The following is a 121,477-nucleotide window of genomic DNA, read 5'->3' on the forward strand; positions in this document are numbered from 1 at the left end:
TCTTTTTTTCACGTGTAGTATAGAAATTTGTAATAAGATACATAATGCGGTTATAATAAAATATTGTGCGATTATTTTCATATAATTAAAATTAATATTTATTTATTTTTTAGAAAATACAAGGGAAGCGGCGCATCCACCGCTTCCGATGACGGCACGCCACTGATAAACATGTAATTAAAGCGTCAGCCTATCGTTTCGGAATCGACGTTGGACGGAGGAACCCAAGTGATTTTAATGGGTGATCTATCCCAGTCTAATTTTATTATATGGGTACGAAGTGATTTCATATGTTGCAGTCTTTGCCACCATTTAACAGTAGGTTTGGAGAAAGCGTTGTAAACTTTACAAGAAATAGAAAACATTTTCGAAAACATTGCAAAAAAGTAATCGTCACTGCAACAGATATTTTACTTAATTTGCAGAAACATAAAATCACAATTATGTTACCTGTGATTTAATGGAGAGCTCTTGCATATAAATGGTGATTTGAGAGTTATAAAAGAAGTTGAAACAGAGCTTCAACTTCTTTACAACTCTCAGATCTTTATCAGAAAAAATGTTAAATTATCTAACGTTTTCGGCCGTGTAAGAAGCCATCTTCAGAATTTATCGTATAGAACATATAGCGGAATACTTAGATTTTACTTTATACAGACTTATAACACAAAAATATATCAGGATATTGGAAAAATCTATGTAAAATAAAATAAAAATGAATAAATTAAAATATATAAACAAGATAAAATAAACACAGCGGTTATATAAGAAAGTATAAATCAATAAATAAACAAATTCGAAGCTCCCTTTTAATGCATGAATATTTATATTATTTATTTCCAAGCTGAAGATAAGCTCCTTTCATATTTGTGGTTAATCCTTGATGAGTTTGTATATGATTAACTTCTCTACGATTTTTCCTTTCGTTTGGTTCATAGCAGTTATAAGCAGCTTCGCGTCTTTAACATGGGAGTGTTCTCTGATAATGTGGATACGACGGCTAAGACTGTTGTGTACTGTACTTTGCTTTTCGCACATCGTATAGATAGGTTACTAGACGTGTAGCAAATGTATTTGCTAACCTTAATCTCATAGTCTAGAGTGGGAGATATTTCATAAATAACCGTAGTTTTCCTATCTGAATGGGATCCTTAAGACATCATAAACGTTGGGAATAAGCTACTATTTCCCTGCCCTTGTACAGTACGGTACGGACGTTGATAGCAATTATTTAAATTAAACAATTTAAGAATTAACTGAAATATATTTCAAGTAATACGCTATTATGTGCAATACGACGTTAGAAGATAAAATATACAAAATGTAAACTATTTATTGAAAAGTTTGCAATACTTTCTACAATCCTTGCTTTAATTGTGGCAAGGATTGTAATATCTACATCATCTGAGAAGATTATCAATGCTATGAATAGCGTATTATCAGAAATTATGAATTAATCTATCTAAAATTAGTATTAGTATTAGTATTAATAAATTTATATAAATTAAGTATAAATACGGAATAATGATCTGAGATTGAATATGTTGATTTCTAAAATTAATTTCTTATTTTTCACTATAAATTTTAAAATGGTGTTTAGTACTTTTCTTAATATTCACTTTAACTCCACAATATTGTAGATTATAGTATTTTAATTCGCAAATTCAATAGTTCTGTAATATATTATTTTATATTTGATTAATTTCGAATGCACTGTACTTATTTAACAGTACACGTGGTTTTTTTCCCTTCGTAAATTCAATAGTTCTGTAATATATTATTTTATATTTGATTAATTTCGAATGCACTGTACTTATTTAACAGTACACGTGGTTTTTTTCCCTTCGACTCTTCTCTCATTGTGGGAATTAACAGGAGTTCACTCGTGTCAAATGACTCGTGTCGGTTTGACCAGAACCACAATGGGGCACTGATGACAAAGGACGGGTTTCCGACGTATTCGAGCAAGATTACCTACGAAAAACTCAAATCTTTAAAGCTAAAATATCCGCTTTGTTCGATATTTTCTGGATTATTTTGTAAAATTTTCAGATTCGAGTTGTATTGTATTTTGAAAAGACAAATCCTCATTCTAATTACAGGGTTAATTGATGTAATATTTAATAATGTAGCGTAGTTATGTACGCAGATAATGTAATAACGATGAGTATATAAAATCCAGGCAATAGGTTAAAATAAGCGTTTATTAAAACTTCTTTAATTTTTTTAATTGTAATAAGTTATTTATAAATCTAAGTAAATTAAGCTCTATCGAAAGTTTATTTGTGATATCGACAAAATTAAACTTTAAATTAAAAATGTCGAATTACAATTAATACAGTTTTATATCCCAGGTTGGGTATTGTTGACGTTCTTACTCCGAAAATCTGTATTTATTATACTTGTTCAAAATCAGTATTTATAAAAAACCATTGAATATTGTTTATCACACGTTATTATACGTAATTTCACGTAACTAAAACAGGTAAAAACATCTGTGTTGTAATTATATATCCTGTTATTGATCGGCTCCTATATATTTACGTGGGAACTGATCAATAGTACAATAGGATATATACGAATAGTATGTAACAACAATAATAGCATTCTTGTCCGTATTACTTATACGCACTTCCTTTCTTATGTGTAATATAGAAGTCAGGTTAAACAGATTTTTTCTGTTGATTGCCAAATTTATCATTCGCGTAGAATACTATTGTTAGTAGATGTCTGTCTAATGTCTTTCTACTAAGTTATTTACTCTGGACCTTGTGTAAAGTGTTATTGTTCAATTACTCTACGTCTTTATCAAGTGTTTTTCTTGGTTTATTGATATTAATAAATATTCTCGTATTGATAATAAATGAATCTTAATTATTATCGAAAGTAAATTGAATAAAGTATTATATAGGTGATTATTCAATTATCTTCAGGCTTAATGCATTGATATCTTTGCGTTGATCGACTCTATTATAATTCTTATATTCTACTTAATACTTTTATCATATAAAGAAGAAAATTTCTATGTCTTTTGGATCTTTCGTAAAGAATATTTTTAATATAAAAATTTATCTTTAAATCTCGCTATTATGGATCGGGTTATATGACATTGATTAATCTAGAAATACATCGTTAATTTATTAGAAAATTAGAAAAATTTATATTTTCTTCGACTTCTTGGAACAATATTTTATTTAATTCAACATTCAACTTACGGAACGAATTGTTGTCTTAGTGAAATACATTAATTTTCGTTCGAAGACCGAAGAATATATTGAATATATCATTGGTATTGTTTAATTCTTGTCAACAAAATATAATTTTCTCCAGTCTTTCTTTTTTTTTTTTTTTTAGCTGTCATTCGAGTTTATAAATCGCAAATGGCAAAATATTTTTAATCATAAGTATAAAAATGGACGTATTATTTACGTGTTAATCTAAATAAACCGAGACTGTAGTCAAAACCGCGATTAATGTAAAATGCAGAATTAATGGAGAGAAGTAGGCGTTAGTCAGAATTAATGAGAGGCGGGATTAAGTAATGACCTATTAGTAAAGTAAACCGTGCAGATTTGAATCAAAATCTTCAACTAAAACGGGGGAAAACAATACAATCCGAAAGGTTATGTGAATGGAAAAAGCTCGCGGTCAACGAAAATTGATTTTTATATTTTTATATGATTTACTAGTAACTAAATATAAATAAATAAATAAAAATTTCCGAAACGTTTAATGTCGTATTGAATTTTACTTTTATATAGTAAATTATTACAAAATCTTACGGTGTTTTATGTATTATGAACGTTCGAAAAATGGCCGAGTATTATAAAAGTCTTATCTTAAAAGTAATTGTCATTGTAACAGACAGAGCTTATGCAATTTCTTCTACAAATGATTTATATTCAGAGACATTTTATTAAGATTTATCGACAGTAAATAATATTTCTGTTCCGCATTTAATTTCTTTTGAGTTTAGATTTAGTTTTTACTTTTTTTTCCGTATAGACAAACTTACGAACTAATAAAAACCGGTGATATTTTGTTATTTCGGATCCTCTTCCCGCTTCTTAACATGCCACGTTTGTGTTCTTTCTTTCTATTTATTTAAAGAATAAATAATTCATAAATAAAAGGTTAAACATCTAAAGCATTCTGATGATCAAAAACTACACAAAAGAAGACATTAAAGAGGGGAAAAAAGGATGTTTATTACATTTTTCAGTATAATTATAAACACGTTTTAATACTCGAACTCTGGTAAAGATTGAAAATTCGGAGAAAATAAATTGTTAAAAGGAAATTAAGATAAGAAAAGTTTACAATGTTAATGACTCTAAGTAATTAAATAGTGGAAAAAGTAATAAAAATTTGAATATAGAAAAAACGAGTATTAAGAGAAGGTAAGAAGTTCAATGGTAAGTACGATTAAAAAAAAAAAAAATAGTCTAATCATTCGAAGGTATAAATGTTTAGAATTTAATAAAGTAACGTTTATACTTGTGTAAAAAATAATGTTTATTATATCCATATAAGATATTAGAAGCTAGCGTTAAGAACATTATATGTTAATGCATTTAAAAATAGTGGAAAGGACGATTCTTAAGAATGGAAAAGAAGGCAAAATAGCATTAAAGTAATCGATTTGATGAATTATTTAAACGATGTCATTTAGAATAATATTACATAACGTTGGGTATTCTTCGTTATATCATTAAGAAAAACGGAAAGAATCGTTATCGTTACGTTATCTGGTTTTAGAATAACCGATAAATAATAGTCTCTCTCGCCTCTTTGACTGGAAATGATTCGGTAATTATCGAATGGTCGAAAGCGAACAATTAAGTTATCGATTTAGAATAATCGTCAATTACAATGAATAGTCAACGGAATCGATGACATCATCGATCGACGTCAGATGTTCCCACCTTTCGTGTTTACCGCTAATCTAACGAATTTGTAAAAATTTCGCACGGCCGTTTAATTCTACATTCTTAACGACGCGTCTTTATTATTATAAAGATTTCCGATCTTTTCTCTATCGTCGTTTCGATGTCGTTATAACGAATTGGAAGATGCTGCACGAGCGTTAGGAGTTCGCGATCGACCGGTCGCGAGAAACACGGCCGATGAAGAAGAATCGATCGTTTAGAAACAGAGGGATTCTTTCGATCGAACTATTCGAACAATTTTATTTACAGTTTAGTTGGTCGTTGGGTTTTTCTTTTAATAAAATTGTAATTAATAAATACTTTTAGACGGCGTACGTAACAATTTTTGCAGTTTGTTTACTTTTTATCCTCCGGCGAATAATTAAAATCAATGGCGACGACCTACGGTAATTTGAATTGCTCGAAGATTAGCGCGTTAATGGTCGGAATCATTTGCGAAAGATTCGACGCGAAAAACAGCGAATAAATTATAATCTTTGTTTGTTTTTGTAAAATTAAAATACGCGCCGGATGGAAATTAAGAAAAATCGAACAAACTATTTATACGCTCTTTTTTCTTTCTACATTTAATAATATTCCGTAAACAGACAATAGCCGATTGCAGCCAATTTATTCGGAAAAATATCTAAACCAGAATAGAAATTAATCAGACAAAGGAATTTATACAGATGTAGCAACACGTTTTATATAAACTATAACTTTCTAATTATTAATTCCCTTTCTGTTCTTCCGATCTGATTTATTTTTCGAATTTAAAATGACAATTTGCAACGTAAACTACGCGTTAAATTGGTAAAAGAGCGAGAAAACGTATAGGGATAAAAGTTCTCAAATTCGATAAAACAGTCGACAAACACTTGTTCCTTACAACTGTCTATACCCTACTTAAATGTATTTATCATAAAATATGTCGGACGGATTGAGAAAGAGTCGATTCTTTTTTATACTTCGGACGACGTTTTTAATCTTTTCCGTAATTTTGTAGTTAGTATTAGAAACAAAAAAGATATCGTACGATTCCATTCGAAAGTCTACGAGCGGTAAGACAGAATAGTTTATAAAAATACGAAAAAAAGAAGACGTAATGATCCTTTGATAGAAGCTTTTAGAACTATAGTTTATGCTTCTTTTTTCGCATCACGGACAAAGGTAATGGTGGGTGTTTCCTTTACTTTAAAAAAATGCCTGTTAAAATCTATTTTTTATTTTTTTCCGAGCATTTCGTTATTTCGAGCATTCCGCATTCTGTCGGAGTAGCCGTTAAGGATCATGAAGAATATCGTCTTTTCGTACGATTTAAACGGTTGAGTTTTCCCAACTTCTTCCTTTCTAGTCGTATTTCTTCCTCTCTTTGTTCCGGAATTACTATTGTATAAAAGTGTTTGCGATAATATTTCTTCCATCCTTTTTCGATAGACCTTTGGGTGGCGACGACAATAGCCATACAAATCTCTTTCGACTCTCGGATTGAATTTCCCTTTATAAACGTTTATATCGATTTAGGTCTGTTTTCCGATATCATTTAGAAAGAAAAATACAATCAATAGAATCTTTCGAAATTTAGGTCCGACGTTCGATGATTTTTAATTCGGCGCAATCACGAATAGCCAAGAAGAGAAAGAAGCCTAAAAAATTACTATTATTCGCCGTATTTCGAAGAAATTCTTCTCCGAAGCGGCCAATGACATTTAGACATTTTTAATAACTAAAATCTAATGAAGAATGGGCCAGATATATCGACTATATCGGGTAAATATCAAACCCCGCCTATTGTATGTTTCTGTTAAACCCTTCACGGAAAAATTGATAGTTTCGATCTTACAAAGATTCTTATTATATATTTGAAAATAACGTAATTCTAAATTGGTAGATCAATCTAATTTTCGAATCGTCTATGCTCATATTTTCTGCTGTACAGTACTGTACATGTACGAAAGCTCACATAAAATTTCTTCTATCTTTTCTGAGAATCCGGAAATACGCTCGATTTCGTAGCATTTGTACTACAATAATAATTTTTATTTTGGCGAAGAAAAGATGGATTTCGAAATAAGAAGACAAGAAAAAACAGAGGAAGAATTTTAGAGGAGAGCCGAAGATCCTCGAGACCCCCATAGTCCAAGCATCAGAAAAATCCCAAGTATCGTCTTCGTACGACGGAAAAACTGTAATAGATGAAATGTTAAACGTCTCCTCGATGTTAATTAGAAAATTCGGAAATTGGAAACATTACGGGAGGAAGCCGCAAATGTAACGAAAAGGAATGTATGAACTGTACTTTACTGTACGTAACTGTGCTCGGTTTCTCTACTTAGTAACATCGCGAATGGATTCGGATTCGAATTCGGTCCCGACCTCGACGATTTTCCAGAGTTCTCGTTCTTTCTATGCGATTCGCGTTTCGCCTTCCAATCTCTCCGGTATTACGTCGCCGGTGGAGTCGACAGAAGTATCGAGTTCGAAGGTGCGACCTCAAATAAGATAAATATTCGTCGCTTGAATAAAAGCTTACGATTTAATATACTTTTCGTCGACAGTTCGGTTTTCCCGGTATATTCGTCTTCGTCTCTCTACCGATGTTTCTGACTTAATAATAAGACTCTCTCGTTATCTTTGTTCTGGTTTCTTATATACGAGACGAACGAGATAAAATAATGTCGCGAATAACTGCGTTTCTTCTCTCGTTTAGTCGCGTAATATTGTCGCAACCGAGTAAATGTAGACTCGGCTGTAAGGGAGGAGACGATCCGAAAAGTTTTAGGTCGACGAATTTTCCGTTTCCGGGAATAATCCGAAGGAAATTTTAGGCAAGAAACGGTTCCTAACACCAAAATAGTGGCTTTTCTTTCGAAATCTTATAGAAATTATTGCCGTAAGCTCTGAGACTGTCTTAAAAAAAAGGAAGTGTACTCGACTCGCGGGATTTTTTGTCGAATAACCAACACGTACCGTTTGCGTTTGCGTTTGACGCGGAGAACGGAAAGCGCTTCTCCTCAATTCGAAGGAATCCATCGGAGGACCACTCGCGGTCTCCCGGAATCGATTAAAAAACCGTTTTCCAGGTGGAGGGTGGCATCTTCCGGTTCCGATCAGGTACTCTCGTTTCCGTGGCTAAAACTATCGTTTGACGAAAGCGACGATCGTCGCCGCCGATTTTTCCTTTCAGACGAGAAAAAGTTCTCGCGAATCGTTTATCCGTCGCGCCGGATCGGAGCTCGAACACAGAGATCCGCAATAATTCGTTTCCTCACCCGACGTTAATAAAGCTTTGCCGTTAGCTTCGATTTAACTTAGCGTTAGCGAATTATCCTTTGTCGGTTATTCCGTGGACTCGTCTTAATCTTCTTCCGACTCCTCACCCGGTTTGTTGGACGAAGGCCGTGGTCTTCGCGAGGCTCTCCTGTTCGCGTCGCGCGGAGCGAGTTCCTCTCTCCGCCTTCGCCGCGCCAAGGAGCGACGACGAGAAAAGGAAAAGGGAGAACTTTATTGGACACACGCTGCGACTGGACGACACGGACAAAGAGAGAAGCGACTACTTGCAGTCCTGTTTGTCGTTGCGGTCGGGGGATTGGCAATCGGCCGCTCCGGCTGGGCCGACCGCCTCCCTTCCGGCCAGAGTCATATGTCCTAAGGCGCCGTTGTAGTAGGGGGCGCCGACGAAGGGCGAAAAGGCGTGGGGCGACGCCAGGTAGTGAGCGGGCCACAGTCCCTGTCTCTGCGCGATCTTCATTCTGGCCGTCATCTGCTTCTTCCACTTGGTCCTGCTCGGAAGACAAAAAACGTACTGTACTGTACTGTACGTCCTCGTTAATCGGATGCGGGCGTCGACGCCGGAACGCGTACGCTAGGATAAGGTCGAGCTAAATTTAAAGGATTTCGGGAAATTAGCAATGATAAAGGTAATAGAAATACCGCCAATTTCCGATAATAGACGATACCCGAAGCCATCTTCCTTCTATAAAACGCCAACGAATTCGGAATGGAGCGAAGGATAATCCGTTAGAAAAACCAGAGACACGTAAAAGGAGAGTCCGATCCCGCCAAAAGGATATTTTCGAACGTCGGTACGCGACAAACGAAGATGGAAAGTATCCGTTCCTGGGTTATCCGCTAGAACGAAAATCAAAGACTGCGATAATATTCGTACAAATGAAGAACATCGAGAGACAAAGGAGGGAGGCGGATTCTCGGAAACTTCTTTAGGAAATCCCGATCTTCACGTAATACTAGAAGCCAATGCAATCGGAGGCGTAAGAAGGATTTGGCATCGGTAGACAAAATATCGGGCCACCCGATTTATCCAAAAACACTCGAAAACAGCATTCTTTTCTAATGTTTTCGTTTGGTGGAGAGACGTTTCACAATTTCGTTTCTATTAGTTTGGCTTTTGGTGTGTAACCACGAAAAGATTTCCGATTAGTCTCCTCACTTCCTTTGCCGAGTCCCCGTTTATATTTATAAATTCGGTTAGTTCGTCAATCCAAGAAAGTTCCGGAAAAGACGCGTAAAAGTCGAGGCGGATAATAAAAGAAACGAACTTACCTTCGATTCTGAAACCAGGTTTTGATCTGGACTTCGGTCAGATTGAGGGCGGAAGACAACTCCATCCGCTTACTGACGCTCAGGTATTTGTCTATCTGCGATAAAAACAGAATCCATTATTCTCCTAGTAACTCCTTCTATTCTTCCGTCGCGTCGTTCGTCCGTTCTCCGCGGAGAGACAATCCGACCGTTACGATCGTTCCTCAACTTGACGGTAACGTCGCGTAACACGACACTTATTTACCTTAATCTCAATGACATTTAGGGTTTAAAAATCGGGTAAAAAGTACCGTTTGTTAAGAAGAATAACCGGAAAATAATTCTTCTCGGAAGGCCGAGGACGATTTCGACTGAGGTTTAAAAATGAGATTCAGACAGTAAATTTCTTCGATTCGTCGGACAATAGAAATAACTTTAGATTTATTTTTCATCGATCGAGTTTGCGTAAATAAAAGTATTTCGCGTGCGAAGAATTCGGACTCTTATCCGAATTCTTCTCCACCGAAATAAGATAAGACACGATGATAAGAGGAATTGGCTAAACGTCGACCGAAAGAAGAGTTTTTTTCTTCGCTAGACTCTTATCCAACGTCTCTCACGTTAGATATCGCGTAAGGAAATATTTAGAATAGAATCAAATAGATGAGGGAGGAATAGAGTTTCCTACCAAACTGGAATTTCATGGCTAAGCGAAGTAACGTTACGATGGTGGGGTTTTTCGAGTAATCGTCTACAAACCGTTAAACGATAGCCGCCGAGCCTCAGACAATCGAATTAAGGGGTCCTTCCGAAGTTTACGAGTCGACGAAACGACGAATCTTACCTTAAATTCGGCTTCCAACCGTTCTAACTGTTTGGCGCTGTAGGCCTGTCGGGGTTTCCTCTCCACTCCGGGTTTTCGGGGCCTCCTTCCGGCCGGCTTAGGAGCTGCAATGAAACATTAATCGAGTCCGTGGTTTAATTCCCGTTTCGGGCTCGTGGACGAGGAAAAAGGGCGAAATCTAAGAGAGAAAGAGGAGTTTCCTGGCGCACGCGTGGCGGTGGAAACCGGAAACGTGGACGAAAGAAAAGATTACACAGCGAAAAAACGAGAGAAACGAAAAGAAAAATCGGAAGAGAAGCGAAAGAACGAAACGTTTAGGTTGTTGCGAAATAACATTTAGTGGGCTCGATATCCGAGAGTAAAGAGGAGAAGAAAAAAAGGCGCGAGAATCGGTAAGAAGAAAAAGGAGAGGGAAAAAAAGGCAGCGGAACGTGTTGCTAAATTCCTTTATGGCGAGAGATCTAACGCGTCTGGCCAGACATCTCGGCTCGCCGGGAATCTCGGTACTTTCAATCCATCAAACCGACGATATAAAGGAGATGAAGTATCGACGTCGACTCGGGGAACGAAAACTTTCACCCACCGTCACGCGACGACCCACGGTAGAGTAACGATTGATTCGCTTCTCCCGGAGGATCCGCTCCCGTTCCGGTAACGAAAGATACGTCTATCCCGGTCACGACACTCGCCGCTTTCTTAATCGCTTTAAAACGATCGCGGACCGGTAAATACCCCCGACCGTCCCCGCTTCGTACCCCTTACGGGGCGTAACCCGCGCCGTGGTCGCGGTCGTCACGCGAAAGAGAAAAAAGCGCGAGTATCGGATAATTCGGCGGGGAAGGAGCGGGTGGACGACCGGAAGTCGGAGAGCGGGGACAGTCCGGACGACCAACGTAAAAGAACGAGAAAGGGGCGTTCGACCGCCGGGTTAATCTAAAATTCGAACGAGTCGGCGGTCGTAACTTCAATCTCAACTTCGACCCGGAAACGTAATTCGAATTTAATGCTAGGTTTGGCGCTAACCGTCTTTTCGTTTCCTCTCGTTTCCGCGGCGATTTCCGCAAAACCCGTCATTTTCCGGCGTCGTTTTACCACGTAACTTCGCGGAACGTAATGCCTCTCGTTAGCAGGCGCCTAGTCGACGGTGGGAAGACGCCGAGGTGATAGCGCGTGGACGGAGCCCACCCCCGGTCCCGGACGGCCTTACCTGACAGGGCCAGAAAGGGCGAGCGACTCAGCCAGGCGTTGAATCCCGCGGCGGAACCGGAGAAGGAGCCGTTGACCGTCGGGTGGTGTCCTCCGCCGTCTCCGGGCGGGGGGTGGGCGGCGGCGCCGACTCCCAGCGCCGGCGACAGGTAGCCCAGGGCCAGCGACGTCAAGTGAGAGTGGTCCTCGGGCGACAGTTCGGTGCGGCCGGCGGCCACTATCAGAGCTCCGGGTTGCGAGTAAACCGTCTGCGACAGACCGGGATTGGGATGCAGGGCCACTGGCGTGGGTCTAACGCAGCCGTGGATGGCCGTCTGCGGTCTCTGCGGCGCGGAGATCCTCTCGTCGCACTCTTCCTCCGAACGATCTCCTCGGCCCAGGATGCTGTCGATGGAGAACTTGTTGCCGGACTCGGAAGCGTTTATCTCGCGTCCGGTGGATGCCAGACGACGGAAGACAGTTCTTCCCTCTACCTCAGAGTTCATGTCTCCCACCGAAGAACGTTCGACGCCTCTCGTCACGCGCGTAGATCATCTCACGTAAAGACGGCAACGGCCTGGATGATTAAAGGTACGCAATCTCCACTCGGTTCGTCCGATGCTCTGGATTTTCTGCTCGACGGCCGATTTTCATTTCTGTAAAAGATTAAAGGACGGATGAGACATGCTGAAGTTCCCGCGTCACGGTCCTCCTTCTACGCCGATCGTTTAACCGGAAGTTCTTTCCCCGTCGGGCTACCGGAACTACGGAAACTTAAAACCAGCACGGCGCGGCGGTTCGAATCGGCAATCGGACATCGGAGACGGTACGAAATTTACCGGCAGTGAAGGCGCGGGTTCGGACCCGAAAAGAGAAGTTTCGTCCGGCGATTTCCGGCGGAGGAAAGGGGCGCGAGACGAGGCGGAGCCGGTCTTAAAGTAGCGTTAAGCGTCGTCGGCGGGAGGCGCCTACCTGTTGCCGGGAGGACTCACCTTTTCCGGTCGACGGCGAGGCGACCGCGGCGCTAATACGCGGTAATGCGGTCCGGCGGGGTCTTTACGGCCGCCCGGACGGGACGCTGCATCGATCTACGGATGCACCGCAACGATTTTCACACGTTTTAGCCACTTTAGCCCGGTAATTGCCGCGGACGCTGCGCCGACTTGGCCGCGGCGACGCCCACCGCGTCGGGGGCGGGCGGGCGCCCGTTCTCGGGCCACGCCCACCGCCGAGCCGCGGCGCGCGCGCGCAGCCTCTGCCTCATCGCTCGACTGGTGGACTGAACCTTTCCGTTGCCTACAGAAAATCCGCCGCGCGCGCCGTCGCCGACGGTACGCGACTCTTCTTAATTAAACGCTTGGGAAGCCCGGTTGGCTAATTCCGGATCGTTCCGTCCGACGCGACGGATCCGGAAGTTACGTAACCGCCGAGACGGACGGAGACGGAAGGAAACAGACAAAGGGCTCATGGGGTCGGGTGGGAGGACGGTAAGTGCCCCGTTTACGCGCAATTAGGGGAAAGCGAGCGGCGACGGTCGGACACCCGAGCACCTCATCACGGAGGAGGGTAATAGATGCCGCGGACGGCGCTCGGGTGATGGACGATCATCGATCTTCGCTCCCCGCCGCCACCTGTTCCCTTCCCACACTAACCCTGGTTCTAGCACCGGAGACTAATTATTCGCGTTGTACCCGTTTCTACGTGTTGATTTATCGTTCACCGCGGGACCGGCCCTCTAAACGTTCGGCGCCCGGGTTAAATGTCACGGGCGCGCGGTTAACGACTGGATAAATCGTTGGTAATTTTTAAGAATCGGGCGAGTCTTTAACGCCGAAGGCGCTAATTTCTGCGCTTTTCGGTGGTCGCCCAACCCGCTCCCGCTAAAAAGCGACGAAAAGTCGGAGCGTCGACGAGAATTAAGTCGCGTGGATTACCTTTCCGTCGGTTCTAATTAACGCTTAATTGCGGAGAAGACGACACCCGGTAATTTTTACCGCAATTAGCGCGCCGCCCATCCGTTCTCGCCGCTCGGCGTCGCGCCGGGTTTGGCGTCTTTCGGCGCCGACCGTCTAGTATGTTTAGGGAAGACGTTGTAGAAAACGGCGTGTCTGGAGCGAGAACGTAAAACAGACGATAGTTTTCGCCATTTCTTCCTTTCTCCGACAGCCAGTGGCGATTATTCGCTTCTCCCGACAACGGAGACTTTCCTAACTCGACAAATTTGCCACGTATCGGCACATTCCTCGGCGCGCGAAGACGGAAATCTTCCCTCGTTGTTCCGAAGTCTAATCGCGCCGAGTCGTCCGACCGGGTCCTCGCCGTTCGCGAGATTCGAGACACCTCGTGCGGAAGACGACGTTCCTGTTGCCTCTTCGATAGAAATCGCTCGAACGATTGCGCGAAAGCGATAACTAGTCTCGGGTTGAGATGGCCAGCGAGAAATTAGTTTTTGTCGAAAACTACGTTTGAAATAATGAATGTTCGATGTTTCATAGTGAAAACGTTCTCTTCGTCACCGGACGATGACTTTTAATCGCTCCACGTTAATTCACGCATAGTCATCTACTATAACAGGAACCACTCGTCGCTCAAAACACGGCTTTCTTAATCCGGGAGGAAGCGAAATTCGTCGTAAAGGAAAGCGATAATTAGCGAATGGAAAACACTTTAACTTGAAAGAAATGTCAACTAATTGAATCGAATTTTCAATTTTAGGAAAGTGTTTTCGAATCTTCGTCTTTCGAAGCCTGGAGAACTGGAAGAGAAGTCTCGTGTGTTTTAGAATGGGGTGGAGACGTCTTCGAATACGCGAAGATATCGATGACGATGAGAATTATAGAACGAGTGGGAAAATAGTCTGGTAAGGCCGAAAAGACGTATTTCGGGGCTGCGAATTAATGCGTAACAGTCCTAAAGACCAAGTAATTTCTGATTTCTTTGAGTTTTCGTTTCGTGTAGGCCTATATAATTATTATTATCTGGGATCTCCGGATGTTTCGGGACTCCGAATCAACGCGTAGTTTTTTTCCGACGCGATCGTTTGGTGGTGACTTCGGGAACGGTGTTTTCTCGTCACTTTTTTCCTTCGCTTCTCTCAGCGCTGACCGACGGCGCGCACGGCGGAGCGCGAAAAGAAAGTAAGAAAAGAGGCGGAGGGACCGAGGCCCGGGACGGACGGCCGTTAATTAAGGAGAGGGAGGGAGACGGGGAAGGAGTCGGCCTCCGCTTTCGGAGCAAAAAAGAAGAAGAAAAAAGTAGCGATCGAAGGATAAACGGCAGAAAGAGGAGGAAAGCGGCGCGTCTTCTTAAGTATCTTTAAGGAAAGCAATTTCGCTTCTCCCCGCGCGTTCGATGTAAATTGCCGACGAGACGTTAAATACGCCTTTTCCGGGGATCGATGGGCCGAGTAACGAAGGCGGAAAGATTATTTGGTTATCGACCGTTCCCGCCCGACGCTTCCTCCCGCCCTATTCGGAATCCGGGCGAACGGGCGGGCCGACGTGCGGAGTCCAACTTTGGCCCGAGACTCATTTCTCCTTCCGGCGGAAGAACTTTTCCGGGGAAGCGTGAGCCGTAAGAGCAGTGGCATTTCGACGTTCCTCTACCGTAGGCCACGCTAATTGCTCGGGGACGGCGGACAGCACGCTAATTACTCGAATTTCGTCCTTTCGCTCCTCCCGCGACTTTGCGACGCGATGCGCCCGGCGCTAAACGACGAGGTCCGCGGGCCTGATTTGCCATTGGTTTGTCGAAGGCACGTGATCGGAGAAGAAAGGCGTCCATTAGACAAGCGCGCGGCTCTTCTTTCGAGTCGATAGCACTTAAGGGTTCGTCCCACCGTGCGGTTAGAAATCGCAGCTTAATGGCCGGATGGGAATTTAAACGGGCCGGGGTCCAGCTGTCGCCATTATCCCGGCCGCTTTATTAATGAAGCGGGGTCGAGGATGATGCATGGAGGCAGGCACTGATTGCGCCCGTCGACGCGGGGATCCATCACGCTGACGGAGTGCTCTTCGCACCGTTCGCGGCGTGGATGCCGCCGCTAATGGATGGGCCGCGCCAGATGCGCCCTCCGCCGGACGATTACTCGCGCCCAAATAGAAATAGATAGACTCGCGCCGACGTCTCTCCGCCGCCGCGTCTAATTAATCGACCGCGTTACGCCACTCGCGCATACTTTTCCTCCCTTTTCTTGGGAATTCGATTCGAATCTCGACTTAGGCCGTTCTAAATTTGCGTGCGAATTTCTTTTTCCGTATCTTTAGCCGATCGTCGTTTAGAGAAGACGTCACGCTAGAAATCGGGAACTCCGGGCCAGACTAGAGGTACGACCCGTTCGCGTGTCGTATATCATCTCCTCCGAGTAATACTTAACCGGAATACGAAAATTTAACGCGTGCCCGGCCGACGGCCTTCGGAGAGAGGGAAGGAGGAGCTAGAGGAGGAACCGTCTCTGGCGAGATCGTCTACGTCGCACGCGTGGATACCGCCAGCGGCGACAGAGAATTTTTTCTGTCGTTTTCGACGAGAAAGATCAAAGAACGTTCGAATCTGTATTAAGAGTCGTCGAGAGACGATAAAAGAGAACGTTTTCGAATCTTCTCGAGAGCGAGAAACGACGGCGCGACGGAGAGAAAAGAGTCGCGCGAGAGAAGCGGGCGACAATCGCCTTCGATCTGCAGGCGGCCGGCGGCCCGGGCGGCGGCGGGCCAATCAGCACCGGAATTACCGTCACGCGAGCGGAAATATTAGTGGAAAGAACGGCAGATGTTGGCGTTCCGGTAGAAATGAAGACGTCTCCGGTCCCATGAATAGTCATATTTCACACGAATCGTGACGCGGCGCGGATCACGTAAACCGTTTCGCACCTCATCTTTCTCCATCGCCTTCGTGACGCGTCCGTCACGGAACGCCGATCCGAAGGCGGGCAGAAAAAAAATCGCGGCCGCCCGTCTAATTCTCGGGGTCCGTCGACGTCATCAATCAGGCGAGAGAGAGAGCGCATTCTGCCCGGCAAAAAACCGGAAGGGCCGCCCGTCTTAATAGATTGTCGGTTGCCATTAATTAAAGAGGTCGACGCCGGAGATCGACCCGATCTTCCTACTTCCGGTCGTTTCGGCCCGATCCGCCCGAATTCTGGAAGAAGGGAGAAGCTCCGCGTTTTTTTTCCTTTCGACCACGACCGGTAAGGTGGAAGTTTTCCGACGCCGCGTACCGTTATATCGTCGGCCATGGCACGCGGCACGCTCCGCCCCGCGACGGTTACGAAAGGGCTTAGAAAGTTAACGGGTAGGTCCGAGCGACGTTCGCTCGGCCTCGCGTAACAGTTACGTTGGCTAAAAGTGGATTTTAATCGATAAGATTAAGGTTACGAAGGTAAGAAAAACCTTTTAAGAAGTAATACTTTCGCGGTCTCTTTCGACGCCGCCATTTTTTTCTACTTTCGCAAAGATTCACCTCCGTCCGAATCCTTTCTGGATGGCTCGGAAGAGGGTGGTCGCGCCGAGCGACGTATTAATAACTCTTTCTGTTGCGAAGAATCCTACTGAAAATTCAATGGGATTCTTCGTAACGGGACAGGAATATAAGAGGCCAATAAATAAAATATGGTTAAATAAACTTCTATTGTAATTTAACCGTAACTAAAAAATATTGAGTACGCAATAAACTATAACAGTATAAAGGTGATCGGACTAAGGAAAAATTCATTTTAACGGATACCTTCGATCGTTCTGTTTGAAAATCCGAGTGATGTATGGGCGTTTCGGAAGGTACGAAGCGTCATCCCACTAGAAACGACGGGGAAAAAGGGATTCGCCCCCATTATACCAAACGCACATAAACTACGAGTAATGTCTAACGTTTATATTGTTTTTATTTAATTACTAATTGCAAAACGGCCTTACTCTATCGAATTATTCAGCCGAAAATGAAGAGTTTTCTTTTATAAATAGGCCTACATTATTTGAAAGCGAAACTGACTCAGTTACTGTCCTACATCAATAAAAACAATAAATTACAAAAATGATAAAAAAATCGAAGAATGTTTTCATTAGTCTTGATTCCGTCTGTATTTAAATTTCCCCCGGATGCGATTTATTTCATCCTTTCTTTATAGAATTCGATGCCAATTCGAATCGTTTCTAATCGGTACGTCACAAACGTTCTTCGTGTAATATTTGCACCTCCGTTTTCCTCTTCCATTAAATTTCCCGTAACGAGGTTAGTTTCCGATGGAGAAAATCGGCCGGTCGAATGTGTTACGATGCTTAATTTGACGTAAAGAATCCGGTTACTCTAAAGCCTTTCGAAACGATTTTCTTCTTGGAGTATAATGTAATGATGTAAAATTATTTACGTTCGATCTTCGTCTTTTGGGAAAGATTCCCCCCCCCCCGGCATTAACGATTTAATCGTCGTTTTTATCGTTATCACCTTTTCATAATAACCTGGGAGATAGTGTATAGTGTATAAACGTTAAACGGTTTACAAATCCGAAATGTAATACTCGAATTGATAAGATGGACGGACGAAATTAATCGTATGTATATATATAAGGGAAGCTGGGGAAAGAGATCTAATGTAATGTTGTAGCGGAGACTGAAGTAATGCCGAATGGGGCATTTCGTGGTCGAATATAACACTAGTAAGTGATATCATCTAGTGTTAGGTTAAAGCCGTTTGGAATTAAACTGTTAAGTCCACGTGTGCTTTTTAATATTTTCGTTATAAGAAGGCTGCGTATGTTTTGTCGAGGTAAGTAACATATATTTGTAATTTTTTTATACTCTTTGGTATTAAGAAATGACTATTGTTGATGCGTAAAGTAAATGATAATGTTTGTACTACATTTTAATATAATGTTTTTGCAATGAAGATAATTGAAGGTTGCAATAATACCGTAATGAACTATGATACAAATGTACTTTTTACACTGATTGGACCCCATTCTGAATGTAGTAGACGGGCTCACTCCGATAGTGAGGTCTACATTTGTGACTTTAGCACAAATACATAAACATTACTATTGTATGTTTTTCTTTTTAGTTTTAGCGTATGTTTTTATGATAATAGAATCAAAAATCTATAATAGAAAAAAAATCTTTTTATTTTTTACACATGTTTGTTTTAAATAGTATCAATAATCACGAACACTATTCGTGATTATTCTACATGTTAGGATAATGCCGAACAACGTACTGTACAAAAGTATTTAATTTTTAAATATAAAAATATCCGTAGTAAACTATTTAAAGCCTTTTATAACAGATTTTAAATATAGATAAATAGACCTAATTTCAATGGAAAAATATTTACTCACATAACTAAACCAGATAGGAACATCGAATCCTTAAGTGTTCGCCATTTCCCGAGTCTTCGTATTTACGAGGAAAAAAACTTCTCCTCAGAAATATTATCATTAAAATAAGCTCTTTAATTAAATTTTGTATTTAAAAAAACCATTAAAACAAAACTGCATGGAACGAAGTTATTATGAAAGCGATTTTTGTCAACAATTTTCCCCATAAACGGGGTAAGATTGTGCAGAGAAGCAAGGTAAGAGTCAACAAACATCGCAGTACAACTGTCCTGTTCTTAGAAAAGAAGTGTATTAAACATTGAATCCAGAGCATAAATTACATTTTTATGTATAAAATTTATTAAATATTAAGATTGATCTCTGCATAAAAATTATAAATATAATTGAGAGGTCAACAACAGATTTTACAACACTAACTCATAAACGTAAGTTAATTAGACTATTTTAAGCTTGACTCTCGAACACACCCAAGCTGTTTGAATGACACAGTTATGTTGATATGTTTAATCAACAAATTAGCTTCGTTTCTATTTCAATATTGTTCTTAATAAATGCCATTTAAATAATACACGCCATTGTAAAGTAACATCGAATACCGATTGAATTTCGATACGAAATAACTTTATTCTACCAAAAAAGAAGTAAGAAAGAAAAGTAATTAGTTAAAGACTTCTTTTAAGGGTTTTTAAAAGTTACTTTTACAATATAAATAATATAAAACATGCCTTCTATACTAATTTATATTGTAAATGATTTTATAATATCAAAATTTTCTCTTTTCCATAGATACAGAACGAACTAACAAATTCGAGTAAGCCTAACATTCGATTTAAAAGTGATTTAAAAATATTGTCTGAAAAATAAATTCGATTTCGATAAAATTTTAAATGACCTTTGAAATATTATTAGATAGTAAGACGGGTCGAGATTGTTATTGTTTTGAGATAGAGAAGAGAGAACGGACAAAACTCTCGACTTTTCTTCCGAAGTCTTTGTAACGTCACGTTCTTTACTCTTAAAATCACATCAATTGGCAAACTTTGTAGAGTTTTCGATCGCCGTATTTTACTGCAGCGAGTGTCCGATCTTCAATAATATTTTACTTTCGCTCATTTCGCTGTCGAACAGTTTTCTTCGACGGGATCGGCTGAGACGGTCGTCGAATATCGGTTGACTTTCGCCGCTCCTCCTTTATTTTGATCTTTCTCCTCATCTCGTTTACGTTTTATCTCGATTGAAACGGGAAAACTGCATCCATTGTTCGATCCAGAGAACTCTCTTTATCAATAATCTCGCATCCTTCTATTGTCAATTATCTTCTTGTCCTCTTTACTAACAATTTCTGCACCACGCCCTTTGTCTACCGTACGTCACGTGGGAACAGAGGTGGCGAAGTGTTCATTCGATAACTGCCGATTCTTAAAAGACAGTTAGACTAAGGGACGAGCGAACGGTTCACCTCGAAAGAAATTTAAAATTTTCTTTCTCCTTTCTCTCTTTCGCTTCACAATCGAAGAAATGTTATTGACTGGCGCCGATTAAGACACGTTTCTTCGGAAAGTTTTTGTCGTTTCTCGTGGTATTAACGTAAAAGGAAAATATCAATCTCCAAAAAGTATAATTTTAAAGATAATTAAGCCTTTAGGTAATTACTTTTCCTCTACGTCTCTCCGTAAGCTGAATCGGTTGTCGGGTAGAGCTCTTTCCGACCCGAACACGGGTCTTGTCGAAAGAACAGAGAACCAATTAAAGAAAAAGATGAGAAAGAAAAAAAATCCTACGTTTAAATATCCGAAATTATTTACGGGAGATGTTTAATCGAGGCAAAGAGAAATAACGTTAAAGACGTTCGAAAACTACAGTCCTGGAAGATTTGGAGTGCGACGATGAACATATTCTAAACGTAATTGGTTGGTCTACTACTATTAATATTACCATTTATTTTTCTATTTATTCACTCAAACCTCTTTAGATTACAAACGAGTCTATTTGTAGATGGACGAATGCCGAAAGGGATTTTTTTCCTATTATCGTCACTCCGTTAGGAAATCGACTGAGTAATTGTTTAAAATTTTTCCAGGAGAGCCTCCCGGAGGATGTAAATATGTTAATTCTAACGTTCTACAAGTCTTTTCGCAATATTTTTCACCTGGGAGCTTTGCGGTGAGACATCCGCCCGAGTGTCGTGAGATCCAAACTCGTAATCACTACTGGATTCCTTCCGATCTATCGATGTCTGCTTAAGTAAAAGGAGTACAGAACAGAAGATTCGGAAAAGATTCTTCTCTGGAGATGTAACGTGTCCTCTATACTTTCTTTAACGTCGAAGTATTCCTTCCGTTTCTACTGGAAATAGGCGTAGGCATTCTTCTTCTAGTCTAAAGTTGGATAAACAGTTTTATTCCAAATATCAAGATATTTGGGACGAACGACTCACTTAAGTTCGAGTTACGGCCCTCGGAGTAGATCGAGCGATCGGATTCAAAATGCCAAAATCGGCATTATCTAATATAACAATTGTAATCGTAGATACAATCTAGCGATAAATTTACATTCGAGAGAATAAATTGACTGATTTTTCAACACGACAGAGTAACGCATTAAGACTATGGTAGGCGACAATTTCGCCCATAATGGATGGTCGACCAGCGCGAACGAGAGAATGGAGAATGTCGCTCCTCCTCACACTATCCCGATAATTTATGAATAAGATCTAATTCGAACCCCAATTAACTCTCGATCATCCAGCTTAAAACTTTATGGCAAACTTTTAGCATTTCCTTATGTTTTATTAAAAATTTTGAATCGTTTATTGTACACATTTTAGAAGAGAATGCTAAAAAGTTTTAGAATCTAATATAGTTTACTCTTTTTCTTATTAGAATAAATACACCTAAGTCAGAGTTTACGATTGGATCCGACTCGTACGAAGACGGGGAATCGAACCCGATCCATAAGATTGGCTAAAAGCCTCGTGAATCGGGATGAGATTCAAACCCGGATTCCTCGGGGCTTGAACGGGTTAGAGAAAAGAATTGAAGATTCGAAGATCGGCGACGATCGAACGACGTTTATTATTTGACAAACGATGCGATCGCTTAGATAAATAAGAGAGTCTTTCGATTAGAATGGCGTCGCGTCGTAATTTCCGACGCCAGTCGATATTTCTCCTTTCCTCTCGTTGGTTAAGACGATCCATTAAGACTGCTTCCCGCTTTATAAATCTCTCGCCTCCCTCGTCCCGTCGCCGCCATTTAAAATATTAAAAATGCTAAATTCTCCGGTAATTGGGTGTCGTCGATCGTCGATTATCGCATTTACTCCGGTTATGAATAAAGGAAACGAATCGACAACGCTACCCGAAAGCGAATCCCAACTTAATCCGTCGGATGATCAATTAAGGAAAAAAAGAAAATAAATTTCGAAATTATACAGTCTGATAAATAGAATTCGTACTGTATTAATTACTAATAAATTTCAATCGTAAAACCATAATTTTATCTTCGAAAAAATGCAAGAATCTTATAGGAATTGACCTCCTTTAGGCCAAATTTCGTTCGTTTTATAGATAATTCGCCTTAGGAAACCGATAATTAGAAATGTAGCAACGTATACAACACTTTTGTACAGTACATAAACATACAAAAGCGTATCTCTATTAACGAAATACCTTACTTAATTAAATATTCCAAAGTAATTTTTAATATATTTATACGATTTGTATTGTATTTAATTCTTCATCCATACAAACTCCGGATAAGTGATTAATAAAGAAATATACTATTTGTTAGGGCCGATAAACTTTTATAAGATATCGGGATATTAAAATCGCGTAACTCGAGTTTTTTTCTTGGTCATTTACTTACTTTATTATTCATCAAATAGCCTAATAAGCATCCTGGCACCAAATAGCGTTTGTATTGTTAAAGGTGAAGCTATAATAGGCTTATAAATAATAAGTTTATATTTTAAAACATAGGCGGAGGATAGTATCAGCAGCTGTTTCTCGGACGTTGATATCGCTAAATAGGAGAATTTTTCACTATAAATAATAATTAATGTTATACTCGGGACAATTACTCTCGTTAAAAGAAGCGTTAAAGCCATCTTTTAACCGGTGATAATTCGAAAAGATCTCGGTAATTTTATTGGAGGATCGATTTTAGCGAGATATCTCATGCATCTAACGGTTTAGTTAATCCAAAAGGAATTTCGTAGGCAAGCTTCCGATATTTTCCCGACAAATACAGACGCGTAAACAGCGAATTATAACAATATTTCTCGTGTTTTAATAATTGAATTTGATTCCTCTAGTTTTAAATTACAGTCATTATTAATGTAGTCAAGCGAAGCCTTTTTAAATATAATTTTTACCCGTAGATCCGAAGTGTTTATTTACCAGTCGATCCCCCTATAACACTGTTGATAATTCTGTTTTATATGAATTCCATGTTGTACGAGTCACTTAGATTTTACAAATGTGTGTGCCGGGCTGTGAACGGATCACGTATTTGTAAAATCTAAGTGACTCGTACAACATGGAATTCATATAAAACAGAATTATCAACAGTGTTATAGGGAGGTCGACTGGTAGTTTTTTTTTTTTACACTTTCCGCCCTGTGGATATTAAGTGGCATTTTTTTCCCATACCCGTCGTGAATTCGGCTAGGCACACATTGAGTACAGCCGTATAGTAAAGGATAGAGAGAATATATTCAATTCGACCAAGACTCAGAGCCTTACCGTATCCCTAGAGGGCTGACTGGAACCTTTTCCGACTTGGCCATACCGCTGTAATTGCCGGATATTAAAAGAGATAATTTTAGTAAAAAAAATCTCTTTTTACATTTATTATAAACAGGCTTTCATTTATGATAAATTAATATTTATCGACAAGTATCACAAAAACATTTAAACTAACTCGCTACCTTCGCGTTTTTATCCGGGAAGATGAATTCCGAGTATGTCAACCGATAATGGCCGATCTTAACCCCTTCGTATATTCTCGACGTTCCCTTAGAGATTAAATGGTAACTAACAAATATTTCCTCAATAGAAAAAAAAGAGTCACGTGTACGATTTTCCACACAAAAGGGACAAGAGGACAAGACAACCCTAAGATTACGCCACCTAGTGTGCGAAATCGATAATACTTTAAGGTTAAAATTGGCACCCGAAAGAATCTCTAGTGAAAAGCGGAGAGAATATCGCATTTTCGGCTAATTTCCGTCAATTGTTCTGGCATTCAAACCCGTCGAACTTTTTCTCTAGTAAAAAAACAACATATCTGACTAATCGGAAGGACGGATTTGTCGACATAAGATAGAGATTTAAACGTGGTAAATGAGCGTGTTTCTTTCTTTCTTCCTTCCTTTTTTAACGGAAAAACTATTTATATTCAATAAAATAAATGTCTTTTAAAATGGGTTGATTTAAAAGAAAATCGGTGGAAATTAATTGGCAAATTCCGTCATTTCATTTACCAAGACTTTTTTTAAATCGCTTTTAATATTCCCCTTTAAGTTCAGGTTTTTCTCTCATTCCAATTTAGAACGTATATTAATTACTGGCGGCTTCAAATCTCTCTCTCTCTTTCCATCGGTTTAATTCTAAGCCACACGCCCGAATCGCTTCACATTTAATCGTAATTTATTATAAATAATTAAACGCAATTTATTACTTAAAGATGCCGTCGAATTACAGTTTTAACTTTTAATTACGATATTTCTAAGGTTTAATTTTTGTTTCGTCTCGGAAAATTTCACCGACTGTTCCATTCGAATCCATTAAAAAAATTAACAATATCCTAATTTTATTAAACCTTCATTCTATTACGCTATTGTCTTCAAATCTTCCAACTCAAATTTCATCAACTTCTAATTAAGATAGAAGGCTGAAACTTTGAAGACATATTTAATTTCGATGACAATGCATTTTAATCATGTTTTTAGCGGGTTATCTACCTCACAATCTTCCCCCGAAATCCGATAAATGTAACTGTTTGGTTTATTCGTATCGACAATGCTACACACGGGCCATCTGTTGAGGGGGATGCCTCCCGGGAGGTCTTTTATGGGAAACTAACCTTTACTTATGTGTTACTAACGTGGATAAAACCCGGAAAACTCCACTAGACCAGTCCGTTGATCTAGCGCGAACCCACCACCAACTACCAGTGTTCGGTGGTTTTATCCACTTGGCTACTGGTGGGTAGAATTTAATCATTATGGGTATGTATAAATGCACTGTAGTGATGTAATTTACACGGTGTGGTAGCATCACTCCACCTCACCATTTAAGAACAAAAACGTAACATTCGTTTCCGCGTTACATTGAGTAACGTTAATCTATAAGGCATAAAAAATAAAATTCACAGCTTATATACCTTATATATATATATATTAAATTTATTTAAACACATGTAGTAATTTTTAAATAAATTTTTAATTTTNATAACATTATATTTTCTGAATCATAAATAGGCTTAAATTAGAAATTGAGAGTGTAGAACTTCAACATAAAGAAATTTTAACTCAACAACAATCACGTTATAATGCTGAAATGACAAATTTATTGGATCAGTTACAAGAAACAGAATGCACAAAAGAGACACTGGAAAAAGAGGTTATAAATTTTATTATGCTTTTAAATAAATTTTTAATTTTAATAACAATACAGGTTTTAATCCGGCATAGTTATCTACTAGGCACCCGTATCAATGGAGTGGAACAGAGTACAAGAATAATAATTAGTAATTTCAATAGTAATTAATCTTAAGATTTAAATAATTTAATTTTACTGTAATCTAACGGATTTTATTTGTAGGAATCCTCTGAAAAATATAATATATAGGCCTATTAAGATATCAATAGGGTGGCCCTTTGTAAGAAAACTTTGTTTTACAACAATAAACTTTACTTAAGGTAGACTACTTAATATGTTTTGGTTCATTCGTCTTTTATATTTTTTGGAAGCTTTTTTATGTTTTTTTTTAACGAAATGGTTATGTTTCCGTAAAATATTCCGAATTACGATTTAATTCTATTAAGCGCAAAACATATTTCATGAGAAAAGGCCAGAATGTTAGGTATACTTTAATTAAAAGAACGTAAAAAAAAAGAATAAACACTAGAATTGTCTTAACATTTTGTGTCTTTTTACGCCTCAAGAATATAACAGTCTGATAGAGAAGTCGACCTTTATCTTGAGGCTCTCATACGCCTCAATATAACCTCGCAAAAAAGTTCTTTCTGGCGGACACAATTATAAGAATATATTGATATTTTGTTGTTGTTGTTGCCTATTTTTCTCTCTAACTTTTTATTAAGAATATATTTAACAACTTTAATGAAAATAATTTTGATGAAAATGAAACAAAAGATATGAAAGGATATTATTGTAACTACGGCAATAAAAGAGAGTTTATCGATGAGAATAATACTTTACACTTAAAGAATGCCGCCGGGAGAGAGTGAGCAGAAGATTTTACCCCGGACAGAAAAAAACGTGGGGGACCTTAGCGATTTCAAACACTATAAAGCTAATTTGTTGTTGTTGTCGAAACCGTGTTGTTATTTATGTTTGTATACTTCATTGTGCCAGTATACAAACTATAAAGCTAATGTTATTTTACTTACAGAAAATAAAATCTTTAAGACTGTGTTTTATTAATAAAGAATCATTCTACGTTTCATTTGTTCAGAAAACAAAAGACAAAAACACCGTTCGTGATGCTACTAGGATACAGTAAAGTACAGTACAATATATAGAAACTTTACAGAGCTTTTGTAGATTAAATGTTGAATTTATTATTGTAATAAACGAGCTCGAAAAATTTCTAGACAATACAGTATACAGTAATGTACAGTACAGTTTTTACAATAATATAATGCACGTTATCGTAAATACTTCCATATATCGAAACACTTGGTAATTACGGTATAATTTCGTTTTGATTATAATTACTCGTTAAATATAATTTCTCTATTGTCAAGGCATCAAAACATTTTAAATTATTGTAAAACTTTTCGAAAAAAATTTATTCGAGTTAGCGGGTATTTACTGTATATTATTCAACACTAGAGATCAAATCATACTTTTAAAAGCGTGATTTTAAATAGTCATATTGCTAGTCAAAATATTTCTCATGGGACTTTTCGTTTTTAAGTTCAAAAATTCAATGGTTTGTCTACTCATATACATTTTTATTGTACAAATATTCATATAATTAATCTGTAAAAAATTCTTGAAACAATACTTTACTGCTTGAAGAGGAGATTTAAGTTTTAATCGATCAATATCAATTCAGAAATAGATTTACAATATAAAACGAATTATTACAGAAATGGATATTACACAGAAAAGAAATTATGGTATGTATACCTCTATTTTAAGTAATTTGTATTATTTTATTTCAAGTTTCTTAATGTTTCTTTTTCCTCTCTCTTTTTCACTCTCCTCCCTCTGGTTACTAGGATTAAACATTCCCATTACAGGGTCGGTTAAATCCTTAATAGGGTCGGCCGAATGATGCTGTCTCTTTCAACATATCCGCATCAACTCACTTATGAAAATTTCCGAATAGCGGTAACCCAGAGCTTCAGGTTGATATCCAATCTTCATTTCGAGTTCTTCAATTATCAATTGTTTTATCATTTATGTTAATTTATATGTTAATCTACTGTAGTATACAACATTTTCACATCTTTCTAATTATAATCGTTTTAAGATTTATTTTGATCTATTCATTTCTATCTCTTATAAGGTTATATATTCACTTAAGCGTTTGTATCTTTAAAGTTCTGTTTCTGACACCTTTTTATTGCTTAATATCAATCCAGAAGTGTAGTATAAAATGAATGATGTTGATGATATCAATCAATATGAAACTGTTTGATATATGGTAAGAATGAAAAACATATCAGATAAAAAAACTAGATACATAAAAGTCAAGACCAGACAGAAAGTTTAGAGGAAGGAGGCCTGATTAACTATATATTAAATTCTGGTTTGCACTGGAAGTCACGTTATTTCAATTAAAAAAATTCTCCTAAAAAGAATTAGATAGATAACCGGCACGATTCCATTGCTAACGGAAAAGTATGATTTACAGGGGCAAGACTAATTTGAAGTGGAGAGCATATATTTTAAATAAATGTCGAAAGTAAATTAGTGTTTTTAAGTAAATAACATTCAAAATATTCACGCATTATTTGGTTTTACATCGGAAGCGATAAACTAAATTACCTAAATATGGGTGAAGACTCCGATTATATAAGTTAGTAACGACCCCACAGACAGATCCGTGTCATTATTTAGAGCGCGTGTTCTTTGTGACTTTACAGATTGAACTTTTATGGTAATTTGAAAGAAATTTGTGGTTTTTTCTATAGAATACAATGAAACGGATTATTTAGGAAAATATATAAATAAGAATACGATATATTTTTCCGAAAAAGTTGAGAAAAAAGAAGAAGTTCATAGAGAACGTTGTCACAAATAAACAAAATTTCCCTTTTATTAGAATGTTGACTATATTATTAGTCAACTCTTGGAATTTCCAACTATAAATTCCTATTTTAAATATCTGTTTAAAATAATAATAAAATGAATAAAGATAAAAATAATTAGTCATACAATCAGAAACATTTATTATAAAAATAAAACAGTAATAGAAATGTACAGCTTTAATTAATAATAACAATGAAAATAATTTATAGAAATAATTAATTAATAATAATTTAAAAATTGTTAAAGTATAACTTAAAAGATAAACAATAAAAACTTATTCCGAAAATAACAATAACAAACAAAACATCTTTGTCTTTATTTTTTAAATTTTATTTAGTAAATTAATTTCTTAGCTTTATCACTCAACAATATATCGGATAAAAGGTAAAATGCTAATGGAAAATTTTCAGGAAGCGAAATTTCTCCAAAATATTGTATTAAAGCATTAAACAAACTTTAAAATTAATCCTATAATAGCCATTTTTTACAACTTCAATTTTCGTGCACCGTACTAACATCTCAGCCGAGTCTAGTTTATATATCGAAGTCTTTGATTATTACATAAATAATTTCAGAGAAAGTATCCAGAAATCTTTGATTTATTCCAACTTGTGGCAGATAATATATTCCCTTTTAATTCTCGGTTCGACCTCCAGATGGATGCACCTACGTCGGCCGTCGATGTAAATAAATAATCGAAACCTCCTGGAATAATAACTAATACTTTACACTTAAAGAATGCCGCCGGGAGAGAGTGAGCAGAAGATTTTACCCCGGACAGAAAAAAACGTGGGGGACCTTAGCGATTTCAAACACTATAAAGCTAATTTGTTGTTGTTGTCGAAACCGTGTTGTTATTTATGTTTGTATACTTCATTGTGCCAGTATACAAACTATAAAGCTAATGTTATTTTACTTACAGAAAATAAAATCTTTAAGACTGTGTTTTATTAATAAAGAATCATTCTACGTTTCATTTGTTCAGAAAACAAAAGACAAAAACACCGTTCGTGATGCTACTAGGATACAGTAAAGTACAGTACAATATATAGAAACTTTACAGAGCTTTTGTAGATTAAATGTTGAATTTATTATTGTAATAAACGAGCTCGAAAAATTTCTAGACAATACAGTATACAGTAATGTACAGTACAGTTTTTACAATAATATAATGCACGTTATCGTAAANAATAAGAGATGGCGCCTAACGCTTACCTCTAGTGCCAAATTAATTACGTAATTTATTTAGTAATTAGCCTTAAAACTAGCCCGATGGATTTACGGCATATGTTTGGTGATTATCTATAGCCTACATTAGCCACAGCAGTTTTTAGAATGGTTAAGTAATATACAGTATTAGATTTTATATAAAACACTTAATTAGTGAATTTATTAAAATTAATTTCAATGTTATGCTTTATGCTGTTATTCTATTATATAGCCTAATTATAAATTTATGTAATTTAAGTGTTATTTTTGATTTCGTAATCGAATTTTCCAAATCGTTCAAATGCCTGAAATTCGATCGGGCGTTAATTTTCCTAATATTTATATTACATTTAAATCACATTATTTTGTGATTATTATTTTATCAACCACTTCTTTGACGGGAAAAAAGTACGATTTTAAGCTAAGTATTATATATAAAGTAGATTTAAAGAATTTAACAAGCGTAAAGTCAGGCAATGTAGCTTAAGAAATGCTAAATAGATCAGAAGGATCTTATTTTACGGAGGAATTGACATATGTGGATGATGAATGATTAGGATAACCACACCTAATCCCACCGAATCAGACTCTTAAGTCAGAAAACCGTGCTTATTCAGCTTCCGACACTTCAAACATCTACATTTTCCATGTATTTTTCTCATATATTGGGTATGGTATAATAAAATTTTGTTCTGTACGTATAAAAGAAACATTAAACTAAAATATTATTCGTTAAAATAACATAAAGTAAAATGTTTTAAACATATTTTTAACATTATTATAAGTACTGTATCGTTTGAGACTAGTCGGGGTGGAGTACAAATTTACTTGGAATTTCGTTCTGCCGATACACATCCTACGTGTAAAATAAGACCATACTTTAGAAAGTAAAAATATTATTTAAAAAAATGGTTAATAAGAAATATATAAAAAGTTGAATTCATGAAAATATAAATAACATGAAAAATAAACGATATTAGTGAAGTCCTCGTATTACATAATAACATTTAGCTTGAAATAAATACAACCGAATACGATAACGAAATGTAATTACGTCAGAACTTTCTCGTGTATACACATCTTTAGATTTCTTTCACCGATTAAAACGTAATATTAATTAAAATTTACTGATTTAAACATCTTTTCTATTATCCTTTTTAATTGTATAGCCTATAAGTAAGTTAATTATTATTATTATTATTTTATATATATAAGATAATATAAATAGTTCATTCAAATTTATTAAATATTTTTAAAAAAATGTAATTAAGAATGAGATTATGATCTAAATTTTACTAATTTAATCCTAATTAATCGATACGGTTAGTTGTTACATAAACGTAAATTTAATATTACCGAATCTAACGTAAATTAGTTTTAGATAATTTAAGAGTTCATTAAGAGTTTATGTAATTAAGATAACATAACTAGTTTGGCTAGAAGAGCCTAATTTATTTAGAATTCATCTAGAATATAAATCTTTTATCGACTTAGGTTCGATTCGTCGTTTTGTAATCAGTTTAGACGGTGTGTTTCTAACGTACTACAGACGTGTGTAAACGGGCTTTTTTTACAGGTTTTAAATTAATAAACCGGTTCTTTCTAGCCGTTTTCGATAATTTTTCATAACAGAATATTTATTAATCACTCCATGCTTACAGTCAAATTTAATCTTACACTCGAAACGATAACGGATACGACGATTCATTGAACAACATTCGATTTCTTATCGCATTATATAAAGCGGATAGTCGCTTTCGATTACGATTTTTATATCCGTGGAAAAAGCGGAAACAATTGATAAAACTTTCGTAAAAATAGAAGGAACTTCCTCGTAATTTTTCCGACTTACGAATGGGCGATAAATTTGTTTTAATTTAATCGACATACAAAGTCGACCCCCTTATAACACTGCTGATAATTCTGTTTTATATGAATTCCGTGTTGTACGAGTCGCTTAGATTTTGCAAATACGTGTGCCGGGCTGTGAACGGCTCATGTATTTGTAAAATCTAAGTGACTCGTACAACACGGAATTCATATAAAACAGAATTATCAACAGTGTTATAGGGGGATCAACTTTAATCTAAATAAGTTTTACGCAATCGAACTTCTGTTTTTCTCGATTAATAGATAAAATAATTTACTCGTTAACTGTGTAAAGAGGAAGAGTTAAGAAATCGATAGTTTAACTACGAGACGACGATAGATCGAGACTGTTTTATTAGGGTGCGACTATGCAAACGCGAATTTATTAGAGAGCGAGAGGTTGCGAGCGATATAGTTCTCGCAAAAGAAAACCATGCACAAGCGAGAAGCGAGAAATATCTGGTTTTCTCGCACATATTTGAGAGGGTTTGATATTTATCGCGTCTCGCCACTTCTCGCCACATATTCTCGCTCGCTCGCATAGTCGCACCTTTAAAACCCAAGATAGATAAGCTTATCTCCAGCCAGCACTCTTAAATAAATATAAAATATTTTTTTTTACAAGTATTATAATTTCTATACTTTAACTATCGTAACACTTTATTTTTCCCATTTAAATACACGAAGCGATTTAATAATATCTGGATTAGGTCGACGAAAGCGATTAAAATTGAGCTTCTTTTCTACGTTGCATTGTGTGGCAAACGTAATAACCGGTAATGTAGTGGATTTTCGTTATTATTATTTTCGATAATAACGAAAATCGATTTCGACACGTCGAGCAGTTAATAAAAGTTTGCGAGAATAAACGATTCCGCGATAAATAAGCGAAAGCGAAATTAGCATATTCGTTGGGAAAACATACGTTGAATTTCGGTTTGACTTGGAGAAGCGCGTTTTTGATTTTTTCTGACGGAGAGGAAAAATAAAAAAGTGTATTCGGGGTCGACGAGCGGAGTGGCAATTCTCGGAAGAGGTCCGCCGGCGGCACGATGGCAAAAAGCGGTCGGTCCAGCGGCGCCGCTCCTCCCTTCCGTCGTTTCTCGCCCGGTAATGACGGGTGACGGCGTTCCACCCGCCGCTAAATTCTTTCGAATGGCGCGCCGTCCGAAAACCCTTTCGTCCGCCGGAACAACGGCCATCTTCGTGTCGCGTACCCGGCGGTAAGCGGAAAGCGGCGCGAAGCCAGGCGACGGGCGACGACGCCGCCGTCGTCGCTTTTCGGACCGCCCTGTAGATGGCGCCGCGTCATGCGCCGACTGGCAACTTTCCTGGAAGCGTCGTCGTCGCGGCCGAGGTCGAACGTCGATCGACGGGTCGTCGCCGTTTCGACAGGACCTCCGGTGAGTAGCTATTGTCTGACGCCCGCCTCCTTCGTCGGGAAGCGGGCCGTTGACGGGGGAGGACGGCCCGAACGAGAGGCCCGATGCCGATAGCGCCGCGCGCGCTCCAGTTTGATGCCTTGGGAAAGCGGAGGACGCCCGATGGCTTGCTACTCGGGAGTATTTGCGATTTCGTTTCGAAAAGTAAACTCCGGGCAGAAAAATAGACTTAGGGCTAATTCGAACTGTAGTCGGTCGTCGGGCGTCCGTCCGATACCCGGGATCGGGCGTTGGGGGTTCCCGAAGAGTTTCGTTTACTCGACTTCGGCTACGTCCCTCTGCGGGTGGGCACCGACGGCGATTTAAAGTCTCTCCTCCATTCGGCTTGCCAGATAATTTCCGGAATGGAAAACGGAAATTCACTTCCGAGATATTCCTTTAGGGAAGTCGCCGGATTCTTCCGTTTCCGTAGAAACTTCGGCCTTCGCGTCCGTTGAAGAATCGGAAGGTTTCGTCTTCGGGATGGCTTATTTCACCCTTGGGTAAAGGTGTCGAGTGCATCCCGGGGTTCGTCCGCCGTCGACGGTCTTCGGGAGCCCTCCCGTCCTTAAACTTTCTTCGACCGACTCGCGGGTTCGCTCGACTTCTTGCGCCGAGTATTTAAATACGAAGTTTGTTCGGCCAATGGCGAGACGCCATTCGATTTCGTCACTCCGAGCCGAGATTCGAGGAAAGACCCGTCGCCGACCAATTTGTAACGTACGCGAAACTGACGAAGCGTTCCGTGTCGTATGGGCGGGTTGGCCACGTTACGCATCAGAAAAACCACGTATAATCGTATACCTTGTGGCCCGTTTTCCTCGTCCATTACGTTAATTTCGCTCGCAACATAAAGCCTTTTCGGGAAGCTCCGACAGACGCCGAGAGTGTCGTCGGCCACGCGCTTCGCGCCGTCAGACGGTATGGGTCCGGCGGGATTTTTCCTTAATTAAAGACGCCGGCCTCGGGCATCCGACCGACCTCCTCCCGGCGATTTTCGGGCGGCGCCGGCGGGAACGCCCGACCTTCGAACTCGGACCTTCGCCCGCGGGCCGAAAGTCCGTTCGCGCGTTAGTGTCTCGCGCCGATCAGTTCGTCGCTAGGTCGTTGCGACCCTCGTATTTATAGATTAGAAATTTAATAAAAATAATTCTATCGTCGTTTAAAATCAAACCACGCGAATTATCTCTAGTATCGTCATTATTTTTACCACCGAGCGGAAGAGCCGATACGCGGAGGTGGCTTAAAACGCTAAGCCAACTCCACGTATCGGTACGCGTCGCCGCCACGCGCGCTTGTTTTCTAAATATACCAAAAAGCCAGACGTAACGTAAATAGTGGACGAGGAAAAGACGTTTGTAACTCGAGTCCCCCGACCCGTTGCTCGTCGTTGCATTTTACCTCGGGGCCGGATCCTCGCGTCCTCGTTACGCGCACGTAAAAATGTTTCCGTTTTCTACTACCGATCGAATTTCGACGCTTTAAAGTATTGGATAAACCGTCGTCGGATTGCCGTCGCCGTCGTCGTAATTTGTTCTCCTTCCCCCACCGTTTCGCTCTTAAATCCTATCTCTCGACTATAAACGTTCTTCGGCTTCTCCCCGAATCGTACTTTGACGATCGACGTCGAGACTTCTATTTAAAATTGGCGAACAATGAGTATGGGTTAAAATAACCGGCGTCGTCCTCCAATTGCGTATGTTAACGAAGGGCGAGACGAAATTTTTTGTTTTCGTTTGCGTGTTTAAATAGCGTCATTTATTAGACTGATGCAGAGACTAGTTTAAAACAATTAGGCTATAATAAACAACGGAGAACAAACGAAACAAAAATTTCTTCCATATCGTCGGTTATTTCAACGTAATTTGTGAAGTTTCTATCGTTTTTCGGTGTTATTTGTGTGTTAAGGAATTCGAAAAATGCATTATTAATAGGCGTCGGCTTTTAAAAATCGACGAAATTTTGAATATTTAAACGATCGTGGTTTTTTACGCTTCCGTCGTTGGTGTCGTTTCGTTCTTTACGACGAAATATCAAGTGTAAGAAATTATTATAATGAAAAAAAGACATTCCTTAGCTTATTAACGCCAACGAATAGTTACGCGTGAATTTAAGCGAATCGTTACGCCCGATCTATAATTGAATAAGTTAAAGTGTTTGGCTAATTACAATGCACCGTCTAGAAACTGTCACCAAATTTTTCGGTTTATTTATTTATTTATTTTTGCTTTTACCGTCGTGGACATCTGCTTTTCTCCTAACAAAGAATCCGAATGAAAAGATTGTGCCTGTTTGTAGCATTCTTTTCTCTTTTATCCCCTTTTTCTTTCTCGTTTACGAATCTGTTCGTTGTTTCGAAATAATTTATGATTTCCGTTATCCGAAGTTCATCGGTTCGCGCCGCGCTGGCATCCGACGCCGTGTCGTGCCGCGTAGCGTGGAAAACTGTTTTGTTCTGTCTGGGCACGTGGTCTGAGATTCTCGGACGCGTGTTCCGCCGACGAAAATCTGCCAGAAAAGACAGCGTCGGCGTCAGGACTTCCACTCCTCGAGGATTCGGCGCGCCGGCGGGAGGTCGGCGCCGCTCGGTACGGGGTCTGGATCCGGGCGGGAGTCATCTGCGCCGAAATAGAAAAAGGGGAAGTCTCCCGCGATGCCTTCCTACCGCGGGCGACGGACGTTCGGACCTCGACTTTTTCTCCGGAAACGGTAAGTCTCCGGGCGCTCCTATTATCGTACCCAGCGCCACGTCGTCCGCTATTGCGCGCGTTCGCGTAGACTTGTAAGGTCCGAAAGACCGGCGACGCGCGTTGAGTATTTACGGCTTACGCGTGGCTCGCCTTGGTAAGTCGATATCGTAGAAGCGGATTTCCCACCCGTCCGAGGACCCGAGTCCGACTGCGCGGTCGACGCCTGGTTTCTCCTCCCTTCCGCCCTTCTCCCGCAGGCTTTCGCCCACTCCCCTCTTTGTCCCGGGTCTGGCGAAACTCCTTTCTTAGCTCGCTCCGACCCGTTCTCGTTTCTTTGCCTCCCTCCTCCGGTTACCCCTGGACTTATCGAATATAATGCGTCAGAAATTTTACAAATTATTAACTTTGATAACAATGTGAATAGAGAATGACAACTTAGCCATGGCGAACGAAAAAAAACCCTGCACAGTTTCGTCCCACAAAAATTTTAACTATAAAAAGTAGAACTAATAACAGTTTCTACTTAATGCGCTATTGGCTACACTTCTTTCTTTCCCAACTCTTTTGTCCCGGGAAATCTGGTCCCCTTACAAAGCCGCTCCCAGACCTTACGTGGATTATTTCCAGGAAGAAGGTCGAATATCGGTAGAAATGTTTAAACAGAGAACATTGAATTGTTCCCGACGAGCTTTCTATGCATAATATACCAGAGGATAAATTTCAACAACGGAACGTTATTCATTCGATAATAAACGGAAGTATGGATATATTCGCAGACGTACTATCGTTTGCTTAAATTAGTCGCGCCTGGAACATAGAAAATTAGAGAGTAAGCGCTACGACTACATTATTTTACATATTCTACTCCGATGGGGCATTATTTATTGTTAGCATTCGCTATATTTATTTCTGGGCCTATTAAATACAGTATATATAGGCCTATATATAAACGGTGTCGAAAAATAAACTTGTTTACTAATCGGCTTTAGCGTGTTCCATATAACTTTTAGCTTTTACGCTTCTGAAAATGTGGAACGAATAAATCTTATTAATTTAGTTAGATTTTACACTGTTAACAATGGAAAGTGCAGTAGATGTTAGTTTGTTTTTAACTTGAGAATATTGTTTTTCCTTTTATATCGAAAGCTTTTTTTTTTTTAAGTTAAGATTTCTTTCATATCTTCTTTCAGAGAAAATGAACGACGGAAATAGCATCGGCTGACAGTGGCGAGTTCATGGCAAACCTCTTCCGGTGGCTCCCGGGCCCCCTGTTGGCGGCCGCTCTCTTCTGTTTATGGCCGAGAAGATCGGAATCCGTTCTTCCGGAAGGAGATTTCCGCGTCATTTCGTATTCGGGTAAGAAAGTCTGTCCGATAATAAAATAAATTATTTATTTAGTGAATATTTTATTATCTCCGGTGAACTGAAGAAGTCGAGTTAGGTCTTTTTCGTTTTGGTGCAGTGGTTTTCGAAGTGCATGGACCACTGATGGTCCGCAGAGTGATCTAATCAAAATAAAATTTTATGTTGTTTATCCAGCGGAAATAACATTCTCGCTCATCGCAAATCTTTTGCATTACATTAAGAGTAGACAAAATAATACGGCATAATCTCAGGTGATATATACCAGATAAGGGAATGGAAGGAGTGCAAAAAGTATTCGAAACTAATGATTTCGGTAGCTTTCTTTCGGAACTCGGAAGTCGAATTCTTTCTTGGTATATTTTATCAAGGGTCATCTGTTTACGGACCATTATCGTCGCTTAAGAGTTAGATTGTTTTTTTTTTCGTGGGTAGAAGTATCGAGTCGTGTGTCGAAACGAACGTTTGTTGATCGTTTCCTTCGCTCGTCCTTCGAGTCCGCCCCGTATGGGCGTAATTCGGTTCGCCTAACTCCGAAGTAAACAAATGTCTCTTTATCTACGAAACGACCGAATGTTCGGATCTTTCCTTACCCCCTTCGTCGATCTCAACTATCTTTTAGATTTAGCGGTCGATGAAGATCTTACCGGCGTTTCCACGTCGTAAAAAGGCTGCAGAAACTGAAAACGGCAAAGATTTTCAGTTTACCTCCACCGAAACGTAGCTGAGATTTGAGAAAAGTTTTAACGTTTAGGCGCCGCGCAACGTTTTTGTTTAACATCAACCAGACAACCAAATAGACAAAATAGTATGTTATTAGGTCAAATGTAATTACATCAGTTCATCTTGCATTGAGAAAATATAAAATGGCAGAAGAAAGCTTGACGCCAATTTATAGGCATTTGTAGAATAAGTAAGGAAGTAATATTTGCTTATATAATAAATCGGATTCAAATTATAAGGATCTTATATTTCAAGATAACTATCTCGTCGACTATTACAGCAAAAGCATTGATTATAGTAGTTCTGACAACAATTTTCAGTTATTATTCTATGCCTACTCTTCGTTTAAAGTACCAGAAAAAAAATCGTCACTTTGTTGTTATAAATCCGTATTCAAATTTCGAAATTAAGTCGTAAATTATAAAAACACTAACAGCTTATTCTGTTGGAAGAATATTCCGTAATAAGATCGTGTCGGGCGTGTGTAGTAAACTCGCGAAAATTAATCCTTCTTAAGTCTGGAACCGGCCTTTAAGGTCGATTCATAGGGGAGTTAGTGTCCTCTCTCTCTTTTCTGTTATTTTCGCTTCATAAAGCATTCATACTTCGAAAGAACGAAAGAGAAAACACTCGTGCACTTGGGAGTATTCTAGGTTCAAAATACAGCAGCTCAGATAGAGTTTAAAATGCTTATGGAAGTCTGGTCTTATTTTTTTTTTTTTAAAGAAGAGAATATGCGTTTTTAATTAACTCAGAAAATGGGAGAATAAAAAATATTACAAATCGATTAAAATAAATTTCGAAGTATAGTTTAGATATTTAATGTATAGACTTATTAAATTTCGATCCTTTATTCGGGTAATTCCTTGTCCGTAATACAAGGGTAATGTATAAATGCGTAAATAAACATTTTTATTTTTTTGATCTTCTCAAAGAATTGTGGAATATGAAGCGGAGAAAAGTAGAAATTTCTTATTCACACAAACTAAAACGAAACGGAAGAAAGTCGTGAGTAATTTACAAAACCAGAAAACGACACTAAATCAATTTAGTGTCGTTTTCTGGTTTTTCTATTGTTATGACTAACACTTCCTGATAATGGAAAAAAAAGGACACTTAAGAAGTAATTTTATGGTCAAAGTATCGAGGTTCTTAACCTTTTGACTTTCAACAGTCAGAAAGTCGCGAAACCCTAGTTGTTTCGAAAGTCTGGAGCTGTTGTTTCAAAGAAAAGTTGATATAATAAGACAGTACTGTATCAGAATTCAAATTATATATTATCAGAAATCGAATATATTAAAAATTTATTCCTTAGATATTTAACGCATTGATGATTAACGCAATGATCTTCATTTCAATGAATCATCACAATTATGCGTTGACAGATTCATCAGAAATGTAAATTCGGCTGTTCAGCGCTGGAACGACCGGAATTTTCTGAAAAAAGGGACGTCGATGGAACAATATGAATGTTCATGAAGATGGTTGTTTCTATTCATTCCAAGCAACTTTTTTTTTATTTTTTTTTTTTTTTATTTAAATTTCGGTGGTTTAAAACTTGAAGAAGTCTAAAACTTTGCTCTGGAGTAGCTAAATATAGCATATCTATTTGTATGTTTCCATATTCTTCTTGATTTCTTTTAGTGAGAACATATTTCTTAAACTTGGTGACTTCTCTGTAGTGAAGGTATATGGAAAATAAAAGAGTTTCAGCAGCCTGTTTGTTGCAAAAGTTTGTTAAATTTGAAGAATGTGGGTATGTGAAGTTCTTTCTACAGGGGAACATCACAATCGACGAGATTTTTGGCGACGTGAAGAATTTTACTTCACGTATTTCACGAGGATGTTGTTAGGAAACTCTGCTCCATTCCCGGCTCTTCAGTATCCTTAAAAAACACGGATTTTCCTAATAACTTCAATGTCTTGTATATTACTTTCCCGATTGTTATATATAACAGAGAGAAAGTATGGCGATCGGTCAAAAAATTATCCACAAGATTTTTACATTTTAGGGCTCAGGACACCCTAAAACGTCGAGAAATGCCAAATAATTCGGGGAATTTTTCTATATGTACGGATGTTTGTTTGTGTGTATGTGTATGGGAGGCATGATTTTGTTTACCCTCTTTAAAGCTTAATAACTCCTATGATTTTTGTCGAAAATTTCTGAAATTTTGCACGGAAGTTTGTGTATTAGGGAGGTTGATTCTATTAAATTTTGGTGGTTAAAGATCGAGGAAGTGGAGATATAATGGAGAGTCGTGTGTATCTCCAGTAGGGTCACACTTAATGATGATTTTGCTTGTTATTAGCATTTACAATTTTTTATAAAACCCATCACTACCATTAAAATTAAGCTTTTTGCCATTTTATAATAGTTAAAAATATAAAAAGGTTTTGAATAAAATATCATAACATATGGCACTACAACGCAGTTTTAAATGTTGTCGGGAAAGATAAGTAAATCGTTGCTGGATTTTTTCCTCATGTAATCTATTTTTCAGGTTATCCGAGCGACTTGAACAGTGTTTTTACTTAACTTGGTCTCAGTGCTTTAGTTGAGTTGTGTTTTCTTTCTGTGTAAGTTCTAATGTGCATAATGTAAGGTTTATAAACAGAAGTAAACATGACTTTTACGTTACCCTTTCTATTAAACACTAACCCATGGGGTGAAAAGAAATATCAAGTAAAAAGAAGAAAACAGAGGAATGCTTGATTGCTCCGTATATTACCTGTGTTGATAAGAAGGATAAGAGCAATTTTTTTTTTTAAAGGAAACATTATTAACGTTACTGAAGTTATGTAATCATTTACACAGAAACGTGTTTCTATTCACTCCATTTTAAGGTATTTTTTTAAACAATTTATTTGGCAGAATGGTCTTTCGATTACGATTTCATTCGGGTTAAACGAAAATAAATTATTTTCTTGAAATACTTAATTAGCTTAGTTAAAAATGTTAGTAATTTAAGATAAATTAATGCGCACATGTAATGATGTCTCGACTGATTTCCTAAACAATCGAAAGACTGCATTTTGGGGTTTTTTTTTTTTTTGTAAACAAAGCATATCATAATGGCATCTTCCATATACTCGTATTCTAATACGAGTATTCAGAAGAAGCCATTATATTCTCCTTACATTATTTTTTAAAATCTGATTTAAAATATTTGACCTATCTAAACCAGTTATGAGCAACCTGTGGTCCATGGACCGCATGTGTCCCTTGTGGCTTTGGCACCGTAATTTTCTTTTTCGTTTCATTATGCAATCCTAATTAAGCTGATATTTCGTAACAAAAGCATTCAAACGCAGCTTGACAAGTGAAAAGATGAGAATAAACTATATATAACTTATTGCTAGTTTGTATATCATTAGCATATATAATTTTAGTACTCAATGTACTGGCAATTATGGAGTACAGTATATTGGTACTCACAGGCAATAAGAAAAAAAAACGTGTGCGGCCTGCCGGAAGCCTACGAAAGACCCTTGCGGCCCATATCCAGAAAAGATTGCTCATCACTGATCTAAACTAACCATACGTAGAATATAATTTATTTTAATTATGAAATGTTTAACGTAATTTTATTAATATAAAAATTTGCTACGAAATTAACCAATACGACTAATATTTAATAATTGCAGATTTACAGAAAAGTATGGATCGGTTTAGTCGAACCGGTGTATCCGCTTATACAGAACTGTTATTTGACATTCCTCATTATCAATTAATCGTAGGAGCGAGGTATGTGTTCTTATAATTTCTTTCCGTATATTTTTAAATATAATTAACTTCGAAGATCACTGTCATAGATCACGGTTCTTTCAATGTCGATACGTAGAAATTATGTACTGCAAAGTACAAAATAAGTTACCTTTTTGGCTTTCATTATCGTGAACTTGATAATAATGAAAATTAGGATGCCAATTTACCATATCTAAGATACACACCCTGACTTTAAAATCGAATTTTAAGATATTTTTATGAGGAAATAAAACTTTAAAATAATCAATTTTATTAAATTTTCCTAAGGTAACGTTATAAAAGCAATATAAATGCATATGAAATAGGTAATATTTGTCAACTACTTAAGTCGATAACTTGTCATTCAGTATAATTAATACTACATTATAATGTCTTGAAGATATTGTAAACGATATTTATATAATAATATATGTTACGTGGTCAGTATTAATTCATATTAATTGCATTTATATTAATTGAAAATATCACATGCTTCGAGAAACTCAAATTTTTAATGGTATTAATAGTTTCCATTCAGGTTTTTCTACTTATGATCTGAGAAATGAAGTAAAATTTTCTTCGAATTATAATGTCAATGGTCGAGCCAAAACGTGTCTATGGAGATGTTATACTAATCATTCTATATAGTATAATTAGAATAGAATCTTCGTAGGCGAGTTTAATACAATAACAATGGAGAGCGTGAAACACTAATGTCTTTTGAAAACTAATTAGATCGAGATAATACTTTTTAAAATTCTTGTAATCGTTTTCTACATCGATTAACTTTGATTTGATGACCAATAAAAGTACGAATTTTGCGATGAAATTCTTTGAAAACTTTGAAACTTGTTTATCTTTCAAAAACAAGGATGAACCTATTAACAGAGTGATATCTATATTTTGGAAAATTGACGATAGAAGAAAGTAATACAATTTCACTGCGTAACATCGCCAAGACTTTTTATATGGTGATATAAAATGTTATGTATTAGTTGCATAAAATATAGGGGTACTATTATGGGTCCTTAAGTTTTCTCCGGATTCGGGAAAAACTTTACCTTCTTCTCTTTCTCGATGGTCCTGTGCATCTGCCTCACCATTTTGGCTTTCCATTACGGTTGGGACATCAGAATGGCGAGACAAGTTCTGACTATTATAGTATAAAGTTTCTATGTTTATTACTTTGAAGAATACGAATTGAGTTCTATAAGATTTTATACGCATAAAATAAAATACTAGAAAAAATGTGTGTATTGTCTTAAGATAATACTTTTGTAGACTACGATTTAGAGCAAAAAGTTAGTATTGTTAATATGTACTGTACTGTACTTTTACTAATAAAGTATCCTATCAATACTGTAATAACAAGAGCATTCTAGCATACAGACTTCTGCTTTTACATGTACGAAAACAGTTCTGGAATTGAGTGTTAAAATGTTGTACATATTTTAATCGTTTTCAGAGTTATATATGACTTAAATAAATACTTTTAGTGATTCTTTATCAACGTTTCTTGATTCTAACAAGAATTTTCACAATTTATAAACGTAATCTCAAGATTTCTCTTAGAGTTTATGTTACGAATCATATAACAACTCGTATGCAAAAATAAATGCATAAATTTGTCAGTTTCTAAAGAAATTTCATTTATTTCCCTTTGATATTGATTCGAGTTAAGGATCTTGGCAATAATGAGGTTGCGGCCGACGTTTTCATCGAGAAAACGTGTACGTCGGACGTTCAGCGCCATCATCCTGTAAGTCTGGAAGTTTGACAATGGCGTTTGGAACGTCAGTGGAATCATGTTCGACGTATCAAACGCCATTGTCAAACTTCTAGGCTTACAGGAAGGCAGCGCTGAACGTCCGACGTACACGTTTTCTCGATGAAAACGTCGGCCGCAACCTCTATTAACTTTTCAAATTTTCATGTAACAAGATTTTAAAGATGACATCACACAAGTGACCCTCATTCATGCTCAAACATTCTTCACATCTTTGAAGTATATCATGCATATGGCGATGCAACATATTCTGGCAACATGTCTTAAGAATTTCAATATTTTGTGGACGATTTTCATATACTACACTCTTCGTCCATATAATATTGAAATTCGAAGGTAAAAATTCATCACGCAATCAATAACATACTGGAGAATATGTTGCACCGTCCCATAATTCAGTAATTTAAGTCGAGTGGAAGTAATTTAATAACTTGTGTGCGGACAGTGAAAGTTAATCGAGTAGTTTAGTGAAACGATTTAGTTTATTAAATCCATTCAATTCCATTTTTCCTGGTCGAGTAGCGGCTCCCCGCTGTTACTAACCTACTAAATACGTCCGGAGAGAATTGTTTTTATTCGAGTTCATTGATTCAATATTTCCTGTAGCATTATTTGACGCCGCACGTCTATGCAGTGCCGGATTTTCTACTAGACACATGAGGTACTATACTATACTAGGATCTAAGATTTGAAGGACCTCGAAATTGGAAAGAATAAAGCAATTTTACCGTTGCGATTTTATGTAATATATACAGTAAATAATTCCGTATATACAATTAGACGTATTATTGAAGCTTATGATGTAAAATTATGGAGAAGAGCATTTAATCTCAATCTCTTAGGACATAACAAATTTGTTCATTTGCCTTCAAACAGCTTTTTGGTGATTACAAAAATAAGAGATTGTATCCGGAGAATATTGCTGATATTAGCTTCATATTAAAATGTTTTATTTTACAGTTTTGTCGGTAATTTTCTTCATGAAACCGTTTAATCAAACACCTGATACATTTTTTTAATCGTTAAAACAACATATCCAGGTATATAGGCTAATATTAAAATAATATAAGCGATAAAATGCTTTTACGTTACTTTAATATTGCATACGTCTAACACCTTAAATTCAGTTTAATTTACATTATTTTTCTAAAAAATTTCTACTTATTTTCATTTATTACTTAATTAACTGAAATTCTACACGTTTCACTTTTTACTTGCAGGAATTTCGTACCTGTCTCATCATCACTTGCTCTTTTCTTTCAAACACCAGCTTTCCTCTTAATCTATATTTTATGATATCTTTTTCATTTATTGTTTTGTAACCTAATTAATTAATATTACTAACCTAATTTACTTTTTTGATGCTGCTGCTGCTATTCGGATTGAGTTACTGCCATTTTAATAACTACTTATAATCTCATTAGGCTATAAGTTCTCCATTTTTAAATTATATTAGCGCTTTATATTTTTAATACTAATTTTCAGTAGTAATGATTTCTCGATAATCTCGAATTAACAATGACAGGAGAATGAAATAATAATAACCTGAATTGCATTTCTCTGGAATTTTGTAAACTACAAATAAAAATTCTGTTTAAAACTTCAATTTGGACTAGTGACGTTATTCAAGATAAGACTTTTATCAGCTAAGACAAAAAATAAATAAATAATTATAACGACTAATGTCCTAGATAATTAAATATTATTGATTTGTTGATTGTGCAAAACAGACACAACATGCAGAATGGAATGTGAAGCAGATTAATAGGAATTGTGTGGTGACGCTTGTTGGTAATAACAAAATCTTAATAATCTTTGAATTATTAAGATGTTCTGTTTTAATTATCTAAATTTTGAATTACGGATGCAAATTAATAGAAATTGTGCGGAGAAAATCTCTTGTATTATTATACAAGAGATTTTTGTGTGTGTGTGCGTGTGTGTAAACAGTTGCAAATTCAGGAACATTTGGCAAGTGGTTACTAAAATACAAATAATTATATTTCTGCTTTACATCTTAAAAATATTCATTTCTCTATGTAGAAATTTTAACCAATTTTAAATACTAATTTAGAAGAAAGAGATGTATATAAGATTAGTTTATATCAGAGCGTTTATGAGTAGGAGAAACTAGAGGAGTTTTGGACAGGTAATAAGTTTTAGTCTTTATTACAAGACCCGTTAGAGAAAAATTTGATCTTTTTATATCAAGTGATACTCCAATCTATAGTAGCTAACAGATTGGAATATAGTATAAGAGATTATTTTTTGAAAAATAAGGTTAGATTTTTGTAAAAGAAACTAAATAATACTGTAGTGGATAACTCAAATACTTTCGATATACAGTGGAACCTCGGTATACGACCTAAATCCCGTTTCTGATGTTTGGACTTATACCGAATAGGACGTATACCGAACCAACCTTTCCCATAAGAAGTAATGTAAAAATGATTAATCCGTTCTCATATAAAAAAAAAGTGGCTGGCTTGAAACACCTCGCTTTCCTGGCTAGTTCCTGCTTGATTTTTCATGAGATCAGCATGTATCTTTTTAGCTTTCTCGCAAATAATTGCTTCCGATACGCTGTCGCCAGCACACTGTTTTTCAGTTATCCAAAGCAAAAACAATTTCTCAACATGATGTAATATCTTCGATCACTGTTTAGAAATTGATTTAACTCCTTTCGCAACGTTAGTAGATTTAATAATGTCTTTATTTTTCACGATTGTCGGCATCATCGTTCTCGGAATACGGTACGCAACAGTTAAATCTCGAACACCCGTACCACCTTCATATTTCTCAACAATCTCTTTTATCAGTTCCACAGTGATTCTAGTCATTTTTTTTACTTTTCTGTTGCTTTTCATTTGCCTTTTTGCAATTCATGATTAATAAAAATAATAAAATTTTACTTACAAATTAAAATCAGAAGAAATTTAACAAAGTTATAAACTGTGGCATCGCGAACGTCTAGTCTGATCTAGTACACCGATAGTTCTACCTGTTCATACATAGCGCGTATAATTGAATTAAGTCGTATACCGAGCAAAATTTGTTTCGTCCAAACAGGACGTATTCTAAAGCAGACGTATACCGAGGTACCACTGTATACAGTACACTATACAGTATAGTTATACAGCTGCTGGCCTCCAAAACTCTGCGTGTTGTGGTTGAACATACATGAACATGGAGATTTCAGCATAAGGAACACACCTTTGTTTAAAAATACAGAGGAAATAAGTGTTAGAATTAGACCAAAAAGTCACAAAAATATAAATTATGTAGATTTCGTTAATAATTTTAGAGAAAGAAAAAGAAAAGAAAACATTATTGTCGAATAAATTCGTTCTTTAAACATTATTAAATTTCATATGTTAACAATAATATAAAATAGTTTATTATTATGTATAAGGGATTGATAATGTATATTATTAAGTAGAGAAAAATAAGCCGTTCAATAATAAATTATTACTTGAAAATAATAATCGAGTGAATGAAAGAAAAACAAATGACTAGGATTACAAAACTCAGAAATAAGATAATGGCGTAACATTATAGATAATTTAACTACAACTTGAAATAATATTGATAACAACAGAGTTACTCAGAGACTTCATTTTCTAAAAACTTAAATCACGAAAAATACAATCTTTATACTTATCATCTGAATGAGTATAAAGATTGTTTGCATTTTCATAAAAGCGAAATGCTTTTTATAGCGATGAAATAGCATATTATTTTTATATTCCCTTCGTTTTTACTGAATGGAGCGTGATTCACTCGTGTCAATGCTCCTACAAAGACGTAAAAATGCTTCTAAGAAAGCAATTAAAATTTACTACTGTGTCGTATTTGCTCATTTAAGTGTTCTACAGGAATTTTCTATTATTTATACAGATGTATAAACATTAATATAAAATGAGTAGAATCTAGTTATATAATGAAATTCAAATATCTCTTATATTCGCCTAGCTTTCTTCCTATGTTTTGTCTGAAACAATTTAAAAAAAGTTATATTATGTAGTTAAGTTTAATTTAAAAGTTATATGTAAAGATATACAGTACTGTAATTACATTTTGTACAATATGTGAATCTGTATATTGTAATTCTACTGTTTAAAATTCTTTCTATCTGAAAATCATTTAATATTCTGTATAGATACACTAGAGTGGTAGATCTGTATTAACACTTTATTTCATCTTTTCTAATAAAAATCGTATTTATAGTTTTATAGACCAAAATATATTATGGGAGACTTTTAAAGAATATAATAAACTTTATAATTCATATACAGTATTTTTATTAATAATAAATTACTTGGAAATTGTAAATTCTGATTTGAATGTTCCATCACCAACCAATAGATGAATTGTAAATACAGTCGAACCTTCACTAATGACCACTGCCATTTTCTAATATTTAAGTTATCAATTTTTTAAATGTATAATATTATATTTTAATATATCTTATTAATTTTAATGTATAGTAAATATCCAAATTATGTAAATCTTAACTTTCTACAAAGTTAGAAAATCGTAAAACAAAAGAAAATCCGCCAAACAGACCTTGATCTTGCGTTTCTCATTATTTTTCATTATGATGTTTATACTGGAACTTGTACTTCGAAATGTTTATAAAAAGATTAAGACACTTTTGCAATTTATTTTTCTGCGTAAGTTGTAAATATTGAATAAATATGTTCTTCGAACGTGTCTGCTTTGCTTCAGTCAAGTTCAATGCACATAGTTGCCAGTACTTTGTAAGTTATTTAGGGAAATTCCGACTTACTTATAAATCGATTTCAGTAAAGTTTAGCTCGTCAGAGAATGGCTATATTAAATTTAAAAGTTATATATAAATGATAAACATAGAAAATAATATATTATATATTTTATGTTTCTTAACCTACTATTTCTTTATTTGTTTATATCTGTGTTCCTTTATCATACTGCGTAGTTCTTGGGTACTTACTCCTTATCAGTTAATTGAATTAATGCAATTGCTGTCTTTATTTTTATTAATTTTCAACCCCGGATATTCTCATTACTTGTTACGAAAATATTTAAAAGGAAACAGTTTTATTAAATTAATATTTTGACATTAAAAGCAAAGGAATGTTTTGAAAACAACCTTCTATAGTTTGCTTTTAAGCTTTCTATATATCAAATGCTCGTTTTTGAAGTTTTTATTATAGTTGTAATATTTTTATATTAATTTTTTTAGTTGGTGATATTATCCTTTGCTATTACTATTTTTCTCATGAACAATTCATAAATATTTTCTTTTGAATTTAGATGAAGAAAGTCTTTTTTTTTTTCTTAATCATTTCAACAGAGGAATCGTTTTAGCCCTGAAGCTATTTTATAGAATTATTCGATATTGAAAAGATATTTTTCATCACTCGAAAGAAATTATTATTTCAACTAGGACAGCACTCAAAGAAGAGTTGCATATAAGTCTATTGCTTGTTGATGCATTACTCCTTAGACAATACCAAAATTAAGGGAAACTAATGTAATTATTTTGCAGCTTATTGTTTAAATTAATCTCCTTTATGCACTTTTCGTAATATCTCATCACAACTATTCATTGTATTGTGATTTGTACAGTACTGTACATCAAGATTCTATGACTCTCATCATTGAAGCAAGCTGTAACAGTGATAAAGCACTGTACTGTATTAAAAAATTAAACTGATTGGCATGGTATATAAATTTATTTTTTTCTAGTCATTCAATAAAGTGACTGTTGGATATAAAATTACCATTTTTTAAACTCATCTGTTGTTGCCAGGACGGAGAAAATATCATATTTTGTAACATAATAACTTATGTTTCGTTTTCTATTTGATGGCAAGTTTTATATTTCTTTCTCAATCCTTTTTTTTTTGTAATTTGGACTAATCAATTTTCTATTGGTTTTTAATTTTAAAATGTCTTCATTATAAATTATTCAACATTAATCTTATCTTTTTCGTAATCAATATACTGTATGATATAATTTACCTTATATTTCATTAGAATATAAATAATTTTGTGGCAAATTTTGTCATGTTTGGTGGAATTATGTACATGTACTGTACAACAATTATGTTTATATTAAATCGGAAATGAAACTTTCAATACAGTAGTAAGATTAAATTTTTGTTTGCTTCGTTACTGTTTTCATTATTATGTTATAGGTCTATATATCGGCTTATAGTTATGTAAGCTTATAGAAATGGATTCGTGTTTTTGCATCAAAATGCATAAAATTTCATAATTTTTCCTTTGATTAAGTATTCTAATGCATGGGCTTTTATCATTGCCCTTCTTTCAAGAAAACTATCATGCATGTCTAGTATTTCATAAAATTCCTCATTAAGATATACGAAAGATAGGAAACCTTGTTTTAATCGGAAGAAAGGCAGCTTATGTGCTTGTTTTTATTTCCTAATCTAAGGGGGGATCTTTTCTTAGATCCATCGCGAGCTTCGATCAGACTCACAATGGACAGGACCATTTAGAGGGAGATTTTTTCCTGCCCCATAGTGATTCCTATCCCTATATAATTAACGTTATTATTATTAACAGAAAATAAAATGTTTAATTTAAGACTTTTTTGTTAATAAAGAAACATTTTGCGCATTTCATTTGTTCAAAACAACAAAAGAGAAAAGAGGAATCTATGAGGCAAAAACGGTCCTGTCTACACCGGGCTCCATACAAGCTCTTGACGGCCCTGACAATGGGTGCTGCAGGTGGTAAGGGACAAGGCCTTAAAAATGTACGGTTCAACCCATTCGGGAAAATTTCTGAGCTGACACGGCTCTAATCTGGATATTTCAGAGCGTCAGGCTGATGCTTATTTTGTCTCGCTGTCTGGTCGTAGTTTATAAGTAATGTGGTGTGGAGATATCAAACTTCTGAAATATATAACGATTGTTTATGTATTCATATATGCCTAAACATATTTCTTAATGTACTTGTATGTTTTTGAGCCAGCTTTTCGAATCAGCATATGGCTGTATCGAAGAGCTACTATTAATAAACTGCATATACAGTATGTCCGAGAATAAGAATGGAACTGATATGCTGGATCTTCAATATGTATCAAGAGGGCGAAGCTATTGAAGGTCGTATCCCCGTGTCAGCAAATTTTAATGAATAGTCGGCAAAGTCATGTCGTAATATATATATATATAGGCCTATATATATTTAAATATATCACGAGTTGGATGATTGGGAGGCATGAGAGCCATCCTTCTTGACTAGCTTTTTGAATCAACTATCGGTATCAACCATATCGGGTATCAGCTATAGATATCAGCCTCCACGCCCCTAATGATAAATATTTAAATACGGCCATGATATCACTCCTCTACCGTAGCCAAGCAACGAAACTTCGGAGTAAACAATAAAATTGAAATACTGTATTTTATTTTGTTCATAAAACCTTCGAAAATTCAACATCGTGTCATATGAAGTCGTATGATATTTTTATAATTTTAAATTTTTTACAAACATGTCGGGAATTTCGAATAGATTATAACAGTTTAAACAAATCGTATAATTTTCTATAGTAGTATATGCTCACTATAAATTTTATGTTCTACTTCGTAATGAACATTAGCTCCATTCTTATTCTGGGAAAGACTATAACTTTTAATTCCTTGGAATTTCTTTAAGGCATGAGAAAAATATATTTTTGCCATTTTAAGATCGATTCGAATAGAATCTATTAGAAGTTAACAGTGCGCAAACAAATCTTTCTCTTCTACATTAAAATATTGGATTGGATTTGATAGAATAAGATAACACAATCGTTCAACAAATAGAAACAATATTAAGATGTCTATTACTAAAGGAAGATAGCAAAGAAACATTTTAAAAGACAATAGTGTTTATTCAGAATGTAGTGTATTGTGTTTATAAGTGAATTCTCTATAACTTCTACTGTTTTTGTCCACTCCAGGTGGAATTTTCTCTTGTTACTCTTTATGTTACAACAGCTAGTATAAACTTCTTCATTTGTAGAAATATTAGCAATTCTTCTTGAATTTTTTGAAATCTTCTCTACTCTTCAATCTCTACTTTCTCATAAAAATTATTCCGTCATGCTTGAAGGGGAAATTTCTGGTTAAATACAATCATCGAAATAAATAATTAGAACTTGGACATTTAGACTGTCTATATTTATTCAATGTTTCATATTGAATTTCGCTCTTAATGATACAACTGATTTATGAAATTTAATATCTTAAGCATGCTTCTTGTTTACCAGAGAAAATGATTTTGGGTAATAAATGCAATAGAAATACAGTATAATATAGGTCTTGTTACGAAAATATTTAAAAGGAAACAGTTTTATTAAATTAATATTTTGACATTAAAAGCAAAGGAATGTTTTGAAAACAACCTTCTATAGTTTGCTTTTAAGCTTTCTATATATCAAATGCTCGTTTTTGAAGTTTTTATTATAGTTGTAATATTTTTATATTAATTTTTTTAGTTGGTGATATTATCCTTTGCTATTACTATTTTTCTCATGAACAATTCATAAATATTTTCTTTTGAATTTAGATGAAGAAAGTCTTTTTTTTTTTCTTAATCATTTCAACAGAGGAATCGTTTTAGCCCTGAAGCTATTTTATAGAATTATTCGATATTGAAAAGATATTTTTCATCACTCGAAAGAAATTATTATTTCAACTAGGACAGCACTCAAAGAAGAGTTGCATATAAGTCTATTGCTTGTTGATGCATTACTCCTTAGACAATACCAAAATTAAGGGAAACTAATGTAATTATTTTGCAGCTTATTGTTTAAATTAATCTCCTTTATGCACTTTTCGTAATATCTCATCACAACTATTCATTGTATTGTGATTTGTACAGTACTGTACATCAAGATTCTATGACTCTCATCATTGAAGCAAGCTGTAACAGTGATAAAGCACTGTACTGTATTAAAAAATTAAACTGATTGGCATGGTATATAAATTTATTTTTTTCTAGTCATTCAATAAAGTGACTGTTGGATATAAAATTACCATTTTTTAAACTCATCTGTTGTTGCCAGGACGGAGAAAATATCATATTTTGTAACATAATAACTTATGTTTCGTTTTCTATTTGATGGCAAGTTTTATATTTCTTTCTCAATCCTTTTTTTTTTGTAATTTGGACTAATCAATTTTCTATTGGTTTTTAATTTTAAAATGTCTTCATTATAAATTATTCAACATTAATCTTATCTTTTTCGTAATCAATATACTGTATGATATAATTTACCTTATATTTCATTAGAATATAAATAATTTTGTGGCAAATTTTGTCATGTTTGNCACAACCAAAGATAAATTTCATAATGACATCACTATGATGATCTTTATCGTTAACGAATTGTGTTTTACATAATATAATTGTAAGAAAAATAAATGCTATCTATTAAATAACACATGTTTAAAAGCTCTGTTTCAATATTTAGGGAAAATACTTAATTTGTACCATCTCCTTTGTTACGTCAGAAATAGTTATTATTTTTATTTGTAGCCTGGTAATTATAACTAATATAATGTATATTGTTTTAGGGACAATTTATTTCGACTTACATTGGAAACTTTAGAAAAATTGGAAGAAACTTATTGGCCCTCGCCTGAAAATACAATTTTAATGTGCATACAGAAAGGTCAAACGAAGGTTAGTAAAATTTTTTTCTGTTTCAAAAGAACAGTGAAAACTTTGTCTTTCTTTAAAACTCATATCTACGCCTCTGTTAATAATAATAATAATAATAAAATTGCGTAGATAAACATTTTAAAAAGTGACCTAATTTATAGAATAAGTTTTTAATGTATAGAAATTAAAGTAAATCATGTCTCTTTTTTTAATTACAGGAAGATTGTAAAAATTTTATTAGAGTTTTAACGTCTTATAATGGAAAAATATTCACGTGTGGAACTAATGCTTTTTCACCGAAATGCTCGTGGAGAGATGTAAGTTCTTTTAATAAATAAATAAATATGTATATATATACATAAATAAAATTTCGGTTATAAATGGAGAGACGTTTTATTCGTTTAATTTACTTGTTTACAGATTAACTCTTTAAATACCGTAATAGAATGGGTGTCTGGCGTCGCGAAATGTCCTTACAGTCCTCATCATAATAGCACTGCGTTAATGACTGTTCAAGGAGATTATTATATCGCTTCTGCCGTCGATTTTTCTGCTCAAGATCATGCCATTTATCGTATTATGGGCAAAGGACCAATTTTACGAACCGTTCAGTATGATCCAAAATGGTTAAATGGTATTTATATTTATCTTAATATAAGTCGTATTTCATTTGATTATATAGGCATATACAGTGGAAACTCGATTATCCGAAACTATTATCAGAAAAATAAAAATAAAATAAATAACTATAAGAGAACGTGTAGCATTGTACTGTACTGTACAATACATACCACAGAATATAGTATACAAAGAAAACTCTCCATGTACAGTACTTATAAATTGCTGCCATCTGTCGATTGTAGCGCCACGAAACTAGGTCAATAAGTAGGTTACGTTCGATTTTGAGTAAATTAATTTATATTTAAATACAGTAATTACATTATATTATTTATTGTCAATGAAACTTTAAATGCACAGTGTTTGATGTTATATGCAAAAACAAATGGGTTTCTGGATTATTCGAATGACCCCTGGTTCTACTGTGTAAATATTTTTTGTATGCTAAAGGAAAAAATGAATTTAATTTAAATGACGCAGAATGGCAAGAATGAATATTTTCAATTGTTCACTGAATCTGTAGACTAACAAAGCTTAGTTAACATTTAAGCCAGTGAGGAGAAACTTTTTCTGCCTGCAGGCTGCAAGGAAACTTCTTGGCTTCTGGCTGCAATCTACATTTTTCTTACGGAGTTGCAAGTTTTAAGCCTGATGAGTACCAACATCTCCATAACTGCCAGTACAATAAGTACTAAAATAATATATGTTAATGATGTGCAAACTAATAATATACAGTTTATCTTCATCTTTACACTGGTCAAGTTTAGTTTGAATGTTATTGGTCACGAGTATCAGTTTAATGTTAAGGAATGGCACAAGACAAAAAACAGGAAAGTAAAATTACGTTGCCAAAGTTCGGAACCGCTTATTAAGATCTTGCGGGCCGCAGTTGTTCGTGACAGATTTAAACAGTTTATTCAGCTAATGAAGAAAAACATGTGGAAAAATATCAATTTTTAGAATTAATTTTAGTTATTGATTTTTGTAGCTAAGTGAAAAACTTATAGTTTTCTTGTCATTTATAATGCCAGTTTTTTACTCCTAGTCTGTTTATTGCACTTCACTTCTTTCCTTTATCACTGACCTTACTATTTCAGTTTTGTTGAGCAAGCAAATTATAAATTTCAAGATGGAAAGAGAGGAAAGACTTAGAAGACAATGGGTAGAGTTTTAAAAGTATAAGAAACTAAAAGAAGTGATAAACTTAATGATACTGATATATCGTGTTACGTCAGTATCATGTAATATAAAAATAATTAACTTTGTGAATCAGTAAATACATTTAGGTGTGATACAAAGCTCACATATATATTTCAATTGATTTTGATGCATAAAAATTTTTTCTTAAAATTTCAAACTATTGGATTTTTAAAATTAATAACTAAATTGTTATTTATTATAGGAAATAACAATTTAGTTATTAATTTTAAAAATATAAAGAAATATAATTGGAAATATAAAGAAAGAAATCTGAGTATTATATTTCATTGGTAATTTGGTATAGTAATAGTAATAGGTAGCCTAATTGCTGGAATCTCTGTACTGAGATACTGAGATATCAATTCTTACAATTATACATATCAGTATAATAAGAATAATAAAGAAAGTTTTTGTGTAAATTTAAAATTCAGTACAAAATAATCATCTTTAAGATTTAAAAAATTATTAGGTAAAATATGTTCCTTGCAACAATCACAACTTTATTATACATTTTTTCATTTACTTTTTTTTCTTTAATTTAAAGTTACAATATGTAAAATTAACTATACGGATACTCACTAAATTTCTTAAATGAGGGGTACAATCTAGANACTCATTCAAATAGTAATACCATACATTCATAGAATATATTGTACTCAAAGTTATTGAGAGATCAAATTCTTTTCTAAATTATTTTTTCAGACTTTTCTAAAATTAATTAATTAAATTTTAAATTTATTAATGACTTGCAATTTCTACTGAGAAATTTGTTAATTATTCCTGGTTTTTCTTCCAGACCATTGCATATATGGAAGAACTGTTGCATTGATAACACATTTTGCAATCTTACATGATTTTATGGTATACATGAACAATGTAGATAAAATAAATTAATTAAAATTTTTAAATCCATTCACTTTTGTATTAACTATTGCAGGCATCAAGTTTTTACTTTCATTTATTAAAAATAACAAGAATAATGTATAAAATGTCTTGTGGGAATATTTTTTAAAAAAGTGACCACTGGACCTTTCCATGCTGGTAAGATCTTGACAAGAGGATAGAGAATCTAGTAAATTAATAAGAATAATAAAGAAAGTTTTTGTGTAAATTTAAAATTCAGTACAAAATAATCATCTTTAAGATTTAAAAAATTATTAGAATAACAATTAATTATAAATTCATTTTTTACTCTACATATTTTAAAAATTAGTATATTTTAAATTTTATATTGTGTTAATCTTTTTAATTTAAACTAATAATACATATTAATTTAAAATGTTTCATTATTACAGAACCTCATTTTGTTGCATCTTATGAGATTGAAAATTATGTTTACTTTTTCTTCCGTGAAACTGCAGTAGAATTTATTAATTGTGGAAAGGTAAAAAATAATTCTTGTATTTATGTAAACTGTATGAATTATGTTGAATAATTTTGCAAGATATTTTAAAAAATAAATAAAACATAAGGTTTTTATAAACAAAACTTTTATATGAAAAGGATAACCAAAGACTAATAATTTAATAAATCTTTGTATCAAAATTAAATCACACCTTTATAAGAACTTTGTGTATCCGTCAATGAGAACAAACTTTTTTTTATCAACAGTGAAGAAGATTAGTTTTGTCAAGAAGACTCATTCTTCTTGGTAGAGGTGTCAGGGTCAGACACTTAATCATTATTGATAATCTAAGCTAAACATCTTAAGCTAAACTTAAAAAAATATTTTTAACAAAGATCGGTTTGGAGATGTTTATTGAAGGATTGATGAATGTGTAAATATCACTATATTCCATTTGCCAATAGAAGTGAATTGGTTCATCGGCATCTTTGCGTTCTGAGTCCTCCAGACAAGTAAATAAGATGTTTTACTATGTCAAGAAGCCTTCTTGACTTAACAAAAAGTAAAATGATTTTAGGGCCAATTTTTGATATGGGAAAATTGTTGCATATTATACGCAGCTGCCTATAATCAGTACTATCAAAATTGGAAGGTTTTTAACACATAATTTGAAGATTGTAGATAGGAAATTACAATAATATAACATATATTTCTAGTGAACAAAACTCTAAATAATCATAACTAAATTTATTAACAACTAAGAGCAGTTGTACAACTTTTGCCAATAGAATTTATTCTCTCATGTATAAATTTAAATTTCAAATTTTTATTAAATAAATGTATTTTATCAATTTAATTCGTAGTCTCAAAGTTTATAGATTGTCTCAGTGTGTAGATCAGTGAAAGGTGGAGAGGGTGGGAAGATAGAGGGGATCATGTATCTCGAGAGTAACTCACTACTACCCTCAAAATTCAGCTTTTGCCATTTTATAGTAATTAAAAATATAAAAAGTTTTTATAACAAAATCTGATAACAGATGGTGCAATACATGATTTTACTTTTTTCTTAATAATATAAAAGTGTTTTTTTTTTTTAAATTCATAACAGCTGGGAAAGTTACACAGCTCACATTGCTAGATTTTTAACAAAACCATCATTAGTTAGGCCAGGCCCATAAAAGGATATGATTACAAATGACAAGATTGGTATAGCTGTAACAAACCATGTATGAAAAATTCATAAGGATTCAATCTAACTTGATCCTAGCCCTCAGAACAGATATATCTTAGCTGCTTTGACTACAGGTGGTCTATCTTGGAGTGTTTTAATAATGTAACTAGTCCAGTAGTAATATTACTTTTTATTGTCATAAAAAAACACTTGAAAAAAATTTGAAGTCAAAAGGAAGAAACTTGAAAAACCTCCTATTTTTTTAATGTTCAGGATACAATTTATTAGTCGAATATTAATTTATGTATCCATTTTGAATTTGATTTAAGAGCAGTAATAATTAAATAATGATAATGCATTACATAAAAGTTTTTCATAGTAAAGATGTATTTCTAATTCATTGATTGTGTAATGTATATACAAACAGTATTAAATAAAATTAGATAGAAATATAAATAAATATTATTTACTGTTTATTACAGAAAATATACTGTATATTTTAGAAAAGTAATTGATTGTTTTGATAAAGTAGTAAAATTAAAAGAATATTTAAATTTAATTATATGAACTACTAAAAGAGTCAATTTTATTTAAAGAACTTGATACAAGTATATATTCTATAATAATAGCAGCATCTGATCATATGAGACATGTTACCAGGTATTATTATTTGTATGTCGTCTTCACTCATTCAAATAGTAATACCATACATTCATAGAATATATTGTACTCAAAGTTATTGAGAGATCAAATTCTTTTCTAAATTATTTTTTCAGACTTTTCTAAAATTAATTAATTAAATTTTAAATTTATTAATGACTTGCAATTTCTACTGAGAAATTTGTTAATTATTCCTGGTTTTTCTTCCAGACCATTGCATATATGGAAGAACTGTTGCATTGATAACACATTTTGCAATCTTACATGATTTTATGGTATACATGAACAATGTAGATAAAATAAATTAATTAAAATTTTTAAATCCATTCACTTTTGTATTAACTATTGCAGGCATCAAGTTTTTACTTTCATTTATTAAAAATAACAAGAATAATGTATAAAATGTCTTGTGGAAATATTTTTTAAAAAAGTGACCACTGGACTTTTCCATGCTGGTAAGATCTTGACAAGAGGATAGAGAATCTAGTAAATGGATTATTTTTGAGATTATTTCAATAATATATTTTTTATAGAGAATTGGATTTGGTCTTCAAATAGGTAATTGTAAAATTGGAGAAATTTTCTCATAACTGAAAGGAAGTTGATTCCATTTCTTCAATTGAGAATGTTACAAAAGTTTGTTCTCCTAAAGTTAAACATATTTCACTAAAATGATACAATATAAACTTTTATATTTTATTTAATATATGTTACAAATAAGAAAGATGTATCCATAACCCATTAATTACATACCAACTGTTTTTTGGTGCATATCTTTTTTTCTTTTAAAGTTTTAACCTTATATTGAAAAATAGATTATTCTGTTGGATGATTAAAAAAGTATAATTTGATTAGTAACATTGCTTTTATTAGAAAGAAAAGTTTTAATACTTTTTGTTATATCTAATAAAGTTCATTTAACTTTATTTCAGACTAAATGTCATTTTATTGATTTTTTTATTTCTTACTATTTTAAGGTTATATTAAACAATCATTTTGGAAACTATATAAGCATTTGTTGATTTGGGTCTTGTATTCAGAAATATATAAAACGTACAAAAATTTTTTCCAAATTTAGGATTATAATTTGTTAACACAATGTAAAAGTTTAAAAATTTTCAGGGTTTTATTCTGAAGAGATTGTTATTTCCTCTGTTTTGTCTTCATATAAATTTTGAAGTCTACTAGTTCATTCATATTTTGTCAGATTTCACTTAGTTGAATAAATTTGAAAAAATATGTTAGAAGACCATCTCTTACTAATAAATTTTTCATATTTACCATAAGAATATTCAATGTGAATTTGTACTAAATAAAAGCCATCATTATTTGTTGCTGAAGATATAGTTGATACTTAAGCAAAAAATAAACTGTCTTTAGTGTTAAAAATCATATTTTAGCACTAAAAACAATTTGTTTAATAGTATATCTTGGCATGGGTCTGCTTTATCTTCAGTATGATATTAATTAATAAACTCTAAAGATTTATTTTAGATTTGTAGTTTTTGGCATTTAGAGTATTTAAATCATATTTGAAGCTTTTCTAAACTTTTTAAATATTTTTATTTCAGACCATTTATTCTAGAATTGCAAGGATATGTAAAAATGATCAAGGTGGACAGTTTATTTTGAAAGATAATTGGACCACATTCCTTAAAGCACGTCTTAATTGTTCAATTCCTGGACAATATCCATTTTATTACAATGAAATACAGAGTGTTTACTATTTAGAAAAAGAACAAATGATCTATGCAACATTTTCAACAAATGAGTATGTAAATCAAATATTCTGAATAAAAGCTATTTTAGATTTTTAAAACATAAATAATTAACATTATTATTCATAATGATTTACAATTTAATTATTATTTTTATTTTGATTAAAATGATCTAAATTTTTATAAAATTTATGTTGCAACTTTCGTATATGTATGAAATATGTACTATTTGTACATATGTCTGCAATATCCTGTATAAATACAGTTTAAAAAAAACTCTTATTAATAATAATGTTTGAAGTATTTCTTAGTATATTACAGCTACTTGAAAGATAAAAAGAAGAAATTCTTTATTCTGAGTGCAGCATTTTAACATGATTTAGAATAAATAATTTATATGAAAGCTTAATGTTGTTTAAATCAAAATTTAATGTGTTATTGCTTTCCAATATCTTTGCAATTTTGTAATTTGGTTTTTATTTATACTAGATATTATAGAATTATTTAATTAAATGTTTTTTGCATAATCATTGCTTTTTTGAAAACATTTTCTAAACTTTATCTTTTAAGAATCATGATTTAGAATATAATAAAAAAATAGATTAAATATTTTATGGTATATAGTTGTGATAAGTGAATTCAATATGTAATATGTATTGAGTACATGGAGATAATTTAGTGGTTTTATCAAATTATGTTATAGATTAATATACATTTTTAAGTTTCAATTGATTTCTGTTTATTTGCATTGTATTCTCGGAAGGTTAGTTGTAATTATTGCTAAAATACATGCATGATAATGTTAACATTTATTATTGCAAACAAACAATTAACAACAAAATAAAAGTGCTTTACTTGTCTGTCATAAAACTTTCCAGGAAGATACTTAATACTTTGTATAAAATAATCTATAGTTATATCAACATATAATTGTTTTGAAGAAGAAATTCCATCTTTGGAGATTTACTTAGTTTTGATAAATATTTAAATCACAAAAAAACATGTTGGTTTGAAACAGTTTGAACTCCCTCATATTTTTAACAAATGGAACAAAATTTCTACAAAACTGGAACTGGAAATAATTATGGTAGTTCAAATTTAAAATGTGATAATGTGCAACAAAATAATTCTGTATATAAATCACAAACTAATAATTTTAAATAACAGTCTGATACATTTTATACTTTTGATAGTATGAATTAAAAAACAGAATTTCAACAAATTAAACAGTTCAGAGATAAAGTGAAAAGTTTTAGTTAAATTAAAAACAGTTATTGAAATCAGAATAATTTTATGTTAGGCAGTATATAAATTAAACTTTTTGCATTGTTTCTATTTTATTATGGAGAATATAATAAATATCAATGTCAATTAGAAATAATGCATTGTTTCTATTTTATTATGGAGAATATAATAAATATCAATGTCAATTAGGAATAATGCATTGTTTCTATTTTATTATGGAGATTATAATAAATATCAATGTCAATTAGGAATAATGCATCGTTTCAGAAACATAAGGTATTGTATTTTATTATGATGCAACTTACTTATGTGTGATATGATTATTAACAAAAGTATTTCTATAAATTGTTAAAAACATTCGAATGTAAATAAATTCTTTAAAATACTGGTTAATAAATATAGATAAGGTGACCAACTTTTTTACAATGAGAAGGAGGACACAAATAAATCGAAGGAAAAAATATCGTAAATAAAAGAAACATTTTATTCATTGCAGCAGTAATACACTATAATAATCTCTATTGCATTCATATGTGCCATGTCATGTTTTGGTAAGAAATAAACAAAGCCACTTGCATGCGGTCTCACTGCACTGTACCAAGCCTTGATGAATTGTCATGTAAAATACAAACATGTCACATCACATCATATGCAATGCATCAGCTCAGCATCAATCGAATATGAGATTTACAGATTAGTCTTCAAATATCTAAAAAAGAGGACACTTTTCGATGGTGGACAGAACTTACAAAAGGAGGACAATTGGTCACCTTAATATAGAGAGACAAACTACAAAACATAGATCAGGAAAAAAAACTAAATGTTTATTTAAACAGAATTGATTTTTCATATAGATTACTTTGTGATCATGATGTTAAAATATTTTGTTTAAAATAATGTCCTCTTTTATTTTTGGAATATTTCAAACTTTATTGTGAATAAGAATATTTTTTAGCTTTAGTTCATGTTTTTTAATAATTACACTGAGCCATTGTAAGCTTCAATAGACTGTCAAGAAAGGTCATTTCTATTTATATTGATACATAGAAAAACACTTAAATTTTAATATATGTATGTAAAATTTTAAAATTTTATATTTGTTTTAAAGCTATTTGTTTTTTTTTTAAATAAAATAATTATGAGAAATATTAGCTTTATAAATTTGAAAAGAGCAGTTTAACTTAGCAAATTAAAAATTGTGATGTCATAACATATTTTATTATTATATTCTAAATCTATTGCTTATCAGAATATATAAATTTTTTTTTTTTATACATTTTAGTTTAAAATCTAAAATTATGGGATATTATTAGTTAAATTATCATGGAAACACTCATTATATAATATATATAGATTAATTTTATATTTATTTTATATTATAGAAACAGTATATATGGTTCTGCCATTTGTTCATACAATTTGACAGCAATTCACAGATCATTTAATGGTCCTTTTAAGTATCAAAGTAATCCTATGTCATCTTGGGAAAAACAAACTAATGCTCAAAAACATTTTCAGGTAAGTAATAAATTCTATTAAATTATCAATTTAACATTTTCTCATTGAAGTGCTCAATGTTTTTGGTATTGTATTGAAGGCGAATTTATACTAAATTTTATTTAATATTTCCAAATATTTAATTATGGTAAGTCTGAAAGCAAGATTAAATTCATTGTCATATTGTTTCATTATAGGTAAAAAATTCAATAATTTCAAATACCAAAATTAGTGTAAGCAGATAGTTTAAACCAGTAATCAACTGTATTCAATTGAATATTTTTTTAATTCTTTAATGAAATGTTTCTTTCATTTACAATAAAATAATAAATTTTTGAAAACCTCAATTTGAAACTGTTAATATTTCAATTGCCATATGTTCTTATCTTAAATTACATAGGATATATTAAGTTTAAAATATTATTCTTGAAATCTATTGTAATTTAAAAATTAATTATTATTTCACTTAATTATGATTAAAGTCTTTATTCTCTATTTCCATTAATTTTTTACCCATTAACTTTTTGTATTTACTAATTGTTTTCAATTTTCATAATTTACATACTTTAAAGTGCATACATTAAAATTCTTTTGTGTATACTTGAATAAAATAAATGCTTAATTTAAATAAAAACCTCCTCCAAATGAGTGTGTTCCAAATCTTGTAAAATTTTTTGTTCAATATGAAATTTGCTTAATGCCTTTCTCAAACTAATTCTTCTGTTTTTAGTTGATAATGAATTTGTTTCATGAATAAATCATGAATCATTCATTCATAAATTTTTAATTTGAAAATTCTGTAGTGGATAATAGAAATATTTGCATAATTATTTATTATTGAAATCTGAAAATGAAACAAGTGAGTACTGTATTTTTTCAGTCACATTGGATGATATAATTATAATTAGTATATTTTTAACATTAATATTAAAAGCAGTCAAACAATTTGCATAATGTAAAGAGCTAGTTGTATACATTTCATCGATATTTAAATTGAGGATGAATGAGGATATTTAAATACGATCATTAAGGAAAATTATTAATATTTTTAAAAATTCATTTATATCAGGTAATTACAGTTTATAAAATTCAAGGTAAATTTCTACATAAAAGTATATCATCATTGTATATTAAATCTATTTTGAACATATTAATTCTGTTTAGGTTTGTATATTTATTCTGTTCATATTATCTAGTGCAGCGATTCCCAACCTGTGGTATGCGATAGGTTGTTTAGGGGTACAGAAAAAAGTTAGTTATTATGGCAGAAAAAATAATATATTATGTATCACAAACTAATAGTATTAAAAAATTATTAGGTAAAATATGTTCCTTGCAACAATCACAACTTTATTATACATTTTTTCATTTACTTTTTTTTCTTTAATTTAAAGTTACAATATGTAAAATTAACAATACGAGTACTCACTAAATTTCTTAAATGAGGGATACAATCTAGAGATATGACGTCACGGGGTACGCTAATGAAAAAAGGTTGGGAACCATTGATCTAGTGTAAGAAACAATGTGTAAACTTTGCCTTATACTAATGCTGATCTCATAAATATTTAAAATTTGCAACTACAGTTGTGTTAATGGAACTACTGAATTTTATACACCAAAAGTCAGGATTTTATATATGTTAGTATTTGTTTTTTACCTTTTATGATTTTTAGTTTAATTTATGTAATAAATGAATTATTAATTCTTGAATAAGTGCTGGAGTTAATATATGAGGTCTAATAAAAAAAAAAACTAAACTGTAGCTGTAATTCTTAAAATACTGGGACCTAAAATAATGGAAGACTCAATTGGGCAAATAATTTGCTGGTTATCTGTATTTGAAAGAATTTGAATAATCTGCCCCATTACATAACCCAAGGGTATGGGTTATATGTTGGAACAGATTATATACAAATTTTAATTTCTGATTATGAGTTAAAATTGATTCACATTACACAACTGTCCAGTGGCAAACAACTGATCTACTGGACCATCAATTATCTATTCATACATTAATGAGTGACATCAAGTATTTAACTATACTCCCTACTGATTTTACAACCATGACCTATTAATGATTTAAGATTAAATTTTTTAATAAATACTAGCAGTTAAGATACAGATTAATTTCCAGTCTAATACAAAATACAAGAAGTCAAGAAAGCAAATTTATACATGCATAAACATCTCAAAGCCTGATGCTTTGAGATGTTTATGCATGTATAAATTTGCCATATAATAAGCCAAACAATTGCAGAATTGAATTGAGCTACTTTACCACTACTATTAATAATTAAATTCTGAGTAATTTGGTACTACAGATAGGCATTAGGCATCGTCTCTTATATTTAATAATTAAAATTAAATTAATATTTATAAAATAATTTAGAATATTCTGGAAGAAAAGAGTCATCTTGGAGCAGGACTTGAACCTGCAACTCTACCTGGACCTCTGTCCAACTCTCCATTTCCAGACATATTTAATTTAGATATAACCATCCACAGTTACTTATCATACCATTCATACAAGGATATGTATGGTATGGTACTTAGCCTTAACTAAGACAATACACAAGCATGCACTGTGTGTTTTGTGATGTTCATGAAAGGGTTCCCATTAGTCAACTAAGGAAAACACCCAACAAAAAAAAACATGCACAGTAGATGATAGAAAATTTATTTATTTAATTTATTTACACATGATATAATTATATACAGGTTCAAATGGATTCTAATTCTAGTTGGTTTTTCCAGCAGACACCCTAAACCTGATCATTGATAGGATAATTACAAAAATATGACAATGATCGGTAATACTAATCTGTACAATAAACAAGAATGATTCTTACAAAAAGAATTTCTTATCACTAACCCTTACACACTAAACTTACTGTAAGAAAGGAAGATTGAAAATAGGGGATGAAAAGTAGCAACAATGGCAGACAGGACAGAACAAAAGTACCGAGGATATATGAATGTCTTTTCTGTTGTTGTGAGAGGCCACATGGAAACTTCTTGCACACAAATCACACTTCTGTCTTCTTTTCTTCAGTCAAAGAGGGTTTTTATTTATATCCAAATTGTTTTTAGAAATGTTATTGTTTACATATGTTTGATCATTTTTAGCTTAAAATATCTCATTTAATATTTTAAAAAGGTATAGAACATATACAATTAGAATTCTTATGTTAGAAAATAAATTCAAATTTCAATTTTCCATCTCTGAGAAAGATCATTGTTAATGATAGATCTGTGGTTGCTTGATTTGCCAGCAGTCTAAAAAATTCCTGTAACAGCTGACAGTAAAAAATTTTTACTATTTAGATGTTTCAATATGCTTCTTGAGGGTAAAATTACTAGAAAACAAAAATAACAACAGGAGAGATTCAACAAAGCTTTTCATTTTTTCTGTCAAATCATTATGAGATGATTTGGCAGTCTGTGGAACTTGTAAAAAGAGTTGAGAAAGCTGTGAAACTATTCCCCTACAAGACTTCTAACTCAAGTTAATCAATTAGCTAACTTCTGTTATCTAATTTCCATTAGATAACAGAAGTTAGCTAATTGATTAACTTGAGTTATCTAATTTCCATTAGATAACAGAATAATGGAAATTATTCATGTTATCTAACATAACATGAACAGATAATCATTCTGTTATCATATTTTTATTCTTTAAAGCAATTTAGAATTCTTTGTAAATAAAGTAATGAAATTATTGATAGTTATAAGCTATACAAATGTGGGAAAAAGGAGTGGTACTTGTGATGACAGATGTTTCAGGAAGATGACTGTGTAAATGGAATGTTCAAATTATTTTGTCAACCCCTCTATATTAAAAAATTATTCAAAAGTTATTTCCATAGTTTGAGAAGGAAACTGTTAAATCTTATAACACATTTTTATTTAAGTGTTATAAAGTAAGAATCTTTCTAATAGATTTTTACCTTATAACCAAAAACCTTTTACTTTCTTTTATCTTGTTTTTTCCTATAAGATCAGCATTCATTTCTTTGAATCTTAGTAATGTTGTGTGTTCTTTTATTTGTTTCACATATCTGGATGTTTTTCATAATTATTTTGATTTATCTTCAGTATATGAATGATTATTTTACAATTGCATAAATTATATTTTGAAAATGCCATCCTGTGCAAGGGTGTCATGCAAAATAAAGTAATGGTTTTATTTGAATAGTAACATCCTTGGAGAGTAGCTGTGTATATTATTCATGGATTTCTGAAAATTTAGAGCAACAATGTAAAATTAATAAATACTATAAACTATGGTAGATAGATACTACATTTATTACAAACAAAACTTTAATAAAAATTGAGCAATTATTTATTGTGATGTCGTCACAATCCCGGACTGCAATTTTTAGACATATTTTTAATATATTTAATTTAAAATGTATGTTCTATAACCTCAAATTACACCTCAAATGTATATGCCTCAAATTAATAGTATTTTGCCCCTGTGCATTATACTTTTCCTGTTAGCAATAAAGTCATACCAGTCATCTGTTTAACACCTTTCAGGGGAAAATTTTTGAATTGAAATAATGTAACTTCTGATTCACATCAGAAGTTTGTATATAATTAATCAAGCCTCCTGCCCCTAAGATTTTCAAATCTGGTTTCAGCTTTCATCTATCTAGCTCTGTTCTTCAGATTAAGGAAAGACAGGCAGACAGACAGTGACAGTGGGAATTTAATAGGCTACAATTTTTTCAAATTGCAGCCCAATAAAATATGTAAAATATACAATACATTGTATAGTATTTTTTATTTTCTTATTACTGGTATGTAAAAAGATATCAGTTGCCATTTCAAATAAATTTGCTGTAAAAATCAAACTTTCATAATTAAATATTTAAATACTTTATTAATAACAGACATCAAATGGTTTGTGCAAAGGAAATGATAACTGCCTTCAAATATGTAGAGAAAATATGTAGTTTATTCAAATTAAACTGGTATGTCATATGATATACAAATTTATGGAAAATAATAATTAAATTAAAATTCTTATTTTTTAAAAATACGTTTTCAAAAAATACTTTTTGAAAAATTTGTAAGTTGACTTTTTAACTGTACTGTATATTTTAACAGTGTGAAACATTTGTTGATTCGCAAGCTTTGATAGATTCTGAAAAATATCAACTCATGGATAATGCAGTTCAACCAAGTACATTTTATCCAATATATAACATTGAATTAGATAGGTAAATGTTATCAAAATTTATACATTATTATTTTAAAATTTGATTTTCATTTAATTTTATCAAATTTAAATTGATTTTCAGATTAAGTCACATGGTTGTAGATGTTGTCCCTACTAAAAATGATGATGGAATTCATGTTATATTTGTTGTAAATGTTGATGGACTTTTGAGAAAATTAGCTCTTTCACCTTTGTCAAAAACTGCCTGTTTAATAGAAGAAATTCATTTGTTTCCATCTAACTCATCATTTAAAATACATACAATGAAGTTATTAAAAGATACGGTATTATATTTACATTATATTTTATGTATACATGTATATACAACTAATTTTATTTTATTTAATTTTATGCAAATTTCATATTTCAGAATTCTATTTATTTGGGAACAAGTGAAGCTGTATTTAGAATATCACTTCATCGATGTGATAGATTTAAGTCAAAAAAGTAAATTTTGAATTGCTCATAATAAATGAAATATGTCTTAATGTAATTTTGAAATATATTAAATCTATTTTTATTTTTAGTGAATGTTTAAGTGCTATGGATCCATACTGTGGTTGGAATGAACATCAGTTATCTTGTACTGTAGCACCTCATAGAAATCCAAAAGTTTCTTTTTGGATTCAAAATTCAATTGAATGTCCACGGACAGACAGACCAGGTATCTCTTTTTCTTATAATATTTATGTTATACAGTGGTACCTCAGGTTACGAACGCCCCAGCATACGAAATTTTCAGGATACGACATGAAATTCGAACATATTTTTGCTCCACAATACGAACAAAAACTCACCATACGACGTTACATTAGTTCGCATTTTTCATTTGTTTTTCTTACTACAGTTATTTTTTTTTAATGTATTACTTGGCTTTAATTTGAGTATGTTTTTCGCGTTGGAACAAATTATTTGGTTTTATATGTAATCGTATGGGAAAAGATGATCCACCTTACGACATTTTCATGATACAATCTCAGTTTCGGAATGGATTAATTTCGTATCCTGAGGTACCACTGTACTAGATTAATATTTTATAATTAAAAGTTTATATGTTCCATAATTTATAAATAAAACTGATTAATAAACTAAATAATAAAAGTATTAATAATTTAAATAATAATTATTACTACTACTACTAAAATTATAATTTGATTAAATTAATATATCTAAACGATTGAACTAATTATATTAACATAATTGAAAATGTGTATTTTGAGATATTGATTAGAGGTAATGATTATAACACAGATGTTTTTTAGAAGAATGATTTGTAAAACAATAAAATGTACTTGTAATTTTATTTAACAATTTCTATAATTATTCAAATAATTTATAAAGATTCATGGATACACTGGAATTATTTTACAGACATATGCTTTTGAAGTAAATTTTATAATATTCCATTAGTTTAAATTTGAAAACTGTTATAAAACATTTCAAAAAGAAAGGCAATCTTTGTACTAGAAAAAGATTGTTAAATTTTGTCAGCCTTTCTGTCAATTTTAATAAAACCCAGAGCTACATTTCTTGTTACATAATCACTTCATCTTATTTTTATTAATAAAGCCTAATATTGTTAAGCAAAATTGGGTGTTTTACACAAAACTAAGTAACTATGTCAAAATGAGAATGGTACAGAGATAAATAATTGCTAAGTGGATAATAAAGAATCACAGAATACACACTGTGTAACAGTAAGGCTGGAAACAGTAAGGTAACAATAAGTTAACTTACAAGGTTGCAAGCAAAATGCATGCAACCTACCTGAAATAAGTGATAATAGCACTGAAATTAGACTAAAACTTGTAAATTAGATAATATTGAGCTTGTTGAAGTAGTTATGGATGTGATTTTATAAATGACCAGATTTGTTAAAAGTTTACTAGTCACATTGCAAATCAATGTTAGAAAGTTAGAATTGGGATAAGTGATATACTTGCATCTTCCAGCATTAGATGTGTAAAGACAGAGGATGCATTGGCTAGCAAAGTGACTTTAATAGGGTTGCATAAATATAGCCTATTTCATTTGTAACAGACTATGTCATTGCTTTGTTTATCCAATTGTATCGATATTAAAGCCACTTTCCCAGGCAATGCATCTAGAGTGTTCCACACCATCCCATAAAAACATATACATTACAAAGATTGGAGTTCTTTCCAAATTGATTTAAGTTGTTATTGAACTGTTGAGAGGAATTACATTGTCTCATACTACTTGTTGCAATGCTGTATGTGAATGGATTACATGAACTATTTGATACGTGTAACTGATAGTTTCTTCCATCTTTGCTGCCAGAGAGAAATTATATCCTAGAAGATTAATTGTAGAGGCTGGAAGTAGTGTAAGCTGATAAACATTCTGATACAGTTATAACAGATTTAGTGAGCTAGTGTTCCCATTTCCTCGATTCTTTGATGTTCTATGATCCTGTCAATATTAAATACATTTGAGCTTGAAAGCAAGATATCCAATATGTTCCTAGCAATACAGTCAAGTTTTCCTTATTATCTAGAGATAAGATTAATACCAGACTATCTTAAAATATAAGTTATTTTATGCTTATTATATTGTGCCATCTTTGGCTCACTATAAGATGGCACAGTGAATTGCAGTGAGTTCTATTTGATAGATAGAGCAGTCTTGATCTAGAGCAGGGGTGGCCAACAGCTTTTGCCTCTGGGCCAAATTGGAAAGAGAACTTTTTTCACAGGCCGAACCAGAGGCAGCCCTAGGAAGATTTTGAGGTGGTGTGAGATCTCAGTGTGGTGTCCATAGAGATTAAATTGTACATAAACGTTTTTCACATTATCATGCATTATCAACATTCTACGCTGTACTTAAGAGATTTTTTTTTCTTTTACTCTTTCCACCCTGTGGGCACTAAGAGGACGTACTTAAGAGATTTGTAATGGAGCATTAACTAAACGCCCAGTGAGTTGTTGACCTTTTTTCTTTTTTAGGCGTTAGAATTTTTCACCGAGCTATTCAGACTTGAGTAGCTAATATTGAAAGATTAATCGCAGGCCACATAAATTCATTAGCCAGGCTGGATCCAGCCCGCGGGCCGTATGTTGGCCATGCCTGTTCTAGAGTCTTAGTTATTAGAATAGAATAGTTATTAACTTAGAATAGTATTCTCTTTGGCTTTTGTAGACTACAAATGCAGAGCCAACCCTACCCTCTGATTTTTTAATCATCTGTGACTATTTCAGTGTCAAATAGCATACCTTAGAGGGTTGAAAGGTCATCTTGATGCAAGGTAAGGAAGACTCTTGAAGTTTTTCAGTCTCACATGCAAAACTTGAGAACTACAGTGAAAATGACATTACTGAAACCTTTGCTCAATTTATAGTGGTTACTACACAGTTAAATCTATAAATCAGTTGTGACTGTTTCCTATCACTTGCAGAACTGTATTGGAGATGATTGAGTGGATTTTGTTAACTGTGTAGNGGATAGAAAGTTTATTATTATCAAAACATTTTATTAACCTTTTAGCTTTTTTATTTATTTCTATTGCTTTTTTATCAGATATGAAACCATTTTTACCTTTATACTTTTCCAAATCCTTACTTATATTGGACCGTAACATCGCCTTTTCCTCATTATTTCCAGGTAATTTTTGAATAACATTTTCTATATCAGCCACTATCGGATATGGTTTAGCATATATTGGAAGATTCGTATTATATCCCCACGACAGAAATCTCGTAAAGTCACCAGGTATCACTACGTTGGTACAATTAATTATCAATTTCTCTAATTATTCTTGTTTTTCCAAATAAGTAGGATATTCGAGTTTACTTTTTAACTTAATACTTTTATTAAATAAGTAAGGATCTAAATTATAGTCTATAGATACATTATTTCCATTAATTCTTTTCATTTTCTTTAATTTTTTACGTAACAAAAATATTTTTTTACCTTTTATTTTAATTGCCGATTTCATAATCATTCTTTCTATTTTCTGTATATCACTCTGTCGAATACTTGAACGTATAGATGCAGGTAAGCAAAGTGTCACTGGCGTGTGTTCTTCTCTCAAGAAACACTTGAAGTAATTTATATCTATTGTTAATCTTCGTATTTGTCGCCTCAAATCCTCTATCCCCATTTTTTGTTTGATAAAGTACTATAATTGTTGAAGAAATATAAAAATATAAAACAATGGGATCGGTAAGAATACTAAAAATATAATTTCTAAAAATAGACGAGTAAATTAAAACACTCTTTCCTAGACCGACTTCGAGTGATTTATATTAGCGTTTTCTCATTTTTTATTATTTAATTGCGTTTTCTCATTTTTTTTTATAAATGAAAATGTTTAACATAAAAATGATATTTAATCTTATAGAAAACTAAAATTTGTGTACAGAAAAATAGTTTCTCAGGAGTCACTGCTCTTAGTGATACTGAAATTGTGTGATGAGTGAAACTGAATGCAGAGTTTATTAGTCTCCTAATATAATGTTATCATCATCTTATAGAAAACAGATTTGTGGGAGGGAGAGAAGTGTCTACAAATGGTTTGAGTTTTTTCTGAAAAACCTGAATTTTTGGAAGACAAACCATGCTCAGAAAAACAATGTACTACCAAAACAGATGACAACATTTAATAAGCATTTATGAAAAGAGATTGCCAAGAGACCATTCCATTCCTCAATTGAGCCTGTCATATGAGACTATTTATGACATTGTCTATCACTGTTAAACTGCCAAGCAAGGCAATAGAACTCCTGCTAATGAGGGGCATCAAAGAAAGACAACTCACGAAAATGTTTTGAAAATACTAAAAATTATCATACAAATACACACAAACTTCAAGTGCTAATGAAACTATTTTTATTTTTATCATGTAACTGTTTTAATATACAATATTTAATCTGCTATTGCAAAGAGTTGCTAATTCTTGTTTTGTAGGAGAGCATTATATATCCTTACATAAGTCTTGTTTTCCATATGTCTTTCAAGTTTCTGAATCTTTCACATATTGGATCACTTTTTTTTATTTACACATTTCTTACCATAAACTGCATGCTTTCTTCAATAGATTTCAATTGGTTGACACTCCTGCTATTAAAACTTTAACCATTTACTAATAAATTTTAGATAATTCATTCAATAATAATATCAGCCATGTTTATAAGTATCTGAAACATATTTATATTCTGTGAAGATAATAAACCTGTTCTTGATTGTTCTACACACTATCACACCACATACCATGTGATCACAGTTCATATGCAGCAGATCACATAACACAGGACAAATTGGTTTAATTTAATTATACATCATATATATATATATTTGTTATTGATGTGACTTTTTATATTTAATTTAATTTTTATATTTCATATTCAAATCATGTTATGAATTATTATAAATTTAATTTTTATTTCTAATATTAATACTAAATTTTTATTTTTCAGTTGATGGAAATTGGGGACCTTGGTCAGCATGGTATGAATGTGCTCAAGTAGGATCAAATAGTCCAGGAGATATGTGTTTCTGTCAACAGCGCTCTTGTAACAATCCTTCTCCATCTAATGGAGGAAAACCTTGCACTGGAATAAAATTTCAAGTCACAAACTGTACTCGTATGTATCATAAATTGATTCAGTATGTTAAGTTAATATTATCTTAGGAATTGGTGAGTGATATTCCACTCGTCATTTAATTCAAAAATAAGCCATAATAAGTTAAAAGTCAGAACTTTAAATATTCAATTATTTTCAAAATTCAGTTTTATTTTCAAAAACACTGACATTAATTGTCAGTGTTTTTGAAAATAAAGCTGTCTTAAAAAATAACCATAGATAAAATAAACACATATTTTTGGAATAAATATTACTTTCTTAAGCATTTGAATCTGGAATTTATTGATTAGTCTGATAAATAATCCAGCAGTTTGTTTGGCTGTATTGATTGAATAGAGTTGATATACTGTACACATTGCTCTGGAATTTAGTCTCCAACGTAAAATGACATGGTGTTTTACTATTTGTGTACAGTTTCTGGCATTTAGTTTGATACTTATTAAAATATTAGTGTAGTCATCAAAGGTGGCACAGAGCTAATTAAAATAAATATTTGACAAATGCCAAATGGCTAAGATTGTTAAGACATTAGTCCATTGCTTTGGATGATCTGAGGCTGTTCACCCAGATTTAATCCCAGAAATATTTTGTGGGCAGTCTATCCTGGATATGTCCAGTTTTATAATTATCACCTGGTTACCCTTAAAGTTACCTAGCAATGAGAATTGGAAAAAAGCCTCTAATAGTGCCCACAGGATAAAAAGAGGCAAAAATGGAAAAACTACATTTTATTAATGAAAATGCTATAGAATATTCCAAAGGGACTTTAAAATTTTTATAAAAATTTAGTAAAATTAATAATAAAATACTTAGATTAAGTACTTAATATGTGTATGTTTTTAAAATTTTAAAAGAAGCCAGTTTTGAATATAATTTTAATAATTTCTTTTAAAATATAATCCAGTTTTTATTAACTTAATTATCAGTATCTTTTAAATAATTAAAACAGATCACTGCAAGAAAAATGGCACAACTAAAAAATGTTTTATTTTTATTTAATTACTCTAATGTTTAGTTATTAAATCTCTAACTGCATTATTAATTAATACACTCCACCATACCTTTAAAATGCAGTCTACTTTGGATAGTTATCTAACGTTTTCGGTCTAATTCATAGACCTTCTTCAGGATTGATGTAAAAAATTTGAACTTTCCCAATGGTAATTCCAACAACACACGTTCTACAATCTTCCAAAATTTGATTGCGCATGTTCATTTGCTCTTTATAATGCCGCCGCTTTCCATGCCAATGCTATTCTATTTGACTCTCAAAAATTTACATTTAGCCCCTTTTCTCTGTATTTATAAATGTGCCAGGCGACATCTAAAGTATGCAGAGGCCTGGCACATTTATAAATACAGAGAAAAGAGGCTAAATATAAATTTTTGAGAGTCAAATAGAATAGCATTGGCATGGAAAGCGGCGGCATTATAAAGAGCAAATGGACATGCGCAATCAAATTTCGGAAGATTGTAGAACGTGTGTTGTTGGAATTACCATTGGGAAAGTTCAAATTTTTTACATCAATCCTGAAGAAGGTCTATGAATTAGACCAAAAACGCTAGATAACTATCCAAAGTAGACTGCATTTTAAAGGTATGGTGGAGTGTACTAATGTTTAGTTTTACAACAATGCAATTAGTCAAGTATTACTTTCTGACTGTGTTCATAAACTTTGTCATTTAGTAAAATATAAAAATACAGATAATGCAAGAAATCTTCTAACACCTGTCTTCACAATCACCAGCAACACACAATCTTCATCTACAGAGACAACCTTTTTATGGAGGTTACACCTCTGCAATAATTCAAATTGGCTAAAATATCCTCTGGTGACATTGTCATTATTACTTGTTTTTTTAGTAATGTCACCAGAGGATGTTTTAGCCAATTTGCAGGCCTTGTTGGCTATTGATTAGGTGAATAGGTTTTTTTGAGATCTCATAATACCTATCTGCATTTATTGTTGACCTCTGATTCAAGAAATAACCAGCAAAACACTATGATCTTATCTTGAATTGGACAGGATTTTAATTCTCTGATAAGATTAAATGTCTGATAAACATGTGAGAGTACTGCTAATATATCTGACATTTCTCTCTCAACTTCTGATACAACAATGCTCTGACATAACTTGGTTCATTCTGTCTTTCCAAACTGCACATGTGATCAGAATTTACTTTTTGAATGCCTCTCATATTATAATCAGAATTTCACTATTTAGTGATAATGATTGATTTTAATTAATAATTGCTTTACTGTATGTTGCATTTTCTATTTTTAACATTCATAAAAATTATGAGAACATGAATGAGCATCATTTGAATATAAATTTCGTTGACATTCTTTAAAATTATTGAATAAGTATTTAATCTTATGACATATTTCAGAAACAGTATTTATAGATTATAAGAGATTAATAATTTAAATATAATAATTTATTGAAAAGTTTGTTTGCCAGGAAAAAATTTTCTTAAGTGTTTTTTCACATAGTCATATGTGAACTTTATAAGAAATATATTAAATATACTGTATAACATATACTATGAAATGCTTGAAGAAGCACCAAAATGACTTAAATTACTAATTTACAACAAATAAGCAGTAATTTGTAAGGAGTTAAAAGTATTGATCATTGAAACATTGATAAATTAACTGAAAGTTGCCAAAATAAACAAAAAACAATTAGTATTTACATATTTAAATAATTCATAAATTGTAGTTTTTATAAATATTGATGTAGAATATAAAACTATTTTTTATATTCAGTAATGATATGCTCAAATGACCCAAAAAATTTACAAGAATGAAAAAGTGCTCATTTCTTACAATATAACTAAAATTTCAAAAACCCAAGCACCTTAAGCAAGTAAAAAAGTATGGAGTGGTTTTGACTAAAAGTTCTACAAAGAATTTATTTATGATAAAGCTTATTCTTTATTCATACTGAGTTCTTAAGAAGTTTGCTTTGTATTTAAGTATTCAAGAAGAAACATTTTGATTTACAAATGATATTTAATGTATTTGGATTGTTTAAATGAAAATGAAAATAGCATGTTGCATTGACTGTTGCCCCTAGTGGAGCTGCATAGTGATAGATTTTTGTTTTGACATAATGTCAGTGTAAACAACATGCTGGTGGAACAGTCATTCTTATTTCAACAAGTCAAATATACAATCCTGTTTGCAATGGACTTCATTCACCATTTAAACTATCAGCAATATACATAAATTTAAAAACTCTTGCATGCATATTAAACAAAGTGCTGTAAATTATTGCTTTTATAAATAAACAAGTTTATTCCAATAACTTATTACCTTGGATTTCATTAGTTTGAAATACTTTTCTATGCAATCTTGAAACTCCTTGGCAAAATATTGCAATAAAGTTCATTTAGAAAGGATTTTTGGAAAATTTTCTGGCGTTTCTTGTAGTTTTTCTTATGTCACATGTATTGTATATAAAAGACATTACCTTCAGTGGTTCATTTAATGTCTGTGAAAAATGGTCAGAGGCAAGGCAGGTATAATCAGGAAAATTATTGTCCAGAAGTATAAAGGAAGGATTCTCAATGCAGTATTGTGCAAGATATCTCAGTCTACAGTCCAAGAAATCATAAATTGTTTTTGAGAAATGGAAAACACTTATCCAGGTAAAGCTTTAGGAAGAAAACTACCTCTCAGTTCCAGACAACTGCAGTCCTTTTGGTGTTATATTTCCCAAAATACTCAAGTTTCCATAGAAGATTTGACAAAATTGGCAAGGGAATATTCTAATATCCCATGCACAGTATGTAGATATATCCAATGATGCAAATACAGGCTGTACAAATCTAAGGGGAAACCTCTCATGAAGGAATCATGTAAGCACTTGGGCCAGAATTCATCTGAAGTGGACAAATGTTGATTGGAAGAAAATTCTGTTGTTTGATGAATCAACATTTCATGTAAACCATGGAAATATAGGCAATAAAGTCATTTATACTAAAGATGAAGCTAATAATCCAGCATATTATTCAAGATGAGTCCATAAGCCACAATCTGTAATGTTTTGGGGATGCATGAGTGCAGAAGAAGTTGGAGGTTTGCATTTCTTTGATGGTGCTGTGAACTCTAGTCTATATTCTAATCATTCAGCAATATCTATGCAAATCAAAATGTAAACTTTTCCAAAGATGAGCATGTATTCTCCAGCATGATAACACTCATTGCACAATGCTAGAAAAACTAAAACCTGGCTGAAATCTAATCATATATTTGTACTCCTATGGTCAGCATCAAGCCTGGACCTGTCTCCAACAGAAAATGTGTGAAGATTTTTGAAAAGAAAGATGTCGCAACACTGTCTTTGCACATTAGAACAATTGTGTATGCATTTAAGCAAAGAATGGGAAAAAATTCCCAAACAGTTGCTGCACAAGTTTTTATCTTCCATGCCTCAATACCTTGCAACATTTATAAACCAAAAAGGTGATGCTATTTCATGGTGGTTGCAGAATCTTTACATATTAAATGAAGTTCAAAGAAATGTTTTACAAACACCCTGCAGATTATAAATTACATATTTAAATAGCAAAATATTTTCCTGAAATCTGAGTTTCTGATTTGTTTGTATGATCTATATCTTTATAATATTTTATGTTCTGTTATAAAAATAAACATCTGTGCATTGTACTATGAATTATTTTAAGTTTTTAATGATGGACAAAATTCAATGTAAGTGGAGTTGTATTTATATAAGTTAGACATGATATAGAAAAATAACATGAATAGAATATTAAAATTTTTTCTAATAATTAGGCAATTAGTTGATGGACTTAACTTTTTCTTCTTGTTCTTTGATAGAACTTCTATAACATTTAAATAAAGATTTTTTAAAAAAAAGTGAATCTTAAAAAAATCTGAATATTTTAAGCAATTCTAGGATATATTTTTTCTTTTGAATTTTTGTTCCAATAATAATTTTTTCTGTTAAAATAAAATATCTTATAAAAATAGCTTCATATTAAGTCAAAGCAGCTTTCTGAAATTAGTTGAATTAAACTCTATACAATCCATACACATTATGTAGATGTATAATATACTTTGAAATGGCATTGAATTGTTAAACATATTTTAAAATTATCTTAAAATTCATTATTATTTTTTCATCAACTTTTTATCAAAATTGTTTATCAATTTTGAAAGAATTGTTTCTATTTAATAATAAACAATTTTAAAAGTAACTATTCTATTTAAGGTCTATTTGAAAAGTAAATAATAATAATACAGTATTGCTTAAAAATACAAGAAAATAGAAAAGAAAAAAGTAAAAATATAACTTATGATAAAAAACTTATACTATACAAAAGAACTCAACATAAAGACTTTAAAAAAAATTTGATATATTAGCAATTATTTTATAAGAGAACTGAAAGAAATAAAGAATTATACTTTTTATTTGTTAATATACATTTTTAATGATATGATCAATGATTAAAAATCATTCTAAAATATATTTTTTTTACTTAAATCAGTTAATGTTTCTAGTTAGAAAATTGTTTTTATTTTTTATATGCTAAATTTTTTAAAATATATTTTGTAATGTATTTTTTTTTAGAAAATGGACAATGGTCAGATTGGTCAGCATGGTCGTCTTGTAGTCAAACATGTGGAAATGCTGTAAAAACTCGTAAAAGAACTTGTGGTAATCCTGCTCCTGCTTATGGTGGTCGTGTGTGTATAGGTACAGATAGAGAAGAATTGTATTGCAATAATCCTTCTTGTCCAGGTACTATCTATTGAAAATTTTTATAATTTATAACATATTTATAATTGAATTTAAATTTTAAAAAATTATAAATTCCTTTAGAACCAAGTCCATCACCAATTGATGGCCAATGGTCTGAATGGAGCAGTTGGGAAGAATGTAATGTTCCCTGTGGTGGAGGTATTCAGTCTCGCCAACGAAACTGCAATAATCCTTTCCCACAGTATGGAGGTCGAGAGTGTTTAGGCTGTAATCAAGAATATCGTCACTGCAACACACATGAATGCCCTGAAGTTAGAAAAGTAACTAATTGGACACCCTGGTTAAAATTAAATATTACAAGAGATGGTTATTTTGAACAAAGATTTCGTTTTCCTTGTCGATGTAATGTTCCCAATTCAAATGATGTGAGGATTGGTCATATGAAAAAAGAAGAAAGATTTTGTGTGGAAGGAGGCTCAAGCTGTCTGGATGCAGGTAACAATATTGTGTTTGTAAAAATATTAACATCTTACTTATATATGCGCTTTGATTATTTTGTTTTAAAAATAAACTTTTAATAGCTTTTGCTAATATTGATGGAGATTGGTCAGAATGGTCATCATGGTCAGAATGTTCTGCATCTTGCAATGGAGGAATTCAATATCGAGAAAGAACATGTGATAATCCAGTTCCTTCAGGTACTGGTCATGAATGCAAAGATATTTCAAAAATGGAAAGAGAATGCAATAAAATATCATGTGAAGGTTAGTAAACTACAATATCATATTTTTATTTCTTATTAAATGTGTTTTTATAATTTTAATTATATATTATTTAAAATTATATTAAGAAATTAAATTCATTTTTGGTGTTTGGTTCATCTCTGCATCTCTATAAATACTTGGTCAAATTAATAGAAACTGTTTTGTATCACTTAAAAGGTTAAGCTGAAAATTTGTGAACTAAATATACAAATAAATATAGTTCTCCATTTCACTACTAGATGCAGCAACTTTATGAAATAGAGTGTAATTGTGTATGATCAATAATCAGTAATGCCTTTAATAGTCTTACAATGGAGAGAGTTAATTAAACATTACTATTTTCATACTTGCAATTCTAAGACTGTAGTTTTAGAATACCATAACCTTCATAAGTTGTAACATTCTTTTTGCACTAGTTACACAGTGCTTAGTCTGGTGCAGAAATTTGAACAAACAATTCAATACAAAATGTCAAGGACATTTCCTGACACCAGTTGAAAGCAATTGCAGAAATATATCCATACTAACTAGGAGCAAGGAATTGGCAATCCTATTAAATCTCTAATATATATGCTATTGCTCCTCAACACTGCTTTCCACCACTGTGTAAAAGGTTCTTTGAAAGGTATTGAGAGTGCTTCCATATAAATTATCCCAAATGCATAACTCAATTTGCCTATTGATATGTTCTTAATATAATTTTGTCCTAAAATTTTTTAACCTACTGTCTAATGTATCAATAAATTGATGAAATTCATCTTCATTCTAAGTTTCTTATATTAGAGTAAATACATTGTTGCTATAATTTACACAAGCACAAATTTAATATATTTCTGGATATTTCCACATATAAAATAAATAGCATTATTTTAAAGTAGTTTATGTAAATGTTTTGTTTTTAAAATTTAAGAATTTTATATCTTGTTTACTATATAATGATTGTTTATATACCAAACACAAAAAATGAAATTTTTTAAGTATACTAGATACGTAAAGATACTTGTTATATGTAAATTATTATATTCTTTAAAATAAGTTTAAAATAGTAAAAATTTTTAGTATGAAATGATTTATTTCAAATTAAAAAGAATATATATTTAGTCAATGAATATATTTTCTAGCTTTAGCAGGTTGGGAAGAATGGTCTGGCTGGTCAATATGTGATGAGAAAAAGGAACAGTACAGAGAAAGAAAATGTAAATATACTGCAGAAAATCCTAATCAGTGTCAAGGTCTGAATAAAGAAATTCGAATTTGTATTTTGGGACAAATTGGTAAGATTCTATCAGTATAATTATATAATAATAAATAATTTTTTGTTACTACAATTATTATTACAAGATCATATGAAAACAATATTTATATAATTCTAAAAAGGAGAGTATGAAATGAATAAGACTCCTCAGCTTAGTCAGCAATGCCTCTATGCAGTTTATGTAATATATGCTTTGCTTTCATCGTGTAAACTTAAGCGTTACTTTCTATTACACATAGACTGCAGTAGATAGACCTAGTGCAGGCTAGATAACTGTCAGTCAATGTTTTCAACTTGCCTCTCTAGCCTCCCCAATGATTTATTCTTGGCTACGAGACTGTTGTTATTTCTTAATTGGTTTTAAAAATCTGAATGTTATTTAAATTTGCTTGCTGATAAAATCTATATATTTACATGTCTAACAAGCTTTTTAGTTACATACTCATAAATTTTTCAACCTGTTAAAACATTGTATATAGAATTTATTATATTCTGCCAAGGAATGGCTTAGGTGGTTTGTTCAGCTGTAATAAAATACAGTAAAGTCATTTTTCATGAAATGGATAAACATTTTTGAGACTGTCCTAATTTTAGATCTTTCTGATATTTAAGTGCAGTTCACAGATGAGTAATTCATTATTAAATTCTTTTATTTACAAAATTTATAAAAAAGAAAAGTAATTAAATAATTCGTTTCATAATTATTACTACTTTTTTAATAAAAGGAAATAATAGTAATATTACTTTTAATCCCAGTCTAGACAAAAATTATTTTCGAAGTCAATTAAAAGAGCAGTGGAGGTAGATTTATTTATTTAGGTCTACAATAATATGAACATTTTTAATAATATAGAAACAGATGGACCAGGAAAAAACACACAATCACACAGTAAAGTAATAAAAATGTGTACAATAGTTTTACAATTATAGTTGTTAGAAAATTCAAGAGGTGTATATACTGTATAGAAATTTCCCTGCTCCTGCTTCTGTAATTGATTATTACAGGGGGAAAATCAAATCATGAGGCAGTATCTCTTTCCAAAGTGAAAAAAATTTCTTGACATATTCTTGATTGGAGTTAGTTCTTGATTAATTTTAGCTTTTAAAATGGGTCGTTCCGCAACAGAGACCGAAATTATATTTTAATTATTTAACTATTAAAGTATACTATGAATTTGCGAGGCTGTAGAAATTCAGGTTTTTCGCTTTTATACAGGACCATCTCTTCTGATTTCCAAATATACTTGCACGACTCTCAGCTTAAAACGAATATAGAAAACGGCATTATACAGAAATGCCGTTTAGTAACGAAAGACCATATTATGGCCGGCTTGCTCGTCTTTCTTTTCAGGAACCGGGGATCAATATTTTAAACCGCAATTTCTCGGGAATGGGAAAATAAGAAAGTTCTAGCTGCAACGGAATTGAATTTCGTTTATTACAAGTTGACTCGAAAACTCGCTTTAAGATTTTGATTATTTTATTTTTATTGCAGGAATGAGTCGGACTTCATCGTCAGGTGGAGGTGTAAACCCCGGTTACGTAGCTACTGCCGGCGTATGTTGTTTCATCGCTGGATGTCTGGCCGGAGCGGCAGCCGTTTATTTATTTCTAAAGCGTCGTAACTCCGAACCGCGTACCACTTTGGGCAATTTGGCCAAATCTCGGGTGGAAAACATCTACGTAGACGAACGTGTCAACAACTTCAACGCCAACGGATCCAACGGGAAAAATAATCAACAAGCAACGATTAAACGACAGAAGTCTCTCAGGACCAACTTTCAAGATAATAATTTTTAAATACCGAAAAAGAACGGAAAGTTCCCGAGTGACCGAGTTCCCTCCCAGTTATTTAGTCGAGACTTGGCTACGTTCGGTGCTCTAAATAACGCGAAAGAGATCGGAGTCGCGGTCGGAATGCGCGGAGGAGTGTTTAAAGAAGAAACTATTATCAAGAAAGTACAAATAAGTGGAAAAGTCGGGAAAAGCGTCGACTACAGTTTTGTGATTTGAGAATCGACTTAAGAAAATTTGCTCAGCACAGTTTTTATTCGTCGACGGGACCATTTTTAGTCGCGGCTTCGATAGTCATCCGTCCAAAAAGTTTCTTTAATACGCGCCCACTTTCTATCCGAAATGTAAATACGGTACGCGATTCTAAGTCGAAATAATCGGCACAAACAAAATATCGGTCTGCGCTTCGTATTTTCTTATTCCAGGCTAGAAATTTATTTTTCTAAGCAAGAAAATATTTTTTAAAATCTATATTATAAATTTCCGGCCGTGTTACGAAAGTCTAATTCTATAATAAAATATATAAAATTTATATTTCCGAGATTCGCGCCGCTTCTGGTCGTAACGACGTCGTCATTTGAATAAAAGTTAAGCTATTTTAATTAATAAAACGACGAGGGCAAATACTAATTTCGAAAATTTTTCGCTTTGGCCTTGTAAATAGTTTTATACGGTGCCAAAGAATATTTTAAAAATTCCGTTTTTTTAACCAATGTACAGTTTTTGTAATTTTTATCTTTTGTCGTAATTTATCGTTTTCGCTAATTACGAAACGGAACTTCCTCTGTACCCGGATAGAAATGAACTTCATACTTTCGTCTTCTGTATTTGTGTGTCTACCTTTTTAAAATTTTGTTCTAACTTTCGAAATTTTCTTAATAAATTTTATCTTATTAGCCGCTTTGTTTCCGATATATTCATCCAAAAACTTAAAATAATTTTTTCCTAAATCGCGTCCCATTGAACAATCTGCGTGTTATTCTTCGGCGATACAATAAAGGAAAGAAGTATGACAGTATTATAGTCCGTATGTTTAAATTATTGGGAAAAGTTTGTTGCTAACAAGTGGAAACGAATTGCAAGATTTTTTATATATTTCTTTTTACTTGATTTTGGAATAAAGCCTTGAGGAAGATGGCCCAAAGGGCGCCGTGCTTGTTTTTATTCCTTGCCTATAGATAATATCATTGTTGCTGCATCCTGGTTAGCGCTAATTGTAAGACTGCGATTTTTGGTAATACCGAATAGATTTTTGATCAAGTAAATATTATTTATCTATTGCTGTTTAATTACTTTATGATACTCTAAATAGACTGAATGCAATTAACTAAGGTTTAGTACAGTATAATCAAGATGATATGTTAGTATTTAGACTGAATTTAGTTAGTATTTAGTTAGTATTATAGACTGAATGCAATTAACTAAGGTTTAGTACAGTATAATCAAGATGATATGTTAGCATTTCTTTCTCATCAAGTGTCTCATCTCAATAAGCCGATGTGGAAACGAAGGTGGATTAGGGCGAAATGGCATACTGTTTTATTTTGCCCACTATGCAGGAATTTTCGATTGGGGTTTCACGCTTTCAATTGGAAAGAAAGTTTGAAAATATTTTCCGAACCTTTTTATAGGATTCTTAATTTGCAATCCTTACAGTTAGAAAGATGGATTGACAAAACTAGCAAAATCATTTTTACCTTCCGACAGCCATATTATATGGGAGGTTGCAAGATAAAAATGCAATGATAAGTTACATAATGTAGTACATTAAAGCATGGTCTATGATATTACATAAAAGTAACGGCAGTAGAAGTACTCGCTAGTGCTGAACGAAGAATACATATTTTCATGATGTGCTGTGTAAGCGCAATTAGAAATTAATCCCACCAGACTTGATTTTCCCAAGAAAATGTTGCAAGCAAGAACTGACAAAGCTCCATCTGTACTCTGAAGATCGTGAAGACCAAGATAAAGATGAAAATGATGTTTCATGCATTATTGCGATGAACTGTTTTCTGAATCACGTTCCGGAGAGAAATAAATTTCAATGCAACACGTGGGAAATGAAATTCAGTAGCGTAGTTACATATTCAGCGTCCCGGAGCAAGTAGAATCGGTGCGCCCCTTGTTCCTCCGAAGAGATCGCGCGAAATTTGTTTTGAACATTTAATTTAAAAACATATATCTAGTTATTTCGATTTAAAACCTTACTTAATAACAATTTATTTCAGATTCCAGGCATTTCAACAATAATATATTCAATTTAATAAATATATAATAATAAAATATAATATAATTCTTTAAGTACGTAGTACCTAATAATATTTACTACATAGTAAGCCTATATAAACTGTATTGACAAAATGTATGCAAATTTAGTTTCATAACAAATACATAATAATACATAAAAAAAACTTCAAGACTGTTGTTTTCTCGCTGTTTCGTTTGCAAATCGGTCAATCACTTTCTCCAGATCAAGTTGACAGGCTATTGTTTTTTCAATTGATATAGCCAAAGGAACTAAGACAATGTTGTGACATGCTACTTCTTAAATACATTTTGATTAATTTTAGTTTTGAAAAACTTCGTTCTGCTCTCACTGTTGTCGCCGGTAAAGTTAAAAAAAACGGAGAAACTACTCGAGGCTGCAGTATAGATTAAAAGTAGTTCGACAACTTCGCGTTTAGAAGTAATCTCTTTTACCTGAGTATAAAACACATTTGAAATCGAAGCAGCTGTGGTCCAAAACTAGGCGAAATGTCGGAGGGATATGCCGATTGTAAAAGTTCTGATCTTTCCAGAATATTTTTATCAAATGACGCGACAAGATATGCAAGTGTACTGTACACTTTTTAAATGATAATCATTTAAAAAGTGTACAAAATTCTGGAATATGGATTCAAATTTAATAGTTAATTGATTAATTATTAAATTCAAACATTTTTTACAAATGTTTTTACAAGTTTTTATTTCGCCCTTTCTAACTTGACGCCCTCGTGATTTGTGCGCCTGGAGCAATTTGCTCCAACTGCTCCACGGTAGCTACGCCTCTGATGAAATTACATATGCTAATGTTTGACGTGAAACTAGGTTTTGGTATTAGGTGTGCCATTTTGGGCCACTCCCCTAATTTCACTTGCAAGTTTCCATTGGCAACGTTGAGCGATAACTTCGGTTATTACGGAAAAAGTTTGTATGAATGGAAACATTAGCGACTTGCTAAGACTTTGCTTTCGATAGCCAGTAACGTGATGAGTTTTGATTGCAGTTTCCAGCGGCAGCAGCGAAGATTTATAACATTTCTTCAAAAGCAGTAGTTTTGGCGACTATTAAAGAAGACTATTGATATACATCAGCCAATTGGATGCACTGACATACTTTCGAGCGCGGGGTATATTCTATTGTTCTGACATGTGCTATCACTTTATTGGCTATCGAAAGTGATGAATCTTAACAGAGGCGGCAAATATTCGACACATCGGAATTTTCGTTAGTGGCATGGATAATTGCAAGAGCGATGCCTTCTAGGATTGTTTCCATAGTAAATTTTATCATCGCTCGCGCTATCTCTAGAAATGTGAAAGTGGAAACAAGGCTATAGTTTATATTGTATATGCTGCTGAACGTCTTCCCTATTGCTGGCTGCTGCCACTAGAAACTTGCAAATGGAGTCAAGACTTAAGGTAGTTTATAATACTCACTTTTAAAAATATAAATGTTGTTGATTCGATATTTATTCTTGCGCATTTCATTGATTATTTATCCTTTACGGTAAGTTTGCTTTACCATAAAATAGATGTGATCGTCATTTTGTCGGTCGCTAAACAATCGGGCGTAAGTACTAGAATCAAAAATAATCAAACACTTGTTGGTAAGCAATCATCGTAATTACAAGCACGTGCGTGCGAATTCAAAAGGAAACAGATGAAAAAGTAAAATAAAATGCCGAGAGCGGTTCTCGAGTATTCAGATTGTTGGTGATGTTATTGTCCTGAGAAATTCTCAGTTTTCAAACGATTCGCGATCTTTAATTTTAATCTGTGCGCGGCTTTAGATGTGTTATTTGTTCGACACACGATAGATACTTGAATTCGGATGGAATTTTATAATGTTTTGACTACCGCCCTACGGGCACTAAGAGGGTCTTTAAATCCATATCTATAATGGGTTCGGCCAAGCCCATAATGAGGACGATCGAGTGGTGAGGAACGGTACCCAACACATCCGGGACAGACCACTTTCTGACAAAATTCCTGAGGTTTTCGACTGCTCTGATTCGATCCGGGTCCTTCAGAGCACTAGCGTGACGCCTTAACCTGCGAAAAACTGAAAATTTTTAAGTGAATAGAGAGGTTGCGGCCGAAGTTCAAACTTTAAAGTTGTACGGCAAGCAGAAGTGCACGTTTGACGTTTGAACTCCAAGTAAAACACGTTGCGCCACACGTTCACGTCGCGCACTGATTCATGGCATATTGTTGAAAAATGGCGGAAATGTTTAATTAACAACGACGAATGTTACCAGCGAAGGTAAATAAACAAATTAAACTATTTTAAAGTATTTATAGGATGTTTAATAACACTAAATAATTATTTTTAATTAGCGTCGTGTCTCCTATCGTACAATAGGACCGATAGGAGTAGGCTACCTCATACTTTCGTTGAGGGAAGTAGTGGCTTATGTAAACCCGATAACACCTCGGGAAATTATTTTTAGACAATTTGCAAACGTATTTCGCTGTTTATGGTAGAAGATGCTGTGAAAGAACTCACCTACTCCTACAGAATTATAATAAGCTATTATGAACAGAAAATTTATGTAAATTCTATAGGCAGTTCACATCACGTGCAAAAAAGTTGAATAATTAAATAATTTCTGGATTAAATCGTCTGTTTCTTTACAATATTATTCGTAAATGCTTGAATAATCCTTATTTTAATAAAATACGTTATAATTTTAACCCCAAACACAAAAAAAATGAAGAAGTTTAAGCTGAACTTCTACTCGTCATGTTAGACGTAGGGAACACCATTATCAAACTTCTAGAATTGCCAGATGGCAGCGCTGGACGTCCGACGTTCACGTTTTGGGCTGAAAACGTCGGCTGCAACTTCTCTAATAGTTCACTTAGAGATTGCTTTCAAAACGTAAATCACATTGCCAAGATGAATTTGCAGAGTCTGTAATTCGGCTTAATGGTAAGTATGAAGCCCGTCGAGAAAATCAGCGGGTTTCTAGAAAGGAATGGGAAAATTTGATTTATGACGTATAACCAAATATAACGTAGCTTGCTAACGCAGAAGAAGTTGAAGCCTAATCTTCACAATAAGAATTCTGTAAGCCCGACGTAATATTGTTTGAATACAAGTACGGAGATGAAACACCTTCCAGACCGAAAGACGCGTTCAGCTCAGAATAATTCAATTGATAGACAAAGCCATCTAATCAGTACAAGAGGCGCTATCAACTTCTCAAGTATTATGATGACAAATTTTGTTTTTTGTATTGCGTTAACAATATGCGTAAACTACATCTAGAGATGCTGATGAGTAACTGTAGACATTCAAGTTGCGTTATTTGCCATGGCATGGCATATACTTTCATGACGAACTTGTAATGGTGACAGCATTACTTCTGGTCAAGTATTTTATACGACAGATATTACAGTTTTTATAAGATCACATATTCAAAGCATTTTTTCGAATGTGTGGGTTACGCTGCTAATATTACTAAATATACTAGCAACCGTTGCCTCGGGAAAAGGTTTTCTGAAAGTTAAAGTTAATCAGAACTTACCTTTCAACTTACTGTTCAAGAATGGAAAAGGAGAGGCTTGTTAGTTTGAAAACTCTTTCAATTGAATCAGGAGTATCTCAACCTTTGGATTACAGTAACATTGTAAACACATTTGCACCATAGAAAGCAAGAATGAGTAGGCTAAATTTTAAATTTCATAGCATATTCTTGCTTTCTCCTGTTGTATAATGTCTTTCACATTAGTTACCATACGTTTTTAATCATTTAACTTATTATTACAAAAGTTAAATGATATGTTTCATTTATTGTAGAACAAATTGCAGAAAATACATCATCATATGTTTTTTGTAATTTTTTTATATTTGTGTCATATGCTTTATTGTAAAAACTTATAGTATTCCGTATAAAGCATTATAATCATACAATATGTTTGTAAGAAATATACTGTGGTATATACAGTACCAGTCGACCCCCCTATAACACTGTTGATTATTCCGTTTTATATGAATTCCATGTTGTACGAGTCACTTAGATTTTAGAAATATGTGTGGCGGGCTGTGAAGGCTCACGTATTTGTAAAATCTAAGTGACTGGTACAACATGGAATTCATATAAAACGGAATAATCAACAGTGTTATAGGGGGGTCGACTTGTATTTGAGAATTAATCTAATAAAAAATGTGTTTTGGTTTTTTGATGTTTATATATTTATGAAAAAAAAAAGGAAAGGGATAGCTAATCTCATGAAGGGTCGCGAGTAGATGTTTTTTTCTTGGCATCAGATGAATTCTATTAAGGAGTTTTGCAAGTCTTTGTTGCGGTGAACCGCTACATTTCATTCGTGTCTATCGTATACTTGCAGTAGTAAGAATCGAGTAGGATTTTTCATTAAGAGAGACTTTTTAGTAGGTAAGGGGAGTTATATATGTATATATATATATATATATATACTCATAATGGGTTTAGGAGATTCGGGTGGCGAGAGATGGAGACAGATCGCCCACGAAAAATTCCTGGAGAGTTGTCGCTTAGATTCGATCCGGATCCCCAAGCGGAAGGTCAATGCCTTAAAAATGTTTAACGCAATTATTGTACCACGAAAATATATTAAAAAATAAATTGCAATTGAAGTTTAAATTTTGAAATATTTGCTACATTCTAATAATTATAATATCATGGCAAGAAATATTTTATTTAAATACACGATCCGGATATATCGGGCACTCGTCCCTCGTCACTCTTTCTGGGCCTGGCCGAACCCACGACGGACTTGAAAAAATAACTCCACAGGACAGAATGAGACAGTCCAAAGGAAAAAAAACATAAACAAGCGAAATAAAAATAATTCAAATTACAGTTGCGTCTTTCTGCGTTAACCACAATCGACCGTCGATTATTCGAACGTCCATTGTCCGAATCACAGCTGATAAAAAAAAAACGTTGCCACGTAAACTGTCTACATTTAAACGTTTAATTTATCTCACCGTTTCTAATGTATTAAATTTGAGTAATTTTCGATTGATCGATGCGGTAAATATGAATATTTTCTTTAGAAAACGTTTCATTTCGACACGCTCAATACAGAAACTACCTAATAAGAGAAGCAATTTAAATCCAGAAAAAATTCGTATAGAATCGGAGACGATCGAAAATGTGGGCCTACATTCCGTGTTTATTTTGCCGCGCGCGCTAGACAACTGATTGACAAACGAGTTTGGTCTGTAAAATCGAAACGGAATAAATATCCTCACAAATACACTTTCGTGTCCACGCGTTGCGTCATCGAACGAGAAACTCGTCGCCGGACATTCGTTCTAGTAAGAGTTACGAATGATATAATAATTGTAATAAAATAAATAAATCTGGATTCGTTTAACAACAACGGGATTAATATAAGGCGTTTAATTTATTTATTAAACAAAATCTTTTAGATCTTTAATAAAGTAAAAAGTTTTTAGAAACGCGTCGCGACCGTCGCGAAGTGATCGCTTGTACCGTCGAGAAAAAGAGGAGAGTCCGCTAATTGCCCGGAAACGCGTCGAAGGGTCGTCCGTCGTCACCCGTCCTCCCCCGATGGCAGCCGCAGATGCTTCGACGAGTAAATAATGGTCGCAGGTGCGGTCCTTCCACCCACCGGGCGCTTCTCCTCGTTCCCCGTATCCTCGCTTTTCGCCCGTTCGAGAGACTCTACCGCTGCAAAATAAAGCCAACGACATCGTTTCGGAAGCGGAACCACCCCCGAAAAAATGCATCCGGGATGGTAGCCGGTAGGCAACGAGTGGACGCCAGACCTGAATCTGGCGCGTGGCCGTCCGCATCCTGGTACTCGCCACATGGCGTCGTTGTTTTTTTTTTCTTTTCTGTTTTCTCTTTCTGGTCGGACGACCCCGGATGACGGAACCGCGAAGTCTGGGTAACGTCCCGTTCCGTCTGATTGATGAGTCGCGGTAACTCGGTAAACACAGGGAAGGACTGCCGATCGAGCGGGGAATTTTCTTTAGTGAAATGTCAGAAAACAAATTATTTAAAAATCGATTGATCGAAGTTTTTTCTTTAATTGTCGACTCGATTATTTACGACCGAAATTAACATACAAGACATTAACGAAAAGAAGATCGGATGAGGCATCTTTTTATTAATTCTTAACTCAATCTTACATCGACAGAAAGAAGTTGAAAGTGTCGAACGTCCCGTAGGAAAACGATCGGACACGTACGCGTCGTCGTCTGTTCTGTACATTTTGGCACCGAAATATTTTGTTCAAAAATGAGTGGAAAGCGTGAAATGTCGTTCAAGAAAGCGAGAAGTTTTCCGGTCGCGAGTCTTCCATCGACGTCCGATCTGAGACGAAGATGTTCTGTCGTCCCGTTCGATCTCGCGCGGTCGCCTCCGCGGCGTTCTTCGTCCTCTTCCATTTCATGCGCCTGTTTTGGAACCAAACTTTGACCTGGAAATTAAAAAATGCAAATAACTTGAAATATCATTTTAGTCCCTTTCTCCCTGCGAGAAACTACGTTTCCGAGACCCGACCGAATGTCATCAGACCAAGGAACGGAAATCGACGTTTTCATTCGAATTTCTCGTCTAGAGCCTCGTGGATTCGAATTCTGTTCCCGAAGATAACGAGGATAAGAGGGAATATCAGAAAAATAGAAGAGTGCATTTAATTCGCCCCATTTTAAAGAGTAAAAATATGGACGAAAGGCATTTCCCGTGCTTGAACTTTCCATCTTTACCTCTTACTGATAATTAAATACATATTATTTTGTATAATACAATAAGTAAATATTGCTAGTTATTATTTTAAAAAATTAGTACATGACGGAAAAAAAGCAATAATCGCAGCGCCGAATATTTAAATGTAATCATTGCGCGTACGGATCAATTGTTAAATACACTAAAAAGACTTAGGCCGAAAGGAACCGTTTAAGTAATGCTAAAGACTTTTAAAATTTAATATCGCGTAAATTATGTTTTAGCATTTATTGCTGTATGTATAACAGATATAGAACTGTACAACGATCGGATTGGACTAATAACCATATTTGTGACAAAGGCGACATTCTAGAAAACACTAACGTCGGCAAACTAAAAATATTAACGTAGCAACGATTAGGAATCCAAAGAGACATAATTGTGGGTAAACAATGGCAATTATTTTAAGCGTGTAGGCCTAACATAAGAACGGAGTTAGTGCCACTATAAATACGGAATAAAATCATTTATTAATGACAGAAGTCTAGAGATAAATTCTGTAAGAAAAGCGTGCCGAGCGCGAAACTTTCTTACAAATTTTCTAAAGCATTTTAAAATATAAAATTAAATAAAAGCGGTATTTGCGCGAAACGAAAGAGAGAAGTCAAACACACGGAAGATTCGACACAAAATTCCGAAAACTCGAGCGAAGAACCCGAAAAGTCCAGTTTCATAAAAACGAAGAACGGGAATTTTGGTTGGAAATAGAAAAAATTCGATTCGCGGAATTCCATCTTTTCAAAGATTTTGGACGGGAGGAAAGATGAAATTCTTAATTTTAAATCTTAATTCTTCCGGTAAGCCACTCCGAAAGGAGACAAAGAGAAACTGGAATAGATCTCGACCTCTGGCTCTTTCCATGCAAGATTTTCTCGAAATGCTGATTTATACAAAAAAAAAATCGGTTCGGATCTTTTTTAAAATTTATAATAAACGACAAGTCTCTAAAATAGTTTTCCCTCAGTGTTTTAATAATTTAAAATACAACGGAGTTTCTCGTATTAATTAGAAAACTTTGTTGGTAATTAGACCACCGTCTACACTTTATACAAATCGAAATTGTTAAGTCCACGACTTTATTTTTCCCAGAAATTAAACCTAATCTAGTAATTTCTATCTTAAAAAAACAAAACACAAATGAATATGCACCGATAATTATAACCTCCATGCCAAGATCGCCATTATAAACAAGCGTAAGTATGTCAGTTTCTAGAAAGTCGCGTACGTCATCCTAATAAAATAGAAGATGAGACGGTCGGATGACCGAGATGGCCAAGACGCATGGCCCTATCCGAATAATCGAGGTCGGAGTCTAATTGGAATTTTGGAGAATTTTTCGTGTCTCTGCGGAACATCATCCAGCCACGTCTTTCGCCATTCGAGGTTGCATCTATAGATTTGATATAAAAGAGAAAATTCTTTTATTTATATAGATTTCCTTGGTAATAGAATTCGCGAAGACAACTGACAAAATATTACAAAAACTCGTCAGTTCATTGAAAAAATAAAATATAATTTTGAATAAATTAGGCAGCCCGATAGTTCAATCAAAGATAATCCCCCAAGGCCCACAATAAAGACGTATCGGTGAAAGAGAGTATACGGATCTTTGTTTACGGCCCGGTCACAGAAACGGATGCTGTGATCAGCCTCAGGTCGATGTCAACTTCACACTTCTATTTATTCTATACACCTATCGGAAGAAGACGGGATAGACTTCAAGCCTAGGCTTAAATAAGCCTCCACTAGTTTCTTCCACTTACTTGTTAGTAGTTTAGTGTTGTATAGCTAGGCCACACCAGTGCTGATCTAAACATAACATTTAACGCGTGTGAATTGAAAGATCTATTGCGGTTACAAAGATTTCCATCTAATAAATAAGCTATAATAAATAAAAACAATAATTATTAATTACTAAAATAAATAATCTATTAATTAATAATAAATATTCTAATAAATTCATCGTACGACGATAAATAGTAAACTCTTGATAAATTTTCTTTGATTGCGAGTCTCTATTAGAACTTCTGTTATTTAACTCCCACGAAATGAATCTAGCCATATCCGAAGATAATATTCTGTTCGTATAAGAATATTCAAATAGAAAATACAATATTCTGTATACAGATATTTATTATTTGGGGCTTGGAAGCTGATTTTTCCAATTGATTTCTATGGCTGGCACCGACACTTCGTGCAAAGTGCCAGTTAATGAGGTTGGCTCTCTCGACCCCATTCTTATATGCCCCTTCTTTACACTTTCATCATTCCAATAAAATATATTATGTTTTTTGGAGTGGGCGACTTTGTCGACTATTCAGCGGAATTTGCCGACATTGGAGGGAGCGAGTCGACCCCAAACCCCTAATAGCCGCACCCCTGTATACATAATCATTGACAAAAAAGTTACGCATCAAGAAGGAGGAGTTTTGAATGACAAGAAACTTTATTAATGCGAACACGGTGATGATAATAAGAAATAGTAACATTATAAAAAAGAAATAATTTCCTGCTGAACAACACAATTTAAAGGGTCTTTTAGTGAGATAGCTTGTAGTATTTGTTCTGCAAGGTATTCTCTTGTATGTATACATGCGACGATACAGTCAAACGAAGTTATACAGACACTATATGCTATCCTACGACAGATTAGCCCACAGATATTGCAACTGCCGCTCCAGATTCTCCACACTGTCCCATCTAGTCATACAAATGTTCTATGAGCGACAAACTTGGATACCGGGCAGAACCGGGAAGCGTGGCAACGTGACGGATAAATTCCTAGAAAATCCTATGTGTCGCCGAGCATTAGCTTGGTGGAAAAGGGCTGTTTACAGTCGTGCCATAAAAAGCAACACACGAGAGCACAGGATTTACCAAACGTACAGTACCTCTGTGCCATAAAAAAACACGAGCGTGAACAGCTGCAATGACATCGGTCACCCCTAGTACGTCCCTCATACCACTACTAGGAGTGACCGACTTCGCACAAGACGGGCTCTCCAGACCAGCAGGCCAGATTGGGAGTGACGGTTAACAATAAAGGTGGACTGAAGTAGTCCTCCACATCAACACGGTGATCGTCCGTTAGTCGTCTAAATATAACAGAGAATTTTCGCTAAAGACGCTGCCAGTCCGTGCAGTGCATGCTTTTCTGTCACTGCACCATGTAACAATGTTGGGGTGCTAATGGCAGTATGAGCAGAGATCGCCGTGCATGCAAATTTGCTTTTGATAGTCGTCTAACAGCCAACAGTAAGAGAAAAGACAAGGTTTTATAGCGAAATTTACACCTGTTTCTGGATGGTGGAAAAGATGTCATTACAGCTGTTCGCGCTTGTCTCACGATCAGACTATCATCTGTCCTGGTGGTCTGTCTCAGGCGTCCTTAGCCCTTTGCACCGTGTAGTCTATGTATGCCCTCATGTATCCACTGTCCCACACCTTCTAACAGTTAGATCCGAACGACATGTCTAATGAAGAGGTGTCTGTGAGAACGACCGATGATGCGTCCTTTTTCATACCCCGTCTGTGTATGAAAAAGGCCGCACCAGGCTGACTGTGTCGTATACAGGCAACCTGGTGTTCGAAGATCTCCAAACAACAGGTGCATCGAAAACTCTGTACACAGTGAGCTTCTATGAAGTTTTTATAGGATACTGGGTTAGCGATTTTAAGGAAAATCCTTTGTCCTATAAAGTTGCTAACACCGACTCGATACGTCTAACCTTATTGAGACACGAATCATTAGAGACGACATCGGGCCTAATGCTCTCAGGTATTTTACTTCTGACGAGACGTTCTGTTTTTTCATCTCTAAGCACTCGAATTTATATAAATTGATTTACTAGACTTTATAATTAAAATTATATTATACGGATTTCACTCAAATCCCAAGGCTGCAGCCCGTCTTCTTTCTCGTTGGCACTGCGAATCGCAGGTTTAACACGATTGGTATCGCAATTTTTACCGTCAAAATAGACAATAACGTCAAAACGATATCGAATAAGTATCTTAAAATATAGGGAAACACTCTCATTTCTCTTCTGCCGTTCGGTTTCTTTGGATACGGCCTACATAATAAAAACAATCTACGGTTCGACGACTATCGGCAAAACAAAAAATCAATAATAGAAAGTAATCGATAGTATGTGACGAAATTGACAATTGTTATTTAAATAGCGTATTAGAGACATTAAACATTAAAAACAAATATTACGGTAGAACGAAAATCGTAACCGTTTTCGAGCGTAACTGGGCCAACACCACTTTACATTCTGAACGAGTCGATTAGAGCGCTTAGCCCGGTTAGACCCTAAACAGAAACGAAAAACTTTGTGAGAAACTATTAGAACCAAAAGACCAATAAGTCAAACCGAAATTAATTATTTACTTTTTTCCGTTTGTCGATCGATCCATCCTTTCGAATTTTTATAACACGCGAGTTTCTGTCGTAGCAACTCCACAGAAACATCACGCGCATACATAATAATAGTACATAAATCATTGATAATTGGTAAGAATTGTAATTCTGACAAGAAAATTTTTAGTTTAAAAATTAATTAATTAAAGAGAAACAATAGAAATTTCGAGTCGACGATTCTCTCCGATAATAACGTAAAAGGAAAACAATCTTAGTGTAAGTAGCGAAGAAAAGACCCGAACGAGGTGAAAATCTGAAGCTTCTATCAATTGGAAGAATAGAAAAATTTAATTTAATTTCGTTTCCTCTGTATNAAACAATCTTAGTGTAAGTAGCGAAGAAAAGACCCAAACATCACGCACTTCGTAAATAATAGTACATAAATCATTGATAATTGGTAAGAATTGTAATTCTGACAAGAAAATTTTTAGTTTAAAAATTAATTAATTAAAGAAAAACAATAGAAATTTCGAGTCGACAATTCTCTCCGACAATGACGTAAAAGGAAAACAATCTTAGTGTAAGTAGCGAAGAAAAGACCCGAACGAGGTGAAAATCTGAAGCTTCTATCAATTGGAAGAATAGAAAAATTTAATTTAATTTCGTTTCCTCTCTATTGGAACCCGAAAAACTTTCGGCACTTTCCGTTCTCTGAGGTCAACGAAGATGAATCGCCGTCGATTCTTTCTCTTTCCGAAGCGGTGGGAACCGCACCCTCCTTCTCCTGGGCGTCGGGTGGAACGCCGGTGGTCGTTTCTTTTAGTCCGTCCACCCGACGGCCGACGAAGGAGTCGAATTTCATTCTCGCAAAACTTAAAAGTCGTTTCCGATAACGACTTCACCTTTCCGTCCGCGACAAGAATCCCCGTAAGAATTAATCGCTTCGTCCGCGTACGAGGCGGTTCCGCCGCTGCGTCACGCCCGTCTTCGACGAAAAAAACGCCAAGGGCGGGACGACGAATCGAAGGTAACCGACGGCAGCGAAAGAGAAGAGAGGAGGAGCGAGAGGAAGAAGCGCCTACCTGTCTCTCGGTCAGATCCAGAGAAACGGCTATCTCGTACCTCCGTAGACGAGTCAGATAGTTGTGTCGGGCGAATTCGTTCTCCAACTCCTCGATCTGGCGTTTGGTAAAGGCCGTCCTTTCTTTTCGGGGCCGAACGTTGCCCTCAGCTCGGAAACATTCCGCATCTGCAAAGGAAAGGAGGTGGGTGCTAGGAAAAGGGCGGTGGCCGCCTCCCGACTCGGACGGGCTCGTTCGGAAGCGGGAGGAGGAGCCGGAGCATTTCCCGATTTCCGTCGATAATTGTCGACGGAAAGACTCGAGAGACGTCTTTTATTTCTCTTCCCAAGAACAGAAAAGTACAAAATAAGCCGCCGAGAGAGACCGAAACTCCGACATTTTGACGGAAAAACTCTGGGGATAAACAGAAAACGATAATCCGGAAGAGTGTGGCCACGTTTGACTTCATCTCGTTTGGACGGGAAGAGAGTCGAAACCTGCTCCGTCCGGAAATCGGAAACCGAGAAGCGGCGACCATCGAGATCTCCCGAAAGGGAAGAGAGAAAAAAAACTTACCGGAGAGGAGGGGGAGGGCGGCTTCGGCCCGTGCCGAGTCGACGGGTGAGAGAGAAGGTGACGAGTCGGGCGCCGGACGCTGGTCGGCTGGATGGAAGAGGGAAGTCGGCTGCGTCCATGGCTGCGACCACCAGTCGTCGCGGGTCGAGAAGAGCGTTGGGTCGTCGTCTCCGTCGCGAACGCCGCGCTGCCAGAAAGTCGAGTCCATGTCTTCGGTCGGTCGAAGGTTTCTCGGCCACTGAGGCCGACCCTCTTCCCGGACGCCGTCGACACGTGACGCGTGGGAGGGCGCGCCGCCACCGAGGACGGACCGGCGTCCCGCCGAAACCGGATACGGCCGACCCTTCCCCTCCGACCCGGAAGCGTCTCGATCGGAAGGATTCCGGAATTCCGTCCGCGGAAGAGACCCAAGGACGGGACTGAAACCGCGTCCTAAACACCACCGTAGGAAGATGACAACGAATGACGTTGACGTAACTTCCGGTCGGGACGGGAGACGGAAGGGGGAGGCGGCGTTCCGGAGAGAACGGGACTCGACCACCTGCCCGAGAAACCCGATAGCTTCCGTCCGCGTTCTTTCCCCGGCAGCGCGCATCTGCGCTTATCCCCTCGCCGCCGCTTTCTTCCCCCGACCGAGTTCCGCGTGCCTTTGGCTAAACGACCGAAACAACGTTTACGTATTCTCTAAAAAGAGAAATCGTCGAAAGACGACTTCCCGCCCATACTTTTTCTCCATTCCCAACCACTCGCTTACAAACAAATTGACTTATTACTTCTCTACAGTTAAACCTCGTATCATTTTAATAATACCATCGGTTATATGACAATGTAATATTTTTACAATAGAAAATAAAGCCCCGGCGTCGGGAATACCGCAAAATTTATAAACGGATAATCGAATACTTATCGATAAAATTGCTTATATCCGAAACACAATGCAGATATTGTTATATCGATTTATTCAAAATTAGAGCGCTGTGGCATGGCAATTATTACACCAACGTTAATTAATCAATAGGAACGGCGATTTTTATTGGGTGCGGTCTTCTAAATTAGGTTATCGTAATGTTTAAAAGGAGGACGAATCGACCTAAGATTTGTATATTTAAACACGCGTTACAAATTGTAACGTGTTATTAAAATGCCTATTTCTGATCGGCGTTTTATCCACGCAAATAAATTAATAACGTTCCAACGGAAAATATCGATTTGTTACTCATAAGAGCTGTACGGACTATTCTTACTAATCAGTTCTCTTCATCTTTCTTCACCCCTCAACTTAATGACACATGCAAAATCTGTCTTTTCTACTCCCAAGGTTACAAAGCGATTAGAAAATGGTGCCAGCTTGCGAAAGTATATTCTCCAACCAAATATTCTATTATGTTTGATGTATTTGATGCCATTAACTAAATCTTTGGATGTCTTTCGGATACGCAATGACCCTGTATATACTGGATTTGGTCTTGGCTAGAAAGCTGGCCTTTTTGTTGATATCAAAGTTTCTGCGGGTTTTTCTATCAATGGATATACGGAGATTTAAGGATAAAGAAGACATTCTATAATTTACAATGAAATTTTATTTCACAAATAAACGGATACTAAACAGGATAGTTTAATAATATATAATTATTTAATTTTCACTGATAGTCAATCAATTGTATAATTTACAGAAGTGTCAGAGACATTTCTAAAAACGTGGTACAATTTATTCCTTGTTTTTATTGAAAGTTTTGTCAGCGTGATTTTTAAATTTCCTTATTGCTTTGTGGTGTTTATTACGTTCTGTCGTACACGTAATATTTACAGTACGGTATGCAGCTGTACGGTATACGTTAATGTATTCAAAACAACTGTTTTAGCATTTGATATCCAAATATGATAGTTTATTAAAAAGATGAACTTTATTTTGAATATCATAAGTTTAAAGCACTTTATAAGAAGTTTTTACTTGTGTCTGGGTTTTTTACTTTGTTGTGCGGGGGGAAAGTAAAATAAATATAAATAAATATTACTTATATTTATATATCTTCTGTTTAATTACGTTTGCGGAAATTAATTTGAAATTTTGGGTTGATGTTGTAATACATCATAATTTTTTCCATTTAAAATAATAGAGTTTCTCGATAACGTTTTATTTTCAGGAACAGAGTATTAATGTTATGTGGAATTGCCTGTATTCAGTGGCGCAAGTGGTCCAGGCATCCCCAAAGTAAAAGTAGTAAATTTTTCAAAAACATTTCCTTAATTAAAATTTATTTTTTTATTTATATTTTGTCGTGTGTTCTATTTCTATATTAGCGATCACATGAGAATTATATTGAATTCGCATTAAATTTTTTTGTTTTATCCGTTCACCTCGACCCCTAAGATTAAATTTTGAGTGCGCCACTGCCTGTATTACGAAGATATTTGTTTCTCCCTTGATGTTTTCTATGACTTAGAGGCAAGTACAGATACAGTATACAAAATAATCGAGTAAATACTTTTAGTCGGCAATTGTTTTTATGTTATCTTCTTGAAGTTAATTGTGTTTCGTTGTGGTTGGGAAGCATTCAAATTAGAATCGATCTTATTCATTAAAGAGGCGGCTATTTACTTAAAGTTGATAGCTTGGATCATCCAATATCTATTGCCAATGATAATATCGAAAGTGATCAAGTCAGTGCAATCACCAATAACTGTAAAGAAGAAAGAAAGCTAAATAACAGAGGATTGGCCAAATTTTTACGACTCTGAATTAGTAAGTTACGTTACGGCAACGCAACACTTGGGCGATACCTTCCGGGAGGTCTGTTTAAGGAGGATCGGTCCCTATTCAGGCGTTACAAACATGGAGTAAACCCGGAAAACTTCACGTGGCCAGCCAGTACTGGCGAGGTGCGAACCCACGAACGAACACCCAGTGTTCAGGGAACGGAACCACTTGGCCACTGGTGGGCCGAGTTAATAAGTGTTGGCATTATCCTTCCTTTAGAACAGGGGTCGCCAGACTTTTTAAACCGTCGACCCCCAACCACTTTCCAAAGCTTCACATTGACCCCACCGTAAAGTTTTATTACAAGTATATGTGTATGAGCAAAAAAAAAAGGTTGCGACCCCTTTGCTGCATCGATCCTCAATCGACCCCCTAGCCGCATCGACCCCTCAATCGACCCCCTAATTGACCCCCTAGCCGCATCGATCCCCCAATGATGTTGCATCGACCCCTGGGGGTCGATATTTCAGATCTCAAACATACACAGCTGCATAAATGGGTGTTATATTGGATGCGCTGAAACATCAGTCTAAAAGTTCCAAAACAGATTGAAATTTGGAAAAAAGTGTAGGCTATAAACAGAATAAAAATATAATGCTTGGGGACTGTCTGTACAAGGGAAGGAGAAATGGAATTTTTTACTACAGTAAAAAGTCCACTACAGTGGAACCTCAGGATACGAAATTAATCCGTTCCGAAACTGAGATCGTATCATGAAAATGTCGTAAGATGAATCATTTCTCCCCATACGATTACATGCAAAACCAAATAATTCGTTCCAAAACACACTCAAATTAAAGCTAAGTAGTACATTAAAAAAAAAATAACTATAGTAAGGAAAACACTGAAAAATGCGTTTTGTAGTTGAAAATGAATAAATAATCATAATAGAATAATAATTAATTTAAAAAAAATGAAGTTTTATTTGCACTTTACCTTTGAGGATGGAGGTGTAAACTGGTGGCAAAGGAGAGGGAGAAGGAAAATAATACTAAAACTTAACTTACATAACATAATGTAAAAATAACTTAAAAATAATTTAACACTAATTTGTAACTTTTCTGTTTTATATATTTTTTAACATTTTTTATTCACTGCTGTTTGCTTTCTTTCCTTCACTTGCACCAGCACTTTCACTGGATAGAGGTCGCTTGGTAAAATATCTATGCAAAGAGGTTTGGCTTTGCCTACTTTTTAAAATGTTTCTAAAATGACTTAGGCAAATGTCATTACTCTGAGCAGCAATATGGCCAGTGTGAACNAAACAAAACGGTTTCATTCTACAATTGGAAATAAACTAATAATTTTAGAATTTTTGTAGGAGTTTTTGAAGCTCGAATATAATTATTACAATATAGCATTATTTAATTATGAGGTAATAAAAAAATACATAAAAACGATCAATGTTTATTACACATTTTTTTAACATAACTTTTGTTACACATTAGGTTCCACGACGAAGCAAACAAGCGGACTGAGTGAGACCAATGAACAGAAGTGAATAAAAAGTGGCGCTGCGAACTAATGTAACGTCGTGAGTTTTTGTTCGTATCGTGGAGCAAAAATATGTTCGAATTTCATGCCGTATCCTGAAAATTTCGTATGCTGGGGCGTTCGTATCCTGAGGTACAGTACTACTGTATAGAGCATTCAGGTGAAGAGTATGAAAAATATAGAAATTCGGCAGATACAAAGCGGTTAAATCTGACCCTACTCGAGATACGATCCACAACCCCTCTCGATTTTTATCTACCAAAACCAAATTTAATATAATCGATCCCTCTAACATAAAATCCTCCGTGCAAAATTTCAAAATTTTGGACAAAAATCATGAAAATTATTAAGTTTCAAATCGGGTGAACAAAATCGTTCTCACTCTACACACACACATATATATATACATACATACAGAAAAAAATTCAGTCGCAATCCAAACTATATAGGCTACACCTCAACGAACAGCACGGCACAAATATGGAGCAGGAGACTGAGCGTTGAGATTATGTTCATGCAAGTTCTCTATAAACTAGAATTTGAGTCTGGTATAAATTACAGCAAGGAGATATAGCTTATAAAATAAAAACTAAAACTTAAGTATGTACTGAAACTGATTAGACCAAACAAAAACGCGTAAATCTGGATTTTGTTACTCTTCCAATGGCGCTTCTTCAAAGATTACCTAAAGCGGTTGCCGGGTCTTTGTGCAATCTTGGAGCAATTTTCTTATCAAAAGTCGCCCAAAAATTTGCAAAATCACCGATCGCATTTTAACTGCTCCGGGAAAAAAACTCGATATAGAAGGAAAACGAAAAAATCTTTTTAACCGATATTTGAATCTGCATACGTTTTACATTATTCTTTATTTCTGTCTATACTTCTAATATTGTCAAATCATTTCCATCAAACTTTTCCCCATCATCTGCTATTAAAGCTTTGAATCATTTCATTGGTGGCGAATAAGTCTTATAGTTTTCTTCTATCTTAACAGTTCTAATAATTCCAGAATGTTATTAGTTGCAACATGTTCACAGAGGATTCTTGCAATATTCATTTCTGAAAAACACTGTTCCACTACTTATTGGAAGGAAGAATCACCAAAGCGAAATATGCAGTTTCCAGGAAAACAATTCTTCAGTATTGTTGTAAATTCCTATCCCAAACTTTGCACGATCGTGCATAAGAATGTTTTAAAACTCAAACTGTAGAATATGCTTAAAACATGTATATTTAATTTATTAATTTAACTTCCTACAAAGACATATCAAGGAAAAAGCAATCACATACATTAGGAAAAAGCAATCACATACATTAGGAAAAAGCAATCACATACATAACACTCATACCACAGAAGTTTATTATAACGCTTTTCTGTATGCTAACAATTCAGCATTTCGGACAGTAGTCCATCATCAGCAGAAGGTTACAAGAAAATATAGTTTTAATTGTTTCAAATAGTTGAAGCGGAGTTTTAGCGAAGCTTCTTCTATAAGACATACAGAATTGTGTTCGTTCTCAAAATCCTTTGGATAAATTTTGATTAAACTTTGCCATTTTTCACTAATTTGCGATGCAGAATCCAAAACTGCAATAAAAATGAAGACCATGGCTTCGTTATCGAGATATAAGGTCGTTTCACGAGCGCCTGCGACAAAGCGATATCGCATAAATCGCTCGATGTTTCACGATCGCGGGATTTATGCGATATCGTGAAACATCGCGATCGGTAGCACATCTTGTATGGGCTTATAGAATCGAGTTCGTTCTCAAAATTGAATGAATCGATTTTGATAAAACTTTGCCTTTTTCATTAATTGAGACGAATCAAGAAATGTACAGTACCGCAAACGTCCCAACATCAAACACTAAACATATTTGCTTTATATACAGGGGCAAAGGAACGTTTGATATTTCACAGAAATTCGTTAAACTGTGCCAAGTCAACAGTATTTAACAGAAAAAAGTAAGCAGCTATTCTTTCTTAGCCCATATTAGGCTAATGATCGAATGGCTGAAGCGCTAAAGAAAAAATGCGTTTAATCTCCAGTTGTCATCATTGGACGTAGACTTGAACCTGGCCAAGTTCATAATGAACATTAGAAAATGCAATGTTGCTGCATTAGATGGCCTTTTTTCCATGCCATAGTTTATTATAAAATTATAAATAAAATAATAACTAATATATTTTCATTAATATAATATGTTCCCCCTGTGTTTCAAGTGCAAATTTCTACACTAGTGTCACGTGTAGAACGTCGGTTCGGTTCCTTTCATGTTTTTTTTTTTTACTTTTATGGGTAAAGCTCCGATAAGGTCTCAACCGCATCATTGACAGCTGCAATTGTTCCACTTACATGACAGAAATAAAATAAAATTGATTTTTTATCCCCTGCAATTAGTTCAAGTGCAATTGTATGATAATGTTTAATATTTACATTAATTTTGTTTTCTTCGGAGCATCTCGATAGTCGGCGCTTCCTAACTTGCTTACGTCATCGGCCTACATTAGTGAAACTGACAATCCTCAAATATGTTTATTGGTTAAAGAGCGCCCTCTGATGACGCGAATCAGAAATTGTCGTGTTAAAAGTGCCAGAAATTAATTGGTATTCCCTCTAAACAAAACGGTTTCATTCTACAATTGGAAATAAACTAATAATTTTAGAATTTTTGTAGGAGTTTTTGAAGCTCGAATATAATTATTACAATATAGCATTATTTAATTATGAGGTAATAAAAAAATACATAAAAACGATCAATGTTTATTATACATTTTTTTAACATAACTTTTGTTACACATTAGGCTAACTAACATATGTGCCTGTTGCATTTCAAGACATTTTTATATAATAAAAAAAGGGATCAAACCCGAAATGGCAGATAGTCCAACAAATAATGAAGAAAATAAATACTTAATGACAATTTTTGTTTAGTATTAAGTACTATTTCAGTTCTTTTAATGTTTATAATTTTTATACAGAATTTTAAACAATTGATATATTCTGCTAACTTATGGTATGTTAGAAGTATTAATACTCTATATACTTTTAATTCTTAAATTAAATTTTACTATCATTAAATATTATCAGTGTTAATCGATATTAATTAACATGTAAATAATTTTACTTCAATCAATTTATATTTGAAAAGTTATTTATAATAATTAATTTCAATTATGTATAGCCTAAATGGTTTAACTATGAAAAAATACTTTGCTTTAAAAAATAATAAAATTTTCTTGTCTTTGGCTTCAGACTGATAATGTCTTCAGTGTATTCTAAATATGGAAATGTCTATTATTTTTCTTATTCTTTCTATTATTTAAATTTGTATTTTCATCAGCAATTAGTTTAGTAGATAGACGATAAAATAAAATTTAAAAATATTTTAACGAACAATTATTTATTGACATTGTCACAATGACGAGCTACAATTTCTAATCATATTTTTAATTCTTTAATTTAAAATATATGTTATCCACCTCAGATTAGTAGTGCCTTGCCCGTGTACAGTACATCATATTAATACTTTTTCTTTAACAATAGAGTCGTGTCGGTCACATATCTAACACATTTCGGGAGAAAATTTTGAACTGAAGTAACGTGACTTCCGATTTGCATCGGAAGTTCTTATATAGTTAATTGGGGCCTCCTGCCACCAATGTTTCCATAGCTTGTCTTAAATTTCATCTATCTAACTCCATTCTCGAGATTAAAGAAGGATAGTGATAATTTATAGGTCTATAATTTTTTTCAAATTACAGCCCAATTATTTCCAAAATCTTCTTCGCATTAATTTAAAAAGTCAATAATAAAATAAATATAGGAAAAATTACTTTCTTTACAATAAAATTGAAATTTAATAACAGTTGGAATGACATTGAATTGTGATAAAGCATATAGGCCTATACAAATTTCAAAAAAGTAAATAACTCGATTTTTAAAGAGAGCACTGAAATGGCATGTAAATAACTTTAAAACTATTAGTTTAAAAGTAATTATATATTTCACTCTTTTACGTATGATACCAGTGAATACTATATCAGGTATGAGTAATCGTTTTATATTTTATTAATTTTGTATAAAAATTACAAATTTTAAAGACACTTAATTAATGCTTAATTAATACTAAAAACATTGTCATTAAGTATTTATTTTGCTTATTATTTGTTGGACTGTCTGCTAACTTTTCTTTGAGCTAGCAGAATATATAATTTTTTTAAAAATAACAGTTCGTTTTGTTAACTTTTGTCTGCCAGCTTAAAAGGAGTCGCCCCCTGCTCTCTTCGATCCTTTTTATTCTCCGTCCTGTAAACACTAAGAGGGTTTGTTTCAATAATCATCACGAGTCCGGCCAAGTGCACAATGGGGACCGCCGGATGGTGAGGGATGGAACTTGACTTATCCGAGACAAACTGTCCATTAAAAATTCATGGGAGTTGCTTACCCTGATTCGATTTCGGGTCCCCAGAGCGGAGAAAGATTAAAGCCTTCGGTTAATTATAGTTTAATTTAAACTTAAAATTTTCCCTGTTAATTGTGTCAGTAAATATTTTAAAATTTATTTTGTTTTCATCTGTTAGTATTTANTGTCATTAAGTATTTATTTTGCTTATTATTTGTTGGACTGTCTGCTAAGTTTTCTTTGAGCTAGCAAAATATATAATTTTTTTTAAAATAACAGTTTATTCTGTTAACTTTTGTCTGCCAGCTTAAAAGGGGTAGCCCCCTGCTCGCGTCGATCCTTTTTATTCTCCGTCCTGTAAACACTAAGAGGGTATGTTTCCATAATCATCACGAGTCCGGCCAAGTGCACAATGGGGACCGCCAGATGGTGAGGGATGGGACTTGACTTATCCGAGACAAACTGTCCATTAAAAATTCATGGGAGTTGCTTACCCTGATTCGATTTCGGGTCCCCAGAGCGGAGAAAGGTTAGAGTCTTCGGTTAATTATAGTTTAATTTAAACTAAAAGTTTTCCCCGTTCATTGTGTCGGTAAATACTTTAAAATTTATTTTGTTTTCATCTGTTAGTATTTAGTAATATATAAGAATATAATATTCTCAACGACTTTTTAAAACTTACTTATATTAAAAATTTGAGCACAAAATACTATTTTGTAAAATTTGATTTCAAACAGAAAATACTGTATCGAAATTTTTATAATATATTTTATTAAATGAAATTAATAAGAATAGACTAATATTCTAATAAANTTTCTTTGGCTTCAGACTGATAATGTCTTCAGTGTATTCTAAATATGGAAATGTCTATTATTTTTCTTATTCTTTCTATTATTTAAATTTGTATTTTCATCAGCAATTAGTTTAGTAGATAGACGATAAAATAAAATTTAAAAATATTTTAACGAACAATTATTTATTGACATTGTCACAATGACGAGCTACAATTTCTAATCATATTTTTAATTCTTTAATTTAAAATATATGTTATCCACCTCAGATTAGTAGTGCCTTGCCCGTGTACAGTACATCATATTAATACTTTTTCTTTAACAATAGAGTCGTGTCGGTCACATATCTAACACATTTCGGGAGAAAATTTTGAACTGAAGTAACGTAACTTCCGATTTGCATCGGAAGTTCTTATATAGTTAATTGGGGCCTCCTGCCACCAATGTTTCCATAGCTTGTCTTAAATTTCATCTATCTAACTCCATTCTCGAGATTAAAGAAGGATAGTGATAATTTATAGGTCTATAATTTTTTTCAAATTACAGCCCAATTATTTCCAAAATCTTCTTCGCATTAATTTAAAAAGTCAATAATAAAATAAATATAGGAAAAATTACTTTCTTTACAATAAAATTGAAATTTAATAACAGTTGGAATGACATTGAATTGTGATAAAGCATATAGGCCTATACAAATTTCAAAAAAGTAAATAACTCGATTTTTAAAGAGAGCACTGAAATGGCATGTAAATAACTTTAAAACTATTAGTTTAAAAGTAATTATATATTTCACTCTTTTACGTATGATACCAGTGAATACTATATCAGGTATGAGTAATCGTTTTATATTTTATTAATTTTGTATAAAAATTACAAATTTTAAAGACACTTAATTAATGCTTAATTAATACTAAAAACATTGTCATTAAGTATTTATTTTGCTTATTATTTGTTGGACTGTCTGCTAACTTTTCTTTGAGCTAGCAGAATATATAATTTTTTTAAAAATAACAGTTCGTTTTGTTAACTTTTGTCTGCCAGCTTAAAAGGAGTCGCCCCCTGCTCTCTTCGATCCTTTTTATTCTCCGTCCTGTAAACACTAAGAGGGTTTGTTTCAATAATCATCACGAGTCCGGCCAAGTGCACAATGGGGACCGCCGGATGGTGAGGGATGGAACTTGACTTATCCGAGACAAACTGTCCATTAAAAATTCATGGGAGTTGCTTACCCTGATTCGATTTCGGGTCCCCAGAGCGGAGAAAGATTAAAGCCTTCGGTTAATTATAGTTTAATTTAAACTTAAAATTTTCCCTGTTAATTGTGTCAGTAAATATTTTAAAATTTATTTTGTTTTCATCTGTTAGTATTTAGAAATATATAAGAATATAATATTCTCAACGACTTTTTAAAACTTACTTATATTAAAAATTTGAGCACAAAATACTATTTTGTAAAATTTGATTTCAAACAGAAAATACTGTATCGAAATTTTTATAATATATTTTATTAAATGAAATTAATAAGAATAGACTAATATTCTAATAAATGTCTTATTAACAATAACTTCAGAACCGGATTTTATAGAGTAGATTTAATTAAAAATGCACGAAACTATAAAATATAGGCCTAAGAGGATCGTATAAAAAGTACGAACTTTTAACCGTGCTACAATTAATTCTTTTAAAGATCATTTTCCTAACTACGTATAGATTCTGCCGCTACGAAAAACTCAGTTGCATCGGAAATTAACAGGCGATCTACAACAGATCTCTAAGCGAGAATATTTCAACACGAAGCGATTTTCGTCTGTACAAATGTCGTAAAACTGCTTGCATAGATACTTCGTCATTCGAACAAACAAATCAGACTGGATTTGAGACAGGTGTGATTTCTTGCGTCCGAAACTGTGACTGTATTATTGCAGGTTTTTTGCAAAAATTGTTTCGCCTATTGTTTCTTGCCGAGCCACTTTCTATTGACGAGATAATGTTTCGTCTATAAATCGCACTGCTATCAACGGCTGGACACCTTAGAGGTATGGAGTACAGTACATGTCAGCAGTTGCAATTTGGCACAGATATTTGGTGCCCAAAACATGCGCACATAAAAAAAAAAAAAAACAGACTTGTAGGTAGTCAGGGGACTGAGAACCTGGTCAAAATAAAACACGAAATGGCAACACTGTTTCTACAAACAGGTGCGAGTGTGAGATTTTTGCGTACGTTGCTCGTTGGAAAGTTCGAAATGCAAACGTTGCGAAATCGAATTTCGACAAACACGTAACACACGTTAAGCGTGTATTCTGTTGCTCTTCTCGTTTCGATTTTCTTGTGTGTTGCTGACACCTCATTCGGATCCCTTTGACCCATTAATTTCACCGAAAATGCCTCGTGGACGACCTCGTCGACGTGGTCGAGGCTGGCGAAATTTGAACGATCGCGTTGAAAAATCAGCGATACCAAAGAAAATTGGAAAATGAGTACGAGACCCACCGTGAGCGTCGAAGTGATCCCGCTTACCGTAGCTAAAAACAGGCCCGCGACAACGCAACTCGTCGTAACCACGGCGGCAACGAAACCCGAGTTCCGGTGTTAGCTTTTCCTCATTGGAGAGTGTTCATTTTTTTCTAGAAAACGGTGCGCAGTCGAGCCCTGAGTCTCCTAGACATAGTCTCGTCCCAAAAATGACTTTACCGTTTTACTTGCTTTTAAATTTTATATTTTATATTCAATCTATCGAAGGACTGTAACAAAAGTCCTTCGATAGATTGAAAGCAAAATCTATCAAAAGTAATTTTTATTTAACCGTCGGCGCCGTATTTTAATTAAATTACACCGATGATTTTCAATTTTCGTTTTTAAAAATTTCGTTCATTCTGGATGTAAATTTTCACCGTTGTCCTTCAGTGAATTTGAATGTAAAAGAAATTTCAGATGTAGAAAAGGTAGACGTAGGGGACGTAGCTCAGATGGTAGAGCGCTCGCTTCGCATGCGAGAGGTACCGAGATCGATGCTCGGCGTCTCCAGATTCATTTCTTAGGTGTTTTAAATGTGATTATCTTTTCTAAAATCGTCTGTCCATTTTCATTACATCAGTTTAAATAAACCACGTGATCGAATTCTCGAAATAATTTTAAGATTTTTGCTAAAGTTAGCAAATAATTCTGTCTGAAATTTAAACGAGAAGTCACTCAGTCATACATCAAGCTGAAAAAAATTTCGTTTCGCAACTTTAAAACTTTTTGCTTCCCCAAAATGTGTGTTCGAAATTCTTATCGTTTCGGAAGCAGGCTGCAAGTACGCCGTCAGTATAAAGTCGGTAGCAGCGATACACGTCTCCAGGTGTGACAAAGCGAACAGGAAAAAAAAAAACTACTACTAAATGGAGGCGACGAGCATTCATTTAGTATCTCGGTACTGTCGCATGCAAAGCGAACGCTCTATCATCTAACCTACGCCCCCGATGTTCATAACACTTTTAGGGTTCATTTTCATTCTTTCATTATCTACTGCCGAGTAACGTTTTTACAGTTGCAATCGATTATCTTCGAGTTTTCGGCTGAGCGATGCGATCTCGGTGTGAAACTTGGAAATTTTCGAATTGTGGTCGAGTTCGAGGAACGTGGGAAGATAAATGAAAGTGACTTTGAAATGACAACTTTGTCCAAAAAGTACGGATCCGGACTTGTTCGAAAAGCCAACGTCTACAGCTTTCTGATGTTTGCTTTCGAGAGCAGTGGCTAAGCATCGCATTCGCAGGTTTTTGTGCTACTTACCGTTTACAAGTGCTGCGCGCCGACGCTTTCGTTTTTTACACGACACTAGCTAGTTCCGTGCATGGATGTGTTTAGACTGTACGGGACGTGAAGAATCGAGCAAACGGGCATCTCCACAGATTGACCGAAATCAGAATTATTTAACGAATTTTAGATTCAACAATTAGTGCAGATTCATTGTAATCTACGTCTGCCTTTATTGCTAAGTGTCAGGAATATTTATAAAGAATTAAGTTTAAAATTGATTGCGAACTTTCTATAAAAATATCCGAGTCAAAACCTCTACATTTAATTAAGATAATCAGCATTAATTCACCTTTAATTTCCCTTTTTAAACAGAAAAGTTTCCATTTAAAACGCACTCTTCCTAACAATAAAGCAAAGTAATAAAAGGTCAATTGTTACAACTATTTTTTACGTCTTAGCGAAGACGAAAAGAAATTTTAAGGATTAATTTTTGATTTTCTCCCCTTTATTTCCAGAATTTATCGCACGCGCTGTACAATAATGATAAAGAGTGACGTGGAACGCCAGAATAATGAGGAAAATTCGTCGGTCTACTTCTCTGAGGAACCTGAATTCTAATGTAATTCAAGAATTTTCATGAGCGAATTCAGATGCATCGACATTCGTCCCTCGCCACAAAATTACGTACTTAATTCACATTTTCAGCATTATTTTTGTAATAAAATCTCATTTGTACTACGTTAACTGCACAACAATGCTTCCTGTTTAAAACGGGAAGTCTACTTTACGGGATTGAATTGATGATATAAGCTCTACAGCTCTATAGGTTCTCAAGGATACTAGCATTCTCTGAGGGTTAATTGAATTCTCTGGCGTGTTTATAAACGACGGGATTCGTTTAGGAGACGACTGAAAAAATTATTCTTTACTATATTAAAAAATATAATAAAAATACGCACATTGTATTCTAATAATAATTAATATTTCTTAAAATTTTAGCAAAATAAAATGAATCAAAATTCAGAATTGTGTACGTTTTCAGATTTTTGAATGAAAAAAGAAACATCATATTATTGATTCTTATTTGGTTTTTTCTTTCATCATATTTGTAATTTAAATAAGGATATTGACGTTTAAAGTCGCATAAGCGAACATATAAATTATTATAAATTATTTATACAACCGGATACACAAAATTCAATGTAAAATGAAATATCATAACCTCTGCTAAAGGACATGCTATACGAAACGTGATTTTTCCATTAGTGTCCATGTGTATCGCTACAAAGGATCTTTCGTAATGATTGTGATGGAGACACAGGTAGTTAAGACATAAAGATTATCATCACAGACTATAAGAATTTATGATATTCGTATATATTATAAAATTATAACCAACGCTTATTACCATTCCTAGGATATTTTTAAAAACCAAGGATCCTAAACATCGTTTCGTCCACTAGTTAAATTCGCTCTGGAAGAATCGTATACGTTCCCGCTTTATTCTTTTTTACACTTAAGCTTTTCTATCGATAACAACTCGTTTGTTTTTTGATTTATCTGGAAAATTAATACACCACCTGAGTTACCAATAAGAAAGTCTTTTCAGTTTGGTCCTTATTAGGCTTATTCAGCTATTACCTTACTTATTCTTAGGGCTTATATTGTTCTATACCGTGCGACTTACGACAGGAATTTCGTAGCATTAATGGAGTGTTTATTAATAGTGGCTTTACTGTAAATTTTATTATTTAGATAACAAAGTTATAAACTTTTTATTCTTGTAAACTGAGCTCCTTCATTTGCATTCATAAGCAAGATTTGCGCTTGTATCTCTTTTATTTATGGTCTCATTTACGTATTGTTTGCTAAAATGTACTGTACTTTTCCACGGAAAATCCAACATTTTTTAAACCCATCTGTAATTAGTCTGTAAACAGAGGGACCTAATTCTTGCATTCTGTGAAAACGGATAAGATTGACAATAACGTAATAATCTTAATCTTCGCTATCGTTACTTTTTGCTCGAGCAATACCGAGTCTATCTGCTAGTATTTAATAAAATTTTTACAAAAACGATCCAGTCTGTTTAATCACAATCATTTTTAATAAGTTTTTGAACATATTTTTGGTTCAAAAATTCGGATTTTTAACGCGTCTTATGATTACGGGGGAAAAAAATAGAAAAATAAAATATTTAAATGGAAAGAAGAAATGTTTCAGAGTTTTTGATTGCTCCGAATCACTTTCTGTTCGCTTGTAGAGCACAAATAGATGAACAGAAAAAAAGACGACTTCGACCGATAGCTCCACCTCTTTCCTCCTCCCGTCATCACCGATTGGTGTTTCTCTTACGATCTCGTTCCGTGATCTTTCGTGGACGTCCTATTGGGGTGGCTCTACTGCAGTTGATGGGGACCAATCGTAGCTTAGTTCATTTCCAACCAACAGAGAAAGAGAATCCGATTGGTCGGATAAATGATTTTTAATCGAACGCTTCTTTCCGTCTGTTTTACGGTCATTCCTTACAACGCTGATTCCTAAACAACGGTGAATCTGGCAGAGATAAAAACTCACAAAAACATCTGTAGTTTAATTAAACAAAACACAAACGTTTTATTTGACGGAATCATTTCAAAACAAAGCATTCTCTTCATTTTCTCCCTTTTTTTTCTTCGGTCGGGACCGTCCACACTTTTTCCTAAATCACTTATTCAGGCTAAGATTAGTCGTTTATTTTCTCTATTCTTTTCTAAACGCTAAAATATAATTCCAGAATTGCGAAACATTAGTAAATGAGAATGAATGGAAGAAAACGAAGAATAAAGGAAAAGTAAAACAAATATTTTAAATGCTTATTAATAGCATTTTCAATTTGTTTCTTTTATAAAACTCATCCCTTCTCTCAAAATTACGGTTGTTGCCATTACAGAAGTATAAATCAAATTTTAAAACGCTAGGAACAAAGATTACTGTACAGCAGTTTTTTTGTAACCTATTTGTTCATGTTGAAGCATTCAAAACACACTTTGCTGGAGAAATCAAAGGCTTACGTATATTATGAAGTAATATACATGTGCAATAATACAATTTTAATGACTACGTAAACGTTTATTTGAGAACAATATTCCAACTTGTACAATACTTATACTATTTATCCAACACCTGAATATTACGATTTTAAATTAAAAGTTTTTCCTTATTGCTGGTATTTTAATAATTTTGATGTCCGTTTTAACTGGCCGTTTCTTTTTTATTAAAAAATAAACCAGCCACGTTTAAAATTTTGGTGGCTCCATCTCTTATCCTATTTCATTCAAAAATTTTTTATATTTTTAACTGTGGCAGTAAACTTAATTTTGAAGGTAGGGGTGAGTTTTATAAAAAATATTAATGTTAATAATGACTAAAATCGTTATTAAGTCGGACCCTACTGAAGATACACATGGCCCCCAATTATCTCTCCAACCCCACGATCTTTATCAGCTAAAATTTAACAGCACGAATCACTCTAATAATCAAACCACCCTGGAAAATTTCACAAATTTTCGACAAAAATAATAGGAATTATTTAGCTTCGAAGAGGATGAACAAAATCGTGCCCTTACACACACGCTAACATTCATACATACAGAAATTTCTTCCCGAATTTTTTGAATTTCTCCACGTTTCGAGAAAAAGTGTGGCGATCCGGCAAAAATTATTAAAATCTAAAAGAGGGTCATTTTTTAAAAAATCGCCATACTTTCCCTTTGTATAACAGCCGGGAGACTAAAAACGAAATTTGTTCTTTTCTATTCTGATTTGGAATTTAATTTTATTAAGCCTTTATTAAGTAAAAAGAAGACTTGAAGTGTTTTAAAGTACACCTGTGTTCATCATCAGTTTATCTCCATTTATCACTCTGTCATATAATTTTGATAACGCACCAAGCACTCACTAGGCATTCCACACTACTTGACATCAGAATAGAAGAAAACGCACAGCAACTAGGGCTGTTTTGTTTAATGTCAGTGTTGTTATTGTTGTGAAGTCACGCGAGCGGTCGCGATCGGATTCGAGATGGAAAAGATCCGAGAGACGGCGCGTCGGAGTTAATTGGCGGTGACTTTCGTTATTAGACCGGGTGACGAGGGTTCAGTAGGATAGGAATGGATGGCGACTGCTTCGTTCGGCTGTCAGTTCCGATATTAAAACGGTAGAGCACGACCGGGAGGTCAAAGATGACGGGAAAGCGTCGCTTCAGCCGCCGAAAACGTGCAAACTGAGAAGTTCTCAGATAGTAAAGGATAAACAACAACGTTAGTTATTAAAATATGTATGATGAAATCGAAAAAAAATTTTTGTTAAAGTCCGGAATTAAGCTTGTTTTTACTTTCCCGGCTCTGTTATATATAACAGAGAGGAATATGGCGATCGGTAAAAAAATGATCCCAATATTTCTACATTTTTGCGCTCGGGACCTTAAAACGTCGAAAATACAAAAACACTGGGATTCTTTCTGTATGTATGAATGTTAGTGTGTGTAAGGGGCACGATTTTGTTCGCACACTCCTGTGCCTTTTGTCGAAAATCTCTGAAATTTTGCTGGGAGGTTTGTGTAGAAAGATATTAAAGTGTATAAAGCATTACCTAGCGTAAAAGGAACACAATCATTAGAAATTGCTCTTTGGATCGTAAAAAATACAGATAACATCAGAATAAATGAATACTTTGATATTTTTATAATTTTATTTATCAGAAAAAGATTATTTCAACTTTAAATAGTTCAAATAATCTCGTTTCTAATAATTATTATTTTAACAAAATAATCCTTTCTGAAATATTTCAATCCGATTAATGTTTTTACGTAACACGTAAAGTAAAAACATGACGGAATCGTAATACGTCATGCGTTATTAAAAATATATTCCAACAATACGTAACGAATTGTTAGAATGTATTGTTGGCTTTTTCTATTGTAAGTGGTTATTGTTAATCGTAAATTTGTTCGAAAGTTTCACGTTTCCTCTTCCTTTTTCTCAGACTTCCCGGAAATTTTCTGATTATGTATACTTCAGGAATGTGTAGGAGGCAGAAAAGGCTCTGTATGTTCCGTTTCTTGAAGACATGATCGAGCGAAAAGGCCGACGGGAGATGAAGAGGAATCTTTCTGTTCGGCTTTTTAAAACTCCTTCGAGAGAAGACAAGCAGACGCTGACGAAAGGCAAAGGCTCTCTGTCCTACATCTTTAAGGCCCGCTGGATGAAGACGAAAGACGAGGCGGACAGCATTCCCCGCTTCGTCTCGCTTATTTAAGGCTACCTTGGGTGAAGACAGTAGAAGCAGAGAGGCAGAGAGCATCTTCTGTCTTCATTAAATTATTAATGTTCATTATTCTGTTTATATAAAATTAGTGCCAGTAATTTATATTTATTATAAACTGCTGATAAGTAATTTACAATTGTTTTCTCTATGATTTATTAACCGTAATTGAAATATTTTTTAAAAGGTAAACATCAATATATTCTATTGTGTTAATTCGCGATTTCCCTACGAAGTCAGTATTGATCGCTTAGGGACTGATGAATGTCTGCGGGAATGGCTAAAACTTCCAAATATTAAAAAAATGTATTTAAAATTTTACACATTTTTTCTGCTCTTAAATAAACGTTGGAAGATGTCTTTTAAAAATTATATAAGAGGTTATGGCATATATATTAATATACATAGTACTGTACAGTACATAATATTGAAGGGATTGACGAAAAAAAACTTTTTTAAAGTCAATACATCAAAAAGATTAGGAATCCTTGCATTAATTGGTTATTAGTTAATACAAAGGTATTAACTTTATTATTAAATAACGTTTTGTTTATATTGGTTTGTCAGAAACTGGTACAAATTTTCCACTTTACTTTCCCGGCTTTTTGTGTATATAACACGCAGAGGCGCAGCTAGAGTGGGGCAAGTATGACACGTGTTCCGGACATTTTTCAAAGGGGGGCGCGCAAAATCGCAAACTATTAAATTTAAAAATCAAAATAAACCAATTCATAAAAACAATCACGTCCGCGACTCACGCACTTCGCAAATGAGCGAGAGGGTAAGAGTGGTGAGCGCAGGCGGTGCTTTAGCTCGTTCAAATTCGACACTTCTCGCGCAGTTGTTTATTTTGTTTACGTGTGATTTGTGATTCCGAGTTAAATACTCCCGAGCGAGCGAGCGTCATTGAAGCTACTTGATTTGTTATCTAATTGTGAGTGTGTGGCTTGTTGACGTTGTTTTTTTTTTTTTCTCTTTTTTTTTCTTCTACCATTTTCCCTTCATAAATTTCACTTCCGGCCTTTGTTCTGTTGACCTACTTGTAATTGGTTGAACCAATGGTCCGATGGGTCACTATAAAATACGGGGTGATACCGGATTGGTGAAAGGGAACTGGCGCGAGAGTAAAGGGGAAAATCATCATTCGAGGAGAAGAACTGAAAAGAAGACAGAGATATCAAGGAATACGGAAAGTAGAATCACTAGCGTAGCGAGGAGGGCAAGGGGGCTAATTATGTCCCGGGCGCCAAATAGTCTCTCAAGCCCTGGTCACACTATGCGATTTCCAGCCGCGCAGGCGACTGCAACCGCGACGGCGGTTCCCATTAACTAGTAATCCCCCCTCGAAAACCGGCGCGACTGCAATCGCAACCAGAAACAAAAAGTTTGTTCTACTCGCGACGATTGCAAACGCGCATCCAATCAACAAACGCCTTTATGCCACGTCATACAGTGACAACATTGAAAATAGTTAATCATCATGGCGGATAGTCAGAGGATTAATACTTTTACAGAATCGAGATTGATCGAGCTTACTCAGGTTCACGAATACCTGTGGGATTTTAATTCTTCGTTTTATCGAAGATTTTGTCTTTTCATGTATTTTCGCCAGCTCTATTAAAATAATCGCTTTTTTTCTTTTATTCATTCCAGAAAAGGAACTACTTGCTATTTTAATAAGAAAAGTGGCTAAAATTCCGTAAATACTTTGAAGTAAAACGTAAAATATCGGCAAACTCACGAAAGTAGTCAAAAACAAGCTACTGTAATTATATTGGTTTATTATAGGGTCACGTGTTTCCGAGTTGCAACGTCAACGAACAACGTGTGACCACGAGAAGACGCGCGCGACTCGCGCTTGTTGCAGTTGCAGTCGCCTGCGCGGCTAGAAATCGCATAGTGTGACCAGGGCTTTAGAGGGAACATTGATTTCAACCCAAAAAAGCCAACAACAATTCCTGCAATGAGTTGCGTAATTTTCTGGTGTGTTATTTTAAAAATAACATTTAATTTGTGTCTAATGCCATTTTTTATGTCATTTTGTTAGAATAAAACGTTAATTAACTATTATAACAATTCAGGTATTGATATAAATTTATGATAATGAAATTCATTAATTAAGACAAAAGCGTGTTTCTAACAAACTCATACATAAACGCTGTTCTGTATATTCAGACAGTTGCAAATAGAAAGTTTCAGAAAATTCGAAATTTTCAAATTTTGTGGTGTTTATTAGCACACGTGTTAAAACTACGTGTACTAATAAACACCGAGTTCTGTCGATCAACGAAATAGTTGTTTGTTATAGAATTACAAACAACGTCATTCAGCTGACCAATCAGGGCGTTGTGCCATCTGGATATTTAGTCGCACGTGTTAGAACAATGTCTCGTGAATGTTTGGAAGAATTATTTTCTATAACCTCATTAACTTATATTTTTTATAACGTAAAAAATTAATTTTTCAGGTTATAAATTATTTTCACATAAAAAATTTCTTGAGTAAATTGAAATTAGGCTATGTGAGAACTGAGGGAGGGGTATGACTACGTCGTACCTCCGTGGATCGGCTTTCAAGTCGGTGGGACTTGCTCACTTGTCAGAGATGGCTTAAATTTTTAGATTATCCCGAGGGACTAATTTATTTCGGTCTGGTCGAGTGTAGGAGGAGGAGTGCCGTCGGTAAGGTGACAGGCGATATATGAGTAAAAGAGGACACCGATTTAACAAGGAAACAACGATTTATTAGCTATTTATATAGACGGCAGTGGCGTGCCGTGACATTAGACAATAGGGAAGCTGTTTCTGTAAGAAGCCGATTTCCAGCGGCATCAGTTAATTGCGCGTCAGTGATGGTCTAGGGCAGGGGTGTCCAACCTTTTTGTTTCTCTGGGCCACATTGGAAAAAGTCAAGGAGTTTTGGGCCACAAGTATATATAATATATACTTGTGGCACAATATACAATTATATTTAAAAATTAACATGTCTAGATTATAATAATAAGTATTAAAACTTTATCAAGAAAAAAGGATATTTTAAAAAATTACTTCTACAGACAATTTCAATTTTTACTTAAAAATAGATAAATTCATTTATTATAAAAGAGACTAAAGAAAATTTATTTGAAAATCACAAATATTTGTTTTATTTGGGTCTGTAATTAATAAAAAGCGATGAAACATTATTTTAAAGTGCATTTTTATTCAATTAATATAATTATAAATAATATGTAGCCGAAAAAGTAGCCAAAGCGCCAAATGATATTTTTTACGTGAAGCAAAAAAAAAGTAGCCACATTTGGCCCAATTAGCCAAATATTGCAACGTTGGAAGAAATACTAAATAAAGCTGGAGATGTGAATCAAAGGATTATAGACCCAAGTGCGGGGAAAAAGAGGCAAAGGTCAAAAGATAAAAAAGTGAAAAAGGTTGAAAAATTACGGGTTCCTAAGGACTCTCTATTTGTTGAAAGAAGATCTATTTAACGTTTTTCACTACTACATCTTTTGTCCTTTCTCATCTTTCCCTCCTTTTCCCAAATTTGGGTCTATAATCCTTTGAGTCACAACTCCAGCTTTATTTAGTAATCCTTCTGCATTCACACATCTCAAAGTATTTGAAAATATTTTTTTTTTCACTCAAAAATAAAATATGAATAACGGTTTATGGCTTTGTGAAACTTTTGTTGAGTTTTTGCCGTTGAAATAAATAAATAATAAAAAAATTAAAACATTTGTCGATTTGGTTTACACGTTTATTGGGCCGCATGCGGCTCGCGGGTCGCGGGTTGGACACCCCTGGTCTAGGGTACATTCATATTCGTTTGTTCGATAAGCCAGTAAAAACCGTAGACTTCTCTAAATGTATTTTTTAATATTACAATTGCATTCTGAATCGCTAGCCACGATATAAGGGCTAAAATTAAAAATAAAATGAAAAAAAAACTTACTTGATGAAATAAAATGTGTGGTGGATATACATACATGGTACAAAATATTCTTCAATTGTACGAATATACTTTTAAAGAAAATTATAATTAAATATAGATTTGTAAAAAAGTATATAAAAATAACATAAAATATTCTTTACTTTTTAAATCTTAAAACAATCCACTTAGTCAGCTCCCTACCAGTGGCTAATGATTGGGATCAGAGACGGTCCCGCAGTGTATACATGCACGTGGACTACCAAATTCCGAGGGTGCCGATACCGGTCAATGTCAAATGCCTGTTTAGTCGCATCACTAGTATACCTCAAAGAACGCGACAGGTTGTTGTAAATATTAAACGTTTTTCGCCATAGCTGTAAAAATCTAAATATGTTAAACTTAATAAATTGTCCGTCGTTTGTTTGCTAACTAATTCGTTTTAGGACCAGGTGGTGTCCACGGAAATTTCCAAAATTTACTTTTCAATCACTCTCATTAAACTGGAAAAATTCTTTCTTTATTACATATAACATTACCACGAAATCAGTCCCCACTGTACTCGGCTAAAAATTGGTACCAGCGTTGCCAGATGTTTTTTGCCCTTGTAGCCAAATAATTTTTAAAAAGTAGCCCAAAAGTAGCCAACTGCTGGAGCAGTTGGCTACTTTTGGGCTACTTTTGTACCAGGTGTTGTTCTACGTAGTGCTTTTGTACTAATATAGTACCTTTTTACTTGTCCCAGTACCAAGATACCCAACACCATTTTCCTAGTACCATTCATGAAATCCTAATATCTTTTCTTTCAAAGCATTCATTTTTATTCTATATTTCTGTATTTTTTTTACTTTACTTTGACAGTAAATAGATATTTTTATTGCTTCCTCATTCAAATGCAGCAGTTAAACGTATTTTTTTGCAATTAAATTTAATGAAAACTAAACTACAAAATCGAGTTCTTACAGCGATAAATGTTAAACTTGGAAATCATCATCTGCTTCAACCATACAAAAACATTCTAGTGAAAAAGATTCTGATGATGATGATCTTACCAGTGATTTTTCAACGTGATAATTTCAAATTTTAGTACTTCATGTTCATTTTGCTCATTTGATTGTTGTTGAGGAATAATAGCATTCTTGTAATATATGAATTTTGTATGTTACATGTAACACTATATAAGACATTTACAAGAAGCTGACATTGGCAAACAGTTGCAATTAGCGTAACGTTATTTGTTACTAATTTTATCAAAAACAATTAAAATTTATAAAAATTACGCCCTAGTAACCATGTTTGGTACCATTCCGTATAGCATAGCATTTACCATTAGTCATTTTTGTTTATAGATGCATTTTCTTTTCTTATTTCTTTCTTTCTAGGATATCATTTATCTGGAATTTATATTAAATTTTCT

The 121,477-nt window shown here is 33.9% G+C and overlaps 3 protein-coding genes and 1 non-coding gene across 6 annotated transcripts; 2 read left to right on the forward strand and 2 right to left on the reverse strand.

Annotated features, from left to right (window-relative positions):
• Positions 1-8,481: 8,481 nt before the first annotated feature.
• LOC111625500 (brain-specific homeobox protein homolog) lies at positions 8,482-12,139 on the reverse strand. Its single transcript, XM_023368651.1, has 4 exons — positions 11,522-12,139; positions 10,315-10,418; positions 9,492-9,586; positions 8,482-8,710 (listed from the first exon to the last, which is right to left on the reverse strand). Exons 1-4 carry the CDS (start codon positions 12,003-12,005, stop codon positions 8,482-8,484), a joined length of 912 nt encoding a protein of 303 aa, XP_023224419.1. The 5' UTR covers positions 12,006-12,139.
• An 18,554-nt stretch (positions 12,140-30,693) lies between these two features.
• On the forward strand, positions 30,694-83,527 carry LOC111625688 (semaphorin-5A-like). 3 transcript variants are annotated; one of them, XM_023368917.1, is made up of 19 exons: positions 30,694-30,716; positions 36,711-36,876; positions 41,254-41,353; positions 52,712-52,820; positions 53,018-53,116; positions 53,220-53,433; positions 55,913-56,001; positions 59,365-59,564; positions 62,139-62,274; positions 67,369-67,481; positions 67,563-67,764; positions 67,851-67,927; positions 68,008-68,144; positions 72,916-73,083; positions 78,684-78,854; positions 78,936-79,310; positions 79,397-79,579; positions 80,701-80,853; positions 82,330-83,527. In XM_023368917.1, the coding sequence occupies exons 2-19, from the start codon at positions 36,756-36,758 to the stop codon at positions 82,632-82,634; spliced, it is 2,952 nt and encodes a 983-aa protein (XP_023224685.1). In that variant the 5' UTR covers positions 30,694-30,716; positions 36,711-36,755; the 3' UTR covers positions 82,635-83,527. The 3 variants fall into 3 exon arrangements, with proteins under 3 accessions (XP_023224685.1, XP_023224670.1, XP_023224678.1); XM_023368902.1 differs by lacking the exon at positions 30,694-30,716 and adding an exon at positions 32,685-32,812; XM_023368910.1 differs by lacking the exon at positions 30,694-30,716 and adding an exon at positions 32,854-35,539.
• A 7,471-nt stretch (positions 83,528-90,998) lies between these two features.
• On the reverse strand, positions 90,999-98,108 carry LOC111625479 (homeobox protein MOX-2-like). Its single transcript, XM_023368633.1, has 3 exons — positions 97,639-98,108; positions 97,084-97,250; positions 90,999-91,330 (listed from the first exon to the last, which is right to left on the reverse strand). The coding sequence occupies exons 1-3, from the start codon at positions 97,844-97,846 to the stop codon at positions 91,175-91,177; spliced, it is 531 nt and encodes a 176-aa protein (XP_023224401.1). The 5' UTR covers positions 97,847-98,108; the 3' UTR covers positions 90,999-91,174.
• Positions 98,109-110,042: 11,934 nt separating this feature from the next.
• Positions 110,043-110,115, forward strand: Trnaa-cgc. Its single transcript has one exon. It is a non-coding gene; the product is annotated as a tRNA-Ala (tRNA).
• The last annotated feature ends 11,362 nt before the right edge of the window (positions 110,116-121,477 follow it).

This window comes from Centruroides sculpturatus, unplaced genomic scaffold (assembly GCF_000671375.1).
Source record: "Centruroides sculpturatus isolate CEXI.00-Female unplaced genomic scaffold, Cexi_2.0 scaffold99, whole genome shotgun sequence".
Lineage (NCBI taxonomy): Eukaryota > Metazoa > Arthropoda > Arachnida > Scorpiones > Buthidae > Centruroides > Centruroides sculpturatus.

Coding starts and splice junctions, on each gene's coding strand:
- LOC111625500 (XM_023368651.1), bottom strand. CDS start 12,005: ATGAACTCTGAGGTAGAGGGAAGAACTGTCTTCCGTCGTCTGGCATCC. Junction 10,419..11,521: donor GCCCTTTCTGGCCCTGTCAG/GTAAGGCCGTCC, acceptor GTTTCATTGCAG/CTCCTAAGCCGGCCGGAAGG. Junction 9,587..10,314: donor GGTTGGAAGCCGAATTTAAG/GTAAGATTCGTC, acceptor TTTTTATCGCAG/ATAGACAAATACCTGAGCGT.
- LOC111625688 (XM_023368917.1), top strand. CDS start 36,756: ATGGCAAACCTCTTCCGGTGGCTCCCGGGCCCCCTGTTGGCGGCCGCT. Junction 41,354..52,711: donor CAATTAATCGTAGGAGCGAG/GTATGTGTTCTT, acceptor ATATTGTTTTAG/GGACAATTTATTTCGACTTA. Junction 78,855..78,935: donor CAATAATCCTTCTTGTCCAG/GTACTATCTATT, acceptor AAATTCCTTTAG/AACCAAGTCCATCACCAATT.
- LOC111625479 (XM_023368633.1), bottom strand. CDS start 97,846: ATGGACTCGACTTTCTGGCAGCGCGGCGTTCGCGACGGAGACGACGAC. Junction 97,251..97,638: donor CGCCCTCCCCCTCCTCTCCG/GTAAGTTTTTTT, acceptor TTTCCTTTGCAG/ATGCGGAATGTTTCCGAGCT. Junction 91,331..97,083: donor TGGATCTGACCGAGAGACAG/GTAGGCGCTTCT, acceptor TTTAATTTCCAG/GTCAAAGTTTGGTTCCAAAA.